The sequence below is a fragment of the Micromesistius poutassou genome (assembly GCF_964030765.1).
Source record: "Micromesistius poutassou genome assembly, chromosome: 3".
Taxonomy (NCBI): Eukaryota; Metazoa; Chordata; class Actinopteri; order Gadiformes; family Gadidae; genus Micromesistius; species Micromesistius poutassou.
Window position 1 is genome coordinate 12,774,037 of NC_140273.1, and position 144,179 is coordinate 12,918,215.

General features: G+C 42.4%; 7 protein-coding genes across 8 annotated transcripts in view; 6 read left to right on the forward strand and 1 right to left on the reverse strand.

Moving 5' to 3' along the window:
• Window positions 1–7,919, forward strand: part of LOC311340974 (uncharacterized protein) — a 15,563-nt gene extending 7,644 nt beyond the window's left edge. For both annotated transcript variants that reach the window (XM_084465889.1, XM_084465890.1), the window contains 3 exons: window positions 2,075–2,222; window positions 2,547–2,708; window positions 3,036–7,919. In XM_084465889.1, the coding sequence (XP_084322015.1) occupies window positions 2,075–2,222; window positions 2,547–2,708; window positions 3,036–4,411 (1,686 nt within the window). In that variant the 3' untranslated portion in view covers window positions 4,412–7,919. The remainder of the gene's footprint in view (window positions 1–2,074; window positions 2,223–2,546; window positions 2,709–3,035) is intronic.
• A 675-nt stretch (window positions 7,920–8,594) lies between these two features.
• On the forward strand, window positions 8,595–21,647 carry pdcd4a (programmed cell death 4a). The gene is made up of 11 exons (XM_084465530.1): window positions 8,595–8,998; window positions 13,111–13,389; window positions 13,656–13,753; window positions 15,629–15,742; window positions 16,199–16,420; window positions 17,239–17,336; window positions 17,627–17,741; window positions 18,827–18,934; window positions 19,150–19,260; window positions 19,543–19,682; window positions 20,443–21,647. The coding sequence occupies exons 1-11, from the start codon at window positions 8,953–8,955 to the stop codon at window positions 20,492–20,494; spliced, it is 1,383 nt and encodes a 460-aa protein (XP_084321656.1). The 5' UTR covers window positions 8,595–8,952; the 3' UTR covers window positions 20,495–21,647.
• Window positions 21,648–21,948: 301 nt separating this feature from the next.
• On the forward strand, window positions 21,949–27,017 carry mogs (mannosyl-oligosaccharide glucosidase). Its single transcript, XM_084465576.1, has 5 exons — window positions 21,949–22,005; window positions 22,631–22,985; window positions 23,447–23,670; window positions 24,084–24,277; window positions 24,690–27,017. Exons 2-5 carry the CDS (start codon window positions 22,634–22,636, stop codon window positions 26,458–26,460), a joined length of 2,541 nt encoding a protein of 846 aa, XP_084321702.1. The 5' UTR covers window positions 21,949–22,005; window positions 22,631–22,633; the 3' UTR covers window positions 26,461–27,017.
• Window positions 27,018–34,834: 7,817 nt separating this feature from the next.
• Window positions 34,835–36,673, forward strand: LOC311340701 (uncharacterized protein; the record flags this gene model as incomplete). Its single annotated transcript, XM_084465577.1, has 2 exons — window positions 34,835–34,991; window positions 35,292–36,673. The coding sequence occupies 2 exons, from the start codon at window positions 34,835–34,837 to the stop codon at window positions 36,671–36,673; spliced, it is 1,539 nt and encodes a 512-aa protein (XP_084321703.1).
• Window positions 36,674–55,720: 19,047 nt separating this feature from the next.
• On the forward strand, window positions 55,721–79,763 carry fbxo41 (F-box protein 41; the record flags this gene model as incomplete). The annotated part of the gene is made up of 14 exons (XM_084465960.1): window positions 55,721–56,260; window positions 56,714–56,943; window positions 64,080–64,287; window positions 67,375–67,448; window positions 70,143–70,308; window positions 70,339–70,582; window positions 74,483–74,721; window positions 75,130–75,245; window positions 75,887–76,039; window positions 76,955–77,050; window positions 77,547–77,665; window positions 78,803–78,961; window positions 79,233–79,348; window positions 79,701–79,763. 14 exons carry the CDS (start codon window positions 55,721–55,723, stop codon window positions 79,761–79,763), a joined length of 2,523 nt encoding a protein of 840 aa, XP_084322086.1.
• Window positions 79,764–85,088: 5,325 nt separating this feature from the next.
• Window positions 85,089–97,636, reverse strand: smox (spermine oxidase). The gene is made up of 7 exons (XM_084465943.1): window positions 97,509–97,636; window positions 93,246–93,486; window positions 91,396–91,622; window positions 90,286–90,459; window positions 88,679–89,498; window positions 87,361–87,521; window positions 85,089–85,839 (listed from the first exon to the last, which is right to left on the reverse strand). The coding sequence occupies exons 2-7, from the start codon at window positions 93,457–93,459 to the stop codon at window positions 85,687–85,689; spliced, it is 1,749 nt and encodes a 582-aa protein (XP_084322069.1). The 5' UTR covers window positions 93,460–93,486; window positions 97,509–97,636; the 3' UTR covers window positions 85,089–85,686.
• An 18,911-nt stretch (window positions 97,637–116,547) lies between these two features.
• rnf24 (ring finger protein 24) lies at window positions 116,548–134,391 on the forward strand. Its single transcript, XM_084465815.1, has 6 exons — window positions 116,548–116,883; window positions 124,145–124,294; window positions 127,520–127,562; window positions 129,051–129,092; window positions 129,945–130,024; window positions 130,991–134,391. The coding sequence occupies exons 2-6, from the start codon at window positions 124,152–124,154 to the stop codon at window positions 131,127–131,129; spliced, it is 447 nt and encodes a 148-aa protein (XP_084321941.1). The 5' UTR covers window positions 116,548–116,883; window positions 124,145–124,151; the 3' UTR covers window positions 131,130–134,391.
• The last annotated feature ends 9,788 nt before the right edge of the window (window positions 134,392–144,179 follow it).

The following is a 144,179-nucleotide window of genomic DNA, read 5'->3' on the forward strand; positions in this document are numbered from 1 at the left end:
TACCACTCACTCTCATTGGACGTATTGCAACAGTTAAAATTAGAACTTTAAACCAGATTAATTATCTCTTTTCAATACTCCCCATCACTCCCACTAACAAATGGTTTCAAACACTGGACACACTAACAACTCAATTTTATTGGAAAAACAAAAAACCCAGGATCTCACATTCTACATTACAAAACGGAAAGTCGCAAGGCCGCCTCGAAGCACCAACATTTCTCCACTATTTCCTGTCAAATCAACTGCAATACCTATATAAATGGACTCAAAAGGACAATTACAATAACTCATGGATAGAATTAGAACAACAATTATTTAAAATCACATCTCTTGCAGACCTTCCGTTCATACCTCAATCAATCCAAAGACTGGACTTATACAAGAATATCACAATTTCCTCAACTCTAACAGCCTGGTGGAAAACAAAAAAATCAGGAAATTACAACTAGTACCATGCAGATACACCCCAATTGGCACAATCCGGACTTCCTGCAGCACAACACCCCTATATACTTTACATCATGGCAAAAAAAGGGAATCACCCACCTCCATCATATATTCCAAAGAACCAATATCATTTAACACACTAATCCAGAAGTGCAGGGTTGGACCAATTCCTTCACTATCAACAACTAAAATCCATAATCAAATCTAAAATTAATGTAACCAACAATACACTTCTGCCTTCAGGGTTAATAAATGAAATTATTAAAATTACCAACTGAAAAAAAATGAACTCAAAACTTAATAAACTCATAAACTCTATCCATGTCAGATACTTGCATAACACTCCCAAACATAAAATGGGAAAGGGACTTGGATCTTCCTCACAACCCCGACTTCTGGACACAGATCAATCAAAACATTTTCTCAATGACCACTAACACAAAGTTGCAGCTTATACAATATAAAACCATTCACAGAACACACTTCACAAGAGAGAATGCACAAAATGAGATTAATCAATACAGATATTTGATTTATTTGCATGTCACTCGGGACTGTCAACCAGTGTATTCACTTTGGAGGGCAGTCACAAAAAACTTTCATCTATCTTGGGCTGCAGCATCCCACTTTCCCCAAAGCTGTGCTTGCTCGGAGATCTATCTCAAGTAACCATTCCAATCAAATATAACAACCCATTACTCATTTCTCTAGCTACCGCCAATAAAATAATCTTTCTAAACTGGAAATCTAAAACATCTTGCCATATCATCCACTGGATCAACTTAATCATAGATTACATCAGCCTTTAATGAAACCTGGAATATATTTACAATCCATTTAAACCCCATACAGAATCAAATGTAAGCTAAAGCCACGTACACAACTACATAACCACACACCCAACCACGAATAACGTCTACAATACAAAAATACATATCAACCCAGTAATATTCCCTTTCCCTTTCTCTCTCCTTTCGCCACTAACACAATAACAAGATAAGATAACCTAATTTATCTATGATTACGACCCTGCAGCTACCACTTTACACATACACATAGGCACACATTATCAACACTCATGCATAACATGTTCTACCAACCCCTCAAAACTCAAACCATGACCACCTAATGTGAATCACAGATCATTCTACCCAATCACTAAAAATACGTCCCTGTGTTTGTCAACTGTCCTGTCCAGTTCCGTCTTGTCAGTTCTGATATTGTCCCGTCTTACTTCCCTCTGTTGTCTGTCTGTCACCGTGGTGTTAATGTGTTATGTGTTACACTCTGTACGTGGTGCTATACATAATCTCCCCTCCCCTTATATGGATCCAGGATCACACTAAAACAGGGTGAATGGTTACAGTAGGACAACAGTTAATGCACTGAATGTAAATCTAAATATGAATGTAACATATTGTGTTTATTATTAGAAATGTATTGCTTAATTAAAAATAAAATTGTCCTCCGAAGAGGGGAGTGGTGGTGGGCCAAAAAAAAAAAATTTTTCAATAAAACAGAGTGTAATGGTAAGGATTCATGTCATTTCATTGGGTTACTTCCATACTTCAAGCTATTCTTGCAAGGGCATGGATATATTGTAATGTCGCATTTCTTTCGCTAGGTGGTGACATTTCACGGGAATTCTGGCAACCAACCCGTAGTCAGTCCTAAATACTGTCCCGGGGTGAACAACAAGCCCGGCTACCTCTGTGAAACGGGCCATTGCTGCGGAGAGACCGGCTGCTGCACCTACTATTATGAACTGTGGTGTAGGTCACATTTAAATGCACTTCAATTACCAAGTGACATTTTATTAACTAAGCTCCTAAGCACAAATAGCTGAAACGTTTTTGTTTGTTTTAATGCTTATAGTTGAATTTTGAATTTTTAGAGATTTAGATCAAATGAGCATTTGCCAAGGATATCAAACCACCTATCAAACCACCATATGGTTGATGTACTTTTCATCCTGCAAGAGATATATATATATATATATATATATTAAAAAAAAAACGAAAAACTATGCTACCGTTAACAGCAGAGAGTTTGGGAGCAGGCAGAAGCTAAGCTCTGTTTTCTGCCGGCTACTGCAGGGTTCTGGCTGCTGTCGACCGTGGTGATCCTGTTCAGCTGTTTCTGTGCATACCGCCACCGCTGGGCCAAGCTGAGGCTCCAGCACCAGCAGAGACAGAGAGAAATCAACCTGATCGCCTACAACGGCGCCTGCAACTACCCCACCTCCATGCTGGACCTAAGTATGAACCTTCCACTCACCATCACTGTAGTCAGAGGGATTTGTGATTGTCGTCAGCGGACAGTAGACAAGTCCACGGTTTTAAAGCCAACCTTAAAGCTGGTTAAGAGCTGTTTTAAATGTTTCTTATCAGCTAAGTATTAGAGAAAGTCCTGGTTAGTAGCTTTTTGACAAAAAAGCTTCTGCTCAATGACAAAAGCAGCAGAAAGTAAACAAATAGCTAAATAATCAAGAGCTGGCCAAAGCTGGTAACCTCTGTATATAAGGGGTTTAGTGGAACCCACTTCAACGGATATTTGTTTTTGACCTGACAAATCCCCTGCCGTAGGCTTCCTGGCTTCCTTCAAACTTCCGTCCTACGAGGAGGTGGCAGCTCAGCCCTGCACCCCTCCTCCCCCCTACAGCTCCGTCTTTGCCCTGCGAGGAGGAGGAGGAGGAGGAGGAGGCGGCGGGAGAGGAGGAGGCCCAAGCTCCTCCTACACCCACGACCACCACCACCACCACCCTCACCCCCCCTGCCCTCCATACCCCTACCCCGGCCCCTACCCTCCTACCCACGGCCCTTACCCCCTCAGCCAGGGGCCGTACCCGCCCAGCCAGGCCCCCAGCCACACCCCCTACGCCCCCAGCCACGGCCGCACCCCCGCCAGGAGCGCCATGACCTCCTCCCAGAGCTCCGATAACTACACCAGCTGCTCCTGCGAGTCCTGCTCCATCACCTCCCCTTCCAGCACCTCCTTCTCCGTGCAGGTGACGGACGAGACCTACGACAGCAGCCGCGGCTCCACTCCCGGGGACGGCGCCGATCGGGCCGTCACCGTGGCGTCGACCACCAGGCCCGGGCGTTCTGCGCCTCTCCCGCCCGACCCGTTCCCCGGCGCGGGCCCTGATCCCGGGGGGGCGCCCCGCGGCGGAATGCAGCCCTCGTCCGCCGCCGCCGCGAACGGCGCCGGGCGCTCGTTTCCCGTGCTTTCCCTGAACCCCCCTCGCCCGCCCCACCCCCCGCGCATCCCCCTCTCCCCCCTCATCCTCTCCCCCCCACTGGCCCCCCCACCCCCCTTCTCCTCCTCCTCCTCCTCCTCGCCGGCCCCCTCCTCCGTGTCTCCTCCGGTCCGCCCGCTGGTCGTGTCCGACCCGCTGGGGGCGCTGTTCCAGACGGGGGGCTCCTCCCCTAGCCTCCCCCCGCCGCCCTTGCCCTTCCCCAAACATGCCCTCTTCTCCTCCAGTGTGGCGTTCTTTGATCACCAGCGCTGCGACCCGGAGCGCAAACAGGAAGTGGCCTCGCAGAGGGGGAAGGAGGAAGAGCAACGCAGAGGAGGAGGAGGAGAGGAAGATGATCTAGATGAGGATGAGGATGAGGATGAAGATGACGAAGACCACTTCCGCCACCGCAGGCTGACGGGCGACTCGGGTATTGAGGTGTGCCGCTGCCACATCAAGCGGACGGAGGAGGAGGATCCCACGGTGGAGAAGGGTGGAGGCAGTAACCGGGGGAAACGAGGAGGAGGAGGAGGAGGAGGGGGTCCATTGGGAGACGGGGAGGGGGCAGAGGAGGTCCTGCACGACAGCGTAGACTGTTCCCTCCGTGCTCAGGCGGCGGCGGTGGCGGCAGGGGGGCGCCAGTACCAGCGAACGGAGACAACCACGTCCTCTGGTCTGCCCCCCAAGGCGGGCAAGGCCACCGTCACCGTGGAAACGTCATGAGCTGGTGGTCTGGTGACAGGATTCGTCCGAGGAAGAATTGAGGTACCGCAAAATCCCAACGACAGTCGGGGCGGTTTACCGCGGGGCCCAGCAGCACCTTCTGCTGTTCAGGAACAGCGGGTCAAAGGATTGGCTAATAGGTGCCCAGCCTGCAACAATTGCTTGAATTAAAAAGGCTGAATTAGAGGGTGTTAGCATGTTGCTAACGATGACTGGAGATGGTAATATGGAAGTGGGTTTTATTTACTGGGGTTGTTTTTTTTTTGAAAGTTAGACTTTTCTTTCCCACACAGACCGGACTCTAAGGAAATGGCTTCACTTTTTATATCCGTTTTCTCCATGTTGTATCTTCAATTCACTGCAAGTAAGGAAAACAGCGTATACACACACATACAACACGTATACAGACTCACACATACACCCACACACTCTACACACATACGTACATTTTCTTTTATGGTTTACTTTCCTAACTTCTCTGTCTTTGAATCCAGCTGAGCATGTGACTGCCCAGTCACACGCAGATTCATTGACTTTATTAATCCTCGCAGTTTGAACCCCATTGCTATTGAACAGTCGGTTTATTGTATTATAATGAGGCTAGATGGACTGTTTATAAACAAAAAAAAACTTTCTCTGAAACATATAGATAGAGATTACCCATGATCTGTTGAGGATGAAGGGAAGACTGTTATTGTGTACTTATGAATTGTACAACAGAAATACTTTCTAGATTTATTGCATTGGTTGCATTGACTGTTGACCACATTGAGGGTTCCAATATTTTTTAAATGTACTTATTAATTTTATAAATCACTGCCAAATTGTGCAGTTCCATAACGTGTTTTCATGGTGATTAGAGACGTAATTTATTGGTTCTGTGAATTATGGCATTAATAAGCATTTTGCCTTTAACAAATATTTAGTTTACTATCGCCCATCTACAACTTTTGGTTTGGTTTTGACACTACGCTATCAGGTTCAGCTTTAGGTTGCTTTTCTTTTTTATTTCAGAGGCAATAATGAAAGCACTAATGGGAGAGAAACAACGATTTTACATATTTAAAGTACATGTCTTTAGCACACTGTGTCTTTCCTCCCTCATTCAAGATGGCCGAACTGAAAAGAAAGACTCAAAACAAAACTAAATATCTACTTGGGTGACAGAGCTTTATAATTGAACTACAATCCCTCTTCGTTTTGACTGTTATTCAAACGTATTGTGTCACTGTTACCTTTGTAATAGCTTAGTTAGGGGAACTTCAACCTAGTCTCAACTCTTTAAGAGCGCCTCCCCCTCCACCCTAATGATGGACTGTTTTTATGAGGCAGGAACTGTTTATAAAGCGGGCGTTCTTAGCGCGGCTTTCACCCACATATACCACATGAATGTATATGCATTTGCAATGACAAGAAGAGAGACTGTTTACGATCACAAACTTGTTTGGCATGTGAAATCTTCACAGAGGATACTCGGAAAGCAATCCTGACTGTGTTTATTGTGATCTTTTTCGTAGGAATATGTTACACGCAAGACAAAGTGGTCTGATCTATCATGTACTTGTGGTCATGCTCTTAACATATGAAACATGATTGATATATTTTTTGGTTTTAGTTCTTAGCTGACTGATTTCCATAGCTAAAACGTGCAGACAATTATATTGTAAAAAGAAAAAGAAAAAAGAAGAGAGCATTTGTGTTACAATATTTAACGTGGCTCCTTGAAAACACACATACATTCAGTGTCTCACTTTTGCTGGAGAACATTTTTTATTTGTGATTTCTTTGAGTTGGTTTGAAAGTATGCCGAGGCCATATTAAGGAATCACAATTTGCCTGGAGCTTACCTCTCACCTTCCTATCGTTAGTTTCCACAGCACCTGGGTTTTTCTTTATTCTCCAAAATATATAGTTTAAGGATGACTCGAGGGCCGGCTGTGAAAATGTGTCCTGACGGAAGAGGCAGATAATTAAGAGACAGTGATGTCCCAATCAAGGTGAATATAGCCTGCAACGTACAGGCTAATATTCTCATTTCCACTGCTTCTTCACTACTGTACATTTTTGTATAAAAGAAATAGATAAATATCAAGTATAACAACAATCCCTTTTTGTCATTGGGTTGGGCTTTTAAAAGAATATTGTCTCTTGCAGTATGTATATCGTGCCTATAAGATAATATATTTTGCATTAGACATCATGTCATCAGTGTGCTGCTATGTATGTGTCTCCCGTTTGGCTGTATGTACTGGTATACCAAAAATTTACTTTTCTTTTCTATCAACACTTAAGCAGTCTCTTTATAAAATATTCTCAGTACAAAGTACACACACGAGACTTGCAGAACTAGTATTTAGCAATAGAATAGTAATCACACCTTTTTCCCTTGTTCAAGTGAGCATTTGACAAAAAGAAAAGGACTTGTGAAAGTTGTGAAAATAAGTTTACCTCGTAATGCTGCCCTGTATTTGGCAAAGGGCATGGCTCATTGATTGTATGTGGCTCTTTATTTGGCATGAACAACGGCTCATTGTTCTATGATTAGGTGGAACAGACTTTATCTGTGCCCGCTCTGATACTGAGTTTGCCCAGTAAGACACTTGAGCCAAAGTAGTTAGTTCTCTCTTGCCTTTTCTAAGTGTGTGTGTGTGTGTGTGTGTGTGTGTGTGTGTGTGTGTGAGATCTCCCCTTTCATTACTACCGACAGGCCAAGGCCCAATGTAAGACTGTTACCTCGCTAAGAAATGACTGCAAAGGACTGTTGACTCAACTTTTTTCCAGATCGTATCTATTCTATATTTGTACTATCTCATTTTAAAACGGTAAAACATAAAACAGTTTATTTAGGCAAAGAAGATAAAACCCCTGTTATGACAGGATGTCATACTTTTTATTTATTTTTCCATGTAGAAATTAACATTTCTGTTAGCTTACATGAATTGCAAGTGAGCAGTAGACTCTTAAGCAGCATCTTACGTGGTTGTAGGTGGAATAGTTCAAAGTAATATTAGCGAACATGTGGTGTACATTGAGGGTATCCTATTGTGCAATTATGACTTCTGCTCTTATCCGTGTAGCATACATGTATAAGAGGAAAGAAATTGGTGGTGTGAAATTAAAAACCATTGCAGCTTATTATGAGGCCAAAGGTGATTATTGTTGGTGTTAGTTAACATGATAATATTTATCAGCGTTGATATCTAAACCTAGGCCTTTTTCAATAGTATGTCAGAACAGAAGAAAAATATCCAATTGTACATTTGTTTACCTGTTGTGTATTGTACTGAAAATCCTGATGCATATTCTACTGTAAATGCTCACAGATAAATACATTCACTTTATTGGTGCCTAGTTGCTTGCACCCATCATGTCTTTTTTGATATAGCTGTCTTGTAACGGTTGATTTGGCATCTTTAATGTATATTTTCTTGATTTTGGGTTATCCACTGTATTACATAAACATTTGCATCTCTTTATTCAACCGAGACTTTGGATCCTGTGTCAAAAATAAAAGGTACCTCGTGCTATCCATTTAATGAATAATTATTTTTAACAATAATGGGAAACGGTGGATGTGAGAAAGCATTACACCGTAGTGTTATGTTGATCATATCCAGTCAGTGCGCACGTCGTCCTTTCTGTTCTGTTGGGCCGATCGGACAAGATTGATGTAGGGGGCGGGAACAACACAGCTCAATAACACGTTTGGCAGTTTGTTGGTCTACCTTCCATGGTCAACTTAATATGTACTGTAAATGGTCCCCGTGACGTCGTCGCGGGTACTATTAAAAACCAGCGAGTACAATTAACAATGGGACTTAGGCTTCTAACCATCAGAAATATGTAACGTTATAGAATAAAAATGCGTCTAATGGCTTGCATCGTTTAACTATGTTAACAATAGTGCCAGCATTATCATTTAAGCTACGCTTAAACACGTGTTTAACAAATGTTTAACAAATAAGAGTGAGACATAACTACGGCTGTCAACATCTTATATCTGACTGCCATTGCCATAGTTGTTTTTAATCTTCTGCATGCTATGGATTGCTGTTCTGTGGTTGGTTAGCGTGAACGGCACCTGCCCCCTGTATTAACCAATCCCGTCCAGCGTTGTGTCCACGTGACTCCGCCTCGACTCAGGCTACTTCCAAAGTTAAAAACAGACTTTGTTTATCTTGCAGGCTGCTCGTTGAAATGTGCTTCGATTAGCCATTTTCTTTCAAGCTGGTTGTTTTGACCGAATATTTCGAACACTCCTACTGGAGTGTTATAGTCTTGATTTGTGTGTTTAATTGCATGCTATTTTGCATCTTTTTTTCAAGTGTTATATTATATTCTCATTGTATCATCGAGTGAGCAAAAAACAACAATAATTAGACGACGAGTAGGGCTTATATTTAGCACGCTTTTTGTCCAAATATTAATTTAAGATACCATTTAGGTATTGTTTGTTGAAAATTTAATTCGCTAAACCCGTCGGGATCGCAGCTATTTGACAGAACGTACAATAAAAAATAAACAAGCCTTTACAGAGCGCCATGGCGACCGAAGTGGAGACTTGGTCCACCGCTCAGCAACACGAGGGTGAGTTATCTTTACTAATAACCCAGTGCTTATTAATCGTCTCGATGACGATCGCATGCAAACGCGTCGAAGGACACATTGAATTTGGGTTGTGTGAAGACGGTTGCGTTCTGCGGTCCATTGTCCAAGAAAGGGATGGGCTGCGATACCAGCCATGCTCCATGTGCTCTCAAGCCCCCCGCAGCCCTCTGCGTCGTCAGCTGCAAATCTGGACCATGCCGTTTGCTTCCTCCACTGGGATACTATTTTACGCTAGTATATTTGATCGTGCAGTATTTTTGATAGACTTTTAAAATGGTGCAAACCTATACGACAAGATTAATACGCGGACTGTGTTTGATTGGTCGAAACGGCAGTCACTTCCGCTCCGATGTGTGATTTGTTTGTGTGACCATTTTTAATGTGGTGCACGGAAATTATTTTTTTATAAATTGGACGAGCGTTTAAACAAAGGCGTGCCATATATATGTTCGCTTGGCTTTCATGTCGTGGTGGAGCATTCTTATCTGCTCTTAGACATATCCCTGCACACTGTATATCCATTCAGTACAATGGTGACGTAAGCATGCACTACTCTTTACCTTTTGGACCAATAGGAATGCGACAAATTGTAATGTTGTGTTTTTGCAAGTTACGTAACATGTCTTTGCTTTGAACACAGTCAGCAACCATATGAGACATATTTGAAAATATGTACCTTTTTGTTTTATTTGATTATAGTTTGCTTATTTATTCTAGTTTGGATGCATGATGCTCCACATCATACATCCACACCTTTGCATTCACTCTGTACAGCATGTACTCATATTCATATTGACAATAGCCTGTTTGCAAAAAAGCTCAATAAAGTCTAGATTAATTTATGGTTATGGATATAATCAACCTGTCTCTCTATTGGCACATAACAAAGTTTGTATATTGCCCAGCAAAAATATGTTACTTTATCCAGTATTTCTAAAGCTATCACTGTTAAAAGCTATGTATCCTGTCTGCTGTTAACCCTAAAAAACCAAAGTAAACATGTTTGCTTCGTTTCTGGAGGATCAGAATCTGCTGGACCTAGGTCTTAGGAGCGTTTTTGAAACTCCTTAGATAAACATCAAGAGGAAAGCTTTATGGAGTGGCCTTAATGCCATAAATGTCGGGCCTGGTTTCCTCATGGCCTGCTGACTAAACAGAATGCTACGGTCTGCTTGTCGCTCTGCTGTCGACCTAGCAGGCCCACTGCTTACAAACACACAGCTTACTTTGTGTACGTCTTCATGTTTGGGATCAGAATGTGCGGAGCAGTCGCCACGTGCGACTGTACTCTGTGTTTTAGTACATTGGGGAAGTGGCTCGTTGGTGGATTGTTTTTGACTAAGGCCATACTGTTCCACTGTATCTTTACTGCACAGCATGGCTGTTCTGTTGATCGTTTCTGGTTTTCAGTTATTCATCCTAGAAGTTTTCACAATTCACCAAAAAGCACATTTTTTTACAAAGTTAACAAGATAATTCTCCAACTATATTTTAGCATTTTTGAAAGCTATATGCATCTTGTTCATAATGACCGTTGAACAGTTGGCACCACACCCACTCTGCACTATGGCTGCCAGAGATCAGTGATCTGTACAGTATGTATTCCCTGTCATGTCCTTCTATATTTCTCAGGGCATGACATTTACACCGCCAGGGTTAGGTGTGTGTGTGTGTGTGTGTGTGTGTGTGTGTGTGTGTGTGTGTGTGTGTGTGTGTGTGTGTGTGTGTGTGTGTGTGTGTGTGTGTGTGTGTGTGTGTGTGTGTGTGTGTGTGTGTGTTACGTACCTCGGTTTTTAAGTCACGTTCGGTATGTTTTTCAGTACTGCAGTTTTTAGTTTTTTTTATTAAACAATTTTTTGGGATTTGATTTAGATTTATGATATTGTATCAAACAAATGCCTTACACAAATGAAAATACATCAAATACAATTGAGGATAAAAACACAAAGTCCAGGTCTTATTTCCATTGTGGTCCTCAACACAAAAAATCAAGACAAGACAGTCACAGAGTGTGATAATCAATAAAAACGTTTTTAAAAATAAAAAAATATATATATATAATTTCTTTCGGTACTTACCAAAATGAAACGTGACTCAAACCGTTAGACCCGTACCGAAGTGTGTGTGTGTGTGTGTGTGTGTGTGTGTGTGTGTGTGTGTGTGTGTGTGTGTGTGTGTGTGTGTGTGTGTGTGTGTGTGTGTGTGTGTGTGTGTGTGTGTGTGTGTGTGTGTGTGTGTGTGTGTGTGTGTGCGCGCGCCAGTCCATCCACTACTATGTACAGTGGTAAAAAAAGTAGGTCAATTTCCTAAGAATGCGAATGGAGCACTCTTCAGACAAAATAAGCCATGTTCCTCTTCTCGGGCCGAAAGACTACACACTTCTACTAATAAATCAACCTGTGTATATATAGGTGGTCATGAGGGATAGAACCTACACATCTAAGGAAAGTCTTTAATCTAGGAAACCAGCTTTACAAGTCTAGCAGCCATGTGTCATAGAGCAACATATGTCTGCTCAACATACTCTTGACTTACACTATGCCTTTTTTAACTCGGCTATGCTCAGTCTTGTTTTCCTATAGTTTCGCAATCTCTTGCCTTGGCCTTCAGCCTTGAATTTCTTTTTTCATTTTTTTTTCTCCTCTCGCTGGCCTGCATCTCAGCTTGCAGTGTGGCCATTGGCCGGTCCCTAATTTACTCTGGCGGGGTCGTGGCATATAGCCTGCATGGGGGAGTGGAGCCCAAGAGGAGTCCACGGGACACGTGCGCACTTGTTTACAGCAGAGTGGCTAGTGACTGGTTGTCCCAGTGCTACAGGTTAAATCTGGGCTGTAAGCCCACACCGCACTAACTTGCCTTCCCTTCGCCTGCATGTTTGTATTCCTCACAGAGAACTGTGGTCGTGCAAACTGTGGCCGTAGTAGAATTTCCCCTTTTTAGACCCTACCACAATCATGCAACAGTCCACAGGGTGTTGCATAATACTTGTTGTATGGAAGTCACCAAAGAGAATAACTGAATAGGCCTCGTCCATTGCTTGTGTATGAGGGCAGCAACTGCCGAGTTTGGCAGACACAGCGGAGTATGGACACACTGAGTATTCATTACACGACTCGCCAGTATTTTGTCCTCGTTGCCCCCCCCCCCCCCCCCCGCTCACCCACCGCCTACGGTACCGTACGGTCATGTGACTCGAGTGAGTGCCCACGGCAGCCATATCAGGCAGAGCATCGGCCTCCTCCGCTGGTACGGACGAAGAGCACACGAAAACGGCTGAAGAGAATAAAAACAGATCCCTGCAGTCAGCAAGTTTTGTGCTGCTCTCCCACGCACGGGGGCCATCTGTGGCATACCACCGGGCTCTGATGTGGTTGCTACCCGGCCCATGTGAAGGCTGCGTGTGTTTGGGTGTCTTCAGCAACCTTTCTTAAGCACCTGATTGTTGGTTAAAAGGGGGAAGAAGTATTTAAAGAGTTCCTGTTCCCACATGGCAACTGTTTTAAGGTTTTTTGTTTCGGTTGAGAGATTATCAGATGAGACTGACTGCCAAGTGTTGCCTTGTGATATGCAAGTCTGCCGATAGTGGTTAATGCGATACTAGCGATGTGTACAACCAAAATGCTTTGTACCATCTCATCCAAGAACGGAGCTTTTGGAAAATGTTGTTTGGTGCACATCACCTTTAGTCGTCTATAGGTCGGTCATTCGTTAAAACAATGAATGAACTCGACTGTTTCTTTAGCATCGGGTGGAGGTTAAAACCATATCTCCTTTCAAAAACATGTCAACACAGCATACCTGAATAAGAGGTTCACTGGCTGTTGCTCAGTGTGTATTTCGTGTTGTGTCTTGTTGTTCTTGAGGTTTAGTTGAACCGAAGCTATGCTGTTTGCTTCATACCATAAATGCAACTGATTGCAGAGAAAATTACTTGGGCTGAAATAAACTGTCAATCGCTGTTCTCTTCGAGAAGGTCATTTTATAACTATTTTATCTACCAAGTTTCCAGTGGGGGATGAAATACATTGGCTTAACACTGTGTACGCTAAAGGGGGCGTGTCCTTTGTGGTTTCCTCTCATCCAATCACCAGGTGTGTTTGCTCTGGACGGTGACATGGCGGCCTACGACGATGACCTGAACGACTGCGAGGTCAACGGTAACTGGACGCCCCAGGAGAAGGCCCTCCACGAGGCCCGCCTGAAGGCCAAAGCCAAGCGCCGGCTGCGCAAGTCTTCGTCCCGCAACTCCACCAGCGACTCACTGTCGGAGTCGGGGGACCTGGTGCCCGGCGGGGACAGTCCCAAGGGGAAGGTCAACGCCAACGACCGCAAGTCACGCACCGGCAAAGGACGTGGCCTGCCCAAAAAAGGTCTGTTTTAAGACGAAATGAAGATCGTTAAAATGTGTTCATTAACAACGTATGCAAATATATGTATAATGGCCAATGGGGTCTGCTTAGGATTGTTCTGATGTCAGCCTTTATGTAGTGATAGCCATCCTTTCCCCTATTAATCATATTTGTTCTAATATCAACTTGTATTTGCAGAACGTTTCACTAAACCCAAGGACAAAGAACGTAAATCTGAGGCAGGTCCATGTAAGAGACTGTTGTTTGATGGGCTGTTTGTCTCCCAGGTGGGGCCGGTGGGAAAGGAGTGTGGGGGGCCGCTGGGATGGTTTATGAGGTCGAGGAGCCCGACGCAAAGGACCCCAACTACGATGAAGTGGCGCAGGTCAGTACACGCTGACTCCCTGTCTGTCCGTCTCACTCTCTGTGTGCCGGGTTCCCCGCGAAGACAATTGAGTGGAGGGGGAAGTGCTTCTGAGAAAGAGGCATGCGATGGCCCAGGGCTGTACCCTACGATCTGAAGAGAGGAGGCAGCGTGTTGAGTCGTCTCAAATTTGTCCGTCAAACAATCATGTGTATTTACAAATTCGTCAGTCAAACAATCATGTGTGATCACCCACAAAGTAATCGTGGGTGATCACAAAGAGACGTATTTCATATGGAAACGAGAAGACCACAACTTTAAAACGTTCATTTGCGAACTCTGTAGAAACAGTAGAAATACAACCAAAACAAAGTGGCCAGTCTGCTCAAGCTCAGCGCCGGTGATATTCAACGCGGAACGACTGGGTCACTCCACGGCCAAATTAGCGGTGTTAACTGAAAACTGAAACTCGTAAACAATGGGGCATGAAGAGAGGCAACCGCCGGTCAGGTTCCAGCAGGTGACCACGCCGGACCCACGGTGACTTGGACTGCTGAGTCTGCAGTGCCTTGCGCTCTTTCACCGAGGGCACAATTGTACGCACACGGACGCACACAACAACAACAAATCACAACGGAGTTATGAGGAGTATGCGCCTCGCCTATAGACAGCTGTGGGAAGCCCTGCAGTGTGTGTGACATGCTTGTAGTGTGAGCCAGTGTTGCACCCCCACAGGTCAAATCATGTTATTGTATCCATCTGTTTTCACCAATGAGGGACCTCTGCCCCAGTGGAGACGAGAGGACCTCACGTTGCAACTGACGTCAGTCCACACGCAGAATACAAACAAACACGCATACGCTCTCCGTTCTGATGAACTACGCTCCAAGCTGCCCTCTCTGTTCTTGAATAGAGGAGTCTCACACAAAACCCAATGGTTCGCTCTACTTATGGGACGCAGAGCCCAGACAGTGGACAGAAAGCACCCCCCCCCCCCACATAGTCTCTCTAATGTGATGGTCTATTCTGCTTGTGTATACTCGCCGGTATCCAAACACTCGGATCGCTGTGTGTGTCCCCATCACAATCACAGTGTTTTGACCTTCTGAGGTGCTAATCAAACCAGAGCGAAGGTGATGTTGAGGCTTTTTGGTCATGCGTCGGTCAGTGTGGCCTCTGGTTGCCCGTGGGAATGGAGCGTCTGGTCGGGCCGTCCCACTTGATATCAAACAGTCTTGAGTCATGCAGTTTCTTTCCAAACTCCCTTGGTTCCAGTGTGGCTTTAGGTAAACAGCCATGGGTGGCCCAGGGGAAACGCCCTGCGCAAAACCAAACACCCACTTTTTTTTTTGAAGGGTGGAATAGGAGTTGAATTGTGTAATCGCAGTATAACCGAATTCATCCATCAACTGCATCAATTTGGGGAGGCATAAACAACTGCTAGTGAGCAAAGCAGTGTGTTTTATTTATTAATGTCTTGTTCAGCCAGATCACTCCTTTCCTCATAGTTTAGGCTCAGTTATTTTTATAGAGGGAACTGGAAAAGTGAGGCGTGTGCCAGGGCTCCTTTGTTCTAGGAGTGACTCTGGTGTTTATTATGAAGTGGTGCATATTTGTGCGCTGTGCACACGTGTTGCATCAGAGCACCGAATCATCTGTTCTATTCGGCACTGAAGAAATATCTGTTTTGAGCCCTCCCTGAGTTGAATTTCTCCCCTGTCGTAAATGATTGAATCCTCCAATCCAATAATGTTCTTGATTTATAAAATAATGATTAGTGTGTAAACATACACGCAAGGTATTTCGACCAGATGAGAGAAGTTCATATAAATGAATTGTAAATCCAACTGAAATTGTAAAGCTTTTTGTGAAGTTTGCTTCTGTGTCTCTGAACAGGGTGACACAGTGTACGCCACGGTGGTGCCGGAGCTGGACGAGAAGATGCTGGAGAAGACGGTGAACCCCATCGTCAAGGAGTACTTTGAACACGGAGACACTAAAGAAGTCCAGGTAATGTGAAGCGACACACACAGACGGATCATGAGAAGGGTTTTTGTCCATCCAGAAGCTATATGCATAACTGACTAGATCAGTGGTTCTCATCCTGTTTTGGTCCGTGACACTATTTTGGGTTCAGATTATTTTGTGACCCCCAGACCTCTAAGATTTCTGTGCATCTCTGCTTCCACACATCATTTGTACCCAATCAACCACCCACATTGGTATCAGGCACGGTTGGGGTACACTGCTCTAGATGTAGATACTCCAGCATGAATCAACCTACAGACCATGTGCCTGATATTGCAGTTTTTTTTAATTTATATTGACAAGTTTAACAGAACAATGCAGCCATCAAAACTACTAAGTCTTTCCCAATGTAAAATTCATATTTCCCCGGATAATCCATTGAGCCAATCTAATAGTCTTTCTCTGTCTCTCTCTCTTGTCTCTGTCTCCTTGCCCCAGGCTTTGTTGAAGGGCCTAAACCTGGGTGCTCACAAGTTCGAGTTCTCCTCCCTGGCTCTGTGCCTCTCCCTCGAGGGCAAGGCCAGCCACCGGGAGCTCACGTCCCGCCTGCTGTCCGACCTGCTGGGCAAGGAGCTGTCCCAGTCCGACATGGCCCGCGCCTTCGACAAGATGCTGAAGGAGCTGCCTGAGCTCATCCTGGACACCCCGGAGGCCCCCAAGGTAGGCAGCAGGACCAGGGAAAGGAAACGCAGGGAGGAAACACCGCCATTTGTGGTGAATCCGGCAATGGATACGGCAGCTGTCGACGGGCTATTGGTGTCGGGTGATTTTTACTGCCATGTGGATATGATACTAGTGGGACCAATCAGAAGAAACTGTAATGGCAATGTTTGTGTGTGAATTCGAGTATCTTTGCTTGCAGAACAAATAATATCTACTCAAAACTAGGGGTGTAACGATACACAAAAGTCACAATTCGGTACATACCTCGGTTTTTAAGTCACATTCGGTATGTTTTTCGGTACAGCAGTTTTTATTATTTTATTTTTATTAAACAATTGGATTTTAATTTGATTTATTAAATTGTATCAACAAATGCCTTACACAAATGAAAAGACATCAAATACAATTGAGGATAAAAACACAATAAAGTCCAGGACTTATTACCATTGTGGTCCTCAACACAAAACATCAGGACAAGACAAGACAGTCACAGAGTGTGTGATAATCAATAAAAACTTTATTTTTTTTCATTTTTATTTTTTAGGTACGTACCGAAATGAAACATGCATCAAACCGTTAGACCCGTACCGAAAAAATTTCGGTACGAATGAGTATCATTACTAACCTGACTCTCGCCAGATGAATTTCGTTCCGCCTGGCTCCACTCATCCATCTGTCAGGTTATATCATTACACCCCTACTCAAAACTACTTTTAATTGAGGGGGAGGCCAGGAAAACACACCCAGTGTGTCTTGCGTGTACATGCACCTTTTGGAAGACATGACGAGATTGACTGGCGTGTTTTGTGCCCCAGATGTTGGGACAGTTCCTGGCCCGAGCCATAGCGGACCACGTGCTGCCCATGGCCTTCCTGGACTGCTACAAGGGCAAGGTGGACTGTGTCCACGCCAGGTAAGGGAAACGATAACCTCATCACTCATTTATTTTCTCTCTTTTACACAGTGTGTAATACAGTACGTCAAAGGTGTTAGGCTGGCGTTGGCTCTATCATACTTCTGGATGGACACTCCCACTTGGGATGTCACCAGTTGATAGGTTTCAAAAAATGGCGTGACATTACTGGTGGTCACATAGGGGCCCTTTGAGTCAGAGCAGTACATTTTCCAGGTGTGTGTGGATAGAATCGATTTTTTTGTTGTTGTTTTTTTCCACTCACGCTTCTGCTGATGCCATCTTTCCAGGGCGGCGTTGGACCGCGCTGCCGTGCTGCTGTCCATGAAGCGGGAGATAGTACGACTAGACAACGTGTGGGGTGTTGGCGGTGGGCTGCGGCCTGTCAAGCATCTCGTCAAGGAGGTGAGCCCCTTGCCTGGCACAGCGCCACGATGAGAGATGGCTTTAATCAGACATTGTTGAGGAAGATTTGGCTTAGAAGATTGATTGCTAATGAGGTGTTCAGTAAAGGGTGGCAAATTGTGTTTGTAAAATTGCCTCGGTTTTTGGCCACAAAGTATTGTGAACATTGGGGAAAGTATTGACTGTGAATCTGATAGGCTATCTGATAGCAAATGCATTCTGGGTAAAGTGTGCTATCTGCGGTCATGCTTGTTCAGCAGAAATTGTCGTTGACAGGATGTTGGATCTCCTAAACAAAAGGGAAGAGCACCCTATTTATATGCACCCACAACATCAATCTAGCATGCACACACAACACAACATACCTAATTATCTACGGTAATACACACACACCACTAAATAGCGATGATAATACACCAGCAAGGTAGGGTTATATTGGCGTATTGGTAGCATACTCCTGGGCTTTTTAAAATGACTCAATAGTTTGTTCAACCTCAGGAGTTTAAAGTGTGGTTTGTTTGAAGAAGAGGCAGGAGACCTCTTTCAAATCCCTGTTGTCGTCGTCTCTGGCTTTTTCCTCTTTTAGCTTGTCTAGTCTCTCTCTAGCTTAAATGCATACAGCCAACGTGAGTTCAGAGGCCATGCAAAAATAACAGTCTCTCATTAAACGTTCACATAAAAGTTCAACCCTGTAGTTATCCGAGCTGTGCCATATGTCTGTGAAAAACATGTTGGGAAGAGTTTGATCTTCAGCCCTCTGTGCTCCGTACGGCCAGTATCTGTAAGATAAACGAATGATTCTGCTAGAACAAAGTCATGATTGTATTACCTTTTTTATGGCATCTTAGATAGCTACCCTTTTATGACATACAAGTTGTGTTTGTCAACGATGAAGGGGCACTTACTGATCTGCAAAAGATCTTTTTGTATGCATGCCTGGCATTCACCAAAAAAATGTAAGTGATTGAGTGCCTCAATCTGCTGCCTTCTCTTATCCTGTACCGTGTCAGAGATTGCACACATTATACATTTGAACTTTACTTTGACTCAAAACATTGTATCCAAACTCTGTGTGTGTGTTCCAGATGATCCTGCTATTGAAGGAGTACCTGGTGTCTGGGGAGGTGTCAGAGGCAGAGCGATGCCTCAAGGACCTGGAAGTACCCCACTTCCACCACGAGCTAGTCTACGAGGTATGTACAAGCTAGACCCGAACAAGTTGTAAACCACAGGATGACATTGTCAACACCGCCACCTTGTGGTCAATCGTCATTCAATGGAATTTATTTATTTTAAATTATTTATAATTTACTAATCAATGAGTTGCACATTAAATGTTATTAAAAATTTATATTTGAATTAAAACATCTTGTGTTTCTATTTTATATTTGTTTGCATTGCCTTTCAGGCTATAGTGATGGTGCTGGAGTCCAAAGGGGACACCGCCATCCATATGATGGTGAAGCTCCTGCAGTCGTTCTGGAAGTCGGGCCTCATCACCGTGGACCAGATGAACCGGGTCAGTTTGGGTTTTAAAAAAAACTGGTGGGAAAGGATTGTGTAGCGGCTAGGATGTTGGGACACCCGGCAGAATGGTAGGCTTCAATCCTCACATCTGCTGCCTACCTGTAGACCTCCTTGAGCCAGATGCCCTAACCCCTGCCTGCTCCCTGAAGACATTCTACCTGTATTCACTTTTAAGTCGCTATGGATAAACCATTTGATTGACTATTAGCCATTAGGTTCTGTTGACGAAACCTGTTGTAGTGATGCAGGTTTTTTGTGGATGAACGGGTTTCAGGGTTTCCAGCGTGTGTACGACGAGCTGCCAGAGATCTGCCTGGACGTGCCGCACGCCCACTCCATCATGGAGACCTTCGTGGACCTGTGTTACCAGGAGTCGGTCATCAGCAAACATCTCAGAGACACCTGTCCATCCAGGTGAGCGGCACGCACCAACCACTAGGGGACGCAAACCCCCTGACACCAGTAACTGTGACAGAGAGTTATCTACTTGCCTGTCTAATCGGACATCAACATTGTGTCAATGAACTTGTCATTTGTTGAATTTCATTGGACTCGAATGCCACATCAATTCCTTCCACATAATGGTAATGGTAGGCATTATTTTAAGGTGACATGCAGTGTGATTTAAGGGTTATCGTTTTTGATTGAGTGATTGGTTTAATTGATCATATACAACTTGTTTATACACTTGCACCAAAATAACACGTACATTAAAGGTGACATATTACACCACCAGGTGTGAGTGTGATTAGCCGTTACAAGCAGTTTCAAAAATCGACCTCTTCTGACATCATCACAAGTGGGCGTGTCCACCTAGATCTGCGCTGCATAGATCAGGTAGGTCTACCAGCCTACCCAGTGGACTGTAGCAAACGTTGCTCATCTATCCGTCATACATCTAGGTGGACACGCTCACTTGTGTCGTCAGAAGAAGCCGATTTTGAAAACTGCTTGTAACGGCTAATCACACTCAAACCTGGTGATATAATATGTCACCTTTTAATAAAGATCAAGAATACTGCAAAATAGCAGCAAACATTGAATTTCCTTTGTGGGCCTGATATTGCGTCTGATATTTATAAGATATACCCAGTTGACTGCTCAGACCCTTTGCCAACAGCCAACGGTCCTCATTGCATTAGTTGATTATGCTTCTTCTTTTTTTGCCCACCAGAGGTCGAAAGCGCTTCGTCAGTGAGGGAGACGGCGGATTGGTCAAGAACTGATGAAGAGCAGAGCGGGAGGAGCAAGGAAGAAGGCGCATGGCGCCTTACTCCCTCACTCTTCGTTGCACTCCACTCATCTTGTAATCTGAATCTGCCCGTTCACCGGCCTGCTAGTTTACCTTGCTGTACCTTTTGTTGTCACGACACACATCCAAACCAGCATCGAAACGTAGGAGAGAGTAGACGACATGAGGCCAAGGAAGCCCAGTCCCCGTCATCTGTTTATTTCAATAAAATTTGTAAAAAGTATTCATGACTGCCTGGGTTTAACTTAAACTCTTAAGGTTAGGTTTTTCTGCGCCTTAGGCTTTGTACAAAACCCGGAAGGATTTGATTTCAGGCAGTGAAAGGTGTCACATGGGTTCCTTCAGGGTGCATTTTTTTATTTGACATTTATTTGGTGCTTTAAGTCTTTTGCCGTGCTCTACCTTGGAATTTGTACGTCCCTGTTAATAATTTGGATTCTGATTGTATTACAGAATGAAAAGCACTTAGCAAATAGTACTTTGTAGCAGAGCTCAACAACAGCAGCACACAGTCTTTAATTATTCTGCTGCACATGTATGATTTCATTCTGAAGTACATGCTTTCATTTGTCAATTCATTGTTGTACTGGGATTTTTCTTTTGCAGGGTTTTCTCTGTTCCTTGTCCCTGTCGCTGCGTATTAAGGCCCTTGTTCATAATGAAAAGCAGTCAAGACAAAAAAAAGCATTTTGTGTACCGTTTCAATATTCATATGATACTCTGTTCAGGGCATGTATGTCTAACTGGCCCATTGCTTCGCCAGGTGAGAGTCAATTGGGGTTGGTTATTTTTGTAAATTGGAAATCTGTAACCTGTGATTGACTATTGTAATAGCCACTTGACTAGACAGGCATATGGCGTTGTCACACAGTGTAATGAAATTCTGAAACCCCAATGAATGGCTAATCTTAGGTTTGGTAACTGGTTACCCTGGTCTAAAAATGAATGTTAAAATTCTGCTAAAAGTGTCCATAAAAACTATGCCCTGGTTTATATCTCGCTACAGAGACTTTGTTGATGTATGTTCCAGACTATGTTTATACAGTGTTTGTGGGTATAATTTCACATGTTGACCAAAGTAAGGGATATGGAACACAATATATTACATTCATTAAAAAAAAAAAGTTCAAAAATGTGATCTTATTCTTAATTAACCGGTTTCTTTGCTGGGAAAATATCATGCACATTTGACAAATCGTTATGTTAGGCCTTTTAATATTTATATATTTGCCCAGATTTTAACCTCTTAAGATGTGGACGTGAAATGAATTACAAAAAGTAAATTATGTAACGATTATAATAACTTAAGTGAGGAAAATGTGCTTGCTAAAGGTGAAGTTACCGGGTTTCAAACCATAGACGGTGTGTTTGTAGATAGATCTACGCTGGGACACGTCAGTGGTGGAGTGGCGATGGGGGCGGGACCAGGAAGTGAATAGCCAAGCTAGCAGCAGATAATGAGTAGCTGAGCCATTCATTTGACAGGTGAGAATTAGTTATTCAAAAACAAAGTTAGCGCAATGAAATATATACCTCTTGTTGAACCCTGCGAAGCATTTCTAGATCACTAAATGTATATACAGTGTGCTTTAGCCAAAGTCGTTTGTTTAGCGTATTGGTAACGCTTCAGTGTGGCACCCGTCTGCACGTCAAATGCCTAGCTTGGTGACATGCTTTGCGTAAAGGAGTAATAGCAGTGTTTCAGTTAAGCTTCTTTCCATTTGTCGTAAGAATGAAAACATTTAATTTGCAGCTTCCTCAAGCAAAAGGATTCAGCTCAGACGTGCTAACTCGATACAATACACAGACACAATACAATCTCGCAAGCAGCTTTATTGTCAGCTTCCTGTATAATAATTGCATGAACAAAACAAAAGCACGAGTGCATAATGTGAGTTGATTCCTTAAACAAAAGCATACAAAATATACTGAGTAGCCTACTGTGTACACGTTCCATAACCATTCAAATACATTAGAATAACATAATATATTTATTTATGGTGCGAACCAGGCAACTCCATTCTAGTATTTTGGAAGACGGAAGCTCACCTCTATCACCTTATAGTGTTGTATCAATGTTAATTTATATAAATGTCCTTTGTTTCGGCAGGTCATGATGGGCAGGCAGAGGAAGCGGGTTGGGGCAGGGGAAGCTGCACCCCTCCTGCGGAAAGACGAGAAGCCCATTGGCTTGCACTTCAAGGAGAAGAAGAAGAAAGTGGACATTGGCAAAGTGTTTATCAATATCTCAATCGGCCTTTGCATTTTCAGCCTGGTTTGGTTTTTCTATGCCCTGTACATGCGGTCCAGCCTGGCTAAACGTGTGGCCACACTGCACCCTTCGCCACGAGTCCTCAATGACAACAGCACCAGCGCAGAGGTTTCCCCAGAGAGGTTCTGGGGATCCTACAGGCCTCAGGTCTACTTTGGGATGAAAACCAGAAGTCCTAAATCCATCGTTACAGGTAACCCCTCACTACTACTATTTCTACTACTATTACTTCTATTTACTTGAGCAGTTCCTTAGTAGACAATGGTATATCCAAAGCAGGCTTACACAGTTAATCAAGATGTATCAATAAGGAGCATAAAGGGGTAAGGCATCTTGATGCCTACAGGGCAGGCTGTATACATTTGGGATCGAACCCAGAACCCAAACTTAACCCTGAACGTGGCGTTCCATTCGTGTTGTCCAAGTGACTTTCCGGGGTGCTTCAGACGTCACTACCTAGGGACACCGGCGGCGAGGTGTGGGGCGTGGCGATCCGTCTTTGCAGCCGTGTCCCCCTTCAGCCAGATAGGGCATCCAATCATTTAACATAGCAACCGGGATTGGGCATTTCGGAGCTAAGGCCTTGATACATATCTTCCTATATATTTTCCCATCCCCACGCACCACAAACTGATATCATGCCTCTCTCTGCAGGCCTGATGTGGATGCGGCAGTTCTCCAGCATGGACGTGAACCTGAGGCACACTTGTGAGCAGGGGGACAACCTGCAGGGCTACGGCTGGCTGATGCACGACGGCCTCAGCTTCGGCGTCCAGGAGGTCCGCGATAAGGACTTCACCCTGACCACCGAGTTTGTCAAGCGGAGGGGCGGGGACCACGGTGGTGACTGGACCTGGAGGATCACGGCGAAACAGCATGTGAGGACCGGGGATTATAGCACTTCTTATTCAAGTTCCTTCAATCTGTGTAGGCTCATTGTTTTTATTCTTTGGAAAATTTAGATTAGATTAGATTTTTGCTTTCCTAAATTGAAATTCACATATGCTATAATATTATTATTATGGAAATAGATATATCCTACCTGGGGGCACGATAGTCTAGTGGTTACACAGTTTGACTGCCAGATGAAAGCTTCTAGGTTTGAACCCAAGTGTCTGCAATCCTTATCCAAGATGCCACCACCTACAACTCAATGACGTGTATATAGAATTCACCGTTAGTCCCATCGGATTGCAACATCTGCTCAAAACCTAAACGGTAATAGTATTTGCCTCCCAAAATGTTGATTTCCCTTATTCTCCTTCTTCTGTTCTTTAAACTGCACCACCAGAGTTCCTCCCGCCAAGCGCCAGTCATCTCGCTGATGTTTTACGCAGCGGCAGATACGCAGGGCTCTCTGGAAGCTCACGTGGAAGAGAAGAAAGGTCTGGGATCCATCACCGGCTTCTCTAAGGAGCTTGGACACTTCAAGATCACCTTCCGCAAGCCTGTCACTGGGGAGCTGTCCAACGTCAAATATGCTTGGTATGTCGAGGGGTTCTGAAGGGTGGAAGAAAGATGATTGTAGTTATTGAAAATAAGGTGACAGACTCTAGAGTTACAATTTAGTAATCAAGCAGAAGCTTTTTTTTCTCAGTGAGAAATACCAAGCAAACATAAATTGTGTCAGCATTGTGTGCAGAGTAGCTATAGGAATCATACAAAACGATCTTGTATGATGGTGGAAAATAGTGCTGTATTTATAGATTCATGATTCAATGCGTGTTGATGAGGTATTTAATCAGTAGTTGCGTAGTGGCTGCACTCACTAAATCAGTTTTACTAAATCCTTGGCCACCCACGCTTCTTTTGTAAATGCTTTGGCTGCAAGGGAAGGCAAGGCTGCTTTAGGGAAAACCAATAATAAATGTGCCCCGATTTTCTCTCGTCTTTTAAGCTACAACAACCTTCAGACTGTTACTCCAGGCTTGGAGCGGCTGACCGACATTGTAAAGAACAGCCTCTCTCGGAGGTTTGTCTACAGCCCTCCCTCTGGTGAAAAGAGGCATTACATTGCGGTTGACACCTACAAGCCTCCACACCAGCAGCACCAGCAGCAGCCCGACGACCCCAGGAAGGAGAGCGACTTCCTGGTCCACCAGGTAACCGTAGAGACCCCGTTCCAGATTGAGGTTCTGTTTGAGTCGGCCAGCTTCCACAGTAGACCCAACCAGCTGGTCGGGGTCACCATGACGGAGGAGCTGGAGAGGAGGAAAGCCAAGTTTGACGCCAGGTTTGAGAGGACCTTCGGCCTGGAACGAAAGGGCTTCAGTCAGGCTCAGGTCAGGTTCAGCAAGGCAGCCCTCAGCAACATGCTGGGCGGAATGGGCTACTTCTATGGCCAGTCGGTGGTGCAGTCGGCCTACAACGAATACCCGCTGTTATATCCTGAGGGCGCGCTGTTCACCGCCGTTCCCTCGCGCTCTTTCTTCCCTCGGGGGTTCCTTTGGGACGAGGGCTTCCACCAGCTGCTGCTCAGTAAATGGGACCCTCAGGTGACGCGAGAGGCGACCGCCCATTGGCTAGACCTCATCAACGTGGAGGGTTGGATCCCTCGCGAGCAGATCCTGGGCGACGAGGCACGCAGCAAGGTCCCGGGTGAGTTTGTGGTGCAGCGGAATGAGAACGCCAACCCGCCCACCCTCTTCCTGGCGCTGCAGGAGCTCATCGAGCAGCATTCTTCCAACCCTGACGCTCCAACATCACTGCCCACACTGGCGTTCCTACGGCGGCTCTTCCCAAGACTGAAGACCTGGTTTGAATGGTACAACACCACACAGTCCGGACCCGTGCCCAATTCCTACCGCTGGCGGGGCCGAGACAAGGACACCAACCTCTTCTTGAACCCGAAGACCCTGACCTCCGGTCTGGACGACTACCCGAGGGCCTCCCACCCGTCCGGGGAAGAGCGGCACGTGGACTTGCACTGCTGGATGGCCCTGGCCTCAGGCATCATGGCTAGCATCGCGCGGCTCCTCGGGGAGCCCCACGCTGACTACGAACAGACGCACCAGGTGCTCAGTGACAACGGCCTGCTGAACGAGCTCCACTGGTCGGACCAGCTGGGGGCATACAGCGACTACGGGAACCACACGCAGGCCGTGTCCTTGCAGCAGGAGAAGGTGTACGTGCCGCCCGGTCAGCCACGGCACCACTATGCCGTCGCCCGCCTCGTGCGTTCAGTACGGCGTGCGCCCAAGCTGCAGCACGTGAACGCCTTGGGCTACGTCAGCCTCTTCCCGTTCCTGCTGCACATCCTGCACGCCGACTCTCCCAAGCTGGAGCACATACTCCGAGACATGAGGGACCCGGACAAGCTGTGGACGCCCTACGGCCTCCGCTCGCTCTCCAAGACGGACCCCATGTACATGAAGCGAAACACGGAGCACGACGCCCCCTACTGGAGGGGACCGATCTGGATCAACATCAATTATTTGGCTGTCAGAGCCCTGAACCACTACAGCAGTGTGGAGGGGCTGTATCAGGAGAAGGCAGCAGCCCTTTATAATGAACTCAGGACTAACATCGTCAACAACGTTTACAGGCAGTACGTTGAGACGGGGTATATATGGGAGCAGTACAATGACAACACTGGCCGAGGCCAAGGAAGCCATCCATTCACTGGCTGGTCAGCCTTGACCGTCTTGATGATGGCAGAACAGTACTAATGCTATAGACCCTTTCTCAAGGTCTTTAAGTAATTGGCCCTCATCCATCGCTCAGCTGATGCTCAAGCAGGCATTATGTATTAGTTCAAATGTTTTCTACCAAAATATCTATTTCCAGAATAGGTGTTAATAAGGTGATTTAAAAAAAAAAAAAAAAAACCTTGTTGCTTTATCACATTTTGTTGTCGTAGTCATGCCGTGTGTTTGCTATGTGTGGAGCCATTGGACAGATAAATGCCATGCTTCTTGTTCCGCATCAGCTTCAGGAATGTGTACCACTGGCTTTCCATGAAAATACATTATATATACAAATACAAGAAATCCTGTATTTAGATATGCAGGATGAATTTGAGGGTCAATTGACATTTGGAAATTGCACCTTTTTTTTGGATGTGTTTCCTAATCAACTGGAAACTACTTAAAAAGATGAGTGTTTGAGCAACCAGGATAACAGGTGTTTTTGATAAAGCTGATGAACGAGGGGCATTGTCTTCAATAGTGCCAATAATTATTTTTGTCACGATTCTCCAGTTGTATTAATGATTTAATAATTCAAAGGGTGGAACTTGTCTGTGATTATCTTATCAGCATTACTTCTGGAAGGGTTGGGGTTAAAATAAAATAATCCTGACTTGAAGTATGTTTTATTGAGAAACAATAAATCATATCTTCAAACGTTGCTGTTGGGTGTTTGTGTTGGCTGTAGAGGACATAGAATTGTTATTGTATTGGTCATTCAGTAATGAGTGCTTCATTAATTAGTTATCTACAGAATATTCTGTAGATACTGACTGATTAATATTTCTTCATTGCACTTCAAATCGTTCTCTAACAAGCCATTTCTAAGTACTAGACATATGAACCTACCGGTATACATGTTCTGTAGGAGGGTGAAAATCTGACATTGATAACCACCAGCTAGATCTTTATTTATTTTCTATGGTTTGACTCAAACCATTTTGAGGCGAGATCTTGGTTTGGAACTGCATTACTTCCACAGAGCGAAGGCGAGTTAGTGACTGCAAGTTCCTTTCACTCGTTGACAACACCATTCGGTACACAGGGGCGTACAGTGGACTTGGTCTTATTAATACTTTGACACAAAATAAACAACCCTGGCCATAAAAAGCACCAGTGCTTTTTCCTTGAGCTGTGTTCATGACCCCCGGGTTCCAACCTCTTCTATGAATCCTTTTGAACGCTTGGCTGTGGCTGAAAGCCTCGAAACGGGTGTAGTGTTGGCTTGCAGAACTCAACATAGCGTTATTTCCTCAACCCTCCATAGTACTGAATTTAATACAGCAGCTTCAACCCCCCAGGCTGCCCGTTTCCCTTTATATAACACCAGAAGCTTTGGTCAACGCAGTCATTGTGTTAGCATCTATAGGCCATACCATGGCAGAGTGACTGGGGCACATTTGAAGAAAACCAGTAGGCTAGATCTGCGGTTTTCTACTGTACATTTACCGAAACGCTGTTTAGCAGTCGATGATGTGTCAATCCTTGCGCACAATCACTGCCTTGGGGCTCACATTCGTGGGAGATGTGCTAGCTCAGCCTTTGACCCATTGACCTGCAAACGCAAAACGAATCCTGAAGGGATTTGAACGACGATGAGCCATATTCTCTCCGCCTTTCTACTATCTCTCTCTGAGGTGATGGCTTTTATTTGTACATCTCCTAAACGCACACACTGTGCGCAATCTACCCCCCCCCCCCCCCCCCACAGCACAATACCGCGGGAAGATGATGGCATCACGGCTAACTGAAGTCCTACCTGCATAATAAACAGATGAATCACCGACCGAAATTTGCCTAGTAGCCGTCTCATAAACTTAGAACAGGGTTCCAATCTATTAAATAATTGCGTTTTGTACCACACTATTAGTTCATACAAATCAGTCATAAAATGACCAGTGGTATGAAGAGTATTTTTTTTCCCATTTTTTCTTTAAAAAAACCAACTTCTAACAGCTGACAATTCTGGCTCTCTTTGTGTGGCGCGCGCCCTGCCATGTAATTACGGGGAATGTATGCTAGAGGGAGCTAATTAATAAGCCTTTTGAGAGTTGAGAAGAGTCCCTTTGAACACAGCTCCGCCATCCCTCCACTAATAGAGAACTGCTTAGAATTAAAGTAGTATGAGTAGATAATTATGCTAATGGATCCATTTAGTTGAAAGGTTTGATGACACATTTATAGAAAATCAGTTTGTTAATTGATCCTACCTTTTTACTCGGTTTTTTCACCACAGGCTCTCCATGCAGACTGCATGTCGGATTGCATATTATGCTTAAGCCATATCTCATGATGAGAGAAGTGTCCCTCGCTTATGGTCTACACGTTTCTCGCTTACATTCTTGGACTCATTATTCTCATAATGGCACAGAACTCTTATTTGGGGTTTTATTATGTATAAATAATACGCTCTCTGTAGGCCTGCTTACAACTTACAACAACAGTCCTCCTATAGTTCCTCCTGCAAAAGACCTTCACCCTCCCTCCCAAAGCTTGCTATTAAACACCCAACTCGCCTGAACCAACATAAGCTATGATATGTTATGTAAGCGCCACTATAAATAGGTTCACCCGGGATCTTTTGTCTTTACCTGATTCGCTCTTAGCCCAACAGTTTTTATTTCTGGAGAGAGAGTCGTGGTGGAAGCCAGCGCGATGTGGAGCCGTTTCCATAGTTACTTTTGTTAGCTGCGAGCTCTCACCATTCTTCATCTGTTTCCCTCTACATGTCTGTTGCGCTTTGCCGTTTGTTGCAATCTGTTTGTATTTGGTCTGCCCGTGATGTGTGCATCGGAGCAGTAATGATCACTAATTACACTAATTTCTTTGTACGTCGTTATAAATACGAATTGTTGGGCATGGTGTTTTTGCAGGAATAAGAGGAGGGATTCGTTTTAAAGTTCATCTCCAAATACAATTCACTCGAGTTAAGTTGTATAGACGATTGCTCAGACTAAATAGCTATTGCTAGTGAGAAGTGCGAGCAATTAGTCGACAAGGGCTTTTTTTCTGGAGGAGACTATTATGTTATGCCTCTGTATCTAGTAATTGCTCTTATATCATGGCAAAGTTGATTAGAAGAAATTAATACAAGCATCCTCCTAAAAAATTTTTTTAAACATAAATGATAATTCCCCAACCTAGCATAATCATCCATGACACATTCTAATCATCCAAACAAGCATGAGTAATTATTTATATCATATGGGACTAAAACGTAATAGCAAACTAATTCCCTCCATGATAAACTCATTTGGTAACGGCCATATAACGTTTCATTTGCTTATAACGCACACCACCTAACAGTCACCAATAGACAGGGGCAGGCAGACCAATAGCTGCATCAGGCCCCATGCGCTGTTATTCTAAAGAGTGTGCACGGATACAGCAGAAGAGAAGGGTTAGGTTTAGAGCAACGTTAGAATAGTGTGTGGGTGAGTCTGGGGGCATGCTTGAAGAATCACTAGAGCCTATAGCGGAAAAAATAAATAAATAAAAAATAAAAGTAGAGGACGAGGAGAGCTGAGCATGATGCTAACCTATCCCTAGCCAGCTGGGGACTGAAGTGGGCGAATGGGGAAGTATTTTTGGAACGCATGGGAAACCTGCCACTGCACAGGGGCCTAATGTTGGGCTTCCCTAGCCCACTCCCACACTCGGATGGAGGGAGAGATAGAATGAGAGCGCGGCGGAGAGGGAGAGCTGTTTCTTCAAAAGAAACACCACGCTTCCGCTCCTCTTTTTCTCCCCTGCCCTTGTCTTTTTCTTAGAAACACTCAATTTTCAAATGATGGTATGTCGCTATGCACAGGCCGACATGAGAGTGATAGAGAGAGTGGGATAGAGAGAGAGGGAGAGCGAGAGAGAGAAAAAGAGAGAAGAGAGGGGGAGATACAGAGAGCGGGAGGAACAGCGAGAGAAAGAATTCGAGATATTTAGATGGAAAAAAATAATTTGGCAGCGAAGGGGAGTGTTTTATTTTATTTTATTTATAGCGAGTCGTGTTTCCGGGAGAGGTTTCTGTGCTTTTCGCAGTACCCAATCCATTTTTTGCGGTATCTTAGCAGCTCCTTTGTGTCTAGCTTTGGGATTGGATACCTTCTTTTCTATCTTGCGCCCCGGGGGAAGGATTTCAGTGTGGGACACATGTCAGAATGTGATTTGGAGGAGGAAGAGAAGCCTTTTTTTTAAGCTCATACCTTGGCTTTAGTGACATGCCTGTGCATCGTGGTGTATTAAAATCAGAAAGTTTAGTTGTCTGTCGCAGCCATAGTGTCTTTTTATGAATCTAAGATTCTGTTGCAAAGGACTCCTATGGTATATGACCAGTTAAACCCCAGTGTTTTTTCACATCCTGTATTTTCTCAATACCATGATACTCAAGATTCAAACAAAGCTGACAATATCCTGGAGAACCCCAAGTAACCTTAAAAATATATAACCCCAGAGGTATCGAGCAAACTAGGCCTACTACTACAACACTATTCTGCAATAATGGATATTGGAACCACTGTTCATATACTGCAGTGTTTAAGTGGCCTGATTTCTTAATATATGACTATTCTTAAATATATTAATACATCTAAATAGCATTGCAAAGCATTGTACAAATTTGAGGTCAAATTGGATTTCAGGAATAATAAGTTCATCAAAGGATCCAAAGTGGGGTATGACATTGTGCACCATCGCTCAATTCCTCTAAAGCCTGCTCAACTACTATCCTAGCCAATGGTTCTCTGGCTTGATGTGACCTGTATTTAGATATGCAGACAAATGCAGACAGAATTGGTCTGAAAACTAACATTGCCTTCAGTGCTACTTTGCTTGTAGCCTACACGCAGGGTGCTACAATAGACCACAGCCCCCACAATGCATACACACAAAGCAAAGAATGTATGAGTCAAACCTTAATAATTAGGCTAACATTAATGATCAAACATTTACATAAATCACAACAAAAATTATGCCAACCGACCACACACTACATTTAACAAATTGCTTCATGTGTTGCAATGCAGCCATATATATATATATATATATATATATATATATATATATATATATATATATATATATATAAATGACACCAGCGCTAACAGAATCGTTGGTAGCAGCATTGTCACGGCAACGATTGAAGGTAACCATCACAAAGGCAGTTTCTCTGTTGTACTTGCGAGAGAGAAAGAGTTACATTTATTCTCATGTCTAGATGTACACAGCATTAAACACACACACACACACACACAGACACACACACATTCAACTGGGATGCAGGGCAGTCTGGTGGTGAAGTGGTTCAGAGGTATTTTTCTACCTCAATGTCGAGACAGGCTACCTGTAGGCATCCTTGAGCAAGAGGCTCCCTACCTGCTCCTCAGTGATATGACCACAATTCACAGCTTTGGATACAAGCGTTAAATGATCGGACAGGCTACTTAGCCTTCGACAGCCATGGATAATTCAATAAATTTTCTACCCTGCTTTTAAAGAAGGAATCAAAATAGGCTGTTTTCTTTGGTTTGGTTTTATTTGGTCATTAGGCCTACCTGTCAGTTTTTAAATTTAAGATTTCCTGAAAATTCAAAGGCAAAGATTCAACCTGGGCATTGGCATAATGTGTGGTACATTAAAACCTACAGAGCACAGAATATGCCTGACCATCAATTACCAAAATGGAGAAGACATCTTGACAATGACAGAGAGGGCTGACAATTATGTAGAAACCCTACTCTTCCAAATACCAGAAGATCTAAATGTTTGGCATTTTGAACGTCTTAATATATGCAGTGGCCAGCGTAGACACATAATAAGGTACATTTTATCGACCACTCTTTTATAGAAGAATCCTCTTTAGCTCATCCAATGAAAAATTCTGTCACTGCATTTTCAGCATGGAATCATGAATTTAATTTAGTTTGGTCCTAACAGTAGGCCTAGTTAATTGAAGAATGCGTATGAAGGCCACTGGAGGCTTGAGGATTTGGTACAAAGTGTTTAGGTCCCTGAGCTGCATTGCGCCCTGGGTTGTTCTTGTGCTTTTTCTGAAAGGATCTGTCGAGTGAAAGCTCATCTTACTCCAGCACCACATGCTGTCCGTGTGGTTATAGAGTCCATTCTGTCTCAGTTCTGTAGTGGATAACCTTTGCAGAGCATTGAGACAAGTTGCTGTTGCATGACACTCTTTCTCACGCTATTCACTTCATACCAACCCGAACGAAAAAGAAATACAAAAAAATAACAACGGTTTTTTTTACTCGCAGCACTTAAATACGTCTAAGGTTGTCATTTAAGTTTTACAGGTAAAGCCTTACCCCTGCACTATAATGTCAGTAAGTGCTAACATTACGTAAATCCGTTACTTAGCGCACTGCCGTGGCATTTTGTGGAGGAGAGAGGTCGTCCGGCAAGCGGCAGTTAACATAACTTAGTCTCGTGAGCTGACCTCCCTCTCCGAGTGATCGGATTGGTTTTAATAGTGTCTGTGTTCTCTGGGGCTCGTCGCCACCACCAAACATCTAACAGCCGTGGAATTAAGCGGCACGTCGGAGGTGAAAACAATTTGTGCTGCAAAATGTCAGATCCTTAATGAAAGGGCTTGGGGGCTTTTATCATACACTTACTGGAGAAGATGCCATGGCTGCTTGATGCTGCTGCTCCTTCAGACGCTCACACAATGTCAACGTTCAACGCGTTCCCGGGTCCTTCACGCACGTTATGAGAGCTTGCAGTGTATAGGCTTAAATGGTAGGCTACCTCAATGTATATTCATGGACAGTGTATCTTGTTGTTATTCTTATGGTTGTGTTTTGTTTTTTTTCAAGGGGGAATGGGTGAAAAGTCTATATGTGAATTCATTTAAAGCTTATATTGTTGCCAGTATATGTTTGTTCAGTTTGATTACGTTTTTTTGTTGTTTTCAACGCACCACACTCATTATTCTATCATATACACACAATGCACTACTGATTCACTGGTTCATACATTCGGGTAATATATGGGAAAATAACCACAAAAGCGCCCAAAACAAATGAAAGAGACAAATATAAGGGTCAAAGGTTAATTGTGTTATACATCCGGTAAGAGAATGGCCACACATCTATCAAGCTATAGATGTTAATATGTCATTTTGCAGAAGTGATACTCTAGGCACACTAAACAAATGAAAATGTCTCGTGATGTAAACAGTTCTCTTCCCAACGTTTCCACTATTCCAGAAGCAACAGGGCTGTGTCGTTGTCCATGGTGCTTAAAAAATGGCTTCTGCGAGCGGTGGCCGGTAGGTCTCTCATATAAAGGCATATTGACGTTTGTCAGAGAAAGTTTCAACCACAAAACGTAGCCAGAACTGAAATTGCTTTGAAATGTCATGTGAACAGCTGGGTTCGACCACTGAACACACCAGGGGTGTTATCGACTCGCTCTCGTTCCCCAAAGGCCAAGGGCTCGTTTGGACCTTCTGCAGAGATCGCTCTCCGTCCGGGGTTACACTATTCAAAGGGTTTGTTACTATGCTGAAACGCAGCAGCCTTCTGTTTAACCTCGACGTGTCGAATACGTTTACAAATTTGGTATTGTAATTGTTGGAGCAATATTGCACGATTCAATATGATGTCACACATGAACAGATTAAATAGGCGATCCAGGCTACGCAGTTAGCGCATGCAATTATTGCATCCGTTGTCAAATGAGGCTATCGAGAGCGATAAATCCGACTTTGCGTCTTCACTGATCGTATTAAGGCTGACTCAAATGATATGTCGACATGCACCGAAAAGCCCACTATCCCTTTTTAACCCGCATGTTTCAAAATGCTTGCAACATTTTGACACTTTTTTTTCTGGTAGGCCTACTATTTTACGTGCAAGGTGGATGTTTCTAACACTGATCACCTGCTTAATTGAACTGATTTATTAGATATCAAATACTTTGCCGTTCCTTTATTCTCGCGCCACGTCACACACATCTCTCCTTTTTGGGGGATGCCCGTCACATCCTCTGTCCATGTATGGGCATGAAGTTTACACGCAGCGGGGAATCCTCTGACTGGAGGTGATGAATGGGGAGGAGGGCTGAGGGAGCTGCCCGAGTGTATAAAAGCACAGAGAGGGAAAGTCGCTGATATGAAAAGCACAGCGGCAGATAGCGAGGAGCTGTAAAAACCTACACGCAGGCGAAGGGGATTAGTTTTTTTTAAAACGGTTTTACACATTTTGTCATAACACCGCTTTGGATATTCCCGGAACCACCTGAGGTTTAAAAGGACAATTGTTTTTTGGCATATTTTTTATTGTTTGTTGTTGTGCCTATACACACACACACACATCCGAAGAGAAAGACTTCTGTAAATTACACCACTATGTTGAACAATATGGATTTGAATTCTAAAGATTCCTTCTACACGCAGTTTGAGAAATGCAACAGTTCTTCCATAAGCGCGGAGAAAGACGCGCGGAAAGACAGCCAGAAGGTGTTCGGGGAGGCAGAGAGAGGGACACCTTCCCACTTTCGCCATGGTGAGTCCAGTCCGCATTACTGCAAACCCCCCACGCAAGACAAGCATGCGATAAATCGAATGTAACAGTAGATGAAGGCGAAATGCACAATTACGCCCCGCCGTATACATGCGTGTACCATGACAGCAAGTGTTGCATGGATTATATAACTGGATTAGTTAACCCGACATATCTCGATGTGTTTGCACGTTTGCAACTTGAAGCGTTTCATCATTATCCTCCTCCTCCTCATCATCATCATCATCATAATAAAGTTTGGTTCAAAGTTTGGTTCTTTCCCCTTTTGTTTTGCTTCATTAGAGGGAGTCCCCGTCACCCTCAAAACCGAACCCTCCAACTCGGAATTTGCGTTCAACCCCTGCGAGGGCCCCAAAGACACCTACAGCAGCCCGTCCTCCCTCACATACTCCGGCAGCTTCTATGTGGAGGGTTGCCACACGGCGCCGTGCAACACGGAGACCCTGCTCAACATGATCACGGAGATCGTGGGCATATCCACGTTACCCATGTCCGAGGTGCAACAGGGAGACGGGGGACGGGGGGGAACCTACCCGTCACCCTCGCCGATGGACACCAGCCAGGGCAATTTCGAGGAATCCGGACTCAAGAGGCAGACCTACTGTAACAGCGCGCCGACGCCCCCTCTGTACCCCGCGAACCAAACGTGCCCCCCACCGCCGCCGCCGCCACCACCACCACCACCCCCCGTGTATGCGGCCGGCGACCAGCCCGCCGGCCAGAGCCAAGCCTCGGCCTCCTCCCAGCTCGGCTTCGGTGCCTCCGAGGTCCCGAGCCTAAAGGACGCGCTGGAGCCCAAGTCCGAGGCCGCTTCCTTCCCCGTGGTGGTGAAGAACGAGTTCGAGAGCAGCTGCTACGAGTGGGGCTCATTCAAGCAGGACTACTTAGAAACAAGCTTCCAGACCGAGATCTTCCCGATGTCCAGCGATTTCCCGCCTGAACAGCACATGGATGTAAAGGAACTCTTGGACACACTTCCGCCCATTTACCCTAACCCGGAGATGGAGTTTAAAGTCGAAGGGGGCACCATCAAGCAGGAGCCCTGCTTCTCCGACACATGCTCGCACGGCTACCCCAACTCTTTGTACGCGTACACGGGCCCCAGCATGGGCCCCTCCTCGAACCTGAAGCCATCCCCCTTCCCGGGTGACCTGCAATCGCCTTTGAACCAGTGCGACACTTTGTACACCTCGCCCGCCTTGCCGAGCACCATAGACTCCATCCTCTACTCTTCTCTGTTGCCCGACTCCTTTGCACAGAGTTACACCCGTCCGACGAAGCCCCCGCGGGCCCGGAAGAGTCCCGCCGCCGCGTCCAACGGCCCGGCCAAGGAGAAGCCGTTCACCTGCCCCATGGAGAACTGCGACCGGCGCTTCTCCCGCTCCGACGAGCTCAACCGACACATCCGCATCCACACGGGCCACAAGCCCTTCCAGTGCCGCATCTGTTTGCGCAGCTTCAGCCGCAGCGACCACTTGACCACCCACACCAGGACTCACACGGGCGAGAAGCCCTTCTCGTGCGACGTGTGCGGTAAGCGCTTCGCGCGCAGCGACGAGCGGAAGCGCCACGGACGCGTGCACCTGAAGCAGAAGGAGAAGATGGAGCTAAAGCCACCTGTAACCAGCAGCACGTGGCCTTTCACCCTCCCCGAGGGGATCTGAACCCAACGCCAAAGCGTCACTGCAAGAGAAAACACTGGGTCTCGCACGCACGCACGCACGCACGCACGCACGCACGCACACACACACACACACACACAAGGTTGATATCATTCCGTCTTGGATGATACGCCGGCGGCTTTACTGCAGGTTGATGTGCGAGTGTTGGAGATGTGACTTCCACTTGTTCAGTCCAGTTGCCATGGCTGACAAGTTAGACAGGAAAAAGGGAGGTTGGAGTGGACGAACTGAGGAAGGGGGGCCGGGGGGGGGGGGGGGCGGGGGGGCGGTGGAAGGGTTGCTGTTTCAGTCCCATAGACTGCTGTTGACGTTGTGGACTCATTAAGCATTGATTGTGAAAAGCCCAACAGTGACTTGTTGGGCTGGCGCTACTCATAGATTGCATGGCCACTGTTTAGCCCCCCCCCTCCCCCCACACACACCGGAACGCTGGACAGCTCCTCTGCAGACCAACACGCACACACACACACACACACACACACACACACACACACACACACACACACACACACACACACACACACACACACACCAGGCGAACAGGAGAAACTGGACGGATTGCACTCAGACTGGAAAGATTGTCTTTTCACTTAAGAAAACATATATCATTTTGTGCTTTTAGAATTTTTAGAGCAATGATTTGGGCAAGGTTCCTTAAACGCATGTTTCTGTTTTGACTGTGTCTAATCAGGGTCTCCAGACTCGCAGCGGTTTGAACATATTGTACTGGCTTGGGCCATGGAGCTGTCCATCTTTGAGCAGATTGAGTGTTTGTTTGAAATTAATATAATTTAACTGTCCCATCAGTATTATTTGTGTTGTATTACGATTGTTTCGATTATTACAGTTGTGAAATATATAAATATATATATCATAAATGGATAATAAATATATTTGTATCACTGTACTTCTTTGTATTTTTATAGCAAACAGTACATTTTACATATAACATTGAGCTTCTTTTTTTTATAGTGAAAAATATTTAAATGAATGAACAATGTTTTTTTGTTTTTTAGGAGGGATTCTTGTTCAACACAGAATATTTTAAGTGTTACAAGCATCGTTCTATTAAACTGCATTATCGTATCCAGAGGAAACCAATAAGTACAGAAGATGGATGGGTGATGCACTCATCAGATTTTACGATATGTTTACAGATGTGTGTGTAACCAATGCTAGGAACAACTGGCAAAACTATTGCGTTTGATTAATCAGGTAGCACACATTGCTGCAGGTTGGTGGATTTTACTTCGAAGGTTGAAAGAGAAAAACTGGGCTGGTTTAGTAATTTGCTGAAATTTTCAATTTAGCAAGGAAAAAAAGGGGGGAAAAAAAGAAAACGTGTGAAGGTTTGTTGAAATGAGCACCAACAGTATGGGTAGGCCTACTGCAACAAAAGAGGTTGAACTCGCCTTAAGTTACATTAACTGTTTTAGTAGAAGATTTTTGTACAATACTTAAAAAGTAATATTGATGTTGTTATTTTTTATGAAATGAAACGTTTATGAATAAAATAAAACACACAAACATCTGAAAGTGACTTGAGTTGTGTGTTCAATTATGAGATACATGACTGTTCCCCTTCTGTTTCGTAAGCTGTTTGTAATTCATGTCCATCTATATATAGTGTTGTAGTAGTCATATCTATGACAAGTGATTGTCGTCCTGAAATATACCATGCAACACACCCCCCCTGTGGCATCACATAGCAGGGCGCTAGCCATCAGCCGTCTGAGTCACAAGTGTGTCTGAAACGCCAAACTGAAAATGCCATCCATTGTTTAACTACACTTCAAGTTAATTATTTTGGCATTATAAACCATAATAAAAAATAACTGAAAGTATGCACCAAATATTTGAAGGCTACATTTGTCATGGTTTTCAGTCCTCATTGTTTCCCTTTTTATTTTTTATAAAACCTGTGGGTTAAAAGTCAACAAAACCATTGTGTTGAACTTTTGGCTGTTGGGAGTCTGTTATGGATCATCTTTTTAGATTATCAAAGCAAATACAGCTATTCAAAAAGCAAAAAGCAAAATCTTCAATCTTTCATCTCCACTTTCACCCCAGTTGTTCCAGAATCAACCACGAGTGTATACTCAACTCACAATATCAAACAGAAAGTAACTGTCACATTGAACCGAAAAATACAGAAATAAACTACTGACGGTTTTTTTCAGTGTTTATAATGTCAGATCACGTGAGACAACATTCAACATCAGTGCGCTAAGGCATACCATCGAGAGAGAGAGAGAGAGAGACAGAGAGAGAGAGAGTGAGAGAGAGAAAGTAACATGCATCGTTTACATGCATCTTCTTCTTCTCCTCCTTCTCCTTCTTCTCCTTCTATTTATGCTTCTCCTTCTTCTTCTCCTTCTTCTCCTCCTTCTTCACCTCCTTCTTCTTCTCCTTCTTCTCCTCCTGCTTCTTCACCTCCTTCCTCCTCTCCTTCTCCTCCTCCTCCTTTTTCTCCTCCTTCTTCTCCTTCTTCTGCTTTTCCCTCTTCTTCCTCCTCTTCCTCTACTTTTCCCACATTTCCTCCTGCTGGGGTCTGTGACGGAGGTCCCGGTACGGGGGTTAGCAGGGATGTCACAGTGAGCGCCGAGGACCGACCCAGCATGTCATCCGTGACTCAGCCAGCCAGCAGAGCAGCCCCAGCAGACCTGCTGGACGGGGTGCTGGGTGTGAGGCGGTGGTGGTGCGTAAGAGCCTGTGTCTGACGTACAGACGCAGGGAACACACACCCTCAGACCCCGGGGAAAACATCACAGAAGTGACACAGAAGTGCCACACGGAGGTGTTTCTGAATAGGGTCGATGCCTTCTGCGATTGGTCCACTCGTCACTCAGCGTCAGTTACCGAACACACACGTGCATGCATGAGCACACACACACACACACACACACACACACACACACACACACATGCATACATAAATACTCACACATGCACACACACACACACACACACACACACACACACACACACACACACACACACACACACACACACACACATATACACACACAGAAACACAAATGCACACACATAAACACACACATGCATACATTAATACACACACATATACACACACAGATATGTATACCTTAATACACACCCACACACACATACAAAAATATACACACACACACACACACATCCCCAAGTGCCCTGAAACGGGATCATCAAAATGTCTGTGTGTTATTTTAGTGGCTACCCATTACTCCTATGTGATGGAGGACGGAGGATGGAGGATCCATGTTGTTACACAGGGCTGTCACAGTGACCATTAACCACACACTTGAAGACTGAAGAGGTGTTGACCTGTGACCACCGCTGGAATTTCCTGCATTGGGAAGTTTCAGATTTCTCATTTGCATACAGTGAATTGTACTTGATAAATCCATACGGGTGCTCAACTTAAATAGGCTGCATTGCGTTTATCCAACATGTTAACTCTATCAAGTACCATGTTCTGCGTTCTTCCATGCTTTTATGCATGTTTGGAGACAGACCGATTGCAAGCCTCGTGTTGTGAAATGGGTGTTATTGCAGAGGCGTTTAAGGGCTAGTGACCACAACCGAATGTTCATCTGCTATGAATAGACGCATAATGAGCTAATTCCTGTTTGTTTATCCTGTCTTGTTTCATTGTTACTTTACTATGTAGCATGTAGCAGACATAGCCACTATCCTGCCCCCCCATTTCAGATTTCACTTCTTCAAAAGCGAACGCGTAGAAGGTTTCCGTTAAGGCGGTTGTATTGAATGAATACATCTCTGCTCATGATTAAACACATAAAACAAATGCCCAAAATAATGTTTTTCCACATTATCGTCCATTATACAACCACATGTTTTCACCTGACACACTACCAATGCATGTATTTGGTCCTCCAACCGGAAAGGTTTGGATGGCCTGGGCGAAAACGTTCTATAATCATAGGCCACTCTTTATGCAATAAAAGAACAGTCTTTCTGATGTGCCATGCTCACTTATGCACCGGGCTCGGTGTTCGCACAAAGACACGGCGGAGATCTGCAAAATCTGGGGGCCGTCTTGAGTGTGACTGGTGCAGACCTGTCAGTCTCTCAAGGGCCCGGCATCCCTCTCATCCCTTCTTGAACTTCAAACAATCCTATCTCCACTAAAGTAATCCAATAATGACTTGTGAGCGCGCCACATGCGTTTGCCCGATGCTGCTTTCCATGTGCTAGGAGCGAGGAACAGGTACGCGGGTCAACTCAAGTACTTATTAATAATCACAGTCGTACTTGAGACTGTCTATATGACCACACAGTCTCGTGGCTTCTTGAATGATATGCGCTGGGGGCTAATCACCAGCTTAATGTTATGCACACACTCTCTCTCCCTCTCTCTCGCTCTCTCTCTCTCTCGCCAGGGCTCCAGTACCACGCCATGGTCCTTGGGGTGGGTTCTGTAATCAACGTGTATAATCCCCCCACGGCCTTAATGGCAATCAAGCCATGCTAAATTAATTCCTGGGGTCCTACAGCCGAGCCTTGGTCCGCTGTCTGATGGTGAAGAAGGTGTAGGTGTTTTTTGGAGAGCGACGGTGATTAAGGAGAGCGAGAGCGGATGGAGAAGGAGCTTGTTATGCAAACATTTTAAAGTGACTAATTCGTTCCACGGTGGACCCAAATTCCTCATCTGTATTGGTGATCAGGCAAAGCAGTGTGGCTGTTAATAGGATAACTTTTCTCTATGGCTTCTCCATAAATTACATGTCTTGTCCTGGGTCAAGGAGTCTTGATTCTTGTGTTTTTTTTATATCCTTCATCACATCGCTATGGTAACGTGAAGTGACTTGTGTGCGACATCTTAAGTGAATGGGAAGAAGCGAACATTCCCCAGCCTGCTGAATGACTTCACGGCAATTCAATTACTCTGCAAGAAAACTCACAAAGTGCCCTTGAAAGGCCAGTGGTGAGAGGTAAAGGCGGCATCTGTGTGACGCTGTGTAATGTTGCGCTTTGTGCTCTGTGTGGCGTTCTGTGCTGTTTTAGCATCATATAGTGTGCTTTTTATTTTATTTTTTTTGCGTTTTATTTATGCTATGTTGGGTCGTCTTATGTTGTTTCACTCGAGATGCCGTTTTTGCGTAGTGTTTTTTCATATGCTGTGCCTCGCATATGCAAAATAGCATAAAGGCACTTTCATTCTTCATATCCTAACTATTGATATAGCTAGGATATGAAAGATTGATATTGATATTCCAATTCATTGTGTTATATATATATATATATGTATATATATATATATCAGTACACTAATAGTGTATATATATAGTACACTAATGTATGATAGCATTATTTAAACGATTTACATTAAAAATATTGATATAGGCTTAATCTACAAAAAAATGCTCTCATGAATCCGGGTCAGAGTACATTCTCATTATCCAATGTGAATAGAAATACATGAAATGATCAAAGTACCACAAATTCTCCCACAAGAGAACCTTGAGGCTATATGACCTTTAAATGGCACACCTTATTTGTTACTAGTACTACCCTACGGGCATTTAGTGAGGGTGAGTATTGAGTATTACAGTGACAAGTAGCGATGAAAGGATTCAATGTTCTGTATTTAGTAGATTGCTTCCAAAGATTATACCTTTCAAAATGAAAAGTAATCTTATTCTGTTTAAAAAATATATATATCCTCCAAAAACATTAAAACATCGTTGTGACAATTATCATTGAGCTTTTTTTCTTTCTTTCATATGTTGTTTCCACGAAATGTCCAGCTTGTTCTTGATTTTCTTTTTGACTAGTCTAGGAATGACTAGGAATCTAAAAAGCCTTGGCAAAGGGTTATTGAAACATTCAGCTAAAGTTACCATGAATTTAAAATAGACTTTTGAAATTGCTTAGCTCATTTCCACACTAATATTATTAACCCATTTAACAAAGTTTGCATTGTTCATTAGTTGTTTTACAATCTGAAACGTAAATTGGCGATCCGATCAAATCCTGTACGATCAAATTCTTCAGACGATAGGTTCTGCGCAAATCGTCCCGACTCGTACACGTCATATCGCGGAAGCATGATGCACTCTGAAACCATTTTGTTTTGCGTGTCGTCTTTGCTTTAGCACCTCAGTTCACAAACCTCCTTCCACCTCGAAAAGTGAAGTTACGGCATTTGTCCACTAGAGTTGCGAGTTATTACTTTTAGTGCTTTGACATTTGCCGCGGGAGTAATGAGACATGTCTGTGACGCCTGTGTCACTAGCAGCAGCATGTGTCTCAGCTGTTCATTTCACTGCTGAAAAAGAGCCGTGCTGTGGCTGAAAACTGGCACTCTCTGCAGCCCACGACGGCTTGCCCATGGTGAAGTGGGGGGGGAGGAGAGGAGGGTGGGCGTCGGGAAAGGAGGGGGGACGGGACGGGGGGGACGTCTGAAATTCTCAAAATATCTGCGAATGTGTGCATCGTCGAGCTAGAGAGTGAAAGACGTAGACCGAGTGAGAGTAGGCCTATGTTTGAGGATGTGAATTAATGTGTATAAAAGTGTGTGTGTGTGTGTGTGTGTGTGTGTGTGTGTGTGTGTGTGTGTGTGTGTGTGTGTGTGTGTGTGTGTGTGCGCGCGAGTGTATGTGTATGTGTGAATGCACATGTGCATGCATATATCTGCCTGTGAGCATATGTCTATGTGTGTGTGTTAATGTGTGCATGTAGCCATGGATGTGAGTGTGTGTGTGTGTGTGTGTGTGTGTGTGTGTGTGTGTGTGCACACACGTGTGCATGCATCTGCGAGTGTGCGTATGTTTGCATGCATCTATGTGTGTGTGTGTGTGTGTGTGTGTGCGTGTGTACTATACGAGGTCTGTCACAGCAGAGATGTAATCAGAGCCTTAGAGAGAGAGAGAGAGAGAGAGGAGTGCAGACTGGGACAGACCAGTATGAAAACGAGTGGGCTGAACACAGCTCATCCTAGATATACTGTGTAAAACAGGGCAAGGATTTGCATGTGCTTATACCAAGCCAACAGCAGCCGCAGCACAGCTACTCGCATTATGCATCTAAATTAACCATCAAACTCAAGCATGTTACTTATGAGCCGCATGAAATGTATGCAAAATGTAGCTACTTCAGCGCCCGATTCGTCTACCATAACATTTGTTCCAGGGCCGTTTGAATGTGGACGGCTCTGAATCGGCGACACGCCGGTAGGAGGGAGAGAACCGAGTTGGTAACTAAGTGGATTCGGATGATGCCACTGATACTTTGGTTGGTTGACTGACAATGTTTGACATATTGTCTCAATGGTGTTTGATAATTGGCCCCAGCAACATCAAAGACTGTTCGCTAAGCGTCTCGCGCTTCCCTCAGCGTTGAGAGCGATGTGTGATCTGTGAAGAAAATACCAATGTATGTCAATATCTTTAAGTCCTACTATATGTACGGAGAATTACAAATGAACGAATGCTTCTTTCTACTCACAGGGTTCGCTCTGACGGTTGTTTGAAGAGAATATTGATGTATTACGTAAGCATTTCTATATGAACCAGCCTTAACGGCTGTGGGTCATTCTGAACATACACAACGTTCTCCCCTTGGATCTCAGTCATGAGACACCACAGGTCACCACTTGACCCTCGGCCACGTCGTCTCCCTAGCGAGCAGATATCTGTAAGAACGCCACTCGTTCTGTAGTCATCTGCGCTTATGTTTCTCGCAATCGACCACCCATCACTTTGTACCATCACTCACACACACACACACACACACACACACACACACACACACACACACACACACACACCATGCCTTCCCCTCTCGCTCTCTGTCTCTGAACACAAAGGGGCTAGCTGGCACCACAAAGCAGTGGGGGATAATATCGTGTGTGTTTTGTAAAAAACTTCAAAACGCGCCGGGCTTGTATCGGCAGACAGGAGCCCACCTCCGCTTTCAAACCCGGGGAGTATGGGAAGGCCCAGCGAGACGTGTTCATGTCGGGGTTTTCACTCTCTTTCATGGCTATGAGGCTTCCATGTGAGTCAGTTCATCGCTCCCCTATGTGAAGAATCAAAAGATCTTCTATTGCTCCTATTCCCTAACCCTGAGCCACCAGCGGTATGGGAACACAAAACATTTATGGGGGGAGGCAATCACCATATGAATAAGTTTGGGTGGTGTTAGTGACAATGGACAGGTTTATGGTTGTGTGTGAAAAATATTATCACACACTTAATGAATGTTCTATGTTCAAAGGGATACTAACTTTCTTGAGCTTGAAATGCCTGGAAATTAAACATGAAACTATGAAATGGCACTATTCTGAAATCCTCTTATGTCTCATTATATAGTTTGTTTAACAGAGTTTATGTCTGTATAGTTAATGATCTACATTAGTATTAAGTCATTTAGCTGATGCTTTAAAGTGTGACTGAATGTACCAAAAAGTGATTTAATTGTAATAAATCATATATGCAAAGGAATAAGAACATTATTAAAACAACATTGCCATGTTTTTGAGACTCTATTTGAGAAAGTGGACACCTAGTATTGGTGCGAACAAAATAATTGTTTTACTATTAAGCTGTATTTACCATGGCCCTGCATCATTCAAACACAGCCATTACAAACCAACAGGACAGCCCTTATAGGCTTACATGATCAAGATGGACGTCCAAGTAATCATGAACTGTATTCACCTTTTAGGCACAAATGTTTATCACTTTTGATCCGTCTGCTGTGGACTGTGATCGTATAACGTATGTTTTCTTTCTAGTATTTACTAGCCATTTATTTATCAGGAAAAACTTTCGCTGTCTTTTTTTAATAAGAAGGAACCTGATGGCTTTACGTCTCATCACTACAGTGAGAAATTTTTTTGAAATTTGTGTGGTGTAAGTAATGTTTTCTTTCTGGGGAATTCCATGGCAGCTCTCCCTCACAGAGAGATGCTGATCTAAATTCTGATCTCACGTGCCAAACACGTAGATTAGAGATCTGTAGACCTCAAGTCTGTGTACTGACTCATGCTCCTGTGTGAGCCATCTCCAGCTTTGTACAGTTAAAATATTGATCGACAAATCACCTCCAAGTGTAATGCGGTTACCCAGTGCCTAGTCAATAGTATCTGTGAAACATTATCCGCTCTCAATTATGGCGTTTTTTAATCATTCACCATACACTTGTAGTTTCATTGGTCCCCTAGTTCCAGTATTTGCTCCACACTCACACAAGGAGATAAATATCAAACGTTTAAGATACATCTGTCCTCGTCACTAAATACTCCATCACACATTCACAAATGAGAGTGACCACCATGATGGATCTGGCTGGCTCTACAATGGCCACTCAAGGACCGACTAGGTTTCAAATGAACTGCACAGCTTGTTAACAGTAGCTTGGCTCATCTCACCCAGCGCCTCATTATTCAACAGTGGCCCCAGAACCGGATGAGCAAGGGGCTACAACCTTGCTTGCTCACTCACTCCTAGAGTGTAAAGTATGTATCTTATAGTTGTTATCTTATGTTATCTTATAGTTATGCTTCGCAAGCACAAAGCCTCTCCATCATAGGGCATGGATAGACAGAGAGCATGCAGTCTGCTGCTGCTGCAGACACTGTACCCTCGCTCCTTTTCCGAATCCTCGGGCAAGATCCACCGATATTTATAATCTGAATCTCGAGGGAGGGGGATCTCTGATCCTTCAAGGACTGTCTGAGGTGATGCAATATCTCAAATACAGTTCATTCATAGCCTACTCTTATTTTTCTTATTTTTAATAGTGTTTACAAAAGGAACATGAATGCTTCTATATGTGTCCTTGTTCAATGTGGAGTGCTAGGCATCTAGGCTGGACCACGGGTCAAGCCAACAAGCAATAGCTGTTAACTCGATTAACATGGAAATGAATACAACAAGTCGCGAGTCTGTTGTCATACCTCCTGTGAAAAAAGCCCAAATAAGTTGCAGTGGGAAAAAATAAAAATCACAAGGGCCGCACTCGATACTCCTGTTACTATGGCAACATTCATGGCTCTGGCAAAGAATGCAGATATCTGGATAATCATTGTCATAGTGATACAAGTTGTGTGTTTTATAAAACGTACATCGCTGTAATTGAAGATTATTTGTTTATCCATTCATCCAGTGGAGGGGCAACAAGTGCTTAATAAATTAAGTGTATTTAATTCACCAGATAGTGAAGTTAAATCATATTTTAAACAGACGTTACTTATATGTAAAGCATTGTTTCGTCTGCCTTACAAAATTGACCCCCTTGGGGGATTTTGTTCATTAGAAAAAAAACATTAACTCTAAAAATATATATCAAAAAAATTAAAGTACACAGCATATTTTATCTACTTAATTGTGTGCCATAACTAAATGTGGCTTTCTGTTCATGCCAATGGAGCCCTATGGTTCACAATTGTGTATCACAACCAATACAATCAATCTCTAGGCTACATAAACGTGCATACATAAAGGTGAGTCTTCATGTGCATTGAGAAGGCTACAACATCTAAGTAATACCTCCCTAATTAAAATCCAACGGTAGTAAACAAAACTCATCACTATTGTACAAACGACCCACGGCTGCTGTACTCTGAGCCCACCTGACTGAAACCCTGCCAGGCGGTGGTGGAGCCCCCATGCTGAGGGTCACGTTCCATCCACTTAACAAGTGTAATTGGCAGGTAACAGATATGCACTGTGCTCCCATTGACTTGGTTGTTGTTTTGTTGTCCCCCCCCCCCCCATGTGTTAAATATGTGGTAAACATCAGCAAACATCAGCACCCTTTTAGTGGTGAAAAATAGCCTGTTGTTGTAGAACATAATTAATAATAGAATCATGGACATTTTTATTATTAGATTAAATAAATATGTATATGACAGGGAATGGGTTGGCTTATATAATTGGTCAGGTCTATTATATATAATATATATTCTCTACTTGGTTTGAAGTCCTCTAAAACATACAACATAAAACAACATCGGCATAGATTGCAGTATGCATTCCCTCCTTTAGAGAAAAAAAAATGTCCTCCACTATTTTTGTGCATCCAATTGGGACGAGCATATCATTGTATTATATTTGAGAATAAGAAGATATCTGCAAAGAAACGCATATCATCTTCACCTTCATTGATTGTCCTGATGAACAAAAATGTCATCGACCACAAGCCAGGTGTTTTAAATTGTTGCATGAGAAATCATGTTGAACACACAAAACACACATACACACACTCGCACGTACACACACACACACACACACACACACACACACACACACACACACACACACACACACACACACACACACACACACACACACACACACACACTGACGCTCAATCTCTCACGCACACTCACTCATTCTCTCATTCTCTCCGTGCGTGTCGTTGCTTGCATAGTAACTGGTGCCCCCTGCTGTCAGAGTCACAACAGGTTCTCTGTGGTTCCCGTAGTCCTTTATCGTCGTGGCTCTCCGGTGCCGCGGTCTAATGATGTCTTTAACGACATCGCTCTTTTCATGACATGACCTATTGGATGTCTATTGGACCGTGGGTGACCCAAGCATGCTCATTTGTTGGGGATAATAAGCACCTTGGGGAGCATATAGAAAAGACACAACACACGCGCCTCTTTTGTGTTTTTTTTATCTTCACTTATCTACACTTTAGTTTTTATTTTTTATTTTTGCTTAATCACCATGGTGATTCCCCAATAGCTGATTGTTCGTGCTTGAGTCATATTTCGTGACGACATAGCTTTTCATTGTCTGTTTGTATGTGTGTGTGTGTGTGCGTGTGTGTGTTTGTGTATATGTATGTATGTGTATGTGTATCTGTGTTTGTATGTAGGCCTATGTATGTGTGTGTGTGTGTGTGTGTGTGTGTGTGTGTGTGTGTGTGTGTGTGTATGTGTGTGTGTGTGTGTTTGAGTGTGTGTCTCTGTGAGCGCGCGCGCGCGTGCTGAGGACTGAGATCTCAGTTCAGACTCATTTAGCGTAGAGTGTAGATGAGTGTTCCTGCATTTTAATTTTAATTTGATTCCTAAAAGCTCAGTTACAATAAAGTCCGGACAAAATATCTTTAAAAATGTCAGCCATGTGTAATACAGACAGTTGCTAAGCACAACAGTAAAGTATTTCTCCATGAAAGAGGCTGAGATGGGTACCGCGGGACAAATAACAGCGTGTCTACATCTCAACCAGTCCCAAAACAATAGACCCTCACGCCACTGTAATTACCCGACAATGTGCGTGTCACTCACTTCCTATAAATATGAATAAGACAGATGGATAAAGGTTCAATTTACATTTAAATTTACTTTCTTGATAGACAGACATGCGCAGCTTTTAAGAGCCCCAGCCGCACGCCTGAGGAAGTGAAGGCTTTCGTCTTTTGTGTGTCAATCTTTTCTTCACGTGATGTCTGAAATCTGGATAAATTCTCGCCAAACTCTATTCTAGTCTAAGTGTTTGTTTTTTGTATAAACGGGGTAAATGTATGAATTACACGCAGACATATACCACCAGCTGCTTGTATCTAGTGGAAGGAAGAAATTAATCTAAATGTCCATGTTGTTTAACCTTCCCGGAGAGCATTATGTATAATATTATTTTGAGCATGTTCATAATATGTATTGAAGACATGAATGGCAAAGGAACAGTCTCTTTCTTTCTTGTTGCGTGTCTGAGCCTGTGAGTGTGTTAGTTTCTGTGTGTGTGTGTGTGTGTGTGTGTGTGTGTGTGTGTGTGTGTCTCTGTGTGTGTGGCCAACGTTGCCCTTATCATAATGTAATTATATTAAACTCAAGTTTTTACAGACATTAATACAATTGTATTTTCTATGTTATATTCTGTATTTGACCGGATATAATTGTAGCCTATTGTGGTAACTTTTAGACGAAGGTTAATATAGGCGTAGGCCTCTATTACATCAGTCACAGAGTATGTGGTATGAAACGCTTTGTTGTACTAGCTCTATTTCACCACTAGGGGGTGCCTCAGCCCATTCAACTCACGACTCTTTTAGAGGGTGAGACCTATGTTTCAAATTAACACACATGCACACACACCTGAAAATAAAAAATAAAAATATAATATATAATATATAATATAATAATATAATATTTTATTTATAAAATCTTGGTGCACATTTGGAATATATGTAAGCAAACACATACAATCTGCACTGTCTAATGATAATGAATGTATCACGTATGATTCAATACTTTTTATATAAGTTACTTAGCGTCCATTATTAACAGCATTGACAGCTAGATTTTGGATTCAATTAGTTAAATAATGGACAAAGTGTGTACATGCCTTAAAAGCAGGAATACAATTACACCTTTCACCCTGCTGCTAAAGCTCACCCTATAAGCCCCAGAGACAGCCAGAGAATAGGGCCTGCTGCTTAATGGATTCTGCCTATAAACACCAACACCACTGCTAACGCTCTGTGTCGCTGCCAGCTGCCTCCCAGGCTAAAAAGTGTCTTTCTACCTAATTCAATTTGTAAGCATCCTGAGTCTTTCTGCAGGCATATTTTGCGGCTGCCTCTGAGCCAGCAGGATAACATATCTTACCCGGGGGGTATCAAATGTGTACCTGGACACCAATGCTAAGTTCAACACTGTAGTATTTGCCTGATTAAAACAGGATCCATTCACACATTTGTACTACAAAGTAAGGACGGATGTGGTTTTTCTTTTGAAAGGGTACTTAGGAGGTGGAGGGTATTTATGTAGAGGCAGTGCAGAGCCTATTGGATTAGAGGTAGTTAACTGTCTGATTAGTAGCCCAGGGACCTCAGGGGCCACTACAAAATAACTTTTCCTTCAGGCTGTCTCAAAGGTAGCTAGACAATGTTCCATCCGGGAGCTATGATGGAGTAGTCTGTAGCGTCTATATGGGGCTACATCTGCTCCTTACTGTGTCCGAACTCACTGTCAATTGCTTTGGAAGAAAGTGTCTGCTAAATTACTCCACAGTAGTATTAAGTAGTCTCTTTGGGATGTGGGAGTAGTAGTTGTGTTAAAGGGCTGATATTTTGAGAAGCTCCCAATGGTCTAGGACCGGTCCTTTCTTTTAGTGAATTCATTAGGTAGTGAAAACAGCACTATGTGTGTTTTGCAGCCACAGCTGATACTTCAATTATCCGGTGTTTCCCTGCCATTGCTGTTCTTGATCAACTAAGAAATGTGTGAGCTGTGAATGGGCAGATTTAGTTCTTTCGGCAGAATCATAATTGTACATATTTCTGCAGAAAAATGTTGGCTGCAAGCTACAAATCACAGGTTTCAGTAAATAGTTTCAGAATAGTTGGCCTTGCCTTGCACACGCGCCTTCCCACACACAGCATACACTCAAACAAACACCATCATCTCTAACCCTGAAACACAAACAAACACACTTTTTGGCTCTTTCCATAAGAGCTCTTAAATGGTGTATATTTCCTCAGTCTTGCATCTTCGTATTTTAAATTCTAGGTCACAGTCCCAATATTAATTCAGGTAATCCTCTCCTTTTTACACTGATAGTTATTTGGAGCTATTATGACGCTGATGATGCTGATTTCCCCCCAAAAATAACTAATTGCTTCCAACATTGTGTTCCTCCCAATTGTCTCACCATTTGAGAGGATGCTATGCTGGGATTATATGGTTCTCTCTCTCTCACACACACACACACACACACACACACACACACACACACACACACACACACACACACACACACACACACACACACACACTCTGGCTACCTACCTCTCTCTCTCTCTCCCTCCCTCCCCTCCCTCCCTGATGTCCTAGCTCCCGCTGTCTCAGCCCCTGACGAATCCACTGACACGACCGGTGAAAACGCAGCATCAACGGATTGTCATTACATTTTTTTGGGTGCATCTGCTGTCACTTCTTTGTGTCGAGTCTTACTACTAGCGCCAGCAATTGCTTTTCCCGTGCGTACCCTTTGCATGCACTGCAGGCCTGGTGTGGATTCTGCTGCAGAGTGGCGCGCTGACGTCAACAAATGGCTCGAGCGGTTTGGTTTTAACCGGAGCGGAAAAAAAAAAACGGGGGGACGCCAGAGAGGTGAGAGGCATGTTGTTCTTCATTCGTTACTAGCTACATGTGTCTTGGGGATATGACATTGGGAACGCCAGTAAACCAAAAATCGCGTCCCTCGTTTTTGCAGAGGTTGTCGTTTTTTTCCTCTTAAAATAGCGTTCATCGTAGGCCAATGCTTAAGAAACGTGATGAAAATCGCGGCGTGCCATGCAGGCGCGTTTCAAGTAGCCCGTCTCCCCCGAAACGGGCTGTCTTGTCTCCGTGGTATCCCTGTGAACATACTGATACGCAGATGTGTCATTTAAAGTCGTTGGGTTAGCTCAATGTTCAACACTTCATGCTAACGCGGTGATATATTGTGGGAAAAAAACAACAATGTTTATGGCGCGTCCACACCCAGATACTGAGCGAGATGGATCCCACGTGAGCCACATGCATCAGCCTTGATGACAGTTTCTCATTTTCTATTTGCTTATCAATTAACCATTCACAGCCTCCCTAGACAGGCTCGGATGGACCTGAGTTTCTGGCTTGAGAATGATCATGTATGGGGCATGTCCTTGATGTATTAAGGAATAGTAGTATGTTGTTTGATACATAGTTTAACGGTGCGTGTCTGTGTCGGATTTGTGGGTGTAGCCTGAGATCTCTACATGAAAATGTGTGTAGCCTCCCTAGGCCTACATTGTTATTTTACAACCATGGTCAGAGTCATTATTATCTTCTAAGTGGCTGCATCTATGTGTGTTGACCCATTTAAATTGATGGCCAAATAGGGGTTTGAAGGAAGGAGCCAAACAAAATCGGAATCTGCATCATTGCCAAGTTAGAGCAATTACATCGTTCCTGTGTGCCTCATGTTTTGTTGACAGAGCGAGGTACCATATGCTCTATGTCACAACAGTACACAGCAGCATCGCTGTTCAATACAAGGAGAGAACAACCACAGAGAATACAGATGCAGGTCAATAGGCAGAAGGTAAGGAGTTTCACTTACATTTAGGGCATTCAGCAGATGCTTTTATCCAAAGCAACTACCATTCCTACACACGCTGGCACACGACAGCGTAGTCAACCATGCAAGGTGACAGCCTGCTCGTTGGGAGCAGCGAGGGTTAGGTGTCTTGCTCAGGGACACCTCACAACTCAAAAAGGAGGAGCCAGGGGATTGAATTAGCAACCTTCCAGTTTACAAGTCAACCTGCTCTACCTCCTGAGTTAAGCCGACAACCGGGGTTAGGTGGTGAATCTTGCTACAGGAAGACTTGGGACAGGGAGACTAACATATCCACAGCCATATTCAACCACCTCTAAATATGTTGTGTTTTTTTATCATGGATTGAAGGGCATTCTCAAAACTTAACAGGAACATAATTGTATGCCTTTGTTCTCATTCCAAAGCCATAAGCACTTTTGTATTTTCAAAATATTCAGTCACATTTACGGTAGGCCTATATGATAACCGTGTCCCCTTACCTATATACTTAATATTCATCTTTCTTATTCTTACACATTCTTGCACATCAGAAGATAAATGCTACAAACTGAATTTTTAACCTTCTACAGAGATACTGAAAAACTGAAGAGACTGAAGATGATGGCGTCTGATAAGACATCCTTTGACGTCTGCGGCAGAAATATGCACACTATATAATATTTGTACATGTATTGATCATTCTGCCAACTAACCTCATTCGGATAAGGATTTTAAAGATGTTCAACATGAAGCAAAAGTATGAGTCCTATGGCTTGATTTGATCACATTTTGTTAACAGATTCACATAAACCTATTTCTGCATAATTAATTTCAGTTTCCGTACACTAAAAATAGCCTTAAATATCAAATACATCATAGGGAATTCGTATTGTTACCACTTTTAAACCATTAGGAACGCATTCAGTGATCCACAAACTGTAGCCCTCTCTGATTTGCTGAAAGAAGTGCTTGCCCCGGCTGATTGGTCCAATCACATAGGTTAACTGATTCAATTTGCTCAGAATGTCACACCAACAGTCCATATTTAATCAAGTGATTGTGGTCTGTGTAGTCTGTGTAGTTTGTGTTGTTCACCATGTAATTCTTGTGAGGTTCACCATCATCTCTGGGCATACTCTATTGCACACAGGCTCTTTCTGAAGTAAACAACTAGCAACAGTTTTGCCTATACAATATTGATGATAAGACATTACAACTGTTTTTCACCAAACCACACTTATTGAACACTGTAATAGTTAGTTTAATGAGTGTTTAAATCATCAGGCATCTCAGAGAAACGTTGCTGTATAAAAGTCCTGCTGCCCTGAGGGAGAATCACCACCTTCTTCAAAATGTAGATGTGGTTGTGTTTGTGTCCGGCTACATAATAAAAGTGTGACATTTACATATCAGTCAATAAAAAAAAAAACACACAAAATTGGTAAGGACAAGATAAAGCAACATAAAACACTTGAAAGTATTTCTGGATAGTTTATTTAAAGCAGTTATGGCTGGCAGCACTTTTCATGACAGAGTACAGCCCCAGAAGGTCACATTAAAAATAATATATCTATGGTGTTTTTTATCCTATATGGCTACTGAGTAGGAGCAGTTCTCAGTTTAATGTCAAACATAGAAATGATGGTCAATTCTGGTATACATATTTGGTATTTATATATGGTAGTCATTTGTTACGTAAATACAACAATAAATATAATTCATATTCAGCATCTGTCTTATTTAGGTACATCTATTCATCTTTAAAACACAGCACTGTGGTGTAGAATAGCGTTCTAGCTCTGGGCCTCTTTATGTTTACATGGTTAGAACACAAATTGCTATGGATTTCACAAATCATGACGTCTAATCCATGATTAACTTGTTGACCGTCACCCAAGGGGTCAGCATCGACAGAATATGGAGTGGATCCTACAAATGGGTTTGGCAATGTTTTGGTTTCGGCATCTCAGTTGAGCAGCGAGTCTGAAACTGTGTTTATTTCATTTTATTAGATACCAGGTGCTCTTACGAAACCCTTGCTGGCCATTTGAGTTCATTGTTTTTTGACCGAAGTACTTTCCTTTCGTTTTTTGTTAGTATAGTTTTAATGTGTTTTTCTTGGGGCTTTGTGGATTATTTTATATGCCCTTTTCACTTAGTCAAGCATCCTTGTTATGGTTGTCTTTAAATTCTTGTCTCAGTTCTTCCCCTTGGTTTATTTGATTTCTAGCAGTAGAACAGGCTTAATCTCACACAGTGCCACTTGCATTTCTTAGGACCGTCATGGTATCAGGGTTTATGTATGTTCTATGTGTATGTTCATAAATAAATAAAGTCCAACATTACACACATTTAAATATGTTATAAATATAATAGGCTATATGTAGACTAAATAAAAGTTAAATTATGGCTCTTTGCTGAGCCATTGAGGATCGATGACAATGCCATGGGGATTTCAAAGCGCTCATGCTTTCTCTTCTCTTCTCTCCTCATCTCTGCGGTGGGTTTTAAGTGTTAAGTAGGTAGTAGTGCCAAATGTTTTTTTTGTTGCAAAAACAACTTATTGCAAAGGGAACATCACCTGCATATTGTAAATCATGTAGTATCTTGAGTTTGGATATCATTGTAAAGTCTGTAGGCCTGTCCAAGCATGAGGCTCTTTCAAACCATAACAACAAATTCCCTCTGTGTACTTTCAGGGCCCTTGCTTGCCAAATCAAAAGACAACGGAAACCCAATAAACTGGCGTCACAGAGGAGTGCATCCACAATGTCTGCAAAATGCCTGACCATGCTCTAGACCCTTCCTGGAGGACCCCGGGCGCCAACCAGCCGACCGCAGCCGCCAGCTCACCGTAGCCCCCGCCACCATCAGTTCACCATGAGAGGATCTGTCTGGTGCTCCCACATGGTGCCCTCGTACAGGCGCTGTCTCTGGGCCGTGTGAGAGGTACTGCTCCCCCCCCACCCTCCTCCCGACCACGCACGGCATGGCCTCGCTGGACCTGCCCTACCGCTGTCCTCGCTGCGGAGAGCACAAGCGCTTCCGGAGCCTGTCGTCGCTGCGTGCCCACCTGGAGTACAACCACACGTACGAGACCCTCTACGTCCTCTCCAAGTCCAACAGTGTGTGCGACGCGGCCGCCCTGCTGCCGCTGGTGGCCGAGGGCGCCCTGCTCACGCCCACCAACAACAACGACCCCTTCGACCTGCGGGCCTCGGGCTTCAAGGAGCGGCCGTTCCGGGAGCTCCCCTGTCCGGACGAGCTGGGCCTGGTGCCCGGCAACTCCAACGCCGCCGCCCGCTACATACCCAACCTGGAGTTCCCCCTGGGGGACATCTTCGTCAAGAAGGCCATGACGTCCGCGGACCAGGGTTCCCATGGAAACCCTGGCACGGCAGTGGCGGTGGCGGCCAACGTGGCGGCCAGTGCAGTGGAGGCGGCCTACGAGGAGGGCCTGGCCAGGCTGAAGGCGCGGGCGTTCGAGCGGCTGGACCTGGACGAGAGGCTGGAGAAGCTGTCTGAGGAGGTACTCCTGCCAGATTTATTTCTTGGTTTATTTCAGGGACATGGCACACTAATCAACAGTCAAACTGTAAGTGAGCCAGAGTTAGCCTAAGAGGCTAGTTTACATCTGTTATCCCCTGCCACATATTCAAAAGGCAACCAAAAATTACAGAAATAAAATGCATGCATAAACAAAGTTACAAACATTAAAAACAAACAAAATTAAAAAACAACATAGGTGAATCAGAAGATACAGTAACACATGATGACACATGATAACAAGAACACCGATGTCTGGGATCAGTAAAGGGCTTACTTATGATCCCTGTGGCAATGATGGAAATGATTAATAATTTGTTTTCCACAATTCTACAGAAAAGCAAAGACTTATTTATATTTTTCCAATCTGAAAATGACCCGGCCTCTCTCTCTTCTGCTTCTTCTTCTTCTTCCTCCTCCTCTCGGTCTTCGGTAGGTGGAGCAGAAGATAGCGGCGCGCGTGGGCCGGCTGCAGGCGGAGCTGGAGAGGAAGAGCTCCGAGCTGGAGCGGGCCAAGCACGAGAGCCAGCAGCTGAGCCAGGAGAAGATAGACCTGGAGGACAAGGCCTCGGAGCTCTCCCGCCAGGTGGACGTCTCCGTGGAGATGCTGGCCAACCTCAAGCAGGACCTGGTCAGTAAGGAGGAGGAGCTGAACCACAAACAGCAGTAAGTCTCAGTGCATGGGGGTTGTGTTTTATTGTATGCTGCTGCTGCTGCTGCTGCTGCTGTACGGTCTGTGTTGTTTAAGAAGATCTCTTAAAATAAATCTCTTTGGTTCTATATGAATAAATGAAATGGTACTTGATACTTGTGATCACTTTTGTATCTCTTTAATGCTGCTACGGTCCTGTAGTTTCTGCTTTGAACCCCCAAATTTCCTATCTGGGATAATGAAATACTATCTGCTTGGATGGCAGTTGGTAGTTTCCTTCAAAGGGTTTTACTTTTCCGTAAGTGTATTCATTCTTAGCTTGGAGCTTGAGTCAGGAACCTAAAGTTTTAATACAGTTTTAATGCTGTTCTACCAGTTGACCTAGACATCCATTATGACATGGGATTGTTATTGTCTTTGCTGTTGGATATGATTTAAGTGATTCCTTACAAACATGGTCACCACTGTCTTAGTTTCCACATTGCTCATAGCCAGGTCATGGGGTTGGACCTAACGAGGGCGTTTCGAGGAGTTAGCATGTTCAACGTGTGTTCTAGTTTTCCCTCCCACACCAGAGCCGCTGTGTGCATGTTGTGTTAACACTCTTGACCCTGGGCCTTATACGTCATGGAGTGGGTCCTATTCATGCCCTCCAGGCAGTGGCTGCCAACTCCCTCTCTCCATAGATAACCTTTGAAATAGATTAAAACACATACATTTTATTTCATAGTGGTCCTAATGCTGTGATGTCAAGTACAATTGAATCTTCAACTTCCACTCCGTTCCTAGTCTGCTCTCTCTCTCTGTTAACGTGCTGGTTATCTGCTTGGTAGCCTGTGTGTGTATCTCTACTGTATTTGTACCTGTGTTTGTAAATCTACCTCTTTCTATCTCTACCTGTGTGTCTATCTCTACCTGTGTGTGTGTGTGTGTGTGTGTGTGTGTGCATCTTTACCTCTGTGTGTATTTCTACTGTATCTACCTGTGTCTTTATCTGCCTTTGTATGTATTTATACTGTATCTCTACCATTGTGTGTGTGTGTGTGTGTGTGTGTGTGTGTGTGTGTATCTCTACTGTATCTCTACCTGTGTCTGTATCTCTATTGTATCTGTACCTGTGTGTGTATTTCTACTGTATCTCTACATGTGTCTATCTCTATTGTATCTCTACCTGTGTTTGTGTGTATCGCTACTGTATCTCTACCAGACGGTGTATATCTACCTGTGTCTGTAATCTATCTCTACCTGTGTTTGTATCTCTACTGTATCTGTCTATCTCCCCTGCTCTATCTCAACTTTATCTCTATCTCTGAATCTCTACCTGTGTCTGTATCTCTGCTGTATGTCTTCCTGTGTGTATCTATACCTCTACTGTGGTACAGTAGTAGTAGTGTCATCTGGAGCCTGTCGTGTTCATCATGCTTCAAGGAACGCAGGCCCTCAACATCTGGGCTGACTGTTGATAGCCACCTGTCATGTCTCTATGGTCACCACGACGACAGCTGTGCTGCTTGATACAGTTTGATACATTCATTTTGGTTTGCAACTGATGTCACAGTTTTTGTTTCCTCCAAAGGACCCGTTTCATTTGATTGACTCATTGGTTTGATGAGGAGAGATGGAGACAGAGCAGTAATAAAAAGTAAATGATCAGTAGATTGATATTTGTGAATAGTAGTAGTATAGCAGTAAGTAGGGAAAGGGTTCTGTTGAAGAGACAGAATTACTTCAGAAACAGACTTCTGAATCTGCATAACAGCTGGATGTGATTCTTCTGTGTAATAATCAGAAAGTTTTTGTCTGTTAGGGATGTTTTTGTAAAACCATTGTACATTTTATTATTACATTATTTGCCGACTGAGGTTGAGCATGGCTCAACAAGGCTAACATCATACGACAGGCCCCCCTGGGTGTCTTAATCCCATTCTAACCCCCTAACTGACATAGTAAACTGATTAAACCGTGCGGTGGTAATTGGGTGTTTGTGTTTGGGTGAACGTTCTTAACATTAATTAAGTTGCTATTCACTGCGAATGCCCAGGCTATTCATTAAGCCATCATTATGCTTTCTCATAATGCATACAGTGTGCTAATATAAATGCGGTGGGTCCAATGGGTAACTGGGGACATTTCTCCCAGAAGATCCTATCTTTTGCATCATTCAAATTCTCTAGTTTCAAGATAGACAATAAGTAGGAAAAACAATATGACAAAAAAAACACACAACGTTGCGTTTTGAATGCAGGATAAGCATCTTACAACACAATCCAACACTGCATTGTCATATCTCTAACTGGTATTGTTCCTTCTGTACCCAACACCTGAAAGAACACTTCAAAGAATGACCTTTCAAGCAATGTGATTTTGCAATACCAAGAACCAAGTCCTTGTATCTCTATTTCTCTCTGTCTGTGTCTCTCTCTCACTCTCTCTCTCTCACTCCTTTCCATGACTCTGCCCTTCTCTTGCTCCCATTGCCAGCTGAGTATCTGGCTGTTAAACAGTGACTTCTTTCACAGTGTGAAGCACACACAGCGTCTCAGGGCAATGGAAAAAGAGCGTCAGCGACAGTAGGTTTCACTCTGTGTGCGCAGCAGGAATTACTAAACAGCAGTTCTGAACAGTCAGAGGAAGAACAGGGAAGCCACTGACACAGGACTACTGTACTCTCGTGTCCAACCACAAACCGCACCTCCCATTTGTCTCTTTGGATTATTATACGTCTACAGTTTTGCTCAGAAGAGATGGGAGGTTTGAAAAGAGGCCATTATGTTAGTTAAGTTACAAGGAAGGACTCTAGGTCTATATAGCTTATTATTATTATGAACCGTTATATAGTGGTTATTAAAAATACATGGGTGAGGAAGTTAACATTGTTAATCCCTAAGGGAAAACTACAGAAAATATTTTTATTGATTTTCTTTCTTTCTATATTTTATGCATACATATATACTGAAATAAGATGCATGCTAAATAAAATCAACACTTGTATACATCTGTACAAACTAAACCAGAGGGCCAACGATGATTTCACAACCGCCTATTCACCTCTCACTGCGAGGCATGAGCATAAACCGTCCTTGAGGAGAAATACTGGAGAGATTTACGTCAGTACGGTAGCCAGCTGGACTCGGTGACGATAATGCTGCAAGCCTTAAGGTGGAATTCACACAAGAATAATCTAAACATGATATTCATCATCAATGTTTATCATATAAGTCATATGCAAACATTGCTCGGTGGCAGGGGTATAGGAGTGACGTTTTGATTTGGAATAACAATGTGCACCACTAGAGAGATATTGTTTTATTTCACGGTGAGTGGGCGTACCGGTGTGGTTAATCATAATTTACTTCTTTACCAAGTACTGTTGAAAGGAAGTGGGGGAACCAATAAAATGGCATATTCCACACAAATAAAGGAGATGTCACCTTTCTGCTTTTCTCTGTATTTAATTCAGAGTGCGGCGTGGAGCTGCAGCCAACCCGCACAGGGAGGCCAGATTTCTGCCCCTCTTTGGATATTATGCTGAACGACGTTCCCCTCTTCAAAGAGAAAGCATTAGCTAATCAAAATGAGGCCGCCAAAACATGAAAAGATGGCTGTCATTAACACCATGCATTTCTTTTGGTATGTTTACTGAATCCATTAGACATTATTTAGTATGTATAATTTATTTATCCATTCCAAGAACTTCTGCAGCTTCTATGAATGGAGACAGCAGCAATGACTAAATTAATAGAAATGTACGGTTGTATGTTTACAGTAATTACAACCACAATTTAACAAGACTTTTGTCTGAGAACAGCACAAGCCTAGCTGCCCCTGGTTCCCTAAATATGCATACAGAGGTTATTTGCTGATCCTTTGAGTGAGATAAAAAGCTTTGAATATGATGTAATACTTTCTATAGTCTCTGCCTAAAAACACCCTGGGCAGTACACATATTTTTAAATGGAGGGTGATGAATAAGTGACAGGGTTGTTTTCTGTCTGGCGTCCATATTGTGTTCAACAACTCTGCGTGTCCTCGCTGTGCTCTTTGTCCTCCGTTGTGGTCCCAATGGTTGCTTTGTCCTCTCTCGACTCTCTTATCTCTCTTTCATCTTTCAGTTGGTGAGCCATCACTCCAGCTTCATGCTGCAGCCTGGGCGTAGCCGAGAGTATTTTACTACGCACCCCATTGTCATTTAGCAGACGCTCCTATCCAAAACGACGCACAATGAATACAGATACACAACATTAAGGCGTGGGTGGGAGGTCGGCGTCTTATCGAGGGACAACATTGATGTGATCGAACCCAATGCCTTTCAGCGGGGGATCAGACGCCATAGTCACCGACTATCTGGCCCTTGTTTACTTATCGTTGTTGAACAATATAGTTCCCAGTGGCCTTACTGATGCAGTTTGGTCAGAACAGGGACTGCTTTGTGTGTTTAAAACGCACCAAACAACTGTTTGTGGTAGACGCTGCTATCAACCTTGTGAGCTCATGAATATTAATGAGGAATAATTTTTGAATGAATGGAGGTAACGATGGCGACTGAGGGGATGTCGTCGAGGGAGGTTGATTAACATTTAAAGACAGCTCTTCAGAAGGTCAGGGGTCATTCATCTCGCCAGGCAGAGAACTGGGAAATACCAGCTGTCCGTCGTGGCCACCCAGGTGACGTCAAACTTGGTTATGTTTTATTTTTTTCCCCATTTTAATTAAATACTTCATGTTTTTTGGGCTGCGAGGCATTTGCATGGCTCGAAAGGGCGATCTTGACAGGCAATCATTTTATTTCCAATAGGAGAAATGGACCAAAAATCTGTTGATTTATTTGGAGGTTCAAACTACAAAGCAACCATATGTATTGTTTTTCTTTCAAGCTAGTTGTTAAAATATTTACATACTTTAGGTAAGTTATGGTGTTAATACTCGCTATTGAGGGTGATGAATGCAGCAACAGCAATAGTTCTTTGAATTAACTTGTAATATCTGTGTTTAACCCAATTATGCAATTTGGGTGAAATGTTGAATGCCTAATAGTCTTCATGATATACAAATTGTTGAACATGTCACTTCATTGCTGTAGCGTTGACTCCTTTGCTCTGCACTATAGCTCTTCCTTGTCTACGGGGTCAGCCTCTCCTTCACCCATCTGGAACGCTGTGTTGGGACAGGACGCCCCATTGAGGAACTACCGCCATACTTCCTCCGCTAGATTTGTACCCACACCTTCACTGGAAAATAGCACACATTTATCTCCAGGGGAATGTGTTGGTTTCCTGATCCTCGTGTGTGTGTGTGTGTGTGTGTCTCTGAAGTGTTGAAATGTGAAATCCTTCAAGCATTTATCTCCCACCTCTTCCGTGCTGCTGTGTGCATAGAGCTGCCAATGTGTGTTTATCAGCGGTGAAGCCCATCCTTGACACTGTTTTCAGTGTGTTGCTTTGAGCTCCCTGATTTGAGCTTCCCCTTTCCTGTCTCTTATTGTTATGTCAAAGAGAAAATCGGATTCCCTCCCTATATTCTCAGCCCTCTACGGTTTCTACTGTCATTTTTCTAAATGTGTAAGGGAGGGGTTCTTCAACTCTTTCATCTTGGGACAGGAAAGAAAATTGCAGTGTGTCTCTTGGACCAAACCACGACACACTCAGAAGATGTTCATACAACAGTGAAAGTCTCTATCTTAAAGCCTCTGTTTGCTGTTCGCCTGACAACCCATTCTTGTGGGCAAGAAAAAAAGATTTCCACATTTAGTTGTATATTTAGGCAAGGGGAAAATTATTTAAATCCGTTAAGTTTGGCCATTCTCTTATACCTTGAAGCGCAGCTTGCATAAGAAATGGCTCCTTTAATAGGCAGCAATTATGCCCGCCGGCATCCAAATATAGTTCGGACAAACGATTCTACTCAATGTGAATCCCCATCTTATATTCACAACAAGAATATACTATCAGATTACATTGTTGGAAACGGAGCCACTTAAAATATGAGTGGCGGCTCTGGTGTCCCAGTTTCTGTGACTGACCCCGTAGAAAGTCGGGTCTAGACGGACGTCTGGCGAGCCTTCCTTCAAGAGTCCCTCCCTCCTCGTCTGGTCCGGTGGGGATGAGGCGTAGCGGCAGATCCCCTTGTTAAGCCTTCCTGAGCACAGCGAGCTACAGGAAGGAGCGTGGCGGCCGGGCCTCTGTTTACAGGCAGCATCTACAAACAGACTTGGGGGTGGGAGAGGGGGTCCTCCCTCCTCCAGAGGATAGTAGAATGTCCTTTCTTTGGAAGAAGTTGGGTTGAGGGTGTAGTTGAGGACTATAAAGAGATTGGAGAGATGCAGAGGGTTTTGGCAGTGGGTTTGATTTGTAGGGGGAACATGATTATGTTTTATATAAAGTGCGAGCTTGTTTAAAGTTGATGTATTGGGAGGGATTTCCGTGGTCGTTTGAAGTCTATGTTATTTGAGATTGTTTGTATATTGTTATTGTTGGTGCATGTGGTCTCTTATCTGTACTACTGCTATTACAATGTTTGCCCTGAACGTTTCAAGCTGGTTGAGTTGTGTTTATTTTCATGCCTTGTTTATGAGTTTTAAGGAGCGCAGTTATTATCAGACCGTGAACCAACATAGCAAAACATGTTATTTTGGAATCACAGCGAAGCACACTGACTCGTGTACTTCTGCAGAATGCAGAGGCTAACCCTTTTCTTATTCTGTACAGTACAATCTCCTTAAGAATTATTCGAAAACTAGGTGACTGAAATTATTCAGTCACCTAATTTACGACTATATTTAAGTCTCCAACTTAGTATCTTTCAAGCATTTGTTTTACACCACAAATGTCCACGAAACAGCTCACAGATACCATCAGCAGATTAAATAAACTAAGCAGACAGACAGATATCTGGTTAGATAGATAGATGGATAGATGGATATATACATGTCCTTGTTTTGTAACAATGCAGTGTTTGTTCCTAACCATAAAACAAAGCTTCCATTTTCTTCCAACTCCTACACTTTCAGGGAGGTTGCCCAAAATGCACCAGTCCCTTAACAATCACCACAAACAACACGCAGCATACCACAATGGAGGGAAAAAAAAGAACATCAACAACAACACACCATTTTATTCCCCCAGCGTAAGAGACGTCCTTCTGCCCCCTGCAGGGAGGTGGCCCAGATCGACCAGTTCCTGCAGGAGACGGCGGCGCGCGAGGCTAACGCCAAGGTACGCCTGCAGCAGTTCATCGAGGAGCTGCTGGACCGCGCCGACCGTGCTGAGAAGCAGCTGCAGATCATCAGCAGCTGCGGCAGCACGCCCAACGGCAGCCTGGGCCGCTGCAGCTTCCAGGGGTCAAAGGGCAACGGACGGCAGGTCAGTTTTAAGAAGAAGAAAATTTAAACCCTCGCTGTTCGATCTCGGCTCTCCTCTCCTGCGCCCCGTATAGTGTACCTATTAGGGCGTACTGCCATTTGTTCTGCAAATTTGGTTCCCTGTGTAATGCGCTGCTGCACCATAAAAGAAGTGAACAGCTGGCTACATTTTCTCACATTATATCCCATGATGCATAACGGTTTTTGTTGTCATCTGATTTTCCTGCACATGGTGCAGGAATCACAGTGTGGCTTGTTTATGCGACAAATACATATCACCCTGATTGATTTCTGGGGGGATAACTAGTGTTCCTAATCCACCTGTACTTTTTGCCTAAATAGTGTACTATAGAGTTCATGGCTTGGGACAAATCAAGCTGAAAGGTACTGGGTTCGATCCCCAATGTCTGTTGTAGGGCTGTAGTCATGTACGTTATCTCTAGATTAACTAAATCGGCCATAGTGCACTCTACTCTACCTGCTAGCCTTAATATCACGTTAGTTCTGTTCGGAGAAAGTCAGTGGGTTTCAGGTCCGCTCTTGGTCCGTGTCCACGGCAGACAATTGGGTTTTAGGGTCTGTTCTGTGTTTAACACAATGGGTCCCAATGGATGCCACTACGATTCGTGCTGATATGCCAATTGTGATTTGTTCACATTCAAGCCTGTCAAGCGTTAAACACAAAGGTTGACGGAGTATCGCAGACAACAGGAAAAAAATAGTTTTTGTAGTATTTGGCAGATTGGACGAGTTGTTTTGTCGCCAAGCTTTCAAATGTTTCTAGTAGTAGTAGCTGTGTCTGTTAAATAATGCATTGATTGTATTGATTTAGGACCCTGTAGTACATTCAAGGACAGGCCATAATAGACTTGTAGACAGCTTGTCTACTGTGCCTACTAATTGGTAATTGTTTCGGCCCTCGGCTGAGGTTTAGGTCATTGCATCTGATTAGTTCATGAAGTGAACAAATCAGGTTTATCAGGCGACTGTGCCGGTTTCATTTAAAGCCATTGATTTGAAGTGGTAAAGCTGCTGCCTTGTATGAACATTGATAACATTTACATAAATACTTCACCTCAAAATGAATGAATAAGAGAAACAGGCACTCTTAAGTACTGAGTCCTAATTTGCTAGATCAAGAATATGCATGCTGCATACAGGAAATGCATGCTGAAACCTCTACTTTTAACTCATATAATTATCAATATATTATCAATAATTATCTTCTGAATAATTACGTGGAATATTATAATATTATAATATAGATATTATAGGGAATATCATTATTTATTTGAAAATGAATGGATACAAAAGATGTACCCTGAACCACTTTTCATTTAGTGCTTTTTAATTGTGCAAAGCCATCAAAACTGCTCATTGGCTCACATTCGACCGCGCCAGCAAGCGTAGCGCACAGCAGACGGGCTCGCTACCTGAAAGTGGAACATTTTAAAGACCTGAACCTTCTCACTCTTCTCCTCAGTGGCAACTCCATTCCCATGGAGACACATTTCAAAAAAGAAGAAATTGAGATGATATAATCACGTTAAATGATTTGGGCCATTTGGTCATGGACGCTTTTATCCAGAGTGTCTCAGATGCAATAGAGAGTGCATCCATTCTTCCCATGGGAGGCCCCTACTGGGAGATAGCATTGTCCTGGAAGACGGTGTATTTCAATGGGTAAAAGGTGGAAGAAGATGAGGGTTCAGCTTTTAGGTGTAGTACAAGAGGGTGTCTGCTGGTTAAGTAGGAAAGGAAGCTTTGAGATCACAGTCCTAATAGAAACCAATCGTTCTTGCATCTCTGTTTGTGACAGGAAACAATACAAAGTATTATTCCGTTTGCGTTTAATTGTTGTACAATCTCATTACTGTTATCTGACTCTGAATGTCGTTGACTATTGATGTTTAATTGTCAGATATCTTGTTGTCGGATGTTACAGTGAAAGAGAGACTCTTTCACTCTCAAAATTCTCTGATATTAAGATTAATTTATTATTATTATTATTACGTCTCCTGTTACCCAGATGTTCAACAGAGAGATTTAGGAGGTCTTTTGTTCCTGCAGCAGCTAGGCTTTTTAATCAGGACTACTGATTTGATTGTTGTAATTCTGCTGTATTTATATTTATTGATGCTGTTGACCGGTGGTGGCAATATGCTACAATCTTGCACATTGCTCATTTGCACTTCCTAATATTGTTATGTTTATTCCCTATTTTTAATTGACTTTTAACCTTCTATTATTTTACTATGGTAGTGGACCATACTCCCTCTGTGACCATGCTTGTTCCTTGTTCTATATTGGTACTATATTGGTATCCCTGTGTTGTACTGTGTTGTACTATATGTTCTATGTTGTATACAGACCATGGTGGCAAACCAGTTTTCCCATTGGGGATTAATAAAGTTAATCCTATCCTATCCTATCCTATCCTATTGGTTTACCAAAGGATCCCCATCAGGTGAAAACGCTGTCAACTGGTTGTCCTGGGGTCCACACATAAGACTACCCTGGAAATCCAGAGTTCTCGCGAGAGCACAATTTGAATTTGCTCAGCAAGTCACTCTGGGAACAAGCAATATAATCCCTCCCCGATGCCCCTCTCCCAGCACATTAAACAATCACATCGGTGTATCTGATATAAGCGGGCCAAAAGCGTTGCTGTTTTACCAATCGTATACGGCAAGTCTTATGTATTGGTTTGCTCCGCTGGTCTGGATACGTCAGTCCTTGTAATCTTCTGATTGGTCGTAGTGTTATCCAATTGCGTGCAGTGATATTTTCAAACGCATGCTTGATGCCGCCCCTCGAGTTGGGCCATTTTCATTACTCGTTGCCAGACCCTACAGCTTTCTAGATGTGGGTCTGGATTTCCAGGCTAACATAAGACACAAACTACATCACAAATTTGTAAAAACATCAATGAATAGAATAATCTTGAATGAAAAAGAGATCCCATTAAGATAACATAGTGTCAATACATGATACAATCCGTTAATCCTTTAACCACACGGCTATGATGATTGCGTCTGTGCAGTCCCGTCTGACTAACGCGTGCGCTGGGTCTTGGCTGTGTTTTCAGAGGAACTCCAGCATGTCCGGGAGCACCAGAGGCATGTACCAGGTATCAGACAGACGCTCGTCACCCAGCACCGGGTAAGACACAGCCCACGTACCCTCTCTCCCTCCTGCAGTATATCCCAGGTCTATTTGTGTGTATCATCCTCACTCAGCATCCTAACATATTTTGGAGATGCTTTCCCATCAAGCCATGCTTCGTTCTTAGAATTGTTTTTCAAGGTTTTCAGCTAAGGAACATATACACCCTGATAATGTTTTCAAGGTTTTCAACTTAAGAACATACTCCATCCTAATCAATTTTGAGAGGCTTTCAACTTGCCCATGCTCCATTCCTACACATGTTTTTTTTAAGTTGTTCAACTTATTCAAACTCTGTTCTTTAAATGTTTGACTAGATTCTTCATAATATATATATTTTCAACTCAGAAACACTCCACACTGGTGTGTGTGTGTTCATGTTTGGTATCTGTGTTAATATCCCGAGGCGTCAGTTCGTCTTCTTCCAGAGTCCAAGGCCGCTGAGTGGACCGTGTGTCAGAGTGCAGTGACTCACATCCAAAAGGCAGAAGGGTGTTGAAGGCCAAAGAGAAGCACTTCTCCCTAGGCCCGTTTTGATGAGCTCCATCCGGTCAGAACGGGTGTCTGTGTCCCCTGGCCTGCCCAGATACAACATGTCCATGATGTTGATTCCTCTCAGTCCACACGTTGTGGGCTTAATCGATTATGCCTTAGCGTCTTGCCCTTCAGCTCTCTGTCACTTCATTAGTCCTCGGACTGGTTTAACCGTTGGATGCATACACATGCCAAAGTGCTCATGTTCTCTCCACAGCCTCATGTGGATGTACTGCCGTGCCTCTGCTAGATTATTATTATTAATAACTATCATTATTATTTGTGCAACAGAATATGGATTCAGTGATACTACATGCCAGTGACCAACCATTCTCAGTCTGCGAACAGAAACAGTTCTGGTGTTTTTATTTTTATGTACTCCCAAGCCCCTCTGCAAAATGCTGCTTATTGATCTCTAATGATTGGAATGAATTCAACAGCTAGCTTACAGATTGATCTAATGCTGATAATTCCTTGGTTTTGAAATGGAGCATTAGTGGAACCAACTTGGACCCAGAATTGTGTAAAATGTATGTAAAAAGTAGGATAAATGAAGATGTGGTCAGTAGCCATGAATTTAGTTAAATAACATGGTCTAGATTATTTGTATTTGACGATTGAATTAATAATCAAAAATCATCTTCTAAAATATATGCTGTTTTGTTGCCCTGAAATCTCTACCAACTTAGGACATTTGCTAATATCTTGCTCAAGAATATCCTTCCCCCATTTTCCATACCCCAGACCCATTATACTTTAACTCCCTGTAATAACCCAGTTTCCGCACATTAGAAATGCAGCTTACTCCCCCTAATGGGACAAGGGCTGTGTTGGACAAGTGCCTGCACTACTACACATGCCTATCGACCCACACATCCCATAATAACTACCTTGCTGTTCCATCTTGGCCTGGGTCATGGCCGTGTTGGTCTAGCACTCATAAACGTTGCCATAAATGTTTCTTATGGATATGCATCATGGAGTGTTCTTGTTATGAACACATGTATTTCAAACCTCAGTCAAAAGGTCAATGATGTGATAGATGGATTAAGTCTGGATTATGTAATCGTGCATCGTTAACAGGAAGAAACATATATATATATATATATATATATATTTTGCTTTTGCTTTTGATGTCTTTTAAAATGCATAAAGGTAGAGGTATGAGAGGTCTTTCCTCAATGTCCTCTGTAATGAGTTGAGGTCACAAAAGTGTCTGTGGTGAGTTAAATTTAGAGGTGCAAATAAAAGTCGTGGAAGAAGAAGTATAAGACTTTCCACCTGTTTTGTAACTGCCACTTATGCTGTGGCAGAGATAAATTAATAAGAAACCACGTTCTACCTTTTTGAAGTGAATATCTGGTCAAAAGATGTGTCCCATTTGTAGTGAAAAAGCATTTTCGTTCTAGTGAAATGTGTCTTCAGTCTTCTGTGGACTGATATCATGTAGTATCATCAGTAACATAATGATAGTATTTATTAGTTGAATAGATCTTGGACAGTATTTGTTTGGTAAATTAGGATTGTTTTCCATGTTTTTAAATTAGTTGTATTATCCCGTACACTGAGGTATTACCCCGTCTGTTCAGCTGATACCATAGGAGGAAAGTTTAGTGCTTGCTCTTCACACTTCCAAAGCTGTGAAGAAGATTGTGTTTTTTTCTCCTCAACTGCTTCCCCTCACACGGCTGCTATCTGAGATTTCACATTGACTTCAATAATTATTTATAACTCTGAAACATTTTGATCAAAAGTTGAATCATACAAAATGGGATACGGTTATGTTTCTTCAGGGGAAAACAATACATGAACCAGGGCTCATGTATGCGTAATTACTGCGTATCATGTGTTCCATTTATCAATACAAAATCCATATATTGGTTACACAGACATTATTGAAACAAATGCAGTGCTTTGAAACAAATCAAATGCGTCAGGAAGTCCCAAAGTGAAACACAACTTTGCATCCAGGTGTGCAGTGTCATGTTCTGATCTGTAAATTATAGGCTATATTGTTAAAAGGTAATGCTACCTGTGTGCACATTTTGTTTGGAATCAATGGCTTTAAAAACATGTCCATCATCCTTGGCGGTTTCTGTTACCCCCCCCCCCCCCCACACACACACACACACACCTCCTCCCCCTCCTCCTGCTCAGGGTGTCGGGCCGGGTGAAGTCCGTGTCCCAGGGCTCGGGGGGCTACGACAGTGACAGTGTGGAGATGCACCCCATGGATGAGTGTCCTGAGTCCCAGTACTACCACGTCCAGTGTCGCATGGGGGAGGGCGGCTACGAGCGATCCCCTGGTGGCGGTGGTGGTGGTGGTGGAGGAGGTGGAGGAGGTGGAGGAGGAGGTGGTGGTGGTGGAGGAGGGGTTGGCTCAAGGAGCTGGGGTCTTCGTAAGCAGGCCATCCAGAACTGGCAGCGGCGGCCGTACCGCAACAGCACGGAGGGCGAGGAGGGGGACGTGTCGGACGTGGGCTCCAGGACCACAGAGTCAGAGGAGACGTGGGAGCAGGACCGCGGCCGGGCCGTGGCCGAGGTGCAGCAGTCGGCCGCCCCCCACCCTCACCACCGACGCTACCGCCACAGCTCAGGTGAGGGACCACTGGCGTGGAGACATGCAGGTCTACTGGAGACGTGCAGGTCTACTGGAGACATGCAGGTCTATTGGAGGGATTCAGGTCTAGTGGAGACATGCAGGTCTATTGGAGGGATTCAGGTCTAGTGGAGACATGCAGGTCTACTGGAGGGATTCAGGTCTAGTGGAGACATGCAGGTCTAGTGGAGGGATTCAGGTCTAGTGGAGACATGCAGGTCTAGTGGAGGGATTCAGGTCTAGGAGACATTCAGGTCTACTGGAGACATGCAGGTCTAATGGAGACTAAAGATGGATTTCATGATTCCTTGATTCAGTTTGCGTCGGTCAGTTCGCCAAGAAGAATAGTTCAGAATTGTTTGTTTGTTCTTTCGTTCAGTCGCATTTCTGGTACAACTTTAGTAGTGAATCATGGAATGCACAATTCTCAGCAGCTCCTTCTCAGCAGCTCGTTCTCAAACAATTGTACAAACAGTCAGCAACACACACAGTAGTTCAAGGCAAAAACATTGCTGCAACTTCATGATTATGTGTACTTATAGAAAACACAACAACAGTGGCTAATGTGTATATTCACCTTGACATTAAGTTGACATGTATTGAAGGTAAATAGGAGAGTAGACTACAGCTAAATCAGCTTATTTATTGTCTTAATTATTATTTTTTTTTTTCACTCTCAGCAAGGGCTACTAAATAAAGAAATAAAGACCCAATATGCCGACAAACATGTTTAAAAGCTTGGCAGAAATATTATATTGATGAAAAGGTTTCAAGTCCCAATTTAGCATACTAGGCTACAGCAGAGCCATAATCACTCTGGGCTACAGCCTACAAGCCAAGAACGAGTGACAGAGTGAACGAGAACAACAGTAGAGGAATGAACGAGAAGAGTCCAAACCAATAGATGGAGCTAGCAAGCTACGAACGAAATCCTGCATGCAACTGACGTCAGCATAACCTCAGCATGGCCTCAGTCAGCTGCGACCCTTACAACGTGCTATGCATTCCTGTCTCTCATTGGCTAAAATTTGACGAGAGCGTCCTAGACTCAACAGACAACAGCATACGAGTGGCTGGCTCTCGTCTCAGTCCCTCTTTACCACCCTGCTAACTTAACAGCGAACACAGCGACTAGTCTACTCTGTTTGAGACTGAAAGAATGAACGAGAGGGACTAACAAAGTGAATCATGGAATCAGTTCTGTTCGTTCTTGTTAAAGAGTCGTTCCTTCGAATGGATTCGGTCGCAAACGACCCATCACTGATGGACACATGCAGGTCTACTGGAGACATGCAGGTCTAATGGAGACATCCAGGTATACTGGAGGGATTCAGGTCTAGTGGAGACACTCAGGTCTACTGTAGACATTCAGGTTTACTGGAGAGCTTCAGATCTACTGGAGACCTTCAGGTCTACTGGAGACACACTGTAAAAAATAAAAAGTAAATTCAACTTGAAATTTCATGTCTGCACAGGATTTTGGGGTTTTCATGTCAACTCAAACTTCTACGTTTTGAAGAAAATATCACACAGTTGTGCCAACTTAATTCTTATAGTTGTACCAGCTAATTTCAAAGTTGAGACAACTAAGTTTTTTTGGTCCTAATAACTTGTCTTTCATAACAATGACATTTTCAGAAATCTAGTTGTACACACTAAGAATTCCAAGTCAATATTATATGGAATCATTCATGTGTAAAAACATCAGTTTTGAGTTTTTCTTACAAAGGAAATCCTATTAACAATTACACAATTTTTCATGTTTATTTTTCACCATGAGGGTAATAAACAGCTTTAAAACTTAGGATGCCATAGGGATTAGGGATAGGATTCATAGGATCCCATATGTGACATGCTGGCTCTATGCATGCAACATAAACTGGGGGGACCACGCTGTTTCAACAACAATAAAGAATTTATTTTGAAATAAATATAATAAGAAATGTGGTGCAAGTCAGTATAAATAAAAGTAACCAAAAAGGTCATGCGAAGATCAGTCCATGTGTTACAAACAAAGGAACAAAGGAAATCAAATGCCCGGAGGAGGGAGAAGCCAGGTCTGTTGTCTGGGCAGGCTCTATATACTGCGGTCCCGGTCCAACCCACACCTGCCGACAATCTCCTAATTAGTAGGGAGAGCAACACAGGCATACAAACAGCAGGGGCGGGGTCAAAGACCCACCTGGGTCGTCACATCCCCCCCCTTAAAACAGAAGCCCACCTAGATGGGATTCTGTACCAAAGAAACAATCAAAATAAATCAATCAATAACCAATCAATCCAAAACAAGTAGAAACAACCAAAAACAACAAAAACTCAACCACCACCAGCTATCTCCAACCAACACTCATACACACTACCACTCCTCTCGCCCACCAGTCTCCGGACCTCCTGTCCCTCAGCAAAACCGGGCCCAAGCACTTTAAGAGGGACAGGGGAGGAGAGAAATAATTACATGCATGAAATCAACCACCATTCCACCACCTCCGGGCGCTAACGCATGGGAAGTTGGAACCATAGGATTCAATTTGTATTTGTTTATTTTTCCAACTCAGTTTATGGAGTGAGATCAACTTTTAACCAGAAACGTTTGGAAGTTAGTTGAAACAGCTCAAATAAACAGTTTACAGTGAAACTTGTAGTTTTATGTTAACTCAATTTAAAAATCCTTTTAAGACTAGCAATTTCAAGTTATCGTTTTCACAGTGCATGTAGGTCTAGTGAAGACATTTATTTTTATGTGATGACTGAATGATTTGGTGCTTAAAGCACTTTACTGTTATTGCAATATTTTAACAACAATGAAGAAAGTGGTATTTTTTTGCTTCATTTTTATAAAGAATTTATCATTGAGTTTCTTTATTGCATTTTAATTCGGTATAACCATCTGCATCGCACAACCACTTACGCCTCTCGGATGCTTCAAGCAAAACGCATGCCATGTTCCGAGAGCAATGGTTTTCTGAGAGACAAGAGACATTTCACAGACAGGCACAGACTGTCCAATTCTTCCTCCCATATCATGCTTTGTGTTTTGCAGTCAACATTTGATAGCACCCTGCTGTATCTCGGTCTCTATCTCCTAACAGTGTTTTTGCTTAGCAACCACTTGCCGCTAATGCCAGGACAGCTCGAGTCAACAACAAATGTGTTCTCACTTGTACTGTTGTCAGTAAGTCCTGTACATTCCAATAGATGGCCCTCGCAGATGTGTGCTGCTATTCTGGTGCTGTGACGCGATCGTCCATATTGCTGCTGGTGCTTGCCAGCCTTTGTCAGATGGTGTCAAACTACAAATCCGACACTTTCACTACGGCGGTTGAACACAGCCTGGCTGCATGCTGTATCCATGAATGATTTGGCAGTGTGTGTCACAGGATGCACAGATTTGCACAGCCACTTTATTGATCTCTACGGCCTTTTTCGGAAATGGAAATTGTTTCATGATTCATTTTGGATCTCGCCCAATGAAGAATAAGTCCAGCCCTTACATAATAATAGACTGTAGGCTTTGTTGTCTTGATTTGGGAATACACATTGGCTATATATATTCAGAAATGCTATATATATGTTGAAGGTAACAAAAGAGTGAATTGCTGGGTTAGAATATCCCTGTGTACAAACAAGGTTTATAGATTCCCTATAGTATTTGGTACTCGAATACAGCCGATATATTACATAATGTAACACACACATGCACATTTAACATTTTCACAAAAACAAATTACTGAACTAATTATTGTAAAATCGGTCTTCCAGGCGATGTTGACAACAATCAATGAACCAATCAGCAGTTTATAATCAGCAGTGGTGTCAATCACATAATGGGTGTTAGGGTATTAAAACAAGTCAGATGAACACATCTTTCCCCCCCCCCTCCACCCGGTCGCACACGCAGGGCGATCGGAAGGCGGCTACAACCGGCCGTGCCGCCACGAGAGGAGCCCCGGCAAGTCCAACGAGGTGATCAGCCCGGAGATCCTGAAGATGCGCGCGGCCCTCTTCTGCATCTTCACCTACCTGGACACCAAGACCCTGCTGCAGGCGGCCGAGGTATGCCGCGACTGGAGGTTTGTGGCGCGCCACCCGGCGGTGTGGACCCGCGTGCTGCTGGAGAACACCCGCATCTCTTCCAAGGTGAGGGGCCCGCCTCAAGGCCCAGACACGGAGGCACCGCTCTCATTCCACGACAGCATCCTGGTTCTCCCTCAGTCGCTTTCCTCGTCATCGGCAATTTATTTTATGGAGGTTTTTAGGGATGGTGAATTTCATTGTGTTTTATGGTATATAAAGAACAATCGGTTGACTCATGGTGATTCTCAATTGACACTGTACTCAAATAGTCGTCGTGCAGTCCACGTGTCACACATACAACGAAACCACATTAAAGAAATGATTCAGTCACCCCATCAATCACCACAACAACATAGGATAATACAATAAATGCATACAGATACAATCTTCATGGAAGAGATAGTAAGCAGTATCTATAGTGTGGATACTAGGTCTTGTGTGATTTGGACTTTGTGTGTGTCTCCCCATCAGTTCCTAGGCACCCTGTCTCAGTGGTGCACACAGACCCACTCTCTGATCCTGCAGAACCTCAAGCCCAGACCCAGGGGCAAGAAGGAGACCAAGGAGGAGTACCTGAAAAGCACACGGTAGGACCGGATGCCCTAGACCTGGACCGGTCTGGTCTGAGCTGTGTGAATGTTCAGGGGGGTTTGTCTTGGTTGGCTCTGATTGTGAGGCTGATTGTGATTATGTAAGTGTACATTTTCCTGAGATGCAAATGTAATATTATTAAATATGTATGTATGTAAACATTCAATATGCATGTATAAATAATTCATACATATAATGCATTGGTGACTGAACAGGTGTTTGTGTATGCGCCTGCACATCTGTGTGTTATTCCTTGCATGTTTGTGTACGTGTTGATGTTGCGGGTGGGTTGTGTGCGTGTTTGTGTGTGTGTTATTCCTTGTGTGCGTGCGTATATGTGTGCGTGCGTGTGCGGTTGGGTGTGGATGATCCCTTGAGTGCGTGTGTGTGTTTACGTGTGTGGGTGATTCCTTGCGTGTGTGTGTGTGTGTGTGTACGTGTGTGTGTGTGTGTGTGTGTGGGTTCTTCCTTGTGTGCATGCGTGTATGTGTGTGTGTGTGTGTGTGTGTGTGTGTGTGTGTGTGTGCGGTTGCATGTGCGGGTGATTCCTTGCGTGTGTACGTGTTTGTGTGGCGGCGGTTGTGTGTCATAACTCTGGTGTGTGCCCATGCATGCTCTCTCTGTTTCCCCCGATCAGAGGCAGTCTGGAGGACGGCCTGGAGGCCCTGCTGAAGGCCACAGGCAGCAACCTGCTGATTCTGAAGGTGTCTCACTGCCCCAACCTGCTGACCGATCGCTCCCTTTGGCTGGCCAGCTGCTACTGCAGAGCCCTGCAGGCTGTGACCTACAGGTAGTCCTACTCATGGTCATGGTGCTGTCCCCACCCTGATTGAGCTGATGCTATTACACTGCATTGGATGGCTTACATTATATTACAGGGTTTCCTGTAGAAAATGTGTCAGTTAAGGTGGTGGGGTTTGCCGTCAGACCAGGGGGGGCTGCTAAACAACATTGTCAAAAAAACAACTGAAACAAGAACAGTTAAAGAATTTGTGCAATTTGAACTTTACAAATATATAAAAGAAAAATGCTACTCAACATTGTCAAAATAACAACTGAAACAAGAACAGTTAAAGAATTTTAGCAACTTTATAAATATTTTATATATTTTATATATGATTTATCTATGAATATAAATATTATTTTTTTACGACAACGTAGTTAAGGTGGCAAGGCGTGTGCAGCTTAGGCGGCCGCCTAAGCTGTTAAGTGCTGTGGGAAACCCTGTATGTTACATATATTTTCATTGCATTGCACTGCATTATATTAAATTACATTGTATAAATAGACATGAATGCATTACATTGGAGCAGACTACATTGTACTACATCCCATATCACATAATATCACTAGTTGTTGGACCCACAGTAGACTGTGCCCCCATCAGTGAGGTCTTATGAAGACCTCAAACTCTCCAAGGGTTCAATTCTTTGTTTTATTCTGTCATGAAGTGAGCATCGTTCCTTTAGCTCATTCCAGGAGAAGACGCTACTGTCATGAATACACAGGGCATACATTCACGGTAACTTACCCCGGCCTTCTGCGGCCCATGGATCCATTTAACTCTCACACAATTTAAAACAAATATTTTAGAAAGGTTGAGTGCTGAGCAGTTCAGTACAGAAGATAACCACCTGCATAAAGCTCTTGTGAAGCATCCCTTGTATGGATGGGGTGTTTAAACCCTCACCTTCCTTCCTGCCAGGAGTGCCACCGACCCGGTGGGTCAGGAGGTGATCTGGGCTCTGGGAGCCGGCTGCAGAGACATCATCTCCCTGCAGGTGGCGCCACTACACCCATGGTGAGAGAAGGAGCACAGAATGTGGCAGCGTGGGGTTGCCTTTGATATTTCATGTGGATTCAACTGAAACAAATACCTTTGATGATGAAGTATGTGTGGGGGCGGGAGGCGCAGGTGTGACTAATGAATCAACTATTTTGTTTAACATATCTCAGGTCCAACCAAATTATCCACCCAACTGTCATTGTAACAATCATAACAATGTTATTTCCATTGCTGGTTGCTAATACTACTATTGTGTCATTTATTTTTTTAGCAACCATTTAGCAAAGCATTGAAGCAAAGCAGTGAATTCAGACACAGGATTTAGTCATTTATTTCTGAACCTTGTGAATTCAGATACAGGTTTGGGCATCTTGCTCAAGGATGCCCACATGTAGGCTGCGGACATTAGGGATCAAACCCATGTGTCACCACACTAAGTGAACTGTACTTGGTAAACGGTCCCTAGTTATACTACTCCAGTACATAATACACAACCTGCGTTGTCTCCCAGCCAACAGCCGGCTCGCTTCAGCAACAGATGTCTTCAGACCATAGGACGGTGCTGGCCTCACCTCCGGGCTCTGGGAGTGGGTGGGGCCGGCTGTGGCATCCAGGGCCTGGCCTCTCTAGGTACGTGTCATCACTGCTCGATCACATCCTCATCATTTCTAGGGAAGGGGGATCAAAGAAAACTCACTTCAGGCCTCACTTCAAAGCCAAAGCCCAAAACAGGTCAGCCTAGCCTTGTGGAAGACTGAGTGCACTGGCAAAATACGTGCAGGTAGCCTGTCTAAGTAGGTAGACAGGAAGACAGGTAGACAGGTAAAGCATCAAATAATTTCCTTTGGGCCGAATTTAATATTTGGACGGGCTTATTACAGGCCTGCACCACAGATGCTTGATTTTTATATTTTATTTAACAGTTGATTTATGATTGTTGTCATATAAATTGCCTACCCTTCAAGGACAATTCCGGTATTTAGCATTTGGCTCATTTCAAATCGCCCTTGCCTGCTTCAGAATGGCTGGCTACTGTAGCCAGCCATTCTGAAGCAGGCCAGGGGGCGATTTGAAATGAGCCAAATACCCAAGACAGGACCAATAGTCAAAATTTCGGTGTCAACCACTCTATTTCATCCTAGACAAACCAGAAAGGGGGCTCAATGTGCTAAATACCGGAATTGTCCTTTAACGGCAAAATGTCAACATTATCAGAGACGTTATCGAAGTGGAAGCTAATTAATGGCAGCTCTATCTGTTTATGCAGTAGAATGTGTTGACATCCCTCACATTTAGTTTCACACTTTTACACTTCTCTGTTGATAATTAATGTATTGTCATAATCTGTTATTCATCCTTCAGCTTTTGATATTCAAAGGGACCATTATGAAACCATTGTCTCGTATGTGGTTCGCATTCATTCTTCACACATTTGTGTTTTATTTTACACAGACAGGTCTAGTCAGTTCACAGGAAACCCTTGACTATCCAATAAATTCAATGCAAAACATATCGCTATTTCATTTCTCTTCTCAAGTCAGAGACAAGCAAAGGTAATTGATCGACTGTTTATGCCAGATATGATACCGTCTTAATGTCTTGCATTGAATTTGTAACAGCTACTCACAACAACTATTGCTATAACACCTTTGACCATAATATCAAGATAGATCAAATCTTGATATTCGTTTGGGTTTCACTTTCACTCTTTACTTTCACTATCTCTCCACCCACGTATTCTCCTCCCACGGCCCTCTCCCCCACCAGCCAGGAACTGCATGCGTCTGCAGGTGCTGGAGCTGGACCACGTCAGTGAGATCAACCAGGAGGTGGCTGCCGAGGTCTGCAGAGAGGGCCTGAAGGGCCTGGAGATGCTGGTCCTGACCTCCACGCCTGTCACGCCCAAGGCCCTGCTGCATTTCAACAGTGAGTAGCAATACTACTACTACTACTCTTGTATATAATGTTTAAAAGAAAAGTGCTACTCAATATTGTCAAAATAACCACTGAAACAAGAACAGTTAAAGAATTTTTTCAATTTTAACTTAAATATTCCAAACCAAACTTGCAGCCTAAGCTGTAAAGTGCTGTGGGAAACCCTAAATATGACTTATCATGAATAGTCATCGTGTTTGATGAAATCTTCACATTCCTCGGTTTTCTTCCCACAACATCGCTCTCTTGTGTTGTCATGTAGGCGTGTGTCGTAACCTTAAGTCCATCGTGGTCCAGATCGGCATCGAAGACTACTTTGAAGATCCCAACAGCCCCGAGGCCAGGAAGCTGTTTGACGAGATGGTGAACAAGCTGCAGGTCACTTCACAGCCCTACCCCCTCGCACTGGAGATAGCAGTTTAAGATCGTTACTCAGAGTCATTCAGCATTTAGTTAAGCTTCAAAGCATGGAAGCCATAAATAATTGTTGTGTTGATAAGTGGTTGATTGATATCCATACATACAGGGGCAGTGCAATGAAGTTCATTTCCTTATGTAGTTTGTCTAACTTGATATGCTAGACTTTAAATATAGTTTATAATTGCAATAATGAAATATCTAAATATAGCAATGATGGAATATTTCATAAAAATGTTTTCACTTTGTATAATAATTAAGTTTGGAAACACAAGGCTAGAACTTTCCTTACGTCCACCCTGCTTCTTTTCAGGCCCTGAAGAAGAGACCTGGCTTCTCCAAGATTCTCCACGTGAAGGCTGACAGCCTATGCTAACACCACTAGCTCCCCTACAGGAAGGCAGTCAGCCTACACCAACACCACTAGCTCCACCGCCGGAGGGCAGACGGCCTACGCTCACACCTTTAGCTCAGCTACGGGTCTCCACAAGGGACAAGCTTTGCTCCTTCTCCTCCTCGAACCCCAGATACAGTCGGTGATCCTCATGCCAATGAGGCTCAAACACCTCTCAAAAGAAAGGTTTCTCCAGAAACCACAGTGACCACAGACAAATGAAAAACTGAGAAACAAAACAAACAAAAAAAAAGCTATCGAGATTGCAACAGAATACAGCACAGCCAGGGCCAACCGCGAGTCCCAAACATTTTGGACAACAAACTGGAATCTGATCATCCCCCTTGGAAAATTCCAGCCTTTGTAGAAGTAGTAGTCGCCAGGCTTAAGAACCACGGGTGTTTCAACACCGCTCCAAACCAAGACAAACCAAGTTCAATGCTAGCATGACTCTAACTGAGTCATCGTCTTGTTTCACAACGTGCGCCAACGGCCATATGCCGACAGAGCAAGACTCAACATCTGGCAGCGAGGCTTTGTGATTTCCCAAGTGAAACTATTGAGTCAACGTCATCATACAAGGGGTGTTTGTCGGTTTGATTGCCAATTCTGTTTTGATTGATTGATAGTCGGTGTACATCAAGTTCACCAAATAAAAAGTTACCTGGCCTGTGCCACACCTTGTTCATAACAAACAGAGCATAGACAACTTTCAGCTTCTGAAGCTGCTTCTGAAGCGCGGCGTGAGGAGCAAGGTTGAGCTTCCAGCACACTGACCGTCTGTATCCACAGCCCCCGTCGTCGCTGCATGGAATGGTTGCTATGGTAGCAATACATTTTTTTTATTTTTCTTCTTCAGCTGCCACTGTGTCCTGCTTTGCATATGTGTGGAGGTTTATTCTTTTTTAGATCAGAGACCATAACGATACAGCGCCCCTTCTCACATTGACTACCGCGTAGCAAGGAAAACACGAGCGTACGCCTGTAATGTTAAAGACGAGAAAGTTCCAAAGAATAAATAGGTTAACACAAATGGACCTGCTATGGTATTCTGAAAAGGTTTGAGTGTAGACGTATAGTTCCCCCCCCCCGGCCCCCCATCTGTGTGTTCATTCATCTCTGTCCTTGCGTTTCTGTTCTGATGGATTTTTGTTCTGATATGATCAAATATGCAGTATGTGATATCCTTGGAACAGGGCTGAAAATCACATCAACGGTGACCTTCACTCCGGTGGCTATGCGCTCATTTGCTGTGTTTTCTCCAGTGTGCTATTCAAGTGAAATGAACTGCGATGTAATGACAGGCAGAGAGCAGAGACTCGTGAAAAAACTACAACAACAGTGTGCTCGTTATAAAACCCATTTTATAATGAGCATCATGAGGTTGCCCGTTCTTGTATTATACTGTACCACTATATACGCCACGCTGTTGTTCTACACTCTCTTACAGTGCCATCCTCACAGTGAGTTTTTTTATGTGTGAGAGAAGTGGTCAGTGAACATCCTCCAGCGCCATCTACTGGAGGAATGTGTTACTGTCCTACTTTGGGTAGTGGCACTGGAAGCTGGCCCTCAAGACAGTCCACTTGCATGGATATAAATGTCAAATCCAAGCCATGTGAACTCCAGTATCTCTATCGTGACTGCCTAATTAGTAATTGCCTAAACCCAATCTGCATAACCTAGCGTAACGTTCTAGCATTTCAATGAAAAGATTGTAGATACTAATTCCATGACTTGTGACTTGACTAACAGGATCAAATTCTAAATGTCTTGTTCTTAAAATAAGTACAACATCTTTATGTACAACGCCTTGTGACGATATGTTTACCAGCTCTGGTCTGAAAGCTCATCTTCGGCCAACTGAAGGCTGAACTCCTGGCCATTCCCCCCAACATGTCTGGTTAGAGTGTGTAGGAGAATGTTCTGGATGCCAACAGAATATTGAGTTTGATCCAATGCATTACTTGTGTATTCTCACTTGTTACCGTACCAAGTTAAAGTGTGAGGGTGGATTGGGTCGTTTTGGCTGTTGCCTTTTTAAAGTTTGTAAGGCTGTGATGCGTGAGTCGTCGATACATTTCCAGTACGTTTGAGGTAGAAGAAAAAAGGCACAATTGTTTTTCGGAAAGGCTTGACACACTCGGGAAAACACATTGCACTCGTTTCTTTTCTGGTTTCAGACAATCTTGCCTTCGCTACGACATAAAACTGTACATAAGTTGTTAGTTATGGAAAACTAAAAACCTATGAGGTTTGTATTATATCAAAGTCATAAAAATGACCTTTTCCTAGAGATACAGTTTACAGATGCACAGTCTGTAAGCAGCCTCTTCAAAGTGCAAGGAACAACAAACAAAATATATTATGTATTACAGTAGTGTTGACATTGCAGTTGTGAATTATAGATACTTTATATTAAATGTGCATCAGAGTCATATAGAGATCGAAATTATTTAAGAAAATGATAAAGATAATAATTCAGCTATTTATTTATTTATATATATATATAGGTATATATATATACACAAAAAAAAGAAGCAATGTCTATAATGTTGGCATGTTTGTGTTTAAGCATCAATCATTGAGTTGCCTTCTTTAAGTGTTCTGCTGTCGATGCCAGAAAAATTATTAGATGTTTAAAAGCTTTGATTGCTTGCAGGTTAACCCCATACGTCTTTCTTTAATCAAGTCTATTGTTGCACTAGTGAGAGAAAAAAAGAAAAAAGAATATCAGATGTTTATTATTAGAGTGTTGTTTTAATGTTCAGATATATCTCGGTATTTTGACATAATGTGATGCACTTTTATTTTTTATTTTTTTCTAGAGCTTTCTATTGTCCATCGCTTGTTATCGCCAGTATACCTCGGTGGTTTCTGTTTACAACGCGCCATGTTATCTCGTCTATTATGGGATGTGGACGGGCCAGCGTGTTGCGTCATGATCGGACTGAAGTGAGAGTGAACGCCACGAGTGGATGATATGCACCATGTACAGATAAGCGTTGGTTTATAATGACGAATATGTGCGTGTATTCTTGATGCAAATCTGCTCCATTCCTCCGTCCCCGATCGGTCTTATCTTCCATCGTTCGGGACGTTCAGCTTCGAACCTCCGCCAATCCTTGCATTCAAGTGCTTTCATTGTTTTTGGTTTATTGCCAGGATGACCTTATGCTGATCTCTTCTCGTTCCGATTACATACTTTTTTTATTTTGTGCAAGTATCACCAAATCATTGTATTCCCTTTTTTATATGTAGGCTACATTTTCAAATTGATCATTTACTTTGCGAGTTGATTCAGAGCTTCGTTTAACAAAGCGCTTTCTTGTTTTGTAATTGCAGTGTTTTCCATCGTCATCATTTTATGATCTTTCATCACATACCTCTCTTTCTATACTTCCTGTATGAACGATTGTACTCTGCCCGTTTTTCTGACATATTGTATCTCACACATTACCTCAACACTTGTCTGGGCACACAAGTGTGCACTTTTCTTTCTTATTCATTCATCTCGTATGCATTCTATTCGATTGACTTTGTTCACTCTTATGAAACACATTGCTTTACTGTTGTTCCCGTAGAGAAGCGGCGTTTTGAGAAACTGCAATAGGAAAAAAAGATTTGACTATTCCTCTTCATCCATTCCTTGTCATCAATAAAAGTGCGTAATTACAGTAGCATATCTTGTTGTCTTTTCAAACTTAATGAGCTCAGTGCCTTGTTTTTTATTGCCGTATTCAGTCTTTGAAGTTATGTATGTGGGGCTTCTTTAGATAAGTAACACGTTTCAAGTTTTCATACAATATTTTTATCACTGCTTCCAGTGCCTTGAGCATTTAGCTCATTGTAGATATGAACACTTTGATGTTGGCCGTGCGTGTGTGTAGGTGTGTGTGTGTGTGTGTGTGTGTGTGTGTGTGTGTGTGTGTGTGTGTGTGTGTGTGTGTGTGTGTGTGTGTGTGCAAGACCTCTTTTTCCTTGTCATTTTAACCTTCTCTCTCTACTGTGTGTAACCTTACAGATACTCCCCAGATACAGACCATTCTGTGGATGAGAGAAAGGCCTTTGAATAGAACGCCAGATGACCATGCCTGGCCCAGTCGTTCCCTTAAAAGTCAACAAAAACAGCAGTGACCCAACTATCTTCCAGACGGTGTAGTTAAATGCTAGTTTTATTCTATGAATATGGATGCTAGGCACATGCTTGATTACAAGGCTTTTGTCCAACAAACTGAACCTTTCCAGTCATTAGTGTATAATGCTTGTGTTTGACCACACAAAGGAGACCAGACAGCACTGTCCTTAAAGCACAGGTAATTACCATCTTAGCCCAAACTTACTTAAACTGTCACCCAGGTTTATCCAGGTCTGAATAGGCAACAACAACTCTGACTAGATTAATTGTTATGTGAACAGTCTGGTGGCCTGCATATTTAATCAAACTTAAACCATGGTAACAGTTGGTGGTAGCAGTTATACTGTGTAGAGGTGGAGGTACATAGAGGGATGTAGTAGTTTGGTGGTAGTTGTACTACTGTGTAGAGATGGCAGGTACATAGAGGTATGTAGCAGTTTGCTGGTAGTTATAGAGTATGAGTATGTGTGTAGAGTATGTAGTAGTTTTGTGGTAGTTGTACTGTGTAAAGGCAGCAGGTACATAGAGGTTTGTACTATTTTTTTTGGGTTCTCCACAAAAAGAAATCGCTTTGTTTATTCAAAAAGATTTTGTTCATGTTTGCACATTCAATTTACAATAATAAAAAATATATTTCTGTTAAGAATTAGCCTTTAAAACAGTCCTGTGTTTTAACATGCATTCAGTGGAAAGAAAATTGCCTGCTATATACATGCTTCAGTTGGGAATCAAAGCCGAGTCTCACAGGTGGCAGGTAGAAATTATATTCTATCACTCACCTTACCATGATAACCTTTGGTGTATCCTTCAATTGTCATGAAAATGTTTTCAGATTTAGCGTTTTGATGATGACTTCACCTCATAAATCATGACACACTGCTCTCCCCAACATGAAAATACCATATGCCGCTTTGAATAATATAAAGTATCAATATTGGTGTCGATATCAACGATTTTGGTCCTGTATTACTTGACACCCAATTTTGCAGTATCACCCACCACTAGCTAGGATTCAGATGTGAGCTTCCTTTCATTAACCTGGAACATAATTAATCATTTAGAAATAATGATGGAGTGACAGTGAAAATTGTTACTTTTTTTATTATTGGTATAGACATGGAAAACATATGTAGATTTCTTTGAGTATTGTTTGTTTTTTACTGCATTAATCTTGTTACAAGTCAAAAGGAGAAAATCAAAGGTACATGAATGGTGTCTAATTAACACTGTCACATTAATGCATTGAACTGGATTTGCTTTTCCCTTCTGTAGACATATCTGTTCTCCCAGCTGATTTAAAAAAGGCATACTTTTCCAACAACAGATAAAAATGTGGAACCAAAGTATAACGTAATGTAATTACTGATATGTCTTGACAACTATTACCTCGGACCATATGACCAACATTTATTAGGTTTGTTAAGTGTTCTTCATTTTAATCAGAATTCTCATCATTCAGAATCAGATCAGATTAGATACAGAAGGCACTTAAAAAAAATAAATTAAATCCTAAATGCTGTTATTATAAACATTGTTACATAGATGGTTAAAAAAAGAATAAGACAAAATATTGACAGCACCCATGGAAACTTAATACACATCAAATAAAACGGTATGTTTTATTCTACAGTACATTTGAAGTTAGACTTAATTTATACTATGTAAAGCCCCCAGATTGATTGTAAGATGTATAACTTTTCTTACAAACATACAAAACTTTTTTTTATTTGTTTGTTCATCACTAGTCAGTGGTTCTGGTTTGTTGGTTTACACGTTAGGCGTTGTGGTTTTAGCACTGTGCAAATCCTGGTACATCTCTACCAGGCGGTTGGCCTCTCTTTGGCCTGACAGCAAAGCACCATGGGTAGTGGAATAGTATTTCCTGTGGGTGGCCTCCCCAGCAAACAGGACCTGGAGAGGCTGTTTGGAAAATATCACACAGACAATAAATAGATTGAGAAACCACACACAAAACACTTGGCTCTCACCCATTTTCTGACTGCCTGCCCCTCACTGTATGCCGAGTATAGCTGATACTAGTGTAGCCGTCATGTGTTTTATGATAGTGTAACCATCAGGTAGTATATCATCATGCATGTGATAAGGTTATAAATGTGGTTATGTGGTAATTTTTGGTTAGAAATTGCTTGTTGTGAGTTGAACGAGGGATGTCTCTTTAACAGCAACAAGTACACACAGACCCCCGATATATCCCCACTCTCTCACACACACAGACGCAACACACACACACACACACACACACACACACACACACACACACACACACACACACACACACACACACACACACACACACGCACGCGCACTGTGGTGTCAAAGTGCTTCAGGTTTCAAGGTCTAGTCCCTTGGCTGGAACCACAACTTGGAGACAAGCTGTACCGTCTCCAGGGGTCACAGAATGTGAGCGGCTGGAGCGAGCAGGGACTGTAAACAACCACAGATCAGGGAAAACACGCTGGGCCATCAGCTGAGAGGCAGACAGATTTTTGGTCAACTACAGATTTTCTGTAGTTGACCAAGGGCAATTAAGTAACAGGTATTTTCCATAGTTTTTCTTTTAGTCATGTAATTTACCCTATTTTATCATGATGTTAAAACTCAAAGCTCAGGATTGTTGAGATTGAGTAGGCTGGTCGCAAATAACGCAAATATCCAGAGCTGGAGAGATAGCAGAGGCCTAGGGGGATCTAGAATCTATTCTGCATTCTGCCAGACAGAGATACATAATATGTTCTGTGTGGTGCCCTTTCTCTCACTCGCACGCACTCACGCACGCACGCACGCACACACACAATCACTCACATTCACACTGTCTCTTGTGTCACTCTCTCTCACACACACACACACACACACACACACACACACACACACACACACACACACACACACAAACAGACACATTGTCTCTCTCTTTCATACACACACACACACACACACACACACACACACTGTCTTCCCCCTGCCTTTCATCCTCCTACTCTCTCTCTTAGAGGAGGGAAAGACAGAGCTACTTTTCCTCCTCTCTCTCTCTCTCGTTCTGCTTCTATGCTGTCTGCGGTCAAACAACAACAAACCAACGTGACAGCGGCCGCAATTATACTACATCATGTCCCGCCTCTTGAGAATTTAGACCCTACGTCATACCCCGCCCCTTGCAAGCCCGCCCCCCTAAACCATCCGGAGATTCTACTGATGTCTGAGCGACACCGATGTCCACATTTCGGGCGTCAAGTGTGAATAAGTGTGAATGACCCTCACGGTCAAACCTCCTGATGTACAAATGCAGAGAAAATACGGAGGTCATATGTGAAAGCAGCTTCTGTCTCCCCCTCTCTCCATCCATCTGTTTCTATCCCACCTCTCTGCTCTCTCTCTCTCTCTCTCTCTCTCTCTCTCTCTCTCTCTCTCTCTCTCTCTCACCGGGGCCTTGGTGCTGTCAGCGCAGGGCAGGGGCGTGGCCAGCCTCTCGAAGTCCCCCCCGCTGGAGCCCACCCTGGTGAAGGAGTAGGACCCCTGGATGTAGGGGTTGCTGCCCCAGGAGGAGCGCAGGATCCGCCTGGGTTTGGGAATGTCTGGGTTTCCTGGAGGGAGAGACGGGAACACACCACACAGGGGTTAATACAGTGGAAGGCTGGGAGGCTACATGGCTAACACACACAGAATACACACACACTTAGTACAAGACTTACATTTTTTTTTTTTTTTTACCTAATTCAAATTTCAGTTTGCTAAAGATAATCCAGTCATAACACACCATCCTGTGTGTGCCAAAGCTTTGTGACCGAACCAATCAAATTGCCATCATGTGAACGCTCCCTGACCTGTCTCCAGTGGGCTATAAGATAGGAGATGAACAGCTGGGGGGATTCTTTAGGCCTCTATAAAGTAGAGGCCTTGGCACATTGAGAGACAGTGCCTCTCTCCGCTCTTGGCATTGTGCTGTGGAAATCTAAATAAACCCTGGTTGACCGGGGATGATCTCCTTGGGGTAACCAGTTCGGTGTAATCCGTCTAATGACTCATTCTGCTAGAGTCCATGGCGGATGTTAACAGGTCTCGGACTGCTTTGGGTGAGAACTGTTCCAATACACAGCTCGCCTTGACGTGACCGGGGGGGGGTGCCATCCAAGTCACGGGGCTCAGAGGTCACGGATTGCTGGTCAGACGCTCCACAGGGATGAATGGAAGTCATTGATGCGTGACGGGGGGACGGGGGGGGTCGGTCGGGTTTGCTCGGGAGTTCACTATACACAACCGGGGGGAGCGCGTGCCCTACGACGGGTATATAGTACAATAGTACAACGCCACTATTGTCAAGGTATGTTTTAACACGAGTGAGGAAAAGCACTCAACTGAAACCATATCTACTGCCTGCTCCGGGGAACTGGGAAAGCGCCACTTGAGAGTCTGTATCGTGAAACTACTACTAGACCACCAGACCCAGAGCGCTGTTGCAACAGGCGTCTTCCCCTTCCATTATATTGGTTCGTCACCTCTGAGAGATCTTTCACCGCAGAAACTAAATCGGCATTGTGCGTGTGTGTGTGTGTGCGTGTGCGCCTATGTGTGTGTATATGTATGTGTGTGTTTGTGTGTGTGTCTGGCACATGCGTGTGTGCTTGCGTGTTTGTGCATGCGTGTGTGTGTGTGTGCCTGTGTGCGCGCACAAGGGTGTGTGCTTGCCTGTTCTTGCATGCCTGTGTGTGTGTGTGTGTGTGTGTGTGTGTGTGTGTGCGACCTGTGAAGCGGCGCAGCAGCTCGGTGCAGGTCTCGGCCACCGTGGCGTCATCGTAGCGCTCCATGACCAGCGCCTCCTCGCCGCAGATCCAGCCGTTGAGCATGTGGCCATAGCGCTGCGGCGGATACAGCACGTCGAAGGAGCAGATCTTCTTGTACCACTGCTCCTCCGGGTGCGCCGGCCGCCGCCGCACCCCCCCCATCTCCCCCAACTCCCCCTCCTCCAGCTGCTCCCCCTCCTTCTCCTCCTCCTCCTCCTCCCACACCAGCTGGATGCTGTTGCACTCGGGGCTCCAGAAGGGCTGGGCGTACTCCAGGAAGATCTTGTTGGTGGTGCCGATGCCCAGCTTCTCGATGGCCAGCACCTTCTCCTCGGGCAGCGGCGGCGAGAACAGAGCCTCGTGGCGGTCCTTCAGCACGCCCAGCGACGCCGTTACGATCACGTGGTCGGCCGCCAGCCACTCCTCGTCCGCGCACTCCACGCGCACCGCCCGCCCGGCGCCCAGGATGAGGCGGTCGTCCGTGTGGCGGTTGCGGTCGTTTTCGTTGTGGTCGTCGCCACGGCCGCCCTCCTCCCACGTCCGGCGGTCTCGGCCCTCCCGGCGATGCGTCTGCTGCTGGGCGGAGGCGGTCCAGTGGACGCAGCGGACGGGCTTGCCCAGGGAGATGTTCCTGGGCGGGATGTCCCGCGCCAGGATGTCCACGATCTTCATGAAGCCACCCGGGATGACGTGATGGGCACCGGGGATCTCCGTCCACTCGCCGAACTCGCTCAGGGACACCTCGTCCATGCTGGGGGAGCTGCTCTCACAGCTCTCCACCTGGGGGTCACAGAGGTCAGGGGAGAAGAGGTTGCCACGCGTTGGTCGACTCCTAATGGTGAATGAGTGATTTTTAACCTTCGTGCACAGCGAGGGGGTTAATGGGTTACACATGGTAAGGGTAAAAGATTTCTCAAAGAGGAGAAGGTTTATTATCCTATGTGTGTTTTCAAAATAAGCTGCTTATGTAAATAAATGCTGCATATTATATACATGAAATATATACTATGAAGGGGAACTAACAGGGAATTTATATTCATAAGAAGATCTTTTCAAATATCTACTATTTAAATGACCTGACCTGAAGTTCTGCATTATCAGTAGGTTTACTAGTATAAACCTTTCTGTAGTAGGACTTTATGGTGTTTTGCTAAAACTACTGTTACCAAAGATGAGCTCCAGGAGCTACAGTTGGAAGCTACAATAGGGTGCTCAAGTATCTATTGTCTGACAGTAATGACTGTGAGTGACTGCCCATAATATGCAAAGGAGTTTCTGATGCTATCCAGACAGAAGTGCACACACACATTCATGCACACACAAGCACAAACAAAAGCATGCATTCACCTGCACTTGCACCCTTATATGTTCATAATTGAATGTACTTAGTGTAAGTAGTAGTAGTGGTAAAAAAAATGAATGAAATGTAATGCACGGATGCACAAACAAAAACAACACAAACCCACAGCACACTCTTACACATACAAACACATCAAGACCCTCAGGGGCAAACACACACACACACACACACACGAAGGGCCTCATGGGCACACACACACAAACATACTTTGAGGTACTGCTGCAGCAGGGAGAGTTTGAGCTTCTTGATGGTGTCTGAGTCGTCGGGGTCTGACGTGATGCGCTGGCGCATGTTGTCACGCGTGAACACGCCCACGCTGTTCTGGCTCTCAGCACACACCGGCTTCCCGGTCTGGTAGAACTCCTGTGTCAGCTTATACACCTGGGCAGGTAGAGAACAGCAGAACACTTAAGATGGATGGGTCAGAACAGAAGAGATGTGCTTTAGCCTAATACACAGGATATACTTTTTAAGATTGGGGGAATGTTATTCTGATAGTACATGTCTTCCTTTGTGTATGTACCCTTCAAAGGAAAATAAAGTGTGTGTGTGTGTGTGTGTGTGTGTGTGTGTGTGTCCTTTTAAAGCCAGCATGCCACCACTTACCTTGTGTTCTGATTCCAATAGCTACTAGATTATTTTTGCGTTGGCAGCACTTGAACATTTTTTGTCCTTCCTCCAATTTTGAAGCTTTGAAAGTTCTTGGCCGCTCGGAGGGTCGCTTTGGATAAAAGCATCCATAAAAGCCTAAATGATTAAATGAAAACTCCAGCAATGCATGTGGCTGAACCCCAAACCCCCCTACCCTCCACCTCTACCATCGTACGCCGCCTCCACCTCATACCCTCCATCACCTCCTCTATCCCTACCCTTCACCACCTCCTCTACCCCTACCCTCCACCTGCTCCTAGCCTCCACCTCATACCCTCCATCACCTCCTCTCCCTTCTACCCTCCACCACAACCTAGTTTGTTTTTTACGGTGTTATATGACTTGAAATTTTAACTCATAAACTGTTTTTACTGTAACCCAGGAAAACTAGGCCTATCAGATCGACAGGTTCAGATGTCCTTAAAATGCACAAACTTCCTTTCTTTCTGATGCTATGTAAAGCACTTTGAACTGCAATCCATGTATGAAAGGTGCGATATAAATAAAGCTTTACTCACTAGTCCTTAAAACATTACTTACTAGTCCACCATCTCCTCCATCCCTACCCTCGACCTCATACCCTCCACTGCAACCATCTACCCATCACCAACTTCTCCACCCTTCAACACCACCACCTCCTCCTCCTCCTCCTCCCGGGAGCCTCACCTCGTTGTACAGGTCGCTGAACTCCTCCACCAGGTCTTTGGGGATCCTGCGGCCTCTGTTGGTCTGGTAGTGGGCCACGCCGTTCTTGCCGTAGAGGCTGATGCGGCCCACGCTGCGCTCGCTGTCCGTGGTGTGCTCCAGCAGCCGGTGCTCCTGGGCCAGGTGGTACACCGGGTTCCCGTTGGTGCCATGGATCCACGTGGCTCCGAGCTCGAGGCTGGCTGTACCTGGAGGCCAGCAAACACAGCAGGTGGTCTGGTGAAGCCGAAGTCACCATGGGGGGGCCATGGGGTCGTTATGTAGCAGAACTATTTGGAAATGTACATGGTAACTGATAACTGGTAACTGAGACATGTCTGTATTTCCAGATAATGGAGCCAAATTACAAATTGGTCTACTTATTGACAGATCTATGATTTACACATTTACAAATGTGATTGCGCAAACACCGACTCTGAATATACATTTGCAGCTTCCTGGACACATTCACAAATCTCTGTGTGAGATTATTTTACACATTTACAAAGCTGATGCTTTGTAACACACGGAATGAGTTTGACCAAAAAGCAATTGGTGAAGGCCTTGCTTGTCAGAGAAGGGCGATGTGCTTCTTAGTTATGGGAGGAGGTAGTCAGAGAAAAATAATTGAGGGTCATTAGACAAATATCTTTAAAAAATATATTTTTAGATAATCTCTAAAGCATGTATGAAAGAGACTGACTGACTATTAGGTTATGTAATGTGACCCGTTTACATAACTGGCTTAAATCTGGTGCACAACAGTGATTCATTCAAAACAAAGCACCATTGTGAATTGCATTTGTGTTTTCATTTGAATTTTTATATTTTTGTGATATAAATGGGAATATCAGGAGTGCAAGAAGAGTACTTCCTACATGTAAAAACATGTTGTATTCATAATGTAATAAATGACTACCTTTGTTTTGTGAAATTTTCTGGATCAAAAGTTCATGGCTGCCTGTCTAGTTCACCAAGCTGTGATTTAATGTGACGACGCGGCAGGGTCTGAGGCGAATCTTATTTTGGGCTTTGTTTATTGGGTTTTCCGAACGTAACAATGGCCATCAAGGACTTTAGAGCAGAAGGGTTTCCCAGAGTCTGGAAAACACACTAGGGTTTTCCTGGAACATAGACTGCATTCCAGATGAGCTTCTTTGAGACTGCATACGGTCATTTCAAGGAGAAATTATGTTTTTCAAGACTAGAAAATGAAATAATATTGTTGGCTCAAGTAAATGTGACTTGGATCGATTGTAAAATGCTTTTGAATGGCCTGTGTGCTTCCTGATGATCTCAATCACGCATGACCATGATATGCATGTAGTATAACTCTACAAACAAATTAGATGTAGTGCTATGAATACAAATACAGAAATTAGATTGTATTTTAGCATGCAGAGAGTGATACATTGAACACGCAAAGCTAAAGACAGCCTCCCTAAGAGGATCCAATACATTAGCGTTGATAAGCACCCCATTCATACACTTAAGTGTGTATCTTATCTCTGATCGTTAGCAACTAGTAGGATGCAAATTAGCATAGATCAATGCATAGATTGGAACATACGTATGGAAAAAATATAATAGAAAACCTAATTGGATCAAGGTATCTGAAAATCCTTCAACAGAGCAAGGTATTCTATAAGCATATCCTATTGGTAGCCCGTTTTTTTCCAAGCATCCACTCAACATAAAAAAAACAACATGACGGATCATCCTAGCATAAATTTCCCGGTTCAGGGCGAAAAAAACAACAGAAAGTGTGTGTGTTCAGATTTTTTCTCTTTCATTGCAAAAGCTCCGTAAGGCAAAAAGTCCTCTGGGCTCACCGTGCTGTATGCTCTGCACTCTCCCCCCGACGCGGTGGGACGCGTCTAGGAGCCTGACGTCCGTGAAGCCGGCGTCCAGCAGGGTCTTGGTCGCAGCGAGTCCGGCTAGGCCAGCGCCAATCACCACTATCCGAGGCTGCCGATGAGGAGGTCGTCGTGGGCCACTACTATGAGTATCATCAGTGCTGTCTGACGATATTTCACAACTTTGCATGCCGTATGAGCTCTTCTTCTAGGCGGTCTGGGGGGGGAGAGAGAGAGAGACATTGAGTGGTTGGATCTCTTTATAGCTGGAATCCTTCCCACGTGTGAGGGGTTACTTGTGGGATTGATTCACATCATACTATTTGAGACTTCCATCAAATTGAATTTTTGGGTGACAAAAAAAACCTGTGCTGCTGTGTGTGTGTGTGTGTGTGTGTTTTTGTTACTCAGGAACAATACAATTATAATAACAATAATAATAACAATAATATAACTAGTGATCAACCGATATATCGGCCAGCCGATATATATATTTTTTCCGCCACTTTTTTTATTTTATTTTATTTATTTATTTTTCCGGCATGATTTACAGACAGTTCAATAAATGTTCCTTTTTTAAATTGAGACTTGAAACATTTGTTATCATCATAGTGTAATTTTAATGATGTAAATTGAGGGAGAAAAAGCAGTATCGGCTTAGCCTGGAAATCCAGAACCATATCTAGAAAGCTGTACGGTCTGGCAACAAGAAATGAAAATGGCCGCGGGGGGCGGCACCAAGCATGCATTTGAAAATATCACTGCATGCAATTGGATAACACTATGACCAATCGGAAGAATACAAGGGGTGACGTATCTAGACCAGCGGAGCTAACCAATAGAACGCTTTTGGCCCACCTATATCAGATACGCCGATGTGTTTGGTTTGGTTTGGTAATATTCTGGGGCAGGGGAATCGGGAATTGAGTATATTGCTCGCTCCCAGAGTGACTCGCTGAGCGAGTCACTCTGGGATTCAAATTCAAATTCAATTCAAATTGTGCTCTCGCGAGAACTCTGGATTTCCAGGGTAGTATCGGCTCCAAATATTGGCTCAAGAAAATCGGTATCGGCGTATTGGTCATCGGCTAAGGCTGATGAAAAAGAATGCGGTATCTGCCCTAAAAAATCCATATCGGTTGATCCCTAAATATAACAATAATTAACTAGGGATGTGAATAACTCAAATTTTTCATGGTCAAATAATCTGTGGGTGGTATGAACGAATAATCGATTATTCGATGTGTGCCGACATTCACAAAGGCAGCCATGGATCATCGGCAAGAAATCACTTAATATCTTAAATGCAAAAAAACTAACTTTAACAGTGATCAGTGTTTGTGTTGTATGCATATATATTAATATTTATGCTTGTGTATTGTGTATATTGTTTTTCTGTACATGATTAATAATAATAAAAAAAACTAATAGTGCTACAGAACCAACATTAGTTCCGCCTGTTAATTCTTGTTTATTTGAATGGGAAAAAATGTTAACGGTCCAAATGTTAAAAATCGACTTTGACCCTCAGGAACGAATAATCGAATAATCTAATATTCTGACCCATCCCTATAATTAACAATAATAACTGTTTCTGTTTGAAAACTCGACTCTGGCCAATGAGAACAGGCCCCCTTTTCACCTGGTCTGTACACAGGAAAATAAACTGATACATTCATAATAAATTGTGCTGTTTAATTCTACCCCTGCGTTTTGTTGTGTTCTGGTGTACTTGTACGCATCTGTGCATACAGTACATCTGCCTGTTTATGTGAACTCTTCGCCGCAGCCCAAAGTGCCCTCGTGGGGGGGGGGGGGGGGGGAACGACGACAATGGACATTAGATGTGAACCATGAGGGACAGCTGCGTGTCAAATCAAAACACTAGAGCACAACCTCCTCAGTGAACCTAGCTTATGATATTACATTGAAAAACATGAGTCATGGTATTTACATGACACACACAAAACAAACAAACTTTTCTCCCTGCCCCATACAAAAATGCCTGTTGAGCATGTAAGGGTGATACTACTCTACACTCCTTTCGTTATGCAATGCATAATATGAGACACACACACACACACACAAACACACACACACACACACACAAACAATCACAATTTACTGTGCACCGTCATCTGAGCAGGTGTTGGGCCACTCAATCTGTTCCACCACTACATCAAGGTGCGTGTCTGTGTGCGTTCTATTGTTGTTGCACACCAGAGAAATAACATGATATTATTTTGTGTCCAGTGTGGGCCTAACTTTTTTCATACAAAACAAATGTAGAGAGAGAAGAAGCCCCTGAGAATATTCGAGATACGCGAGACAAAAACAAGAGATGTGTTTATACAGGTGAAGATATCTGTTTTTTTATAAATGTCTGTGTTCACTCTGCATTTAGAAACATAAATGTGGAGCTTTTTACAACCAACTATGAATGCTTAGGTACAAAACCCACAAACTCTGGCCAGCTGTTTGCACTGTGAACCAGATACAACAGTGTTACACCATGATTTGGAAAAATATATACAAGTTCAATACAAAAGCTCAAAATGAATATTTGCCATTCAGTGTATCTGCTGAGCATTCTGGTTGAGTAAAGTAAGCTTGGAGGCCTTAAAGAATAGGGTGGGAATAGCATCCGACACTTTGATATCGTCATCATTTGACATAATGAATGGCTTGCACCCCACCAAACAGATATATATGCATAGTTAAATGCTTTACTGCAAATAACTATGCAGTAAAGCAATGTGTTCAACTGTTACTAGTCCTGGCTTGCAGAGAAATACATATAAAATATAATATAATGTCGAACCCAGGTTCGACATGAGCAGAGCCAAAACAAACAGTGCTGTAAAAATCCACTCCTCCTCCTCAACTCCTTCTACTTCCTCACTATTCCCCACTTCTCTCCATCCTCCTGTTTTGTAGATCTGTGGCAGCTCAGGGCCCAGTAGCCAAACGCTAATGTCACCAATTGCCACTCTTCATCCAATACAGATTATGAGCCGTGCTGGGTGGGAAAACAGGGCTTAGATGTAACAACTGACCTAGAAATGGCAACCTACATAAATCTCACACTGTGGTGAGCAAAGTGACAAAACGTCCCTGTTCAAACATGCTCTCTGACTGTACCCGACATAACATAGTCTGTATGAATCCATATCTGTTGGAGAAGAGTTACAGATTGTATCTTCTAGGAACCACAGTGGAGTCTTTTGTTCTACAGATCAGACATCCTACAGCCCTACTATGGAGGGTTATCACTGCCCGGTTAATAAACAGTTAGGCCTATGCTATCCATACAAATACAATAGGCTACAAACGACATGGCCTTAGACAGAGAGAAATTGGCATCTGAGGCTGGTAGGAATTGTTCCTGTAATGAAAATAATTCAAATAATCTTTGTGATTTGAATTATAAGTGCTGCGATTGATATCAGTTGTGATCATGGTTAAACACTGAAGAAAACGGGTGATCTTTATAGAAAATCGTGTCTTTGGTGATTTTCCTAATGTTTGTCTTTTTATTCCCATTCATTTGTTGAAATAGTTTTCTGATTTCCAATATTTTAGGGTGATACACATTTTTGATTATGTTTTGTTGTTCATTTTATTCTTGCATGGTTGTCATCATGCTCTGTGTGGATACTAAGGTGAATTTGTGCTGTACAGTCTAAATAAAGCTGTTCGTGTGGTCCTGATGGTGCCACGTAACGAAGTTTGGATGCCAAAGCGGCAGCACGAGAGGACGTTGAAAATCAATACAGAACCCCGACCCTCTGACAGCCGGCTCATGATAACGTAATACATGAATACAACATGATATAAGGGTGAAATCCCCCCCAAAACACTCCAATGTATTAGTTAAGGCCTAAGATCCAAAAAAAGCTATTGTCACAGTCGTTAGAGTAACTGTTAGGGGTTGTTTTCTTTTAACGAAGATGTACAGGTCGTACGATCCCATTTTATATTTAATCTAACGTTAACATGTCGTTCTTAAAATCTCAAATTGGTTTAATATCTGACTACAATACACAACCTATTATTGCTCTGGGAATCGTAACTTAATCATAACTTAAGCATCGTTAAATTCACACCATAGAAGGAATCCCCTCTTTCTTTAACCTAAATAACGTTTATATGTCCAGAATCGTGATGTCTCGTCCCACCACTTAGTTAAATTCAATTTCGCTGTCAAGAGTTATAGATAGAGTTTGAATTTGTAGATACCTGACTCCGTTGGGCTTCAGTTTTAGAAAACCTCAGTACTGCGCTTTGCTTTGTGTTTTCCTCGGAGCACCGGTGCAGCTTTGTGTTTATTATGCGTCTCGGTCTTGGAACCAGAAGCAGCCAGTTTGCCATGGCCGCTGCTACCTCTACATTAATAAACATGAGCCCGGTGACGTGGAATGAGGCATACCCCGCCTACTGGGGGACTCTCGATTATTGTTGGTTAATGTTTGCCTACAGGCGGAGTTTGTAGGCTGAATAAATGTTTTTTTAATTCATTTTCCAAGTGCCTTTCAATGTAAACATTTGACGTAAAAGCCACCGAGTCGACAAACTTTCACACTGATTTCCTAGTTCTATTGAACCAATGACAAAATATACAATTATTATTTTTGTCATTATTGTCATTCTTCTTCTTCTTAATATTATTATTAATATGATTATTAATAGGCTACTATAGATTTTACGTCAAAATCGAATCAACGTCGTTAACTGCGTCGTTAACGTCACCATGTCCGAGCATGCTTTAACATTCCAACAAATAAAGAATAGGATACAGCCTGAAAGATGAACAGCTGAGCTGGTGTTTTCTTTTTGTTTCGTTTTTTTTTTTGCTTTTGTGCGTGCAATCAAATCACTCCTAACAGATGATATTGTTTACTAAGCGGAGGATTAAAGGTTTTTAGTCTATGTGCCCCTCCAAGGCATTGTGATGATTCTGCTGTGCACCTCTCAGATGTCATGAGGGATTGTTTGACTATAAGCCAATAATAACTAAGTTGATCTCAGGTCAGCAGTTGCCTCCCTTCCTGTCCTGTCCTGCCCTGGCCAACCAAGAACATTCATGATTTGTTATAAGAGGAAGTTTTGTCAAACAGTAAATAGAATCATCAGTGGCAACCCCGTTTTTGGTCCAAACTATTGTCTACCGTGGTCAGGTCGAAATAAAAGAAATCAAGAAACAAGCAAATGTCTTGAAAATAAGGTATCTGTAGTGAAGGCTGGTCAGACCTGTAGTAGGCGAGCAGGAGCTGGTCTGATCTGGAACAGATCTTCTTAAAACACACCTTTTAAGTTTAGTTTTCTTCAAGTGTGTAGGTTAATATTTAAAAAAAAATGTTTAAATGTACTTCCCAAATATATCCCTGCAGATGTGTGTTGTTCAGATGTGTGTTGTTATTTTAAACACATTTGAAATCTTGTTTTTGTTGTGTTGCTGCCCTTGCTAAGCACTTTGTACGGCAGTGTTGCTTGAAAACCACCATATGAATAACGTTTGACTGATCGATTGAATCCGGTTCTGAAGCTCTGTAGGCTGCTGGCAAAGCTTCAGTGTAATATAATATAACCAAACGGAAATGCAGCTTCCCATGGCCCTCATTGTTCTGGAGCACTTCTCACACAATGGACAGGGTTGCTTTAGGTCCTTTGGGTGAACAGAGTGGCTGTGGACGGCAGTCGGTTGTAAAGGCAGTGGTGGAGATGGTCTAAAGAGGAGGGGCTTGAGGTCCCTTAAGGGGGCAGGATCTGTTTGGGTCTTCTGCCCATACTCAAAACCACCCTTCAGCTTCATCAGGTTGTCTCCTTCCCCACCCATGTCCATTATTAGGTGCCAAGCACAAAGTGCGAGGCAACCTATTGTAATCGTTAGTTTTATTATTATTATTCCGCCACGTTTGACTTACACAGCCTAAACCGCTCACACGCTTTTTATGAAACTTACTACAGCTGTAGAGGCTGACTCAAGATTAATAGACAGCAAATATTACAATGATTGGCCCAAAGGTGGCGCTATAGAAACTGTCCAAATATGCAAACTTTGAACAAGCATATCTCGTAAACGCTTTAACTTACAGACATGAAACTTTGTTCACACATGCATATCCTCATACTGAACAGATATTCCTCAAGAAACGATGACTTCCAGCGAACAGATTTGCGGCCATCTTGAATTTTGTTGAAAACACCAAATTCCCTAAGGATCCCAGGTTTTTTTTTTAACTTTGACAAAAATACTTTAGCCCATATCATCTATGCACCAATGTCTTCAATCTGACATAAAGATTAGTCTGTACAATCAATTTTAAAGCACTTCTAAAAGGGGTGTGGTTTAAACTGCGAAAAGACTTAAATGCTCATATCAATGTCAAAATTGACTCCTATGATCTTGACTGCAATACAAAAGTTGTTCAGAATAAAACGCTGAACAAGAAAAAGTCCACATAATTTCAATTAAGACGTGGCATCGAGATGGGCGTGGCCAGTAACTAAAATCACCACAGTTCATAGACGGAATGTTTGATTTGCGCGGGATGACTTAGTGGCTGTTGGGGACCAAAGTTCCAACTGCTCAAGTAAGATGAAGTCAATTGATAAAACAACATGGCCACCAGAGGTTCAAAGTCGTCCAAATTTAACTTAATGCCAAAAGGTGGGGTTAACTTAACCCAATCATCATCAAACTGAAAATGCAGAATTTGGACGGCCATATTTTCTGACCCTTTCTTCTACAGTCATGAAATCCTGTAGACATTTGTCTCTCCTAATGTTGAGCATATATTCCTAGGAAACCAAGAACCTGTAACAAAATGGCGGCTGGACGTCCAAATTAGCCCAACCAATGTTAGGTGACTAAAGGCAGGGTTAACTTGAGACAATCATCGCACAAAATAAGTACTTAAAGAAGCATAGGTCAAAGTTAACCTGGCTAAAGTTCATCCAAATAGGACCATAGGGGGCGCTACGGCAATTAATTGAAAACTTTAAAGACGCATAACTCCTCAGCCTTATGTTGTACGGTCATGAAAGTTTGTTCGCCTATCACCAGATCCAAGCTGAGGCTATTCCATAATTGTCAGTTATGTTATTTTTAAGGTGTGTCAAGGAAATGGTTCCAAGGGACGGTTGATGGTAGCTTCCAAAGAAGAACCTTTACATTCCACCTATGATTTCATTAGCCAAAGGTATTACTTCAGGATTCCTGATAGACAGTTTGGTTGCTCTTAGTAAGCAGAGAACCATTCTGCCCCAGCCATTGCCAATTTAGCCCACAATTATATGTTTTCGCTTGTTCTCTACCTGATATTTTAAACTTCGAACTCTCCAACCCAATGTGTTACAACTATCGCTAATCGAAACAGCTGTGCAAATCTATACATTTAGAAACTCCAGAATACGCTGATCATCCTGATAAACTTTGGATCAGTTTTCTCCAAAAACACTAACCAGTGTTGCAAGATTGGGCTGTTCCCGTCCCAATTGGGCTACTTTTCATCACTTTAGGCTGGAAAAGTTAGCATTGGGCGGGTACATACAGTTGGGGCTGGTTTTGAAAAAAAGTGTTAGTGTATAGCGAAGTGCCTTGTGTACAACCACCTAACTTAATAGTTATTACGATAATTTTGTCGCATTCAGGTGTTTATTTTTCTCATGCATTGGCCTTTTACATGCCTATTTTGTGTGCTATGTATAAATGTCAGCTCATTGGTGTAAGACACATTTTCTGCTACTGTCAGTCTGTGTTATTTACACAGACCTTGTGAGGTGTGTGTGCGTGTGTGTGAGAGATAGATGAGAGTTTCCTTGTATACCACATGAGGTCATAGTTAAAAATCCGGCTTAACATAACAACGACTGCGTTGCGGCAGTTCCATGTGAAGTCTGAGCGGTCAATCATCACCAAACTTGTGTACTTATTTGTCAGGGTCTTATGGTCTGCGTCACGGTCTTAATGGTCTATCAGGGTCTTCATGGTCTGCATCAGGGTTTTAATGGCCTGTCAGGGTCTTAATGGTCTAACAGGGTCTTATTGGTTGGATTTAGGCTTGGCACCCGTAAAATGCTGCTTGCAGCTTTAATTTAATTTTTGTTTTTTTCTCTCTTTGATATTTGAAGCCATGATTTATGATTTGGAAGGCAGTATTGATGTGCTGTTTGCCATTTCCGTAACAATATTTTTTCTACAGGACTGAGTTGTTAACCCTGTGTCCAACCCCCAACCTGGAGGATCAGTGGATTGCACTTTGTCAGACCTCGATCCCGCGACCTGACTGACTTGGGTGACCCTACCAGGAGCCTAAGCTCCTGTCAGTATAGCTCTTGGGGTCATTGAGGCACGCAAGAACCCAGACGACAACAAGGTGGCAATCCTTCCGGGGGGTTGATGTGCTATTCCTTAGTAATGTGGACAGTTCTGTTTTTAAAATTTTTTTTTTTTTTTTTTTTTTTTTTCATTTGCTTGTGTTTATAAATACTAATAACATGCAACCCTTTGGAGCAACTGGTATTCATTGTGTTACACAGCATCTTACTCATATAATATACCTTTGGCTACATTATCTTTCTGGAAAAATGTCGATGACGTTGATTCGTTCAATGGTTAATTGAGTGTCATGAAGAAAGTGTCAGAGCGGCATTACGTGACTAGCATGGAGATCTGCACTTCCTTCTTTCTGCATCATTCAGGTTCCAAGGAATCCTGGCGTGGGATTGGTTCATCCAGTTCCACCATGAGAAAGGCCCCTCTGTTTGTCGGCCCGCCAGGGTACAGAGGACTGTTATTGTGGTGCCGCTGCAGGGTATTCAGCCTGGCCCACACACACACACACACACACACACACACACACACACACAACTCCCCTTCAGCAGTGATGCCACCACCACCTCCATCACTCAGTAAATAACTGAAAGGAAAAAATCTGCCTTTTTATTAAAGGCAGATTTGGAGAAAGTACAGGATTTCAGTTGAAAAAAAGCAAAGCTCATCTGCTGTCTTTAATCATTTCGAGTTAGCGTTCTCAGAACTGACTGACCTGCCAGAACCTCTGGAAGCAAGAGACTTTGACACAGGAGCTTTTAAATATCCAGGGTGGTGGATGGGCACAGGGCATAGGCCAAGTTGCACAATGCTTCAATGCGGTTGCGTAGTGGTTCTTTACCTGTGTCATCTCTCTGTCATGACATTCCATTGATCATGACACTCCTTTTATTGTTATTTCGCCAGAGCCATCCACCTATATGACCCGATGTTGGGTCACAGTGACTGTTTGTTAGGGCAGTGTGCAATCACCTTTATAACTAATTAGCATGCATGGCTAGCTACCAGCTACCAGCCACTAGCCAACCAAGTTTGTGTAGTTCGATTTGTATTCACATGCTGATTAACTTGAGCCTCCTGGTAGACAAATGATCCCACACTAGTGGGACAACATGCCTTACGGGTATCCTTTTGTAGAAGATGTTTGATGATAGCTTACGGATTATTTTTAACCATCACTGATTTTTCGTGAGGATACAGCAGGCATTGTTTTTTGTTGACCTAGGAATCTGTCTGCTGTCTGCTTGACTTCCTCTGCCTGTTTCCTGTTATACTATTGGATGATGTGTCAAGAGAACAGCAGGTCAACATTAAGTTGTCCATTTTAACTCTTTGTATTTTTAAAGAGGCAACTGTACTATAACAAGCAATGGTGTTGGTGGTGGTGGTGTTGGAGTGAGGTTGGAGGTGTTATTGGTGACAACTGTGATAGTGGTGGTGGTGATAGGTGGTATTGCTGGTGCTATTTGAGATGGTGACGTGTTAATGGTGGTACTATTGGTGATGGTGGTGGTAGAAGTGGCAGTGGTGGTGGTGATGGTGGTGAGGGTAGTACTGAGGATGGTGACATTGGAGCTAGTGGTGTTGGGCATTGTGGAGGTAGTGATGCGGATGCGGGTAGTGGTGGTGTTATTGGTGATGGTGGTTGTGGTGATGTTGGAGCTAGCAGGGGGGGTGGTGGTGGTGGTGGTGGGGGTGTTGATTGAGGCTGTGGTCTGGGCCTGCTTAGTTGCTGCTGAGTTCAGCCAGACCAGACTTCTGCTTGTCTGGCAGAAGAACGTGGAACTGAGGATGTGGAGCAGAGGTGAGCACAGAGATACAGCAGATTGGTAAGATAGGGTTGATGAATGAGGTATTACCGATATTAATACAATCAATTTGTCAGTACTACAGTTCTACGAACAATGATACTTGTGTCACTCATCCGGGGACACTTATCGTGGAGAAGTAGGATGGGACTTCATAGGCAGTGATAACAAACCACCAGGTGTGAGTGTGATAAGCCATTACCATCTGTTTGAAAATCAGCCTTTTCCTGTGTTTTGGTGGCATCACAAGTGAGAGTCTCCACCTAGATGTATGATAGATGGATAAGCAACCTTTGCTACAGTCCACTGGGTAGACTGATCTATCCTGTATCCATCTGGGTGGACACTCCCACTTGTGATGTCACTAAAATGCAGGAAAAGGCAGATATTTTCAAACGGCTTGTATCTATATTATACAAGCCGTTTGATAATCAAACGGCTTGTAATGCAACAGGCTACACACCTGTTGCACATTGAGTAATCAGTGTGCAAAGGTTAAACCAGCCGTCTCCACATGTATTCGGGAGATCTCCTGGATGGCAGCGGAGCACCCCTGCCATGTTCATTATCAACCCTTTGCAATAAACCAGATTTTCAACAACATCACCACCCTTTGTCCTTTGTCTGGAGGAGCCCAAAATAAGTCAGCTAGGTGGAGTGTGGCAGCCATACCAGCAATCATCCACACACACTGGTGACCTGCTCGTCAAAAGTTGATTTAATAACTGTGCCCAAGGAAGGGACGAGAAAGCAACAAACGCTTTCAAGTCATCCTGCCATATCTCATAAATCACACGTATGCTGAACATGATTATTTCATGACATTCATCCTTTTTTGGAGAAGATTTTGAGTGGATTCTTTTTGTTGCAATTTGAATTTATGCAACATAAGACATAAATTAGACCCTTATCGTTGATCATTGACGAGAAATAAGACTGCTGATCGTTTTTTGTTTTTACAACATAATACCGTTCCACCTACTAGCTCAGCAAGCACACTTTTTTTTTTTCTTGGCCCCCACATGTGAGAAGCGGTGGCCTATCAAGCAACCATGAAATACATTTGTGACAGATACACCAAACAAAACACAGATACACCAAACAAGATCACAAATGTATTTCATGGTTGCTTGATACAGAGGCATATGCATCTTGAAATATAGTGAGACAATAGGGTTTTCCTATTTAATTTAGAAAAAATGTAGACCAGACAATCTCTTGTGTAGGAAATAGCTAACACTAGTAATAATGTGTTTATGTGCGCTTTCAAAAATCATTCCCCAACTTTGAGTTGTGTGCCCTGAATTTCAAGTTTGTAGTGGTGGTTGTTGATTTGGGCTGTGGTCTGGGCCAGTTCATAAGTTCAGCCAGACCAGACCTCTGCTTGTCCACCAGAAGAACAGGGAACTGAGGATGTGGAGCAGAGGTGAGCACAGAGATACTGCTGAGAATAAAGAAGATTGGTAAGATAGGGTTGATGAATGACGTATTAGCGATATTAATACAATCAATTTGTCAGTACTTTAGTTCTAAGAACAATGATACTTGTGTCACTCATCCGGGGATGCTTATCGGGGAGAGGTAGGATGGGACTTCATAGGCAGAGATAACACTTTAATGTGACCTGTGTGCCAAAAGTTAATTTTGGAACCCCGTCCAAGGAAGGGACGAGTAAGCAGCACAATCTTTCAGGTCATCCTGACACATCCCATAATACACACAACATCTGCTGAACTGATTAAGAATATCTGCACAATATAGCATTCCTTCATGACATTCACCATTTAAACATTAATAAAACTAAATACAACATTTTGAGAGGATTTTTTTCTTTACAATTTGAATTAATACACCATTAGACATAAATTCAGACTCTTTCAGAATCAGAGATAAGTGTCTGCTATTCAGTTTTTGTTCTGCCACCTACTAGCTCAGCAAGCACAATTCTGTTTTCTTCTTGGCTCCCACGTGTGAGAAGCAGTGGCATCTCCCGTTTCACAACAGTGAAGTCCCAGTACTTTTAGACTAGACTAGGCTAGCTCACGTGGGCTGCAGACATCACACTCCTATAACAGATACAGTGGGTTATCAGTGGCCAGAGGTGGAAAAAGTACTGAAAAAAGCTACTCAAGTAAAAGTACAGTTACATCAAGTATTGTAGTTAAAATTTACAGTACAAGAACAAAGTACTCTTTTCAAAACTTACTCAGAGTACTTGTTACTAGTTACTTTTTTACTGGTCATATTTAATGCCTCACCAATCATAAGTTTTCAACTGCAAGGGGGGATCCAAAGTCTCTAATCAGGGTTAACTTTGAACAATTTTGAGCAATTTTACATCCTGACCCTGTCAGCAATTTTATATCCTGTTATAAGATAACTCGTAAGAAAACGTATCTTGAATATATTGGTTATTGTGACTTAATTAGCTTTTTTAAAATCCAACAAAGCATACATTAAGGCCTTATATTTTAGCTTATAGCCTACTATATATGTTTGACATCTGTGATATTAACACTCTCTGACTCTCTTTGAATCAATTGTTCAATAGCCTACACAAAATGACTAAAACTATTTCAAGTCCATAACTGAAGTTTAATTTTGAAGCTTGACATAACAAGACAGTCAGCCATTATCCATTCAGCCTACCGACTACACCCTAGTCTGACTGCACTGATGGCTGAAAGATAGGCTTGTTGCCAGGTGAACTCAGAAATTCTCAGGCCAATGCAGCATGTATCTTGCCGTTCTCAACATACTTGCCTGCAATTTTTTACTCTGTAACTTGTGTGGTTTAATATGTAACCATGTACAATACTTCAACCAAAACCTACTTAAGTAAAAGTAAAGGTACAGTTTTTAAAAACTACTGAAAAAATACAAATCTACTCAATACATTTAGCCTACTTGAGTAAATGTAATTAGTTACTTTCCACCTCTGTCAGTGGCTACATAAAAAGTTGTATATATCATATACCCTATGTCACATTTATACAAAGTCGGTGTTGCTTATTCATAAACAAAATACAGTAAGACAATATTTTTTTTCTTTTTAATTTATAAAAAAAAATGTAGACCGACAATAATTCTGAAACATATCCTAGTAATAATGTTCAATGTGTGCTTTTAATAATCATTCCACAGCTTTAAGTTGGTATGCCCTAAATTGCGGGATCGTGTTGGGCCTAGAACTAGGCTATATATTCATAAACTGTGATTATATATAGGCTATGCGTGTCATCAATCAAAATCCTGACACTAGAAAAACACCCCAGACTGATATCATGATATGATTTGTCAATGCGAAGAACAACTGCGCCCTCCATTGGAATTGTTTGATACTTAGGAACAATTAAAGACATTTTTTGTATTGTCGAGTTGCAAGTAGATGCACTTAAAAATATTTAAAAATATATATATTTAATTAACAAATAATGCACCCTTCATGATGACCCATCTTCAAAATTTAAACTAATAAATGTTTGCCAAATGTATATTTAGCCTCAATGCAAGATTGGTTAGGTCTTACACTACCACAAAATGTCAAAGCCTAGCAATCTCATACTAACACTACTATTACTATTTATTTAATTAATATGGTCTGTGCAACAAATATTTTTTATTTTATTTTTTATAAATAATGATAGGTTCATGTTGTCATTAAATTTTGTTAAAGGGTCCATCAAGCACTTTTAGGAGGCCTAATACAAATGTATTTATGAATAAAAAAGGTATTTATATATAAATATATAATGTATCCTACTTATATCATGTTTTTTGTCTTACTTGTAAAAAGTTACTTCACCACTAGAGGGAAGCAAACAAGCATGATCAAAATATTTCTCAACATGTTAGGCCGATGTGTTAGCCTGGAAATCCAGACCCACATCTAGAAAACTGTAGTGTCTGACAACGAGTAATGAAAATCACCAATCAACCAATCAACCAATAGATAAGACTCTTGCCGTATCCGGTCGGTAAAACAGCAATGCTTTTGGCCCGCCTATATCAGATACACCGATGTGATTGGTTAATGTTCTGGGCCAGGGGAATAGACCTCTAAAGAATAAGTCCCGCCTCCGAGGCTCCCGGTTCCCTCGGTCAAATGTCTATGGGAAATAACATGGGGTTTTTGAATGATCGTACATAACAAACTGTAGGTGGCGGAGAAGTAAAAGCTGTGTCACGTTTTCTACTACAACCGTTTTCATCTAGTTTCAACTGGGTTCTTGGATTTTTGGTGCCGTTAAAGTAGCATTAATAATCGTTTACTTCTTTAACAGCACCGACAATAACACAGTCGAAACTAGATGGAAAATGTGTGTAATTGAAAACGTGATGCAGCTTTTACTTCTCCGCCACCTACAGAATTTGTTATGTATGATCATTCAAAAACCCCATGTTATTTCCCATAGACATTTGACCAAGGGAACCGGAGGTGGGACTTCTTCAGAGGTCTATGGGAATATTGCTCGTTCCCAGAGTGACTCGCTGAGCAAATTCAAATTGTGCTCTCATGAGAACTTGTATGCCTACATGAGGCCATAAAGCAGTTAACAGAGCTGAGGTGGTGACGTCATCGAGTCCTCTGCTGTTCCAATTGCAGGTGCGTACTCGCGTTCTCGGAAGTCTGTACTTCCAAGTCCGGACTTGCCAAGTACGTAGGCCTACTTCCAAGTCTGCGAGTACGTAGTCCGCGTACTTGGTATTGAGAAATGGCCTGGATTTCCAGGGTACCAATGTGTCTCAGTCACAAAAAATGTCCCACAATCAATCACAGAAACTCACGCTGCCTAGTCAAATCTCCGATCATCAATCATGGAACATTTAGTGTCTGTTATATTTACTTTATTGTAGGCATCTTACTATATAAACTTATTACGTGAGTGACAAGGTAGTGAACAAAATGATAATGTATTTAAAAAATATATGTTTGCAATAATATTGGACTGTAATCTGAGAGACACGATTGTATCGTCTTGTGGACACATTACAACAGATGAACACATTGAAGGAGCTGTAAGGGATATTTATTCATTCAAATAAGTGTAAACTAGTTCCAACAGCCATCACAATATATTTTTGTCAGTTACATGGGTCTCTTTAGGGGCCTACACTCCACCCTGGCTCAAAACTACGGCCAACTGCCACTCCTTTGCCTCTCGTCTGACCTGTCCGGCAGAAAAGTTGCATTGAAACACACTGCAAAGACTACTGCCAACTACACAGTAGTGTGAACGTTCAGCGCTTGCACAAGATGCAATAAATCTCCCTAGCATTGGGTGGGGCTAGTCTCCTGGCGCTAGTCCGCCCCTCCCACACACCGCGCTGATTCGCTGGTTAACCAGCTGATTCGCTGGAATCACGCTCTCAAACTTTGCATGTTGAATCGGACCAGACACCGTCCACGCAGTTTCAAAAGCTTCCCACACAGCTGAACAGAACACGGAACAGATTATATTTCCCAAACTCATCCAAGTCTCCCCAGACGTTTCAGATGGCCAACGGTTGGGCCAGTGTGTAGCAGCATTTAGTCTCTCCACTTTGCAGTAAACAGAAAGGTTCAGGAGGATAGAGAACTTCAGCCTGGAGACCATCCTGATTGAGAGACCTCCCATTCTGTTTCACTACATGGATCAGTCTGGACCTTTAGCAGACCACATTGATTTCGGGAGAACTTCCCTTGACAGACAAAATCCTCCAGCCAATCAGCGTTATATAAACTGTGACACGACACAGTGCACTGTTCAGAACGGTGGAAGTGTATTTTCCGCCGAGTAACTCCGCTAGTGCATAATCTTGTTCTTGTTTAATAGTTTTGATTCTGTCTATTTCTGCAATAACTGCACCTACTGCTGTGGTTGCCCGACTAATATTAAGGTTACCGCTCATTGCTATCGGAGGCGCCATACAGTTTCGTCAGTGGTGGTCTGTATTTTACGCAACCACGACAAACTCCTTGATTGGCCCCGATTACATTGTAATTTCTGGTAGATGGATGCAAGCGGCTCGAGGTCCAGACTGATCAGAATGTGAGGTCACATGATCAGAATGGTCTCCAGGCTAAGAGATCTCCACAGAGAGGTGTGTTTTGACTGACAATGGTGAAACGGGAGAAGCTACTGATACCAGCGCTTCCCCGAATTGCCTGCACAGATGCAAAAGATACGAGGGAGGGAGGGAGAGGAGTGCAACATTTCCAGAATGACAACATGGCTCACAGAGCCTTTAACAACTATAAGCCTAATAAGAGTAATAACATAATAAGACTCAATTTATCAACTGAGATCAGTTGAACAGATCAAGTCAGTTGACAAGTTGAGCACAATTAAATCGCATATGGCCTTTCACCCTTAGGCAGCCATGCTTAAACAAAGATTGGTGTTGCTCCACAGTCCACACCTAAAACCTTTTGTTGTAGTTTTATTCAGCCTAATCCCCCTCTTTCAAAAACCATCAACCATAAACAACATTGCATTACAATGCAGTTGTTTCTTTTATTTATTTGATATTTATACAATGACTTATTACGTAATTTGCCATGAACCATAATTCGAAAATAACAAAGGAGCTATATCATAACAAATTTTGAACCTGTCTGACATGTTTTAGAAACCCATTACCGCCCTGTGTTTCTAACGTGTCTCTGTGTGAAGCTTGTGTGTGTGTGCGAATGGGAAAACCCCATTCAAATGAAATAATGGACTGTCTTTAACCAATTGTCAGGATAGTGTTATGGTGAGGGTGGTGCTTGTATATCGATTATTCCTGCATATACATACATGTAGAAATGCTAGTGCTGGATGCCTCTAGCCACTTAATGAATGATAACTAAATAAATCTTAATTACGAAATAATGTCTATATCACAGCTTTACATATAACAGCTCGGGCCAAAACCTTACAAGGACATGTTAACTATCTGTATCGCAAATTGTTGGCATTGTTGAACCAACAATGCCAACTGGCATTGTTGAACCAACAATGCCAACTACAAATCTATGATGTAATGTATTGTGTATTGTGTGTGCGTTCAAACACTACCGTTCAAAAGTTTGGGATCTCTTAGAATTATTATTATTATTTATACTTATTTTTTAAAGAAAAGCACTGTTGTTTTTTTTATTTAGATAACAATAAATTAATCAAAAATACAGTGTTGACATTGTTAATTATTATAATTAATAATTACTATTCTAGCTGAAACGGCAGATTTTTTAATAGAATATCTACATAGGTATACAAAGGCCCATTTCGAACAACCATCACTCCTGTATTCTAATTGTACATTGTTTTGTTGAGCACTGTGTTAAGAGGCTAATTGATGATTAGAAAACCTTTGTGCAATTATTTAAGCACAGCTGAAAACAGCTGAATAAAAGTGTGAGTTTGGGACAGGATTGGACCTGTGGTCACCCTCTGTGCAGAACTGACACACAGAAGGTGATTATGTTTCTTACATATCCTGTCTTCCAGACGGTCCGTAGACTCGACCACCTGATGTCTCTTCCGGCCTGCGACTCTCTGATGTGGTTCCAGGTGGGTTTGGCAGTCAGAGATAAGACACACTAGGCAGGACTTCACAGCCTTCAGCTGGGTCCCAGTACAGACGTCACAGGGAACTACTGTTGGTTCGATTGGCTGCTCTTTTACTTGTACAGACCTTCTAAACTGAGAAGCCATCTCAAGAGGGTATTGACCCGTATCAGGTTTTTGTCTAAATATTTGTTGCAAACAGGACAGTTGTACTGGACTTGTTCATCCAAGAACTTTGTAATACAGGGAGGACAAAGAGTTGTGTCCACATGTGGTGGAAACTGGACTGATGTATGTGTCCAGATACATGGAATATTAAAAGTTCTATTCCCGTTAGGGGTCGGCTTAGCTCAGGAGGTAAAGCGGGTTGGCTGGTAACCGGAAGGTTGCTAGTTCAATCCACGGCCCCTCCTAGCTGAGTGTCGAGGTGTCCCTGAGCAGGACACCCAACCCTAATTGCTCCTGGTGAGCTGGCTGTCGCCTTGCATGGTTGACTCCGCCGTCGGTGTGTGAATGTGTGCATTAAAGTCATCTCTCTCAAGCAATCAGAGTATCCAATGGCCTCTCTCAGACTTTGCATGTTGAATCGGTCCAGACACTGTCCACGTGGTTCCAAAAACTTCCAACATTGCTGAACACACCAAACAGATTTGTTCCTGAACTCGTCCGAGTCTCCCCAAACATTTCAGATGGTGGTTGGGCTTGTTCCAAGCTAAAAGGTGCAGCCAGTAGCAGAGTAAATATGAACCCTGGCTTAGGAGGAGACCAGATCCTCATCATAACGGAACTTCCGCCTCCATCTTCCCCAACTAGGCCGTCTTCACTTCATAGAGAGAGAGAGATGGAGAGACAGATAAAAAGACAGAAGAGACAAAACATTGACATACAATACAGACGGTTTGACCAATGTCCATTGCACCATCTCCATCCCATTCATAGCGGGATGCAGAGCGACATTCCCAGCAGGGGCAGAAAACCCGGTGCCAGTGCAGCGCCTCGTAAAGACCCTACACAGCGCCTGAATCAGCCTTTTGTGGGGAGCTGCTATAGCCTTCCCCTGGTCCGGCCCCGGCCGGCCCCATTCACAAAGGTCACGTTGCTCGCTCACACTGAGACTACCTCACAATGCTGCTCTTTTAGTGACGCCTCATTGACATTCCCCCCTAGCCTTACCACTGGGAATGGTTTCACTTCGCTACTAGTCTCCACGGAAACAAGGGAAGTGATAGAGCGTCAGGCTGGGCGGCAGAAGTGTGCCTTCCCGGATATGTGTGTGTGCGTGTGTTTGTAAGAGGATGTGTCGCCATGTGTCTGTCTTAGATGATTTGTCGCTATGTGGCTGTATGTGTGTGTGTGTGTGTGTTTGTGTGGGTTTTGCAATTGCAATTGTGAAGCATTTTTTCACCTACTTTTTCAGAAATTCATCTCTCCACTGTTATACAAACAAAAAGAAGCAATTTTCATTTTCATTTTTGGGAAATGAAAATGAAAATGAAAAAAACTTGTTCAAAGCAAATAATCTTTTAAGTAAGTTTTACTTGTAAGACTGAAAACAATAAATCAATATTAATAAACATAGTAAAGAAACATCAATGTAAAATAAAAAGGAGAAAATATGAAGAAAGTACTGTTGGTCAAGAAAAATCTGTATAAAATGGATAACGGATTTGCTCTCTACAACATCCGAAGGATCCGGCCGCCCCTCAAGAGGGAAGCAGCTCAGCTCCTGGTCCAAACGCTCGTCATCTCCCGCCTTGACTGCTGCAACTCGCTCCTGGCTGGACACCCTGCCTCCGCCATCAAACCTTTACAGCGTATCCAGAACGCTGCAGCATGCCTCGTGTTCAACCTACCAAATTTTCCCCATGTGACCCCCCTGTTCCGTGACCTCCACTGGCTCCCTGTAGTAGCACGCATCAACATTCATGACAATGGTATTGGCCTACAAGGCGGAACTGGAACTGCCCTTGCCTACCTCCAAGCGCTAGTCAGACCGCACAACCCAGCTCAAGCGCTCTGCTCAACTACCTCAGCTGGACGCCTTGCCATCGCTAAGAGCAAGCAAAGGTCGCACAACAAAGTCACAACACCATTGTGGAAGTCACAACTTCCACAATGGTGGAACAAGCTCCATGCCGATGTCAGGACTATTGTTTGTTGTAGGTCCTGGCACTATAAATTAACATTGTGTAGCATCTTTTCCTAGCTATTTTTGTTGCGTCTGCTAAATGCCCTAAATGTAAATGTAAATAACAATTACCAGTTTGTGTAGGAATGTGCAAAGTATGGACCATGGAATGTGCAGCGGTTCACAGAATACAGTACACAATATGTGCAATGCCCAAGGAATATGGTCCAGAGATCTATGCGTTAATGTGATGCTTAGGTGTGAAAACTTTACGTCTATGTAATGTGTAGGGTCTATGGGGCCAGGGGTCGGAGTCTGTGGTGGTTCCGGGCCTTGATGAGGAGGCCACCAGCAGACAGGAAGAAACATTTCTTGTGGCGTTAGATTTTGGTCCAGATGGACCGCAGCCTCCTGCCCGAGGGAAATGTTTCAAACAGTTTCTGTCTGGGGTGGGAGGGATCAGCCACATTCTTTCCTGCTCGCCTCAGGGTCCTGGAGAGATGGCAGATTGCAACCACCTTCTCTGCCGGTCGAATTACACACTGCCCTTGTCATTGGCAGAGGCAGCAGTGTACTAGATGGTTATGGAGGAGGTGCCAGAAGTTTACCGTCATTGTCTCAGGCAGGTTGAACATCCTCAGATGCACTCGGAGGTACATCCTGTTTTATTTATTTTTGGTGAGAGACCTGATGTTCAGCTCCCACAGGAAACAGAGGGACTCAACAGTGATGACTCGGCAGTCACAAAGGGGGATGGGGGCGAGCGGGGTTGGGTTCTTCCTGAAGTCCACAACCATCTACACTGTCTTCAGGGTGTTGAGCTCCAAATGGTTCGGTCCGCACCAGGTAACCAGATGGTTAATCTCGCAATGTAGGCAAACTCATCTCCAGCAGAGATGAACCTTCAGGAGGTTGACAGACTGGTGACTGGAGGTGCAGCTGTTGGTAGAGTCAGAGACGTGTTTCCCAGCTTCAGGTGTGGCCTCCGGTCAGATAGGAAGTCAGTGGTCCACCTGCAGGTGGAGTCAGGCACGCTCAGAGCTTGTCCCATAGCTGAGCCGGAATGATGGTGGTGAAGGCGGAGCTAGAATCTACAAAAAGGCTCCTGGCATAGGTGCCTGTGAAGACCAGGTGCTGGACGATGTAGTGGAGGGCCAAGTTTAAGGGCTGATTATGGTTCCACGTCAACGCAACTCAAGGGTGTTTACAGACCCATTACCCTCCTTGCGTCCACCCTAAGGGCCTGACGTGCGCCTCACAAAAATTGTAACCTTGCGTCGAGGCAAATTAGCAGCAAGGGCTGTGATTGGTCCACTCACTTAAACCCGACGCAGAACCAAAACAGGTTCATGGGTTCTTGCGTGGTCCTTGCATTGCATCAGCGTGGAACCATAATCAGCCCTTTACTGCCTGCCTACATGTTGGCTATGTAGCCAAACTGCAGGGGGTCCAGGAGAGCGTCTGGGTGGTTATGAGTTGGAACAGCACAAGGCACTCAAATGACTTAATTACCACAGAGGTCAGGGAGAGGCTGTAGACGTTAAGTCCTGTTGTGCTTGGCATTATAGAGGATGGTGTTTTTTGCAGTAGGCTGGTTCATGGCATTTCTCCAGTGAGATTTGGAGAGACATAGTTTGGCCCGGCTGCTCTGCTGGGGTTCTGTCTCTTGAAGAGCCTGTTAATGTCCCTCTCCATGTTGATGAGAGTCGTCAATGTGGTAGGGGAGTTCAGGGCCACTGTGGTTGGCAGCTGTGGAGAGGTCCAGGCCCCTGCTGTGGTGGTGGGGGGGCGGGGGGAGTGGAGCCGATGGGCTTGAGCCAGTGGGAGGTGTTATGGGGGATGGTGACAGGCCTGTTGACTTTGAAAGCGACATTAAAAGTCATCATTATGCATAGAAGGAAGCAGTTTGGAAGAATTTTATAAAAAGACACAGCTTCAGTTTTCCAAAGTTATAACTGAATGAACCACGTAAGGGAACATTTGTGTGGTGAGACCTTAAGAGAATTGTACATTAAAAACATTCTCCAACATCATTAACCAACCAGAGGATTTAACAGAGGGTAGTGAGCCAAGCTTCCTCAATTGCGATGTGGGACACTGAATCATTTTGGAGAATTACTCATTAAGAATATTTTTCTAAGAGAACGTTCTTTAGCAAGTTACTGAATAGTGGACAAGGTAGTAAACATTAAACCAAGGCCTCTCTGCTGTTTCATTGATGGGAAGTTCCATGATGTCACTGCAAGTGTCGCTCCTTACATTGACTACATTCAAGATAAATCTGCCTCCATCTTATTAAAGCTGTACATGTGTTAGTAGATATTTTGTCATATCAATACATGTATTATCCTTTCAATGTACTTTGTATGTGGATTTGAGTAAGTGGAGGCTGAGGTGGAAGTGGAAGGTTTTATGTTGAGCGCGCGGCCCTAGGCAGTCATAACACTGCTCATACATAACCCCACCTCTCTAGAGCTCTGAATCAGCCCACTCTAAATGCTCTGAACTGTGAATATCGTTCAAGTTTCTGGCTGATTCAAACATTGACATTGAGTGAATAAAACATACTTGAAATAATCACTTTGAAGACGACTTACTTAATTTGATTATTAAATCTCAGAATTCTGACTTTATTCTGAGAACTCTGACTTTATACTTAGAATTCTGAATTTATACACAGAATTCAGATTATAAACTCAGAACTAACTCAGAAATATCCTTAAGGTTCTAATCCTCTTCCGTATAAATTAATTAAAAAGGTAAAAGTTTATTTTCAGTTTCGTGCGTTCAAAAGTACGGTACTTTAAATGGTGTTTGGCCCCCTCTGTAGGCCACGCCTCTGACCAAGTTGATGGAAAATTACTGATAGGCGAGCGGATTGTTTTTTCTTTTCTGGGGGTCCTCACCAGCGACCAGATCTAGACGATCAGAGTTCGCTCTAACAAGTTTAACAAGTTCTTTCTTCCTGTTTCACTCCACAATGTATTCAAATGTACATGTGATTGCCACATGGTAATTGTAACACATCCTCCACTGTGTCGGTGTCTGTCACGACGTAGCCCGTTATCACGAGCAAGCCAGCTCCGTCTGGTACAGCATCCATCCTGACTCCCATATTCCCGACAAGATGATGAAACTAATGGACCAAAAGCAATAAAGGTTAATACATAGTTGGACAAAATTTAGTTTTAACGTTTGTACCTTTTTATTACTCAAAGCACTTTACAAACTTATAACGTTTCGTATAAGGACGTACGTAAACCACGCTCCCCTCGCTTTGGGTGTACTCCTTCCCCTCCTCCTGCCGGGCTCCTGTGCCATCGGCAGCATCGCTGTCTGCGGGGCTCCACGCTGATAAAACGGGAGGAGGGATCTAGAGAGAATTACGTGCGGACCGTCGAGATTACCCCCCCCCCCCCCCCCCCCCCCCCCCCCCCACACACACACACACACACACACACACACACACACACACACACACACATACACACCCCACCCCACTCTCTCTCTCAGTGGCCACGGTATGGAAAACACGCGAAATTGATAGATTGTGTGTTATTCCTATAATTGGCCCTGCATCTAACGGCGCATCTTTGGTCCGTTCTTATCTCCTCACAAGAGAAAGCAATAATACCCCGTTCAGGATGAGGTGTGTGTGCAGGAGCTGAGCTGCTCGTCTGCTTCTCCGTGTCGAATAGCGGTAGCTTTCTATTATCATCGGATGTTCGGCTGATTCGGTCGCCCCGTCGCCTGTCAGAAGAAGGAACACAGCGAGGAGGAATATCGTGGAGGTCTAAAGGAATTGTTGGTGAGTGGAGATGAGTGTTATAATAACGATCATACGCGGGACGACGTTAGCTTGGTGGAGTCTCGCCACACACACACACACACACACACACACACACACACACACACACACACACACACACACACACACACACACACACACACACACACACACACACACACACACACACACTGCTCCCGACTCGTTCCTCACTGAACGGTGCATTTTAGTTAAGATGTTAGTGGCAAGCATTAAATGGCTTGGGGACCGTTCAGTGAAAGCATAGAAAATGTATCTGTTGTGTGCATTTAAATCAAGTAGGCCTGTCAAGTTATGTATGTTGTTCTTCCTCCTCCCGATTAAAAAAAACGATTCAGCAATATTCTCACACATTAGTAATTCATAAACTCACGGTACGTTAACGTTACTTTAAATAGAAAAACTGATAACCCACTGAACGTCCAACATGCAATACGAAACCAACTTCAACGCGATCCTACACCGTTGTTGTGCAATGTAACCGAAAGTAAGAAAGTCACGTATTTTCCCTATCATAATTAAAGGGCTATTTAACCACGTCACTTAGCTTACGATCGTCAGGTAGGCCTATATATATATTCATCGAGCTGATGTTATCCATTATTACACAGTATGCTACTAAAGCTAGCTGAGGTTGTGTGTGTGTGTGTGTGTGTGTGTGTGTGTGTGTGTGTGTGTGTGTGTGTGTGTGTGTGTGTGTGTGTGTGTGTGTGTGTGTGTGTGTGTGTGTGTGTGTGTGTGTGTGTGTGTGTGTTTTTGCATCCATGTGTGTTATTATGACCCTTTAGATGTTGGCTATGCTACGTCCACACGACCGCTAGTGGGGGACAGCACACCTATGCCACAACAACACGCGGACAATAGTCATTGTACTCCGCACAAAAGTGCAGATGTGGTGTTTGAGCAGAGTGGGAGAAAATGGTTTATTTTGTTTTAAGGGTCACGGGCACTCGTTGTAGGCTACATGCAAAGCTACGATGTTGTTGAGCTATGTTTTTGGGTTCTCCAGTGAGCACATCTCATTGTTTACCTCCTCAAAGTGTGCTGCCCGCCCAAGACATCAGACGGCCTTTTATTTGGGATTTGAAGTGGAAGTTGAACCAGTTTCCTTAACCCTGAACTCATTAGAGCACCGCAGACTGATGTTAAAAAACCCAGCCTGTAAGAAGATATCTCATTAAGAGTAAGATTTATTATCAGTAGGCTTATGTGAAAATGAATTGGTGATAAATATGCTGAACTGATAGATAATATTTGCAGAGCCTATTTTGTCTCTGTAACAAACGTCGGAACAAGTTAGTGAGCACTAAGAAATATAGCCTAGTGACTCGAATCGTCCAGGTAAAAATCCAACAGTAATAGTAACCCAAATTGTAAAACTATTGCAAGTACAATGTATCTTCTGACTCTTCAACAAAGGTAGGGGTTAATCCTTACACCTGATGCTTTAACAGTATACAAGAGTGTGGTGTGACATGAAGGCTTGCTTGGTAGGTCCAACAAAAGGTTCTAAAAGTAGACCTTGACCTTTATCTTTATCCCCAGCTTTAAATGATTTATTTACACATGAGAGCCAGCTAAAACAGCAGCGATCAATGAATTTGTGCAGTCGACTTCTTTTTTGCATTATATGAGTTCTGATACCTCAGATGAAAGTCAAATGTGCGTGTATTGCAGACTGGACAAATACACTTATCAAATGATGAAATGTTAGGCTAAGATAGGCTTACAAACACAAACATTTAAAGGATCAAATGCCGATGCTTAATTGCATTTGACCAAACAAATGAATGTATTTTTACTGTGGTAAAAGAAAAGGAGGTTAAACAGGGTGTGAAATGTTATATTACGTGATGATAAGCAACAAAGTGCTTTTTCAAGTTTGCCGTTCAGAGAATGCATGGTTGTTTTGCACACAAGTGAATTACCCCCACATGAGAGCAGTTTTTATTTAGCAGCAATGACCCTGTTCCCTGTGGGTCCTATTACTTAAAGCCACGTAACTTGACCTGCAATCTTTTCATTTCTATGATAGACACATTTTGAAATGAATAGTCTTATCAAGAACTTTTTATCAGGCCTGTCTCCGTTCCTAACCATTTTCCTAACCATTTCAGTGTATTTAATCTATTAACGTTAGACCAGTGTAATGCATGTCATACATAAACAAACGCATGTCAATAGAGTTGCAAGGTTGTGAACATAAGGACTATGATTTCTGGAGGATGAGCTAAGCCAAGATACTGGTTATCCGATTGGAGCAAATGCCTAGTGTCCTTCTCTTTAGACATTGCTGGACATTTTGTGGCTAAGCATTTTTTTCTACTAAAGTGACATAAATATGAGACTGAGCTGAAGCACATTGAGACAAACAATAGCTACATTTCCTTCTAATCTTTGGGGGCTGGAGGTGACAGAGTAAAGAGCCCTGCACTCAAAGTGCCACTAGTACGGGACATGAGCCTGTTGCTTGTGACAGCTGCCAGTGTCATTCCTTGTTTGCTACAGCTTGTGTTACTGTGTACTGTCCTTGTCCAGTAACCAGTGAGTCAGGGAGTACGTCAAAATCCCAATGAATTAGGGAGTCAGGGAGGGACATTAGTTTTTCTTTGAGGCCTCCTCTTTTGGCCCAGTCAAGGAATGTTAAGAAATTCACAGACTCAAATAGAAACCGTAGAAAAGATAGAAAAGTTAACAGTTTGTTGTTTCTTTTTTCAGATGAGGGTGCTTAACACATCCCTTTTTCTGTTTTTTGTGGGGGGGATTTTGCAAAAGAAGTTTGCAATCAAAAATAATGTAAGGTAATGTGCAAACATTTATTGGTTTTAGTTTTGTTTGGTTTATTAGTCATCATTTGCCATAATTATGACCATTATTTAACCAATACTACATTACAATTGCTCTCCTTAATAACCACCATTTAAAATATGTTTAGACTGTTTCACTTTAGTTCAGCTAATCTGCATTTTTTAAGATAATAAACTCATTAGGCTTAAAATTTTATCCAAAAGTGACTAATCCATACAAAGCTGATACCTCTCGAAGACAAATGCTAACTTGAATCCATTGAATCAAGTCCATTGATTCAACTGACCAAAAACAACACTTTAATTACAACACAACAACAAGTTGTTATTAGGAGCAATTGTTGTTGTTGTTGCTGTTATTGTATAGTAGGTCAGCCAATGTTATTAATATAGCCCTTAATCACAGTAATGCTGTGTTCCAGGGACACTTTTCAACCCGTAAGTTATGATTTTAAGTCATGACTTAAAGTCACGACTCACGACCTGATAGCGACTCACGACCTGGTAGCGGGGCTTCGAGGCCTCATTCTGTAAAACCCTGCCAAGCCCCTCGAAGAGCAAGGAAAACTCTTAATTATCCGGGGAAAACACTTTGGGAAGGAAGGCAGGATGGTTAGGAGTGCAATAGGTGCCACAATGGCAGCATATTGTTAGATTGTTGGATGGAAAGTAGTAAACGAGGAATGTCCATGCTGGTGTGGATGTGCTGGTGACTAAGACGGTAGCTGTTATGGGGATTCATGGTCAACTAAACCACAGCATTACATTAAACCTTTTAGTTTAACATTTTGTTTAGCTATTTTATATTAAAACATCTTGTACATTGTTGTTACACTTGTATTCATCCTTGTTGTTACAGTTAATTCAAACGTTCCACTTTGTTCAAACTTAGCTTATTTATTTTAACTCTTATACTTCAGATATACTCCAACTATTTTTTTAAATCGTTTGGATGTTTTTGTTATGAATACTCTGTTCAGACTTAAAACATTGAAACACTTTTTAAATCTTTTCACTTGGGTTCAGCTATTCATCATTTCTATACGTCTCAAACTGTGTAGTTTTATGAAACACTACAGAATTCCCTGCATTTTCTTTAAGACATAGTTGCTCTTTGTTTAATGTGTCGCATTCTTCTTTTTCATTGAATTTATTAGCAGGCTACACTGTGTCGCGCTGCTATGATGTCACAATGCTTACGTAGCTAGAAAGGCTAGAAACGCCGGCCAGATTTAGCAAAATCGACAAAGGGACACTCCCACTTGTGATGCCATTAAGGCACAGGGCAGATTTTCAAATGGCTTGAAATGGCTAATCACACTCACACCTGGTGATATAATAGGGGCCCTTTAAGACCGAAGCATTTCCTCCAGTATGGTTGGATTTCCACACGTATGTTCCATAATCTGTCTGATTCCAATATAAGCATATACGTTATGTGTACAGCGTTTATGATACTATAAGGAATGTTGTGTTTTCTCTATTGCTCGGGCTAATAGGTCATCTCTGAGTCAGGCTGCGGCCCTGTTGTGACGTTCCTTCAGGTAATGGATCACTCTGCCTGGCTTGTGTCCATACAAACCTCACTACAGGCCTTTGTTAATTTTTTCATGCTTCAATGGTTGGCACCTTTAAGCTCCATGTCAGTCAATTTTGTATTCAAGTGTCAGTAGCCGCCCCTGCGATTGAGTATTGGTTTAGCGTGACTCATAGGAAATGTTTTGGTTGAAAGGTCATTGTTTGGTCATCGTCATGTGTTTTTTTAGTAGTTATTGCACAGGGGGTATCGTCACTCATCGGTTCTCAAAGAGGTCATTAGTTTGAGTGTATGTGCGTTTGTTGGTGTCACATCTGTATTGGCGGTTCATTCATGGAGGTCATGTTCAGAGGCTATTCAACACAAAGAAAATGATCAGAAAATCAATAAACACAAATATATGTGTAATTGTAAACATCCCCCTTCTTAAGGCATGGTTTATATAACCGTACGAATAAGGGTCATGGATAAATTGAAGGTATTCTTTTTGTTCCTCTTATTGTGGCCTTGCCTAAGTTGAATTTGGCCATTCTCCATACAGCTGTAAGGAAGTTAATCTTTTTTAAGACCATGCTCACACTGTGTCTATTTCTGTTGCTGTGTTTTGGTGTATTGGCGTTGGCGTTGGCGTAGGCCTATTTCTCTCCTTGGATAGCTGGTAGAGGTTTCCATGTACCCAATCTAAAATAGATCCATTCAACCACAGTAATTTTTTTCAAATGAAGTTCAGTTTTGTCTTGGCAACTAATGTACATATACTGCTGGAGTTTCCATAACATTTGGATGAAATGGATTCCCTTAAATTTTACCAACCTGAATTTGTTTTAAATTCATTATTTTATATAAGAAATATGACCACATTACATATTACGATTCAGTGTTTCCACCAGGAAACGGTGGTCACTGCCCAGAGCGAGGAGGCGCGGCAGCGAAAATTGTGGGGGTATTTTGCTCAAAGATGCCAATCCGCACTAATGAAATAAACAACTGTTTATTTGAATACAAATGTATCTTCTTATTTGTGGCACAGCTGACAAGACGCATTCGCGCATTCTATCCTGCGTGGCTGTATATACAACCACTAGATGCCGCCATTTCAATTCCATTCAAAAAGCTTTATTGGCACGACTATTGTTGTAAACAGTATTACCAATGAATTATTTATCTTTATTTTTTGTACCTGATGGAAGTAAGTTTTCTTTCCCTACGAGAGTTTTGTACTTTGTTTATGCATAGTAATAATAAAAAATAAAATAAAAACATTATATATATATATTTATTATTATTATTATTTTTTTTTAATACATTGGTAGTCAAGGTGGGGCCCTAGTGTTGTTAAGGCGGCCGCCTTAACCACAGTGCTGGGGGAAACACTGCGATTCATTGCTCATGATATTCTATCTGTTTAGTATTTTAAATCATTTGAATCAAACAAAAATATCTCAAATAAACACAAAACAGAATCCTAAATAGCTACTGAACAGTCTCTTAACTGCAACATAAACAAGGGTGCAGCACAGAGCAATATATTCCAGTACATCACCACTAATTACATCTGTCCACTAAGGAAATAATAGTACAGCCATATACAAACTAGTTCCAGTCCAGCCAATTGTTTTCAATGAGACAGTCCAATGGATTTTATCAGCCAGAGGAAACGTCTACCTTGTGTTTACATATTCATGGTGTAAACATGTGATCTCTTATTTACTTCAGAGGGGAACTGCCTGAGGGAACATCCTGATTGGTTCCCGCCAGGGGGACGGGGGTAACTGTTGTTGCTCTGCACATGGCTCAGTTATGTAACCGCATGGAGAGAGGGGAGGGGGTGTGGGGTTGATGATTATGAAGGGAAAATGTAGGAGGAGGTCTTGAACTGTGGCATGACTGGCCTCTTATCTTTTTATGAATTACCTTTAAAAATACTACACTCTTAATAAGAAACATACGACCTCTGAAGCCTTTTATTGTGGTAGGAAACATCATGTGACATACACGATCAAGATCATATGAAAAACAAGTTTTCATCATGAAGGATGAACAATCTTCACGCTTTCAACAATCTAGTAACCCTGAGTTTCACTATGTTTCACTGTGTCTTAAGTGTTCTCTATAAAGGGATGGAGACCAGGAGTTCTATTCAGAAAAATACATTTTATACGAGCCAGGGTAAAGTCGATTTTCAGCATTTAACATTGACCGTGAATTGTAGTGATTACCGGGAATAAAGTGAGCATAAGTATGCCCATACCCCATGATATTTTATTTTGTGCACACAAGTATTCTCTCTACCTCATAGATTAGTGCGTGCCTTCCATGTTCAGCCTCCCACACATCCAAGGTATTACAACAAGAATCCATAGACTTTGAAATAGTCTGCATGTATAATTTGGCTTCATTAAACAGCCCTCAAGAGACCACATTCATCTTCATTGGCCAGCCATCCTCTGGATAGCCTGAAGACATGTCTGGTCATGCCTCTTCAGCGTTATTTAGTCAGTGGGTGGGTGACCCCCTCATAAAAGCGCACATCTAGAAGCTGTAACTTACTGTTTCAAGGCTCCCTACTATAGGAGCAGTTTAACAATTTAACTGATTACTGTGTGTTTACCATCATAAGCCTATTATTATTATTTTTGGGGTGCTCAGTATTTATTTTCCGGATCATTCCTAGTGGGCTTAACCGCTCGCCTGAAGGTAGGCTGAATTATATTCATGTCTAACTTTTCATTTTTCATATTCAGTGGGATTATGGTGTGTGAAATCCAAGTTGTTGAAATTTAGTCATTCAAACTAAATAATCTCTCACCTTTCTCATCTCTCCCCATCTCACTCATCATCCTCTCCCTCATCCTCTCCCTCATCCTCTCCCTCCTCCTCTATCTCTCCCTCCATACAGACTATCCATGAGTACCGATTTCAAGCACCACACTTTCAGGATGCCAAACATAGGGTTCCAGAACCTTCCTCTCAATATTTACATTGTTGTGTTTGGGACGGCCATATTCGTCTTCATTCTCAGCCTGCTCTTCTGCTGCTACCTGATAAGGTAAGCTCCAGAAATGGCACCACTGCTTTCACTTCAAGCTCATTAAGACTCTGGAGAAGTTTGGCTTTTGTTTTATGTTTCATTCATGTTTGAGGCTTGTTGGGCCAAAGTGACATACCTTCTTTTGTGTAAATTATTGTGTTGATTAAATGTGCTCAGAAATAGTGAACATGACATGCATTCATTCATTCTGAGCATTTAAATTGTCTTGTGCAGTCAGCCATCCATGCATATATCCTGCATTCATATTAGGCAAGCTAAATCATTTTGAAGTGCTTGCATGGATCCTTACTTAATGAACTCCTCGGCTGTTTGGGATAAAATGTGTGGTCCACAGCACTTATTATTTCCTTGAGGCCAACATCATTGTGGATAGTGTACAAAAATGTTAATATATATATTGTTCTATATGCCGATCCAGCTTGAGTTGTTATAAGATCACTCAAGAGTTAAAATGTGCTTATTTTCACATAAACGGATGTGGTGTCAGTCTTAGCTGGATGATATGCCTTTGTGACACATAAAAAACTCTCAAATGTCAACCTTGGAGACTAGAGTTTCTGACTTAACCATCTGAAAGAAAAGAGTAACAATAAAACAATAAAAGTATTTATTTTTACTGTTTAATTTGCCTAAGAAACAAACTTGTTTTACTGAATATTGTACACCAACAGTGTCCCAAATTAACTTTTGATGACATCGTCTTTTGAGGTAGCTGCTAAAGTATAGGTAAATAATATTAATATTATTTTTATCATCATAGTTTAAATGATCGAGATAGGGATAAATTAATTCACCCAGGTGAGGGTTTATTTCTTACTTCACCTGTATCTAATCAATTTACCAAGTCACTCAAAGAAGAGAAGTAGCAGATCATCTAGATAAATTTATTATTTATTAGGTACTTAAACTGATACACATTTAAGATATTGTTGTCAAATGTCATACAAAAGTAGTTAAAAAAAAAGTTTAATCTCAATTCTAACCCCTGGTATCTGAAATATAATTATACTTTATAATAGCCGTAAATATCAATGCAAACCCATGCGTCGCAGCAACAGTGTGTTGAGTTGAGTATATTCCCATTTACTCAAAAGCAATCCAAGACAAAAATGGAATATTGTCACATGCCTGACTGAAAGGATGAATAAGCGTGTACTATTGTCAACCATAAACTGAAAGGTTAAAGGCATAACGTTCACACAGGAAGAAATAACATTCCTAAATGATATTTGATTCACATGAATGTGAAAGCAAACCACTTAAGCCTTAACACACCTCAGGCTATGAGGTTGAAAGGAGACACCAGCACACATGACCCTGAACGCAATGTGCCCAGATGGCATTTCATTCTACTTCGTCTTATGTTATATTATTTATATAATATGATATTATATTATATTATAATAAATGGATGGTATTCAATTATATTTAATATTTTTTAAGAATTAATTTGTGCATTATTTATAGCATAGTCAAAGGGAAGCCCAACTGGTCTATTTAAAGACCCTCCAATACCAAACAAATCAAATCATGATCTCTCCCCCTTTGACCCCCACTGACCCACGACCCTATGCCACCATGTGCCCCATTACATGCTGGTCTCTTTCAGAATGTCAGAACCTCTGCTAGTGTGTGCTGCCTGTTTTGCAGATTCCTCTCACACTGCAGCGAGAGGTTAAGGTTACTTGTTATGGAGGTAAATCTCATATAACTACGAATCTCTTATCTCTCCTGCTCACACTGTGCTCCCCTTACAACCTTCTCCTGCTGAAACATTTACGCCCTCTTTTTTCTCGCTCTGTATCCAGACTCTTCCATTCTCTCTCTTGTTTACTATCGTTATTTGTTGTGGTTGTTGTTGTTTGTTGTTGTCAATAGTTATTGCCTGAGTGAAAGGTTCACACATGTACATTTCACATCTGTGTGGCTCATAGATTTTCAGGATACATTAGTACCTAAAATTCATGTTTTTTGCAATGTCTTAATTGTGTGTTTTAATTGATATATGTACTTTTTATGTGAATGGTAAGTTTATATTTTTACCACAGCATTGTTGAATACTTAAATCTGATTGGTCAATAACATTCAGGGAGTATGCCTACTTCAATAATGGAACACCTCTGGCTATAAACAGGTCCAAATCAATGCGCTACAAATCCAGCATTAACAACACGGTCAAATAGAACTTTCAATCATGTGTTTCCTTGACAACACAAAAACCACACACTTAATGCACTGCAGAAGAAGAAAGAAGAAGATTAAATTTTGACTGATTAAGTACATAAAAAAACATCAACAATGTTATAGATGAAAGTAACTCATTTGTAATCGTTGTTGGTACCTGGGGTATATATGTGGTATGGTGTCCACGGCTACAATGTGTACGTTATTAATGATGCTTTGTAACTTAAAATCAATTACAAAATGTGAAATTGTTATATGTACTGTATGAGTTGAAGAAAAAATAGTCAGTCTAAAGTTACACAAAGAAACTGAATAAAATAGTAACTTATGAATAATATTCTATAATGTAGTTTGTAATTTGGCACAGAACACTCTTACGCTTACAAACCAATATAGTCTCAATGACTACCATTGGCCATATTTTATTCATAAAAAGCATTTTTGTCAGAGCAATAATCTATCATTTCCTTAGTTATTGGTGGACCACTCCATGTTGATATGTATGGCTGACAACTTGCAGAGATTTCTTCATCCATTCATTTAATCACTTTATATTACATTTTTTAAATGTTAAAATAATGGTATGCTTCAATTTAATTTATGATGTATATACAAACTGCATTAACAGCTAAAACAAGTTTTCCTTTAAATATCGAAGTTGCCATCTATTCGATGTTCCCATATGCCCAGACCAAATCTTTTCCAGCTTTTTACAAATACTGAACAAATATTGGTTTTCCTGTACAAAATAAGGTGATCCAAAATAACAAACTTGAAAAAGTGTTGTTACAGTGATCAACACATTATGAGATGAACCACATAATAAGTAAAAATGTATTAAATACAATTCATTTAGCTTAATCTGTATGATAAACTCATGCTTTACATTTAAATCACTAGCATCAAGAGTGAGTTACATTTTTAGAAGGCCATATTTGACTTATTAGTCCTTCTTTCAGGATATATCTGTCAGATAGGATAAAAAATTTTAGATCACTTTCTAATCCAGGAGATTTTTTTCCCTCTCATTCTTTCTAGATTACGGCACCAGGCCCACAAAGAGTTGTATGCATACAAACAGGTAAGACACACACACACGCACACACAGGCACACACACACACACACACACACACACACACACACACACACACACACACACACAAACACACACACACACACACACTTGGAGCTGTTTCTTTATCAATTGATGGATATCACTATTCACACTATATCACATTATCTATTATGTATTATCTATTATTTTGCAGATTAAAGAACAAACACACTCAAAGTATTTATCTCAATCTAGATCTCTTTTTGAAGCTGTTTATTGTGTCATGAACTTGAGGGTAATCTAAACAATGTTAGAAGAAATTATATAGTCCTGTTTGAAATGTGGATATTAAAGTCCCTTATATGCTAATGTTAGTAGGTTTTTGCCAACGTATGGCAATGTTAAATCCAGTTTACATTCTCTGTTGCTTACATTCTCTGCTGAACAATGCATAGCGAGGGCGGTCACTATTGTCTCTTCTATGTAGATCAGATTAGATGAGATACAAGTGAAGTTCTGAATTGAAAGTGAGAAAAGTCACACACACCTACATTCCTTCCTGGGTACCTTCAGAAACCCAGGCCCCGTCCACACAAACCATGTTTGTTTTTTTTGACTGTCCAGACGGATCCGACGTTTTCGTAGCCCGAAAACGCACTTTTCTGAGGCCCTGTCCACACGAGCGAAAACGTTCTTTTCCCCTCCGTTTTCCTTTGATGCATTTCAGGAATATCTCCGTAAAGAAGAACTCATTGCGAAAAAAATTTAGCTGTAGAAACGCTGTATCGCTAAATCAAGCCTGCTCGCTGTATACAAACATACAGTCGAGGAGGAGATAGCAGTTACCAAAATCTTTTAGATTGAGCAGAAATACTTTTTAATGTACATTTAGTAATTAAATCCACCAAGGGGCTGTATTTAAAGATACAAAAAGAATACAAATAAAATAAAATAAAAAAATTCAACTCAACTCTAACGTCGCACAGCTGGTGGGGGGGCGATGACGTCATAATTTGCTTTTCAGGCGTCCACACGAATCCTAACACGAAAATGCATAGGTTTGTTTTTATCTTTTATCTTATCCACCCTGGGAACGATGACATCATGACACCAGCTGGGCGACGTTAGAATTGCGTTGAATTTGTTTTTATTTAATTTTATTTGTATTATTTTTGTAGCTTTAAATACAGCCCCTTGGTAAATGTAATTACTAACTGTACATTAAAAAGTATTTCAATCTAAAAGGTTTTGGAAACTGCCTTCTCCTCCTCAACTGTATGTTTGTATTCAGCGTGCAGGCTTGATGCACGCAGGCTTCATGTACTACAGCGTTTCTACAGCTTGATGCATTTTTTGTAATGAGTCCATCTTTACAAAGATATTCCTGAAACACCTTGTTTCCCTTGTTGGGTTTTCTCTACATTGTATTCCTACTTAGATCTTGGATGGTTGCCAAGGGGATTCTCCAGGTAACAAGTTTGTGATCTGTGACCATGTCTGCCCTTTCTTCCCAGGTTATACAGAAAGAAAAGGTCAAAGAGCTAAATTTGCATGAGGTAAGTCCTACCTACGAGTTAAGATTGTGATTTTCCTAAATCATATTCACATAATGGTTGCTAATCATCTTACATTATTGATTAATACAGTAATACAGACAACTGCGGCCTAGCCCTTGTTCGCAGGAAGATACATTTAGTTGATATTGCCGTGTGGTGCTGATGCCTTATATTATGACTATTAAAATATCATGACCAATAGCCTGATAAAACCAAAATTCACAGCCTTCTCAAACACCTACAATAGATTTGAACACACCCTTCCTCTTGTAATTTGCCAAAGACGATGCTACTTAGTCTCTTTTGACGACAACAATGGGAGGCTCTGGCTCTTTGTATTACACCAGCGTGTCAGTCTATTCACCAAGCAACCTTTCAACTCTGTTTTGAGTTGACTGAACCCTGCCTCTGTCTAAGCAAATTTAGACTTTAGACCGCTCCTAGTTGATTTCTGACAAATGAGGATATCCCTCATTTGTTTGTGGAAGTATCTTGCCTGTCAATCACAGGTGCATGAGTGCAACACCACTAAAGGAAAGGGTTTTTTGGTTGATTAGTTTCGATATCCCACTCTCATCTGCCACTCTCATCTGCTCTTCTTTGTCTCTTAAGAACGCTCAAATCATACCTACAGCACCTTTAAGTAAATCTGAGTTTTTATTGTTTTACTAACAAAAGAATAGCACTTATCCCTCTTCAACATTTTGTATTTAGCAATTATTTAACATATTTGTCAAATTATATTCTAATAATACAATTGTTATGAAGTTAAAGTGTGCATGCGTGCATCAGTGTCGAAAGGAAAGGGTATCCTAGCAACGTATTGGATATCCACTCTCTCCTGCTCTACAGATATGTGCTGTATGCTTGGAGGAGTTCAAACAGAAGGATGAGCTGGGCATCTGCCCATGCAAGCATGCCTTTCACAGAAAGTAAGTACAACAGGTTTGGTCGGCCCACAGGGACACACACAATTTATTCATGCATGCATCAATCATCATGAAATGGGGTCAATATGGGCAGGCGTGAAGAAAGACATACCTGTAGCCTACCAAAGTATTTTTGTTCATTGTTATTATGTGCCCTCAATACAGTATTTCCCTTTCCAATCCTCCACATAATTAAATCAAATTAAACAGAGCAAGTGGGTAGGCATGCATATAAACATAAGTACACATTTACTCTTTATCCTACGACACACTTGGTCCCCCCGCAGTGACACACACATTGTAAAATACTACTGGAGCTCTGTTTCAATAGTGCTTCCACACTCTCCCTCCCTCTCACAAACCTGTCCTTATTCTTCTACCGAATACATATTCAAAAATATGTCATCAATTCCAATTCAAATGAAAAATTGGAGTGTGCCCCCTTTTTGTCATGGCTGGGGTCCAACAAAAATAGTCACAAATAGTGACAAGAAGTAAATGATTAAAGTGGCAACACCCAGGCTGCTTCTGGCTATGCCTCTTGTAGCTGCCTCATGCTCCCGAGCCATCTGTCAGCATCACTACAAGTGACAGTCGTTCTCCTACATGTGTTCCAGGCCTGGATTTGCATTGGAGTTAGGGTTACCACAGCATACCGGCTCATTAGCTCTTTAGGAAGCAGATCTCTAAACAGGCAGCTCAGGGAAAATGTGACAGGATAATGTCACACACACACACACACACACACACACACACACACACACACACACACACACACACACACACACACACACACACACACACACACACACATTGATAACCTAGAGTTACAGATTCACCCTTCTTGTTCTCCAACCTTGAACCTGACCCCCTGTTCTAACTCTCCTTGCCCTCCTTCCTTGTGCGTGCATCCCTGTGTGTGTGTGTGTGTGTGTGTGTGTATGTGTGTGCGTGCGTGCGTCCATCCAGGTGCCTGATCAAGTGGCTGGAGGTGAGGAAGGTGTGCCCGCTGTGCAACACCCTGGTCCTGCAGCTGGCCCAGCAGGCCAGCACCCCCTCAGACACCCCCACACAACAGCCCCTTCCGGGGGTAGAGAACCTGGTGTAGCCCCCTGCTACCCTGCCCACCCACCAACACCATATCGCCACAACACACAGAGCACACACACATACAAGGACCCGCATATGCACAGACACGCACAGGTACAGAGGCACACATACACATACACATGGATACCCAGATGCCGGCACACACAATCGCACACACCGATGCAGACACGCACACACCCACAGACATGCATACACACACACACACACACTGCCAACTCAAATACACACGTCTTGCCCAGACATCTGGACAGAGGAGCCGGACAATTTATCTGTATCAAAGGAGTGGTGAAGGAGAGGCTGGAGCTGTGGGGTAGAGCTGTTTTGATCTGCCATTAATCTATTTCAATGGCTGCTCACTTTGCCTTTCTTGACACCTGGACCTTGGATGTCAGTGTCATCTGGTAATGTACACTCTGTTGACCTTGCCCAATTGTTGTTGTTGTTGTTTCACGGACAATGCAGAAGAAGATTATGTTTGCTTCTCAACAAAGACTGTTTCACAACCAAAGCAATTTGATGGGGACACCAGCAGAACGCGAGTTGAAGAAGAAAGTTAACCACAAAGCCAAGAGCTACAAAAACTGTTGTTTTTTTTAATCTATTTTTTGTTTGTTTTTGACAAGCACTTTATGATGACTGAACCTTAATTGCTTGTGATGGAAGTAGCAAGGTCATATTTTATTATCATTTTTCATAATTTCTTTCTTAATATGTATGGAGCCATGTGTTTTTTTATTTTTATTATTATTTTAAGATTTTATAAGGACAACGTTGATCTTAAAGGGACAACCCTATTTAGAATATGGCGCAGAAAGTGAAGAATGATTTCAAACTGGTGGATACAGAAATATCAAACAAATATTATCTTACAAAAATATCAAAGAAATATTATCTTACAAAAATGTGAATCGAAGATTTGTATTTGTATTTTGGTATGCATCTGAAACACAGACAAACACACATATAAACACAAATAAAACAAAAGTGTATTTAAATAATATTTTAATATGACGATTTTACACTTCAATTTAACAGTATTAAAAGTTTACAGGTATTTTTATTTGTTACAATTTGGCTACTTGTTTTTTTTTTATTGCTCGGCTTGTCTTGTCTATATTTCAATGGAGGAAAATCTTTGCATGCCACATTCATTGTCTCGGGACATTCACTGTAACACATTTATGCTATGAAGAAAAAAAGAATAGATGTGAAAGTTTTATTTACATGTGACTGAAGAACAAAATCTGATTGGCTACTAACTTGGCTATTAACTAGTTTAAATACTGCCTTGTTCCCATGGCGATGATGTTGGATCATTTATGTGATTTGCTCATGTTTCAGCCATATAAAGTCACAGTTCACATAACAGAAGGCCATGCAGTTTAGTCAGGGGGCTGAGAACAAAGCTGGCCCATGCCACTTTTGCTGCATGCCGACAGAATTCACTTTAACATGTTGTGTTAGTGTTGTGGCGAAGGTAACCCGCACACTATGTCTACTACTCACAGTGTGAACCAATCAGAAGGCTGTCAGAACAGCTGTGCTCAGCCGTTTCATTCAGAAAACAAGCGCAATGTTGCTGCTGATCAGAGCCCTGCAGTCTAGTGGCTTCTACCCCAGCTTTACCCACTTGTTTTTGTTACGCGCTGCACGTGACATGCATATAATGTTCCATTACAAACATTATTGGGTCAAAGTGCTAAGTAGGTTACTTTGGACAGATAAAGGTTGTGTGCTACTCTTAAGTGTTTGAAGAAGAGGCTATGGATAAATTCTGCATTGTTTTTGCCATTAATGTTATTATATTTTATTATGATCAAAGATCTATCCCAACTTTTCCAACAGCTGCTGCTGACTAAAACTATTTAAGCTTCAACTGTGCAATCCAATCACATAATGCTCAAGCATTCTGTTATTTTCTGTTTGTATGGCTATAATGATACATATAAAGATCTGTTGTTCAAACTTGCATCTCTGCTAATATATTGATATATATAACAAGATAAATAAATTATTAGGGTAAAAAATTATCAAGAAATAGTAAACAAGAAAGAATGCTATACATCAAGTTATCTATTGCCCCGCCTATTACTGTACACTTATAAGAGATTGTTCTTGAAGGTTCGGCAACTTCAAATGGGCCCTTGAAAGTCTCCCCTTGTCGATAAATATTTTCTTCCTGGGCCTGTTCTACAGAGAGAATGGAATAAGGGGTTCATGAAACATCTACCAGATATGAATGAAGGTGCCACCGATCAAAGTGCTGTCCAGCTCATTGACACATCCATCACATACAAGCCCTTCAAAAGGCCCTTTTCTTGTACTTTTAAGTTTGATCATAACAAGTTAAGAATTTGATATGGTTGATCATAACTGGAAAAACTGACGAAGCACATCCCTCTGTTGAAACCTTCTTTTTGTAGTTCTTGTTTTTTAACTGCAAGCTTGGAGATTGAAACACGATGATTGTAATATGTATGGTAAAGCGCTGGTGTGTGGGAAGTGTCGTTTTTTCAGTTTTTGTTCAATGTATTCATACTATTATTTGGTATTGTTTCACAGAAAAAACTGGTAGCGAGACACTCAAACTGCCATCTAACAATCTCATGTGGTTTATTCTGTCACACGGTTTGTGGTATCTTTTTCAGCTGAAATTGCTGCCGCCCTTTTCAACAGTAAATGTGGAGCATGTCCCTATTGTCGCAAAACAATGTGTAATTGTTTTAGGAAGGGCTCCTTGAAGCGCAAAGGACACACCTTTGTAGTAAATGGAAAAGGCTATGAGGAGGTATTTTCACCCTTGGACGACTGTTGTACTAAGTTAAGTACCTGTAGATTATCATTGTGTGACTGAATTTACCACTGTATACCCATTTATATGTCAACATATGGGTATGATCTCAGACTAAGGTATTTGGTGCTTTTTTTCTATCAACAGCCAACAGCACGTCATGAAATGATGCTCAAGGAAAATGGGCGTGGCTTGGTTTACTTTTGAAACTCCTGGCACACTGAATTAAGTGCTCTCTCTCAGCAAATGTCTTACCATGTATCCAACAATATCCCCTTTCTATCTCTCTTCCTTTCAGCACCAGTTTCTTTTTTTAGAAGCAATAATTCTGTAAGGCAACTGATGCAGCAGAATTGTTAAAGTTCTATTTTTGTATATTTAATTGCTCAGTTTTGAAAGTTTCAACACTGTGTTTTTGTTGCATGATATGCCATGAATTGTAAATAAAGTATCCATGTTTTGGAAGTAATTTCTGGAGTGGAGTTGCCTCCCTGATGATGATGATACCTTGAAAATCATTAATGGCAAATGACAAATACAAAAGCAATGTATTTTGTTGTTGAGTGTCTCCGGGTAATTTCCACCACACTACACACCTGAACCTGAGCTTCTGACTACTCCACATGGTATCTGGAATCGCTACTGGCCTGAGTAACCCAAGGCTGCGCCTCTCTGCTGAGCCGGCCGAGCCATTCTTTTATAGCTGAAGAATGATTGCAGGACAATAACTTGGCCAGAATACCTCTCCATGCCCTCATTGAAAGTTTCATATCACAGAGCTCTTACCAACCCTCCAGCCGTCCGTAAACCATCAGTAGTGAATGATTTTGAGGTAGAAATTCAAACTGCAGCCATCGTACAAGACTGAAACGTGTTGACAACAATACCTACAAGACCCAATATCACAATATAAGTACAATATTGATTTTCAAAGTAATGATGCATCCAACTGAACCTTTCTGTAGATGATTCAAACCAGATGTGTGCCTGAATTTGATTATATTTGACCATTATATCTATGCATCTATTTGTTCTACTCCTTCTCCTTCTGCTTCTTCTTCTTCTAAAGGTTTTGGGTCTGATAAAGGTTAACCACATGGTGCTGGTAAAGGTTAACCAGATGGGGCTGGTCAAGGTGGTGGAGAGTCCACCGCCTTGAGTGTGCTCAACCGTCTGGCCTGTGTAATATCCCCCAGCCTCCAATGATGAAGTTTTTTCATTAATATATAATTATTACCACTATAGCCTACTATCATAGTCTGATGTTAACACTGTCTGTTCTGGATGTCAACACACTGTGTGCTTTGTTTGGATTGGCTCCTTCCCAGGTGCTTGGTTTATGTTTGTATGAGCAGTGTGTCTTGTTAATGATATCATGGTTTTTGTGTTGTTATTCATCAAGGAGGCCAACACAACACACCTGGAGTCTACTGTATGTAAAACAAAAAATGCTTCATAAATAAAGTTGGATCTGTTTGGCCACTTGATGAACAGTCTTGCATATTGGCATGAATGGGAATACTGAACACAATTATGTTGAATACATAGGACTACCTTTGTATTCAGTCATACCATCGTTCCATAGGTATTTTGCCCTGCCTAGGTTAATGAATTCCTGCATACCAAGCCAGCATAGCAACTAACATAACAATGACCAAGCTTTCCTCCATCTAGTATGGGCCCCTTGCAATGCTATCTAGCCCCAGCTATATCATAATAATTGTGATGTCTGTTTGTATAATAAACTATTTATAATTTGTAAACCAGCCTTAAGTCATTCCCTGCCAGCCGGTAAACCTAGCTTTAAACAGTTTGAGGGTCCATAGGGTCCAGCCTAGGTTTTGACGGTGGTGTTATAGGTTATGAAATAGTTATTACAGTAATACAACAAAGACAACTATGTTATTATGTAGTAAATATACATTTTACTTCAAGAGTAAAATCGACCACGCTTGCACCAAAAATAGGCACTGTTGAAAGATGAGCTCAAAGGTTTGCCAGGTTTCTACCATTAAAGAAAAGAGCTGAAATGTAAATTGGCTCTATCTAGTGGTCAAGAGGGGAATTGCGAGGGGGAGGTGGACTTTCCCCCCGATTTACCTTTATAAATATTAAAATAATTATCAATGCACTCATTAGGTCTATATGTAATGTCTTTTGAATAGTTATCTGGATCTTTAGAGAAATAGCAACATGATATTACCTAATTTAGGCCTACATGAACATGCTGTTCGACAAACCTCTGCATATTGGACACGTGCATTCCATGCAAAATGACAAGTGGAGGAACAAGTCAAGCCACTACAGCATCTGTGAAATGATTTATCTCAACCTGTCATATTATGAAAACAACAAAGCTTCATAATACAACTGTGCTGGGGGAGGACATATTGGGCTGAGTTTATAAAGTATCTGCCATTTCAGAATGAAATGGCAGAGGATGAAATAGTTGATTCTGAACAACTTCCAAACATCATTAGCCTTATACCTTTTGGATAGAAGTTGGATAGAAGTTGTATCCAGATTCAAAGCACCTTATTCTGCAATCTTTGGTAAGTATTTTTTATGACTAGGCCTAATTGCATTCTGTTTTATTGGGATATCTAGTTTATTTATTCTATTTTGTAGGATCTCAAAATAATGTCATGGTTGTTGTGATATGACCTTCCTATAACAGCTGGTAAGTGTGTTCAGCACACACCCATTCTAAATTAATGGATAGGGGCCAAAGGTCTAGTATAATCCATTATAACATTTGGCCCATGTTGATTAGAAAGAGATTTTATTTTTAAAAAATGATTAAAAAATACGCCTATATATTAATTTTTTTTTATATAAAAGGCTGTTATGTCAACAATAACAACATGGATAGGATGAAAATGTAGGAATATGGAAAGTCGGGTTATAATGAAAAACCAGCAGGGACTCCCTTTAGTCAACATGTCCTTATGGTTAACATGTAAGTGTTGCTACAAACCTTGACAAACCTCTGCATATTGGACACGTGCATTCCATGCAAAATGACAAGTGGAGGAACAAGTCAAGCCATTACAGCATCTGTGAAATGATTTATCTCAACCTGTCATATTATGAAAACAACAAAGCTTCATAATACAACTGTGCTGGGGGAGGACATATTGGGCTGAGTTTATAAAGTATCTGCCATTTCAGAATGAAATGGCAGAGGATGAAATAGTTGATTCTGAACAACTTCCAAACATCATTAGCCTTATACCTTTTGGATAGAAGTTGGATAGAAGTTGTATCCAGATTCAAAGCACCTTATTCTGCAATCTTTGGTAAGTATTTTTTATGACTAGGCCTAATTGCATTCTGTTTTATTGGGATATCTAGTTTATTTATTCTATTTTGTAGGATCTCAAAATAATGTCATGGTTGTTGTGATATGACCTTCAGCTGGTAAGTGTGTTCAGCACACACCCATTCTAAATTCATGGATAGGGGCCAAAGGTCTAGTATAATCCATTATAACATTTGGCCCATGTTGTGGGATTAGAAAGGGATTTTATTTTAAAAAAAAAGATTAAAAAATATGCCTATATATTAATTTGTTTTTTATATAAAAGGCTGTTATGTCAACAATGACAACATGGATAGGATGAAAATGTAGGAATATGGAAAGTCAGGTGATAATGAAAAACCAGCAGGGACTCCCTTTAGTCAACATGTCCTTATGGTTAACATGTAAGTGTTGCTAATAATAAATTGCTTAGTAAAGTGACTAGTAAAATATACATGATCACTGCTAAGAGACCATTTAGCTTAATTATGTGGGTATGTGTGTTTGCAAAAGCAAGCCAAAATCTTTTACAACTTTCTTTTTTTAACCAATGCCAAAAGGTCGAGCATTTATCAGTGTAGTGCTGGTATACTTTTTAAATTAATTTTTATATTATTTTATTATTATGGCATTGAATGGGACAAAAACGCTCAAATCCACCACAAATTGAAATACACTTTAAATTTCTCTTTCAACTTCTCATTAACCATAAACAAAATGAAACATTTTTATTTGCAAGATAACGATGAGTTATGCGCAAATTAAGAATATGCAAATGAGTCATGAACATTATTCAATCAATCACAAATTGGCTCCAGAGTGGCCCAGACACTTGACGGGTCAGTTGAGGACACCCGCCTGAGATCATGTGACAAGTTTTGTGTTTATAGCTGAATTATGTCACAGTGCCAAATTCAACTTATTTGTAATATAATTATGTGAGGTCATACTGACGTTTGGTGGCTATAAAAAAGGGAGTCAATAGTATAATCATACAAAAGGAGGATTCTGTATCTCACAAAATGTAGTTGAAGGAGCCCTTATTTGAGTGTATGCTCTAGCTAGTAAATGCTGTGCAGGCCATTGAAGAGGTTGACTCACAATTTTTTCAGTCTGTTGTCGCAGTGGATTTTGTCTACCTTGTTAGGGTTCCAAGCACAAAGTGCGAAGGCAACCTATTGTAATTGTTAGTTTTATTATTATTCCGCCACGTTTGACTTACACAGCCTAAACCGCTCGCACGCTTTTTTATGAAACTTACTACAGCTGTAGAGGCTGAGTCAAGATTAACAGAGAGCAAATATCACACTGATTGGCCTAAAGGTGGCGCTATAGCAACAGTCCAAAAATGCAAAATTTGAACAAGCATATCTCGTAAACGCTTTAACTTACAGTCATGAAACTTTGAACTCACATGCATATTCTCATGGTGAACAAATATGCCTCAAGAACCTATGACTTCCGCCATCTTGAATTTTGTTAAAAACACTCAATTCCCTAAGGATCCTAGGTTTTTTTACTTAGACAAAAATCCTTTGGCACATATCATCTATGGACCAATGTCTTTAATCTGACATAAAAAAGTCTGTAAAATAAAGAATAAAGCACCCAGGAGCCATTGACTTCTAAAATGGGTGTGGTTTAAACCGCAAAAAGAGTTAAATGCTCATATCAACATCAAATTGGACTCCTATGATCTTGACTCCAACACAAAAGTTGTTCAGAATCAAATTCTGAACAAGACAAACAAAACATATTTTCAAATAGGGCAACTTAGTGGCTGTTGGGGACCAAAGTTTCAACTGCTCAAGTGAAATGAAGTTGATTGACAAAACAACATGGCCGCCAGTGGCTAAAAATCGTCCAAATTTAACTTAATGCCAAAAAGCAAGGTTAACCTAAAGCAATCATCATCATCATTGTATCTATATCGGGCTATAGGGAGCGCTATAACAATTAACTGAAAATCCTACGCTCAATGTTAGGTGACTTAAGGCGGGGTTAACTTGAGTCAATCAAAACACAAACTTGGTGTACTTAAAGAAGCATAGGTCAAGGTTAACCTGGCTAAATCCATATGGTTCATCCATATAGGACCATAGGGGGTGCTACAGCAATTAATTGAAAACTTTAAAGACTCATAACTCCTCAGCCATTTGACTTACAGTCACGAAAGCCTATCACCAGATCTAAGCTGAGGCTATTCCAAAACTGTCAGTTATGTTATTTTTAAGGTTGGCAAGGAAATGGTTCCAAGGGACGGTTGATGGTAGCTTCCAAAGAAATACCTTTACATTCCACCAATGTTTTCATTAGCCACAGGTATTACTTCAGGATTCCTGATGGACAGGTTGGTTGCTCTTAGTAAGCAGAGAACCATTCTGCCCCAGCCATTGCCAATTTAGCCCACAATGATATGTTTTCGCTTGTTCTCTACCGGGTAGGATATTTTAAACTTCGAACTCTCCAACCCAATGTGTTACAACTATCGCTAATCGAAACAGCTATGCAAATTTATACGGTTAGAAACTCCAGAATACGCTGATCATCCTGATAAAATTTTGGATAAGTTTTCCCCAAAAACACTAACCAGTGTTGCAAGATTGGGCTGTTCCCCTCCCAATTGGGCTAATTTTCATCACTTTAGGCAGACATGAAACTTTGTTCACACATGCATATCCTCATGCTGAACAAATATGTCTCAAGAACCTATGAGTTTATTTGGATAGATTTGCGACTATTTAGAACTTTGTTAAAAACACTCAATTCCCTAAGGATCCTAGGTTTTTGGACGAACGGTCATGAAAGTTTGTTCGCCCATCACCAGATCCAAGCTGAGGCTATTCCAACGTTGTCAACTCTTTATGGTCTGCGTCACGGTCTTAATGGTGTATGTTATTTTTAATCCAGGAAAGGCCGGAGAGACAGGATCGCTTATAACTCACTTTATTTGGTAAAGGTTTTGGTCTATTGTCTATCGTCTATGAAACAAAAGGAGAGGAATGGTATATAACACGCGCGGAGCGTCTCTAAGCTTTATATCTAGGATACGCCGCCCAAGAAATTCTGGTTCTATGTTGGCGGGGTCCGAGTTAAATAGGCAGGTAGAGGTGGGCGTGTTCTGTGGCTTTAAAAGCCCGCCCCCTTCATCTATGTATGATCAGCTGCTGCCCCCTTGTGGCTATGCGCAAGTGTTACAGCTTATGTTATATGTACCCGGTACTGTGGCTATGGGAGAATATATGGCTGAAATATGTTACAATGGTTAGGGTTAGGTTTATGGTCTGCGTCACGGTCAATTAAAATGAAGTCGATTGGAAAAACAACATGGCCGCCAGAGGCTCAAAATCATCAAAAAACGTCAAAATTTAACTTAACGTCAAAAGTCAGGGTTAACTTAACCCAATCATCATCAAGCTTGGGATAGTCAAAGGTACATGGGTCAAGATGAAACTGTCCAAATTGTATCTAAATCAGCCTAAAGTTGGCACTATTGCAACAGTCCAAAAATTCAAAAAATGGTTTATTGGTCGGTAGGGTTAGGGTTAGGTTTGATGGTTTATAGGTCGGTAGGGTTAGGGTTAGGTTTGATGGTTTATTGGTCGGTAGGTTTATATTGGTCGGCTCAGGCTTGGCACCTTAAATGCTGCTTGCATCTTTAATTTACCTTAGTTCTATAATTGATAATATTTTTTTATACATTTACCCAAGGCCAATTCTGCTTAATATTTATGCATTTGCCCATTGGTTGAAATTGTGGCAGCCCCCCTGCCCCTTTTGACAAAAAGTTCTGAAACATGGTATGTTGGCCTTATTTGACATGTGGAATAATAATGCCTTAAGGACACCTCCAAATATATTGTTCTGTACCTTCAAAGTTTTGGAAAACATTCAAGCTTTTTCTTATTAACTATAAACCCAAATGACACTCATGTTTCTTTTTGAGGTGAATATGGCACTTGTTCACTTCAAAGTGGCCCAGGGATATTAATCTCATTAGTCTAAAGAAAATTGCATGTACAATCATCACTCGTCATCACATTTATACATTTTAAATGTAATTTATATTCATATTTTGTGTATTTGAGTGTCATCAAACTTCACTATGTCAACAGGAAATGTTTCACATAGGCTAGAAAAAGATTAGGCTATACTGGTCAGGCAAATTGCTATGGATAGTTGAAGCAAAAGTAACACAACATGTACACAATTTCCCATGCAGGCCTCCTAGATATCATTTACATTTTGACAATCTTCAATAGGGCTTGTTCAGAATCTCGGGGTCTGTTCATTAAAGAAGGCTTCTAATCATGTACATGAACTCTGACATAAGTAAGCATACATGGAAACCAGCCCGATTAAGCTATATTTTGTATTATCCAACCGATAAAATCCCACCACTCCATCAAAATATGTGACTTGATCGCAAACATTAGCCTAATTAAAAAAACTCAAATCATTCCCAATATCAGCATCGTTTTGGCACCCCTATGTTCCAAACGAAAGGCTGTAGAGGTACGTTTTTCTTTTTAACCTTTGGTAGTGAAAGAAGTCCAGCTCCCGAAGAACAGAGGGGCCAGGAAGGACTATAAGCAATGATAAGATTAGAGATTAGATAGATTAGATAGCAGCAGTAGCACCTTAAAATCTGATCTGGCAGTTATTGGTAGCCAATGCAGAGAGGCGAGAATAGGGGTAATATGATCAAATTTCTCGTTCTAGTCAATAATCTAGCTGCAGCATTCTGTACAAGCTGGAGGGTTCTCATGATTGAGTTAGGTAGACCAGAGAATAAAATAATTACAATAAACCAGTCTTGATGATATAAATGCATGAATGAGTGTCTCTGAATCTGCCGCACATAACATTGGTCTGATTTTCGCAATATTTCTCAGATGAAAGAATGCAATTCTAGTTAAACTTCTAACATGTTTAGACAGAGCAGAGGGTCAAACAGGACACCAAGATTCCTGACACAGGCACTGTGCGGGATGACCTAACCATCTTAACACAGCGAGATTGCTACAAATTTTCTCTGGTCCTGCTTTGGGCCGATAATTATCTGCTCTGTCTTCCCTGTAAAAAGCTGCAGGAAGTTCTGTGACATACAGCTCTGTACTGCAGTCAGACAGGACTCAACTTTCTGGATCTGGTCCGAGTCCTCTGATTCTAAAGGAATATAGAGTTCGGTGTCATCCGCATAGAAATAGAAGCTAATTCCATAGCTGTGGATAACGGTACCCAAGGGAAACATATAGAATGAAAAAAGCAATGGACCAAGGACCGACCCTTGTGTTCTATCTGTGAGGTAAGAATAAAGCTAGCGAAGAGAAGAGCCCCTGAACCAAACATAGTGGTCAAGATGAAGAAGGATGCTGTGGTCGATCGTGTCGAACGCAGCACTGAGGTCGAGCAACACAAGCATCAAGCTTGCATTGGTATCTAAAGTAAGAAGGATATAATTTACCACTCTTGTCACAGCAGTTTCAGTTGAATGGAAATCCCAGAACCTGGACTGAAAAGGTTTGAAAAGGTTGTGCGTCATCAGATAGTCAATGATTTGCTTTGCTACAATCCTTTCCTGCATCTTGGACAGGAAGAAAAGGTTCTATATCTGCCAATAGTTGCTGACTAATTCAGGATCCAGGCCAGGCTATTTGAGTAGCGGCTAACCCTTGAAACTAGAGGGAACAATTCCTGTAGTCAGTTAAAGAATCATAATCGAGAGGAAGGCAGGCCCCAGAATGGTACGTTCTTGGAATAACTTAAAGAAAGAGATCCTGATTACATGTTCTGTTTTATAGATTCCAAAGAAATGGCAAAGAATAGGAACAGATGGAAGATGGCCTTTCTGTGTTTTCTCAGTAAGTTAAAGTAGCATTATAAAATAATATATAACCAACATTAAGAATTACGATTACATAAGGAATACGTTATGGTGTGGATTATAATTATTAAGGCTAATGCAAAAAAACCTACATTTTTTGAATATTAAATCTGAGCAAAATTACGAAAGACTTATTTATGAAAATCGACCCTAATAACAACCTTGAATAACAAATGTTAAATATGGTTAAAAATTCAAAATGTTGCATCCATATTCTACAGTGTTATCCGTAACGGTACAAATGGAGAGCAATCAAACTGCAAGAACATTGGAACTAACAACAAAAGCACTTCCAATAACTACCAAGGAAGAGACGAATATTGCATTGAGTCAATCAACATCGACATTGAATACAATATCAACGACAATAGGCCAAACTACCAAAGCTGCAGCAACAACAGCTAGAACTGCTAGCCCAGATGGTGCAATAACAACAACAATAGGTCCAACAACTACGACTGCAGAATCTGCTGGCCCTACTAATACCACTGGTACATCAACGACAACAGCTGGCCAGACAACCATAACTACTGGTCCCACGACTAAAACAGCTACTCCAACCAGCACAACTTCAGGTGCAACGATTACCACAAAAGGCCCCACAACAACCACATTAGTTCTAACTAGTACAACATCAGGTCCAACAACGACAACAGCTGCTCGAAGCACCACGACAGCAGGATCAACAACTACCACAGATGGTCAGACAACAACAACAAAGGGTCGAACCACTACAACGTCAGGAAAAACATCTACAACATCGGGACCCACAACGACAACAGCTACTCCAACCACAACAACAGCAGATCCAGCAACCTTAACTGCTGGTCCCACAACGACAACAGCAGCAACAACTACAATGTCTGGTCTCACAACTATCACGGAAAGTCCCACAACAGCTGCTCAAACCCACACAACTGGAGGTCCAACATCTACCACAGCAGGTCCCACAACAAAAAAATCATTACTAACAACTACAACGTCAGGTCCAACAGCTACTACATCAAGTCCCAAAAATACAACAGTTGCTCAAACCACCACAACTGCAGGTCCAACAACTACCAAGGAA

Bases quoted from the DNA above. Each gene is read 5' to 3' on its own strand.
- pdcd4a (XM_084465530.1), top strand. From the start codon at position 8,953: ATGGCGACCGAAGTGGAGACTTGGTCCACCGCTCAGCAACACGAGG. The intron at 16,421-17,238 runs GTAGGCAGCAGG...TTTGTGCCCCAG, and splicing joins ACACCCCGGAGGCCCCCAAG to ATGTTGGGACAGTTCCTGGC. The intron at 17,337-17,626 runs GTAAGGGAAACG...CCATCTTTCCAG, and splicing joins GTGGACTGTGTCCACGCCAG to GGCGGCGTTGGACCGCGCTG.
- mogs (XM_084465576.1), top strand. From the start codon at position 22,634: ATGATGGGCAGGCAGAGGAAGCGGGTTGGGGCAGGGGAAGCTGCACCC. The intron at 23,671-24,083 runs GTGAGGACCGGG...CTGCACCACCAG, and splicing joins GGATCACGGCGAAACAGCAT to AGTTCCTCCCGCCAAGCGCC. The intron at 24,278-24,689 runs GTATGTCGAGGG...TCGTCTTTTAAG, and splicing joins TCCAACGTCAAATATGCTTG to CTACAACAACCTTCAGACTG.
- smox (XM_084465943.1), bottom strand. From the start codon at position 93,459: ATGCAAAGTTGTGAAATATCGTCAGACAGCACTGATGATACTCATAGT. The intron at 90,460-91,395 runs GTGAGGCTCCCG...CTACCTGCCCAG, and splicing joins TCAGCGACCTGTACAACGAG to GTGTATAAGCTGACACAGGA. The intron at 85,840-87,360 runs GTGAGAGAGAGA...TTTTCCAAACAG, and splicing joins CTGACAGCACCAAGGCCCCG to CCTCTCCAGGTCCTGTTTGC.
- rnf24 (XM_084465815.1), top strand. From the start codon at position 124,152: ATGAGTACCGATTTCAAGCACCACACTTTCAGGATGCCAAACATAGGG. The intron at 127,563-129,050 runs GTAAGACACACA...CTTTCTTCCCAG, and splicing joins AGTTGTATGCATACAAACAG to GTTATACAGAAAGAAAAGGT. The intron at 130,025-130,990 runs GTAAGTACAACA...GCGTCCATCCAG, and splicing joins AAGCATGCCTTTCACAGAAA to GTGCCTGATCAAGTGGCTGG.